General features: G+C 33.8%; 6 protein-coding genes across 13 annotated transcripts; 2 read left to right on the forward strand and 4 right to left on the reverse strand.

The window, feature by feature from the left end:
• The first annotated feature begins 58,200 nt into the window (after positions 1–58,200).
• On the forward strand, positions 58,201–59,583 carry LOC123886048 (aspartic proteinase CDR1-like). The gene has a single exon (XM_045935385.1). The coding sequence runs from the start codon at positions 58,216–58,218 to the stop codon at positions 59,581–59,583; it is 1,368 nt and encodes a 455-aa protein (XP_045791341.1). The 5' UTR covers positions 58,201–58,215.
• Positions 59,584–64,337: 4,754 nt separating this feature from the next.
• Positions 64,338–69,909, reverse strand: LOC123884020 (pentatricopeptide repeat-containing protein At5g57250, mitochondrial). 2 transcript variants are annotated; one of them, XM_045933011.1, is made up of 4 exons: positions 66,440–69,909; positions 65,908–66,113; positions 64,977–65,075; positions 64,338–64,839 (listed from the first exon to the last, which is right to left on the reverse strand). In XM_045933011.1, exon 1 carries the CDS (start codon positions 69,751–69,753, stop codon positions 66,532–66,534), a length of 3,222 nt encoding a protein of 1,073 aa, XP_045788967.1. In that variant the 5' UTR covers positions 69,754–69,909; the 3' UTR covers positions 64,338–64,839; positions 64,977–65,075; positions 65,908–66,113; positions 66,440–66,531. The 2 variants fall into 2 exon arrangements, with proteins under 2 accessions (XP_045788967.1, XP_045788966.1); XM_045933010.1 differs by having other exon boundaries at positions 64,403–64,839; positions 64,977–66,113; positions 66,440–69,858.
• A 6,493-nt stretch (positions 69,910–76,402) lies between these two features.
• Positions 76,403–80,209, forward strand: LOC123884022. 3 transcript variants are annotated; one of them, XM_045933017.1, is made up of 2 exons: positions 76,403–77,296; positions 80,191–80,209. In XM_045933017.1, exon 1 carries the CDS (start codon positions 76,710–76,712, stop codon positions 77,268–77,270), a length of 561 nt encoding a protein of 186 aa, XP_045788973.1. In that variant the 5' UTR covers positions 76,403–76,709; the 3' UTR covers positions 77,271–77,296; positions 80,191–80,209. The 3 variants fall into 3 exon arrangements, with proteins under 3 accessions (XP_045788973.1, XP_045788971.1, XP_045788972.1); XM_045933015.1 differs by lacking the exon at positions 80,191–80,209 and adding an exon at positions 77,442–77,569; XM_045933016.1 differs by lacking the exon at positions 80,191–80,209 and adding an exon at positions 77,449–77,569.
• LOC123884021 (oxysterol-binding protein-related protein 4B-like) lies at positions 77,739–85,526 on the reverse strand. 3 transcript variants are annotated; one of them, XM_045933013.1, is made up of 7 exons: positions 85,070–85,526; positions 83,242–83,397; positions 80,591–80,836; positions 80,131–80,227; positions 79,568–79,859; positions 79,354–79,456; positions 77,739–78,440 (listed from the first exon to the last, which is right to left on the reverse strand). In XM_045933013.1, exons 1-7 carry the CDS (start codon positions 85,070–85,072, stop codon positions 78,189–78,191), a joined length of 1,149 nt encoding a protein of 382 aa, XP_045788969.1. In that variant the 5' UTR covers positions 85,073–85,526; the 3' UTR covers positions 77,739–78,188. The 3 variants fall into 3 exon arrangements, with proteins under 3 accessions (XP_045788969.1, XP_045788970.1, XP_045788968.1); XM_045933014.1 differs by having other exon boundaries at positions 83,242–83,391; positions 85,070–85,348; XM_045933012.1 differs by lacking the exon at positions 85,070–85,526 and having other exon boundaries at positions 83,242–83,403.
• A 6,778-nt stretch (positions 85,527–92,304) lies between these two features.
• On the reverse strand, positions 92,305–103,949 carry LOC123884024 (oxysterol-binding protein-related protein 4C-like). Of its 3 annotated transcripts, XM_045933019.1 has the most exons (8): positions 103,792–103,949; positions 102,239–102,400; positions 99,140–99,385; positions 98,325–98,392; positions 97,599–97,627; positions 94,544–94,838; positions 94,170–94,266; positions 92,305–92,860 (listed from the first exon to the last, which is right to left on the reverse strand). In XM_045933019.1, exons 1-8 carry the CDS (start codon positions 103,792–103,794, stop codon positions 92,603–92,605), a joined length of 1,158 nt encoding a protein of 385 aa, XP_045788975.1. In that variant the 5' UTR covers positions 103,795–103,949; the 3' UTR covers positions 92,305–92,602. The 3 variants fall into 3 exon arrangements, with proteins under 3 accessions (XP_045788975.1, XP_045788974.1, XP_045788977.1); XM_045933018.1 differs by lacking the exon at positions 103,792–103,949 and having other exon boundaries at positions 102,239–102,412; XM_045933021.1 differs by lacking the exons at positions 98,325–98,392; positions 103,792–103,949 and having other exon boundaries at positions 97,599–97,695; positions 102,239–102,412.
• Positions 103,950–106,453: 2,504 nt separating this feature from the next.
• On the reverse strand, positions 106,454–117,997 carry LOC123884025 (oxysterol-binding protein-related protein 4C-like). Its single transcript, XM_045933022.1, has 7 exons — positions 117,830–117,997; positions 110,707–110,862; positions 109,442–109,687; positions 108,598–108,694; positions 107,709–108,003; positions 107,034–107,136; positions 106,454–106,770 (listed from the first exon to the last, which is right to left on the reverse strand). The coding sequence occupies exons 1-7, from the start codon at positions 117,830–117,832 to the stop codon at positions 106,519–106,521; spliced, it is 1,152 nt and encodes a 383-aa protein (XP_045788978.1). The 5' UTR covers positions 117,833–117,997; the 3' UTR covers positions 106,454–106,518.
• Between the last annotated feature and the right edge of the window lie 26,182 nt (positions 117,998–144,179).

Below are 144,179 nucleotides of genomic sequence, written 5' to 3' on the forward strand. Positions count from 1 at the left end.
ACGCAACTTTCCCAACTCGCTTCAAAATCTCAAACGGCCCAATAAACCTCGATGTCAACTTCCTTGACTTCAACGCACGTCCTACTCCAGTAGTCGATGTAACTCGTAGGAATACATGATCCCCCTCTTGGAATTCAATATCCTTCCTCCTCTTATCATGATAACTCTTCTGTCGACTCTGAGACACTTTCATCTTCTCACGAATCATCCGAATCTTCTCTGTTGTCTCTTGTACAATCTCTGGTCCAAGAATTGCACTTTCTCCAGTTTCATACCAACACAGAGGTGTCCTACACCTTCTCCCATACAAAGCCTCAAACGGTGCCATTCCGATACTAGAATGGTAATTGTTGTTGTATGTAAACTCTACCAACGGCAAACAAGAATCCCAATTCACGTTTTGCTCCAAAACACAAGCCCTCAACAAATCCTCTAAGGATTGTATCGTCCTCTCCGACTGACCATCTGTCTGAGGATGATAAGCTGAACTCAACCTCAACTTCGTTCCTAAAGCTTCTTGCAAGCTTTCCCAAAATCTGGAAGTAAATCTCGGATCTCTATCCGAAATAATACTTGTTGGAATACCATGTAGCCTCACAATCTGCTCCACATAAATCTCGGCCAACTTAGGCACCAAAGTACCTTTCCTGATAGCAATGAAGTGAGCACACTTCGTCAAACGATCTACTACTACCCAAATCACCTCGTTACTTTTCTTGGTCTTCGGTAAACCTCCCACAAAATCCATTGCAATGCTATCCCATTTCCATTCGGGTATAAACATTGGTTGTAACAAACCAAACGGCTTCTGATGTTCAATCTTCGATTTCTGACAAGTTAAGCATGAATAAACAAATTCAGAAATTTGCCTCTTCATTCCCGGCCACCAAAACAACTTCCTCAAATCCTGATACATCTTGGTTACTCCAGGATGAATACTCAAACCACTTCTGTGACCTTCTTCCATGATCATTCTCTTCAATTCGGGTACATCCGGTACACAAACTCTTCCTTGAAATCTCATGACTCCACTTTCGTCAATCTTGATATTGGTCTCCTTACCTTCATTGATGAGTACCATCTTCTCCATCAATTTCTTATCCGATTTCTGGCGTTCTTTAATATCTTCAAGAAAAGGATTCGTCAATCTCAACATCCCAAGCTTCACACTTGAAGAAGTAACCTCACACACCAGACTCAAGTCTCGGAATTCTTCAATCAACTCTAACTCTCTCACCATCAATGATGACATATGCAAAGTTTTCCTACTTAATGCATCGGCCACTACATTGGCTTTTCCGGGGTGATAACTCAATTCAAAATCGTAGTCCTTTAAGAATTCGAGCCATCTACGTTGCCTCATATTCAACTCCTTCTGGTCGAATAAGTACTTCAAACTCTTGTGATCACTAAACACTTCAAACCTCGATCCATACAAGTAGTGTCTCCACACTTTCAAAGCAAACACCACTGCGGCTAACTCCAAATCATGCGTCGGATAGTTCCTCTCGTGAACCTTCAGTTGCCTTGAAGCATATGCTACCACATTACCCCCTTGCATAAGCACTCCACCAAGTCCTAACTTCGAAGCATCGCAATACACGACGAACGACTCTTTGGCATCAGGTAAAATCAACACGGGTGCAGTAGTCAATCTTCTCTTGAGCTCTTGGAAACTCTTCTCACAAATACCGTCCCAAACAAACGCTTGATCTTTCCTTGTCAACTTGGTTAACGGTAAAGCCAACTTCGAAAAACCTTCGATGAATCTTCTATAATAACCGGCTAAACCAAGAAAACTTCTAATCTCTGAAATAGATTCCGGCGTTCCCCACTGTGACACAGCGTCAACCTTCGCAGGATCTACCGCGATTCCTCCACTTGAAATTATATGCCCTAGGAAACTCACCTCTTTCATCCAAAATTCACACTTAGACAACTTGGCATACAACTTCTTCTCCTTCAAGACTTGTAAAACAATCCTCAAGTGCTCCTCGTGCTCTTCCTCGGATTTTGAGTAAATCAAAATGTCGTCAATGAACACCACCACGAATCTATCCAAAAATGAATGGAAAATTCGGTTCATATACTCCATGAAAACTCCAGGTGCATTGGTCACACCAAACGGCATAACTGAATACTCATAGTGCCCATACCTCGTCCTAAATGCAGTCTTAGGTATGTCTTCCGTCTTCACTCTAATCTGATGGTATCCAGATCTCAAATCGATCTTACTAAACACACAAGCTCCAACTAGTTGATCCATCAAATCATCTATCCTCGGGAGTGGATATTTATTCTTGATCGTCACTTTGTTCAACTGACGATAGTCTATACATAATCTCATGCTTCCATCTTTCTTCTTCACAAGCAATACTGGCGCTCCCCATGGCGAAACACTCGGTCGAACAAACCTCTTCTCAAGCAGCTCTTCAAGTTGCTTCTTCAACTCATTCAACTCTGACGCTGACATTCGATACGGCGCCATCGATATCGGACTAGTTCCAGGTACTAGGTCGATAGAAAACTCTACCTCTCGCTTTGGAGGCACGTCAGATATATCATCCGGAAACACATCTGGGAATTCACAAACGATCGGTAACTCTTCTATCTTAACTCCTCCTTCGAGTTTCAATGATGCAAACATCATGAACATCTCGGCATGTTCTTTCAACGCTTCCGATACTTCCTTCCCGCTCATCAAATGCAAGTTCTCCTCCGGCCTCGGAAAAACAACGGCTTTCTCACGACAGTTGATATGAATTCGGTTGAAGATTAACCAATTCATACCAAAAATTACATCCATACCACTAAGTGGAATACACACTAAATCCATACCAAAGTGCCTATCAAAAATGGTTACGGGGCAGTTACGACATACTTGTCGGGTAATCACTGAACCATTAGCAGGAGTTTCTATTTCCATCCTACCCGTCATATCCGTTAAAGGAATACTAAGACGCTTCGCACAATCCAAAGAAATAAAAGAATGCGTCGCTCCCGTATCTATAATCGCAATTAAAGGAGTGTTATAGATGAAACACGTACCTCTAATGAGATTGTCCTCAAGGCTAGCATCCTCTCCACTCAAAGCAAACACCTTGCCCATCACCTTCTTGGGCTTCTTACAAGTCGGACTCTTGTGGCCTTCTTCACCACAATTGAAACACACCACCCTTGTCCTACACACTTCGGTCTTGTGGCCCAGCTTTCCACAATTCTTACACCTATCTCCTTTCTTAGGGCAATCATAAGACATATGACCCCTTTCTCCACAGTTGTAACAACTTCCATTCACCGGCTTCTTACCACCACTGGTATTCCCTTTACCGCGGTTGTCATAAGGTTTTCCGCGCTCTTGTCCTTTCCCTTTTCGGTCATTCGCAGCCTTGTAGTAGTTCACCTTTGCCCTACCATCTTCATCACAAATCCTACTTTTGTTCACAAGGGTCGCAAAATCCCTTATCTGCGAAAATCCAATCATATGCTTGATGTCTGGACGTAGACCACTTTCAAACTTCACACACTTGTCGTTCTCCGCTTCCAAAATGTTGTAATGCGGGCTAAACGCACACAAAGTCTCAAACTTGACGGCATAGTCAGCTACCGTCATATTTCCCTGTTTCAACTCCATGAATTCCACCACTTTCTTATTCTTCACATCCACAGGAAAATACTTAACCAAAAATTCTCTTTTAAACATTGCCCATGGTATAGCCATACCACCGGGTCCTAGCCTCAACTTGGCGTTCTTCCACCACACGTTCGCTTCCTCACGCAACACATATGTCCCAAGGGTTGTCTTCCCTTCCTCGGAACAATCCATTGCTTCAAAAATTATTTCAAGTTCCTCCAGCCACTTGTGAGCTCCATCCGGGTTGTAACCTCCGGTAAATGTTGGCGGTTTCTGCTTCATGAACCTTTCCAACCTCATCTCTACCTCTCTTCCAGGTTGATGATCTCTAACCACTATGTTGGTGAGTGCGGCCAAAGCCTCCGCAATCTGAGCATTCGTTCTCGCAGCAGCCATGATTCCTGAACGAATCACAACTAGACGTTAGAAAGTACTAACAGTGTTCCCTACACATGCTCATACGGGGAAAAGAAAAGTCCTAATTGGTTCACACGAACCGACCTGCTCTGATACCACTATTGTAACACCCTAACCCATACTACCCTTAAAAACGTAATTTTAAAAACTTTTCAACAAGTGTAAAGGCAGAGTGCCACGCGGTAATTAAAACACAAGCATACACACAGAGCATCATGAAATTTAACATGAAAAGCAACAGCGGATTCCAATCAAACCAAGCATGCATATATATACATATATATATACATAAGCCATATTCATCCCTAAGGATGTCACATATACAAGAACTAGCATAACAAAAAGGTAACACCGATATACGATGAAATCCAAGCGTAATCCCCGACTCGATGTTACATTACCAGAGCATTCACTATTTACAAACTCTAGTCAAAAGCTAGTACTAAGAGGAGTAATCTATGCTAAGTCTCCTCACCAAAAGGTACTTCAACACCACGCTAGAACAGCAGTCTAAACGTCGGCACAATCCTCAGCCTGAATATCTGAACCCCCAAAGGTCCAGCAAATAACACAAAGCAGAGAGTTAGAAAACATAATCGCATATCATACGAGCATAAGAAAGACCTTACACTTTCGAACTACATCATACATATTCTAACTCACGCCAAAACATCGCACTAAACGATTATCAATTAATAAAGTTCAACACAATTCAACCAAATAATGTCACGTACCATTTATCAAATATATGCGCATTTACCCTAAGGTATCTAATGCCAATTAATTCACTGTCATGCCATCCCTAGACATAACTAAATGCATGTGGTACCAAGATGTCTCACCAACGGTGGACCAAGAACAGTTTTATATCATGCTGGATATGTCGGAACTTACCGAACCATCTTATCTCCCTTGGATAAGCCAAAACAGTTTTATATCCTGTTGGATAGCAGCTCTGGACTCATGGATTCATCTAATCCGATCCTCGGCTTCATTATGGACACATAATCCATTTTCGTTATTGGAACCCAAGTTTCCAATGTTCACATACAATCATGAATGCATGTATGCATACACATATCAACCATATGATATTCTCTAGCTCGAAGCTACTCTTTTATGAATGCGGGAACACAAATCCTAACACATTCACTTAACATTGCACATTAATGCCAAAACATAACATTGCTCACATTAAGCTACAACTTATTGCATACACGTTTTTCATTCATATAACGATTAACAATAAGCATCAACAGTATCAACATGTATCAACAATCATGTAAGGATACCCTTAAACCATGTTACAAGTGCCTAATCACACTTACAACCATCAACAAGAATTGCTGTCACAGAGGCCTTCGCTAAGCGAAGCCTTAGCGAGACATAGCGAACCACGTTCCCGGAAGTCACCTGCTCATGGCGAGCATTGGCGAGCTTCAACGAACTATTCGCTGAGCGAAGGCTTAGCGAGCCTACGCGAACCTCACCCGGAAGTCACCTGCTCATGGCGAGCATTGGCGAGCTTCAGCGAACCTGTTCGCTACAGCGAACTCCTGGTCGCTTAGCGAACCACACCAGAACAGAATATCTGTTCTTGAGTTATCTAAGGCGGTTTAACCTCAAATCAACTCAAAAATTCATTCAAACATGTTATAAATTCATATAAACAGCCATTCCAAACATATATGGTATCAAGGAACATTAATCATCCCTTCCAAACATCCAAATACCTCTAACAATCAAAATCATGGCAATTTCTTGGGTTTTAAGTAACTTTCATAAACTTTCCAAAAATGATCCAAACACATACATATTTATCATGGAATCAAGCTAGTGATTAACACATACAAAGTGATGATGAAGAACATCATACTCACATACAAAAGCTTAATCAAAATCTAAAAGAAATTGAGCGGGAGAGTTCGGGAACGGAGACATAGACAATCTCCCCTCTCCTTACCACTCAAGAATCATGAATTCTAATCTCTTACCTTAAGCAAAGATGATGATCCAAGCCTTCTCTTGCTCAAGCTTTCTCTTAGCCAAAACCCTAGCTCTTGCTCTATCTTGCTTCTACTCACTCAAACTCAAAGAAATGAATTTATGATACTATTCATATGTTTGACTTGCTACTTATACTACTTCTCATGTCATGAACCAAGCCCAAATGGCTTAGGCCCATGCCTCTCACGCCCCTTTAAGCCCAAAACAAGGTTCTCGCGCCTAATAACTTACGATCGGCTAAATAATTATTCGTCGCTCACTAAAATAATAAAAGCCAATTAATAAATAAAATAACATTTAATAAAATATACGAATACGAAAAATGGGTCGTTACACCAAGTGTCAGAGCTTGTGGAAGGTTTGTCTAGATTTCAGGTATCAGAGGATCAGTATTCAGATATTCCAAACTACTCAGAACATCCATTCTCTGAAGAACCTCTGAACATGACAATTCCTACAGACTCTGAACAACAAAGAACTGAAGCAGCTACTGAACCTGCTGTTGATGAGTCTGAAGATGATGAACCCCCTAGAAACACTTTCAAATACAAATCATCACATCCAGAGGAACTGATCTTAGGCAACAAGGATAGTCCAAGGAAGACAAGATCTCAACTGAGAAATGAGGAATCTTTAGTTGGTCTTATCTCAATGATGGAACCTTCAAAGGTTGATGAAGCTCTGAAAGATGATGCTTGGATTGTAGCAATGCAAGAAGAGCTGAATCAATTTCAAAGGAATGATGTATGGACTCTAGTGCCTAAACCTTCACACAAGAACATTATTGGAACAAAATGGGTATTCAGAAACAAGCTGAATGAACAAGGTGAAGTGGTAAGAAACAAGGCTAGATTGGTTGCACAAGGTTATAGTCAGCAAGAGGGGATTGACTATACTGAAACCTTTGCACCAGTTGCTAGACTTGAGGCTATCAGGTTACTTCTATCTTATGCTGTTAATCATGGAATAACTTTGTATCAGATGGATGTTAAAAGTGCCTTCTTAAATGGTTTTATTTCTAAAGAAGTGTATGTTAATCAACCTCCTGGTTTTGAAGATGTCTCAAACCCAGAACATGTTTTCAGATTGAAGAAATCACTGTATGGTCTGAAACAAGCTCCAAGAGCTTGGTATGATAGACTCAGTAATTTCCTTCTTGAAAAGGGTTTTGAGAAAGGGAAGGTTGACTGCACACTCTTTAGAAAAACAACCAAAGAAGATATTTTGATCATTCAAATTTATGTTGATGATATTATTTTTGGTTCAACTAATGCTTCCTTGTGCAAGAATTTCTCTAAGATAATGCAGGATGAATTTGAAATGAGCATGATGGGAGAATTGAAGTTCTTTCTTGGAATTCAAATCAATCAGAAGAAGGAAGGAACTTATGTTCATCAATCAAAATATACCAAAGAACTTCTGAAGAAGTTCAACCTAGATGATTGCAAAATAATGAACACTCCTATGCATTCAACTACCAACATGAGCAAGTCAGAAGATGAAGGAAAAGTAGACCAAAAGGTCTACAGAGGTATGATTGGTTCCTTACTCTATCTGACAGCCTCTAGGCCAGATATTTTATTCAGTGTTTGCTTATGTGCAAGATTCCAGTCAGATCCTAGAGAATCTCATCTTACTGCTGTAAAGAGAATCTTTAGGTATCTGAAAGGAACAACTAATCTTGGACTTCTCTATAAGAAATCCAATGATTATGTGCTAAATGGATTCTGTGATGCTGACTATGCTGGAGATAAAATTGAAAGAAAATCCACAAGTGGCAATTGTCAATTTGTTGGTGAAAACCTTATCTCCTGGGCTAGTAAGAGACAAACTACTATAGCTTTGTCTACAGCAGAAGCAGAATACATTTCAGCAGCTAAGTGTTGCACACAACTACTCTGGTTAAAATATCAGCTAGAAGATTATCAGGTAAGCAGTCACAATATTCCTTTATATTGTGATAACACTGCAGCCATTCATTTATCTAAAAATCCTATCCTACACTCTAGAGCCAAACATATTGAAATTAAACACCATTTTATCAGAGATTATGTTCAGAGAGGCATTATAGATATTAAGTTTGTTGATACTGAAAATCAATGGGCTGACATATTTACTAAAGCCTTACCTGTTGAAAGATTTGATTTTATAAAGAAACATCTGAACATGTTTTCAATCTCTGAATGAAAATATTTTTTGGCAATTAAAGTGTAAGAGGTTATGTATGTCAGAACTTATCATTCAGAACATCTGAAACACAAGCTCTGAAATACTTAACTCTGATAGATTATTTTTAAAACTCAGAGGCTCTGAACTATTTAAGTGGAAAACGTTTAGTATTCGCTGCTGAACAGTTGTCCATTAAAATAGCAGTTACCAAGTAAACTTCTGCGCGTGGTCTACGTGTGTCAGGTAGTGGGTGGTTAATGATGACTTTTAGTATTCAAATTTTTGTCAATAAGCGTAACTTCCCAAATTTGCCATTTTTGTGATAACTGTACGCATTTAAATAAACTTACACAATATACTTGCACACTTTTCACTTTCACAACCTACACTTTCTTTTCTCTCTAAACCTCCAACAAAAATCTTCTTTCTCTCTCATTAGTTCCTACCCTTACCTAAACTCCATCATGGCTGGTTCTTCTTCTTCTTCAACAAAGATCCCTCCGTTTATGTTCAAACATCTTCAGATTGTTGGGAACGAGATGGAATTCCCAGAATCTCAACTAACGTTACTTCCTGAGAAGATGGGCGACTTTGATAGTCTGAAGGAAAATGGGTATGATGTGAAGCCGTATTTCTCTGCTCAAGGATGGAATAAGTACTTCGACATGTTGAATGGTCCTATCTACCCAGATCTCTTGAAGAAATTTTGGATGAAAGCAAGAGTCTTCTCTAAGTATGAAGCTAAGCAAGAAGAACTTGCAGCAATTGAAAGAGATCCTAGTCTGAAAGGAAAAACTAGGAAGGAGATGGGTTTATTGGAGTTCACTGGTACACAGATTAGGTCTAACATCTGTGGTATCAATCTCACTTTCTCTCCAATTCATTTTAATGCCTTGCTGGGTTTGAATAACTCTGGGTTAGTACTTGATGATTTTGAGAAGGATACAAGGTTCAGAGAAGAACTTCTGCACAGGATGTGCATTGATATGAAGCTGAAGGGAAAGGTTAAAGGTCTGACAGAAGAATGTAGGGTTCTTTTCAAGATTATTTTATCAACTATCAGTCCAAGAGTTGGTGGCACTGATACTATCTCATGGCCCCATCGTCATCTGATATACTTCCTTCTGACTGAGAGGAAAGTCAATCTGGGTAAATACTTCTTTGAGAGGATCTGTGAAGCCATCTTCTTAAGCAAGTCTCAGAGGAAAACAACCATTGTTTATCCTAGACTGCTTTCAGATCTTCTTTTCCAAGGTCACATCGTTCAGAATCTGAAGAAGTTCTATCCAGAACTTATGGCTCAGAAGCTCTCGCCAGAAGTTCTGAATGCAAGCTTTTTGACAAAGATGCATTTAATCAACACCAAGCTGGTTCAACCTAAACAAGAGTTTAAAGTAAGTCTTGAAGATCGTCTGTATGTGGATGGATATCCGGTAATCTCTGAATTAGATGCTGAAGAGGTTATTCAAGATTACCTGAAGGTTCTTCAAGGTGAAGGTTATACTGTTGATAGGAGTATGGTTCCAAAGGCTCCAGTAAACATGTATAGACCTAAGAGGAAACCCAAGAGGAAAGCTGATTCTCAGGATGAACAAGTTAAGCCAGATCTTCTTGCTCAGAAGAAAATTAAGGTTGAGCAATCTATGGCTGAACAAAGAACCAAGAAGAAACATGAAGATGCTGCTGACAAGGCTGCTGAAGCATCATCTAAAAAGCCAATTATTATTGAGGAGGATAGCTCATCAGATGAGACTGAATCTGATGATGAAACTGAATCTGATGAAGAAACTCTTGGTGCCAGGCTACGTAAGAGACAAGTTCCTGATCCTAAAGGTAAGTCTCCTAAGTACATTTTTAATGAAGCTGAAATTGGAATAGGTTTTACCAAACCTCTTAGAACTATCCATCCCAAATCTATTAACATTTCAACTTCTGATAACCCCCTATCTGAACTAGAAAAACATCTTAGCCCTGACCCCCTAAATAATCAACCTTTTACTCATGAAACCAACAAATCTTCATCACCTCCTAAATCAAAATCACCTCAACCCCAACCACAAAAAGAATCACCTGACATTCCATCATCTGAACCTCAACCAGATATTCCTACTACTGAACCAACCTCTCCACACAAATCTCCTGAACTAACCTCTGATCACATATCTCCTGAACCAACCTCTGAACAAAATTCTCCTGAACCAACTTCTGAACCTAATCCTAATCCAAGTGCTGAACATGTTTCTCCTGAACGTATTCACACTTGTGCTCCTAAACCTTCAGAGGCAGAAGTTGTTATCATTGACAACCCTGCTAATGAATCACCAAAACACTCTCCCATTCCCAATATCTCACCCTCATCCTCTGACCTATTTGGTAACCTCTCCAATCAGCTTTATGATGATTTACTTAGGTTGTCACATATTAAGGACAGGTTCTTGGTGTGTCCCTCTGATGTGGATATGGAGGTATCACTTCTCAAGGCGAAAATCTGTAATGCTCTGGATGCAGTGGGTGATGATATCAAGTCTGTTATTGGAAAACGGGATATGGGGGTGGTTCATCTGATGAAGGAAGGCTTAGCAAGGGCTGGTTTGAAAAGGTTAACTATGTATAGTCATGAAGAGAATGAGCGTGCCAAGTTTGTTGCCGTATCTGCTGCTGTGAGGCGTCTGACTGCTTTTAAGGATTGCTGGGTTGATTCCAAACTTTTCCAGAGTCTTGAAGATCAGAGGATTGAAAATGAACGTATGGCTGAAGCTGCTGCAAGGATTGCCCAACTAGCTGATGAGCTGAACCAAGAGGATGCTCCGGATGCTGATGTTCTTATGATTGATTATCAAGAGGATGGTGAATCCTCCTCTGATAAAGGAAAAGCTCCTATGGATTCAGATCAGCTAAGGATTCTTCAGGCTGCTTTGAGGCAACAACAAGAAGCTCTTGAGAGGCACAGATCAAATCATCAGAATCTAGAGTCCAAGGTGGATAAGCTTGACTCCAAAGTGGACTCCTTGAATGACAAATTTGACATCCTCTTAGCTTTTCTTCAAAAACCCTAGGATTCTATGCACCTTTATAAATGTTTATTTATCTTTAGTATCTTCTGAACATTTTTTTTTGTCTCTTTGAATTTTAACATTGCTATTTTGGTTCGTTATTTCATATTTTGGTGTGGTTTATTCTTATTTATTTTTAGACAAGAAAATAAGAACACAAGCTGAATTTAAAAGAAAAATTTTATTGATGATCTGACAATGCTGAGTACATTGGTAAAAAGAAAAAGACGACCTAATCCTAGTCAGATGGATAATACTCAGAAGAAATCTCAGATTTCTCCTCAGCATCATCTGATGAAATTTCTATCGGATCTGGGTTCTACTCTTCTTCTTCTTCCTGTTCTTCTTCTGGAACATAGCCAGCCAAGAACTCAACATAGTCAGCGTCACCTTCATCTTCCTCAGCCTCAGAGTCTGATGAGATGATAATGACTTCAGCGTCTTGTGGTTTCTTATTGTCTTCTTTATCTTTTTCATCTCTTTCGCGTTCTTCCTCTTCTTTCTTTCTATGAACCTCAGCAATACGAGTACTAAATCTTTTCATTCTTCTTGATTCTTCTTTGTATATTCGTTTATATTTTAGTGTGAAGAATGTCTGTTAACAAAGTTCTTCTTTTATAGATTTTTTTTGGCGCGTTGGTTTTCGTTTTTGAAATAAATTCACCTTTGTAACAACCAATTTCCTTCTTTGACTGTCTTGGTTATCTAAATTTTTTTTACTTTTTGATAATGACAAAAGGGGGAGTAGTTACGCATTAATTGAAAGTTGATAAGTTTCAAAAAGCTGAAACCACTTTTGTTTGTTAAGTTATTAAAAGTTATCTTTTAATTATTTTACGTATTTCAATGCGGAGATTAAGTAATTTAAAACTGAAATTAAATTTCATAAGTAAGGATAAGTTAAAAGTGCAATTTTAACTTAGCCTTATGAGACTCAGGGGGAGAGCTTGCAAACCTCTCGCTCTGAAGAAAGATATGAAATTTGTTTTACTTTAAATACTTAAGTCTTACACTAAATTAAATTTTCATGGATAAAACTTAAAGCTTAGGCTTTATGGAGTATCAATCTTAGGGGGAGCTTGCAAACCTCATAAACCTAAGAGAAACATGATAAGTTAATTTAATAACAATTGTCAATTAATATTTATGTTTGTCATCATCAAAAAGGGGGAGATTGTTGGAACAAAATTGATTTAAAAATGTTTGCCCCTAAATCTATTAAGGTTTTGATGATAACAAAGTATTAATAAACAATTGGAAGGACTAAAAATTTAATTTAAGTGTGCAGATATTAGCTTCAGATAAGCTCTGAGTGAAGCTCAGAAGATATGTATTCAGAAGTTTACAAGCGCTTAGAAGATGTTGAACTTCAGAAGTTACAACCTTCAGATGATGAAGTCGTCAGAACTTCTTAAGTTTCTAAAGCTTCATCAACCTCTGAAGATCTTCTTGAAGTCTGTGAAGATTCCCTTTTGCAAGTCAACTCTTCTACCAATGAAGAAAAGGACCTTTCAAGCTTGATCAGTACAACTACTCTCTTTTTGTCTGTCCACTCTTGAGAACGTGGGACATCAGACTTGTTAGCTGAATAAGGAAAGTCTTCTCTGCACATGGTCAAAGTGTCTGAAACTCTTACTCAGTTTTAGAAACAACCAAACTGCATCAAGACAAGTTGCTTGAAGACAAAAGGCTATCTACTTCAACGGTCATTTCTGCAACGACTCTTTTCTAGCTGTATATATACTAGAAGGATCAGTTGTATTATATATACAAGAATTTACATCAAGGATTATACTGCGCTCAAACTCTGAACTGTGAATACAAGCTCTGAACCTCTGAACTAGTGTTGTTGCACTCTTAGTCCAAATACTTTGTATTCATTGTATTTGCTCTTTAAGGTTCTCTTAAGAGCAGTTGTATACTTTCAACTACTTTATTATCTCTGGTACTTGAGGAAACTTAAGCTTGTGTGCTTAAGTGTGAAGTCTTAAGCTTGTGTGCTTGAGCATTGTTGTGAAGTCTCTTGCTTGTGTGCTTGAGCATTTGTAATCTTGTGTGATTTTAGTGAAATCCCTTGGAAGTGCAAGGGGACTGGACTACTCTCGTTTTGTGAGAGGAACCAGTATAAATTGCTTGTGTGCTTTCTCTCTCTCTCTATCTTGTTATTATTTGTGTTACTTATCCGCTGCTAACGTAGTTAAGTTAAGAACTTTGAAAAAGTTTTAACTTAACTAAAACACAATTCAACCCCCCCCCTTCTTGTGTTTTCACACCTTCACCAGTGTCCATGATGAGTAAGTGTGGGATGGGAGGTTGCCCTATTGAGAGATTGGCTAGTATGGTTCTACCGGTTAATGACGGAGAAAGAGATGACCTATAACTATTATTAGAGACTAACGAGCCTTCAATCCTTGCTTTCAATTAGGCTAAACGCGTAATCGAGTGTTTTATGTCGAGTTCCATTTTTTCTTTCGCTGTTTCCTTTGGATTGTAGCGAGGATGGTGAATAGAATTATAATGAATGAGTTTTGAATCCAATCTATGAGGATTGGAAGTTGAAGGAGCTAGTGTTGTAGTTGTATAAGTGGTGCTAATTGATGGCAAACAACAATTTGAGAGGGTGGAGAAGGGGTGGATGTTGAGTTAACTAGAAGGGAAGGTTTGAATAAAGAGTTTTGGAGGCAGCTTCATCTCAAAGAGAGTCTCTTAAAACAAAAATCAAGAATGCGGTGGGTTAAGGAGGGTGATTCGAATACACGTTTTTTTCATGAATCCATCAAAAGTAGAAGAAGAAGGAACCAATTGGTAGCTTTGAAAGATGGAAACCAATGGGTTCAGGGAGTGGATGAGGTAAAGGGGTTTTGTGCAGAATTTTTTTGAGAATAACTTTAGGGAGAGTTGGGAAAGTAGGCCGAATCTTAATGGAATTCAGTTCCAATCTCTTAATACAACGGATAATCTTTTGTTATTGGCACCTTTTACCCTAGAAGAGGTTAGGGAAGTGGTTTGGAGTAGTCCAGGCCCAGACGGTTTCAATTTTAACTTCTTAAAAACCTGCTGGGAGATCGTCAAATTTGACATAATGGACTTCTTTTCAGAGTTTTACAATAAATCATCTCTTCCAAAGGCGATCACGGCATCTTTCATAGCTCTCATACCAAAGAAAGATCATCCGCAGGTACTGTCAGATTATCGCCCTATTTGCTTGGTATCTAGTTTATACAAGATTTTGTCTAAAGTTCTAGCAGCGAGATTGAAGAAAGTTTTGGGCAAATTAATTTCAAAAGTTCAGTCTGCTTTTCTACGTAACAGGCAGATTTTAGATGGAGTACTAGTGGTCAATGAACTCTTAGATTTGGCAAAACGCAGGAAGGATAAATGCTTGTTTTTTAAAGTAGACTTCGAAAGAGCTTATGATACGGTGAATTGGAACTTTTTGGAATATATGATGGTTAGAATGGGTTTTGCGGAAGGATGGAGGCAATGGATACGAGCTTGTGTTTTTCAAAGTTCAATGTCTGTTTTGGTGAATGGTAGTCCTACGGGAGATTTTAATGTCGGTAAAGGTTTGAGGCAAGGAGATCCATTATCACCTTTTCTGTTCCTGATTGTTGCAGAGGGCCTTACTGGTTGATGAATACTCATCAGTCGTTATTTTTAGAGTCTTTTTAATTAAGTTTTTAATATAATTTTATTAGCTTAGTGTTTAATTTAGAATCATTTTAAATAAATTGCAATTTTTGGTTTATTGAGTCAATTAAGTGTTTTTCTCTATTAAAATAATATTTGGTGTAGTTTCTATTTTCTTGATTCAATTTAATAGGTTTATGGTTAAGTGTGGTACAAATAGTAAAAGAAGAGAAAGACCTTGATAAAGCTAGGCCAATTACAAGAAGAAAACATGGGCCATTTGCCTTGACCCAAAACCAAGAAGAAAGGGAATTAGGTTGGCACTTGAAAAGGGGATTCAAACACATCACTTAGGAGGAACACGCAGCAAGGCTGGAACAAAAGGAAAAGAGGGGATCAAGAGGCACGCATCACGAACGAAAGAGAAAACGGAGGAACAGTGCACAAGATGGAGAATGAAAATAGCATCACGAGGAATTGAAATATGGCTGCAGGCTTGTGACTCATTTTAGTTCTTTGGTTCAATTTTCTTCTTCCCTTTGTTTCTTTATTTTACTATGTGTAACTAATTCTCATGATTGGTCCTTAGGGGATTTTGATTATTATTTCTTTTGAACTATGTGATTCTCATTTGAATTGATATATGAATTACGAAGTTAGTTTCTTTGATTATTCCTTATGCTTAATGCTTTATATGAATTAGCTACTTATATGATGAATTCAATGATTTATTTTACTATGACGATAGGAATGTGTTGGATATTTGTGTGTTGGCCTCATTTTGCTAAAACAAATATACAAGCAAGATGTTGGACCAAATGTTTCAACATGTTGGGTACAAAAGATGTTGGACCAAATGTTGTAACATGTTTGGGTACGACAATCAGATTGCCGAAATCTCGCGCATTTATTACACGTATCTGCTATATATGGAAATCCACTCTACAAACGTGTATATCAATACTTGATCTGATCAAGACGTTATTAGTGCAGATATGTTCTTATCAAGACTTAATGGAATGATTCAACACATTGTTTATTTCCTAAAGAGGATAAACTATTTTAGGAAAGTTTTTATTAAGGTCTGATTTGCTTAGCTGGACGTGACTCAAAGACCAGCTGTGTTCTGAAGCTTATCTTGGAAGATCAGGAGCGTGCTAGCTCTGTCTATATAAAGAAGACTCAAGGCCAAGATTTTATTGAACCGAAACCATTGTTCATCAAAGATGTAGTCTTTAGGGTTTCGTGTCTTTAAGCCACTCTCTAGGAGAGTTGGTGTAAGTGAACCACTCGGGTTGTGAGATGGTCACTATGTCCTTACTCAGAAACCTTTAGGTAATGAGTAGAGTATTGTAATATCTCCGAAGCTTTTAAGCAAGGAGATAGTGTTTGTGAGCCTCACACGTATTGATTTGATACTTGAGTAGGACTGTGTTTTATTGAGTTGTAATGTTTTAAGGTTACTCCTAAGCTTTGAAGTACGGAGTTAACTGTGTGTGATTTACTCAAAGCTTTTAAGCAAGAGTAAAATATGTCACGGTGATTGTCGCCACATTTTATTCAACATTATATGAACAACACAGGTTGTGTTGGCTGTGTGGAAGTGAGATGGGATCTCATGTCTAGGAGTTCCTAGGCAGAAGTTGCATGAGTAGTGTCGAGGTCATAAGGCGTAAACCTAGGATTTGCTGGAGGTCTTAGTGTAAGACGTAAACCGAGGGTTTGCTGGAGGTCTTAGTGTAAGACGTAAATTCAAAGGGTTTGCTGGAGGTCTTAGTGACTAGATCTATTAGTGGATTTCCTTCCTGGATTGGTATCCCCCAGAGTAGGCAGGTTGGCTGAACTGGGTTAACAATTTCCTGTGCAGTTTATTTACTTGTTGATTTTATTATGTTTCGTAAGATGTTACAACATTAAGTATGACATTCTCTTTAAATTGAATGTTGGAACATCTGATAAAACATTATTTCTCAGTATCCGTTTTTTAATGTTATATGCCTTGCCGTATTGTTCATGTCAGACCAGATGTCTCGACATTCTGTACAACATCTGGTTCTGCTATACCAGAATTTCAATTGGTATCAGAGCAGGTATCCTGTTCTGTTTTCTGGATGAGATCTTAAGGAAGATACTTTCTGGTTATGGGCAAGTAAGGAATACTGAAAATTTGTTTGAACTTGGAGAAGTTCACATTGATTGAATGGTCCCTAGAAGTGGAGGATGGACTATTCATGATAGGGTGTGTATTAGACCTATCTTTTGTTGTTCAGGCGTGTAGATCTTGTGATGAGTTGTTGTATGGTTTGATTTATTTTCAAACGTGTGTTATTGTAGTGTGCCTGAAGTTTGTTGAGGAGTTTTGTGGTTTGAATTCCGCTGCATATATATCTGATGGAAAACTCCTGGTGGTTTTGTTTGTTGAGGATGCACCACTCTGTTCTATGATGTAAGCCCTGGTGTGGTGATGCTCGAGGAGAGTTTTTTAATTAACTTGTTAGAGATGCCAAAGATACTTGGGGGTGATCTCAAGTCCACTCATAAAGGCACTCATGTATGAGTTTGTTGAAAAGGGGTCTGAAGGAAGTTATAAGCAATTTATTTTTGCTTTAAACTCTGAAAAGTCAACGTCCAGTGTCTTTGATAAAGGATTTCTCGGTGTGTTTCGTTAGAAGGGAATTGATGTCTTACCAGATGTTGGAACATCTGACGGAACATCTGACGAGCAGATTCTGCAGAATCTTGTTGGATGACAGTAGGGCATGGCAGATGCTTGGGTGCTAAACAAATGTGTGTGTTGGTTACATATGTTTGGAACCTTCTCCTGACCTGGAAGAGGAGGCATCTGTGTCTGAGATGGTTTCTACGCTAGAAACATATCTTAGATAAGTTTGTTGGGACATGATCAACATATGGTTGACCTCTTGGGTTAGTTCATGTCTGATCCAAGTAAGTGGTAGTTGAAGTTGTGTGCAATGTTGATGTGTTATATGATGTTTTAACCATGCATGTTATATTCTTGTGATAATATCTAGTTATATGAATGCATGATTAAACAAGGAGGATTTATTTTTTTTGGGACCAAAGGATTATGGTTCTCTGGTATTTTCGGTGAAGTTAATTCTTTACCTTATGCGTTAAAGATATCTTTTGAATTAAGATTGACGAAGTTTTTACTTCCCTTCAAGATGTGTGTTTGTGTTGAAGTGAAAGGAAGTAAATGTTGCATCCCTCTCTCCATTGTCTGGTGCACACTAATCAAGGGAAATCCATCTGATGTATTTAATGCTTCCACTAAGGTCACAAGTGAGTTTGTTGATGAGTCTCTCAAAGGATCTGCTCTGAAAATGATGTTGTGTCGAATGTTGGTACATCTTTGGCATCTAAGACTGATGTTGTGCTAAGTACTGTCACATCTGTGGTACCTGATATTATGTTGGATCAAAGTGTTCCAGATACCTGTTAGAGGGAATCTCCTCTATAGGTTCAGAAGAATGGCATCAAACATCTCAAAGTAAGACAAGGGGTTGGAACATTAGAAGAAGTTTTTGAGATGTAAAATATGCACGTCCCTGCATGTGTAGATGATTTGATATTGAAGGTTGATCAACTACTGATGGTTGATTCTCCTGTGTCCCCTTGGAAGAGTTATGGACTACTATGGTATCTTCAGACCATAGTTCAGGATGAAACCGATGGGATTGAGATTGATGTCAGAATTAATGTTGAAACATCTTCTCCAACATCTGCTTCTTCAGCCAAGGAAGCTGGTTCTACTCAGGGTGGAGTACAAGGTCAGGCAACTGACCTAATCTGGAATGACTTTTTGTAAGAATAATTGTCATGAGTGGATGTTATCTGTTGGTGCCATATATGTGCAGAAGAATGATGTCAGATCTAATGTCCTACCTTGTGTGAGAAGGTAATCCTATCTGACAAATGATAAATTCTTTAATGGGAGCTAAGTATATGTATATCCTTTGTTGAAGTTATGCATAAAACTGATATATTTGTCTGAAGAGCTGTGCAATTATGTAGTCTGAACTTTATTGTTCGGAGAGTATATTTCTCTTCATGGTATTCAGGTGTTTTGAAAAACCTGGATGATCTGCATTGATGGTACTCTATTGGGAGCTTCTTGAAGGATGTCTATGCACAATGAGTCCTTTTGAATGATGATTTATGAACCAATGTAATTGGGTTCCAAAATCAGAAGCTGATGTCCCAAATGATGTTGTAACATCATATTTACTGATGGTTGTTCTGTGGAAGGTGCCTGAGACTTTGCATGGGAGTGCTCAAGCTATGTGGTCAGAAGACGTGTTTCTGACTATGTGAATCAGAATGTGGAGGTTCTGATCTTGTTTTAATAGTATGCTCTAGCAATGCATGACTATTTATTCCACTAGTATCAACAACTACTAGTGAATGTAAGGGCAGAAGAATATTGTCAAATACTGAGGTTTGATAATTGTCTTTGGTTTTCTTCTGTTGCATGTCACTCTAGAAAAGGGTTGATAATCAGGATCTTAGTCAAGCTTTTAAGCAAACTAAGATGTTTTGGACTTTGTGCGTGACTTTACGCCTTGTATGCATGACATCCTGCCTATTCAAAAGGTCATGATACATAGTGTGGTTCTGCTATGACATTGATCAGATGTGTCCTTGTTAACTGAAGAGGTCAGAATGCTTGGATGTATTCTCAAGAAGTGAGAGTATCTGACTCAGAATCGACTCTACTAAGGGAGTTGGTGTTGCCCTTCAACATGAAAGCATGAAGTCTTTCGCATGTTTTCATTTAGTGCTCGAGTTTTCATCTTCAGCTGGAGCCCTGATTATCTATGACAGGTAGAGTCATGTGTTTTTCTGTGGATTGCATTGGTACATATATATTGTCTAGAGTGTTGTACAAGCTTCTGGAGATCTTTGCCTCATATGAGAATATGATGTCAGACAACATGTTGTGACATTATGAAATTATTAACAAGGCATGGTTGATTCTAGTCATGTAAAGCTGAATAATTATATCAGTTATTCACATATCTCTCGAGTCGTTAAATGGTTGAGTCTGGGAGAATTTATTTTTCTCTACAGTTTTTTTTGGAAGGACTTTCCAAGAGTCTTCATTATTGAGAGATGTCACAAATGTGATATTCATATGTCTTGGTATGTGTCACTAAGTCTAAGTGAAAGGAGAACACTTCGAATCAAGTGGAAAACAGTATGTTTGAAGATGTGTTGATAAATGCAAGTAAAAGACGACAATGTCTGACTGAATGTTAGAACATTATTCGAGACATGTTTCCTGTAAGATCAACAAGGAAGTGAAATGGACAGTGTGATCAACCTCGTGTCAGAAGGGAATGCATAAAAGGTCTGTGAATACTTTGAATCCATCTGAATCTACTTCTATTCTGCTTGGTCAACAAAATGTGCATCATCTAGGAAACCTATTTCTAAATCCATTATCCAGGTTAATCTTATCTCTCAAAAGATCCTAGAAAAGCCTATCTATGTTTGTTGATGATGTTAATAAACCTACCAAACTCGTTTTGATAACCTCATTGATTCAGTTGTCACCCCATAATGTTGAGTCAAATGTTGTTACATCTGTTAAAGGTTTTTTTTGTCAGTTCAAATGTTGTGGGTAGTGTTGAAACATCTGTGAGATCTGTCTCTGAAATTGTAATTCTAGATAAACCAAGATTTCTTAAAACCATAGGTCAGTCTAGTATGAATGTTGTGGTTGTTGATGACATTTTTTTTGAATTTTTTTCATGTGTCATCTTTCAAAGTTGTTGATTCTGTCACTTTGTTATTCCCCACTAAAGTTGTGGTTGTGTCCCCCAAAGAAACCTCACCTGAGTCTGATGTCACATCAGATGTTGAAACATCTTGGACCAACCTGTTCGTGTTGTTGAAACCTGTTCTATAATTCCCAAGCTGATGCTAATATGGTTCTGAGAGTCACAAACCTGATTGTGATTTGGAGTATTGAAGATTATAATGTGGTGGAAGAAACTGATCTTGATGATCTTCCACGTGACCAAGCTATTGCTCAAAGTATGATTGAAAGAGAACTGGTCATGCTATGACTGTTTGTGTGGATGTGCATTCTGCTGAGAAGTACTATACGTGTTCAGATGTGTTGTGATCAGATGCGATAATGCTCAGATATGTGATACTTAAATGTGATTATGTGACAGTTTCAGATCTGCTTCTGAAACCTCTAGCTTTATGTTCTCATGAGATATGTTATGCTATGATGTCACTCATGTTGTCTACACATCCTGATCTGATTTTTGATAATTTATTTCTCTCTGATGTGTGAGAATTTATTTTCCTCTGTATATGGGAGTTTATTTCTCCCTTTGTGCTTTAAAGGAGAAAGAAGCTATGAGAAGTATTGCTAGTTCCTGACATTATTATCTCTGCTGGGGTGGATGTTGCTGATTCCACAAACATAATTGTAGATGTTCTTGTTGCTGGTGTATCTCAGACAAAAGATGTTATTGGTTCCGTTGTTGATAAACCAAAACAAACTGTTCCTAAAAAGGATGTTGTGCCAGACGTTGACACATCTGTGGACCAACCTAAGGCTGATGTTACTATTGTCCAGAAACCTGTTCAAGAAACTATTGTGGTGAAAGATGTTGGGACATCTGTTGACCCATCTGACTCATCTAATGAAGAAACAGGGTCTGATGAAGAGAATTCTACTGAGGTTGAAGAAGGGTCTTTCAGTGTAAAGAAAGTCATCAAATTGTGCCACTTAATGAAGAAGTGGTTGATTCTGAAAAGAATATGTATGAGGTTAATGTGCCTGCTAGTAAGAAGAAACAGAGTCTGAAAAGAAAGGAAGCATCTTCAAGTGACTCTAAGTATGATGTTGAGGAGGATGTGCCAGACATCACACCCTCTGCCTCAAAGAAGAAGTCTGGTGGGAAAACGATCCCTCAGAATGTGCTTGTTGCTCTCTGTGACAATGTTTCCTTTCATCGTGCTTCCTTTGCACAAAGATGGGATCATGTGTACAAGAGGAGTTTTTGCTAGATGGATGCTCAATGCCCTGATTGGAAGTCCACGTGCTTTGATACCATGCTGGAAGAAGCTGTGCTACCATATGTTGCAACATCTTTTCTAACATGTGACATATTTTGTGATTGCTCCTATTTGCTCTGATACCACGCTAGATAGACATGTTGAAACATATTTGCTAACATGTGCTATGTGTTGTGCTATCATGTGTTGAAACATCTTTGTTGTCAATGCTCTGATACCATACCGGAGGAACCTGTGCTATCTGATGTGCTACTAGATGGTGAAACATCTTGTTCATCATGTTGAAAATTTTGTGCTGATGAAGTGTGATCTGTTTTAGGCTATTTGATGATGACTCCACTGCTAATCTATATCTGATGAGGTATGTATCCCATGGTGTTGTCTTTGTTTGTAGTAGCTCTGTGCACTATGTTCCTGGATATCTCTACTATTGTACTATTTGATTAATGCATGAAGACCCTATTTTGTCTACACTTCTGACTAAAAAGGGAAGTACTTAAGTAGTTGGTAGACATGATATGTTTTGCTGCTAATGTCTGTTGTGCTACCTGATGTTGACACATATGCATGCTCTTTTAGTGGTTGGATGTGTTCTACTATATGATGTGGTGTCTGATGCTTAGACATCTGCTAATCTTGAGTGGTGTAGTATTGAATATGTGCTGCTGTATGCTTATGTGCTGATATGGATGATAAAATTGAGGGGGAGTAAAAATTGTTTTCTGATGATCATTCTGATAAGCATGTGCCAAAGTATTTGGATGAAGTAAAATTAATTTTTGCTATGATTCTGATTTTGAGGGGAAGTAGCATAATGTAGTAAGTAGTTACTATTCTGTTGTGCAATGATCTATTTGTTTGCTCTGGATGATGTCCTGCCATATGTTGGAACATCCTGGTTGCATGAGAACTTATTTTTCTCAGCTTTGTGGGAATCTACTCTTCCCAACTGCTATTTTGTGGTTTGCTTAAGGAGTTGTGATCTGTGATGTGTTTTGTGTGCGGTAGCAGTATGTGATGTATGGTATCTGATGATTATATGATGTGGAGGACATTTGTTTTTTTGTTGGTACGTGATGTAATGCTTCTGCTATTTCAAGACTATGGATTTGTTATGCTCTGATATTCTGCACTATGGATTTCTGTGATGTTCATTACTATTGCTCTTAATGCATGAAGTTTTTGTTTGGCATATTTTGTGGCTAAAAAGGGGGAGTAGTTTGTGTTTGTCTGCTACTTTATAATGTTGTATCTGATGTTGTGACATGCTAGTCTAGCCTGTCTATGAAGAAGTAGTAGTCTAGCCTGTCTATGAAGAAGTAGTAGTGTGTGCAGTGACATGCATGAATTCAGGGGGAGTAAGAACCAGTTTTTCTGATGGCCTGATGAGATGCATGAGCTGATGTATTCAGGGGGAGCAAAAATATGTTTTTCTCTGATCTGATATTAAGGGGGAGTAATGCAATATCAAGTTCTTTGCCTATGTGTGCTTAATGTATGGATGTTATGATGCGCTACAAAATGTTGAAACATCTTGATGCTGATGTGGGAATTTATTTTTCCCAAGTGTGCTTGTGAGAGTTTATTTCTCTCTACTGAAGGATGAAGCTAAGTATGTTATGATTCCGCTGCTGTGTATGCCTCTGATGGTTTATGGTAAAGTTTATTTCTTTACCCTGTGCGTTATTTTCATTTGAGGAATTCTTTTGGAAGTAACATAGAAGATGTTCTACCTTCCTTCATATTTGTGTGCTCACGTTGACTTGAAGGATTGTATGGTTTTTAAATCTCTCTATGCTAATTAATGGGCTGAAGTTGTTTTAGCCAAAAATTGCCAAAGGGGGAGATTGTTGGATATTTGTGTGTTGGCCTCATTTTGCTAAAACAAATATACAAGCAAGATGTTGGACCAAATGTTTCAACATGTTGGGTACAAAAGATGTTGGACCAAATGTTGTAACATGTTTGGGTACGACAATCAGATTGCCGAAATCTCGCGCATTTATTACACGTATCTGCTATATATGGAAATCCACTCTACAAACGTGTATATCAATACTTGATCTGATCAAGACGTTATTAGTGCAGATATGTTCTTATCAAGACTTAATGGAATGATTCAACACATTGTTTATTTCCTAAAGAGGATAAACTATTTTAGGAAAGTTTTTATTAAGGTCTGATTTGCTTAGCTGGACGTGACTCAAAGACCAGCTGTGTTCTGAAGCTTATCTTGGAAGATCAGGAGCGTGCTAGCTCTGTCTATATAAAGAAGACTCAAGGCCAAGATTTTATTGAACCGAAACCATTGTTCATCAAAGATGTAGTCTTTAGGGTTTCGTGTCTTTAAGCCACTCTCTAGGAGAGTTGGTGTAAGTGAACCACTCGGGTTGTGAGATGGTCACTATGTCCTTACTCAGAAACCTTTAGGTAATGAGTAGAGTATTGTAATATCTCCGAAGCTTTTAAGCAAGGAGATAGTGTTTGTGAGCCTCACACGTATTGATTTGATACTTGAGTAGGACTGTGTTTTATTGAGTTGTAATGTTTTAAGGTTACTCCTAAGCTTTGAAGTACGGAGTTAACTGTGTGTGATTTACTCAAAGCTTTTAAGCAAGAGTAAAATATGTCACGGTGATTGTCGCCACATTTTATTCAACATTATATGAACAACACAGGTTGTGTTGGCTGTGTGGAAGTGAGATGGGATCTCATGTCTAGGAGTTCCTAGGCAGAAGTTGCATGAGTAGTGTCGAGGTCATAAGGCGTAAACCTAGGATTTGCTGGAGGTCTTAGTGTAAGACGTAAACCGAGGGTTTGCTGGAGGTCTTAGTGTAAGACGTAAATTCAAAGGGTTTGCTGGAGGTCTTAGTGACTAGATCTATTAGTGGATTTCCTTCCTGGATTGGTATCCCCCAGAGTAGGCAGGTTGGCTGAACTGGGTTAACAATTTCCTGTGCAGTTTATTTACTTGTTGATTTTATTATGTTTCGTAAGATGTTACAACATTAAGTATGACATTCTCTTTAAATTGAATGTTGGAACATCTGATAAAACATTATTTCTCAGTATCCGTTTTTTAATGTTATATGCCTTGCCGTATTGTTCATGTCAGACCAGATGTCTCGACATTCTGTACAACATCTGGTTCTGCTATACCAGAATTTCAGAATGAATCATCGATCTAGGAATAATTGATCGATTAACTTTCACTTAAGACATTTCGGATTGTTAATTGAGATTTTAGAGATTAAAGTTGGTAATCCTCAATTGATCATAGATTACCTAAGACATTAGGAATCGATGATCAAGGGAGAGGATTATGTTACCAAGACATTGGGCATAATCATTTTTGATTTAATCTAATCGTGAAACTAAATTGAGTAAATTTGTAATCATACATGAAATTACCAAGAGAAGTAGTAATTAGATGAACCAAAAGGATCAATCGCTTTTCTTTCATTCAATTTGAATCACAAGTTATTTCTAAGTTTATGATAAAAATCCAAACCAAGTTAAACTCCCCCCTTTGCATTTTAATTATTAATCCTAAATTAATTTAATTGTTTTGTCGACATTGAAACAATCCCTGTGGATACGAACTTTGATTTTATTACTTGACGACTATTTAGTACACTTGCTAAATTTTTATCACTGGTCTTATGAACAAAGCGGTGGATACAGGTCTCTTTCACGGTTATAAGGTCAGTAATACTATTTTGTTCCATACACTTCAATTTGCTGACGACACTATTATAGTGGGAGAAGGAAATTGGGATAACTTGTGGAGTATTAAAACTGTGTTAGTGTCTGGCTTGAAGGTTAATTTTTTCAAGAGCAAACTTTATGGTATTAACCTCGACAACAGATTTTTGCGCTCCTCTTCATCCTTTTTGCATTGCGGGGTGGATCATTTACCCTTCAGATTTCTTGGTATTCCGGTAGGAGCTAATCCAAGAAGAAAGGCTACTTGGTCACCTATTTTGGATGTCATGAAAAAACGACTTAGTATTTGGAATGGTCGTCATTTATCCATCGGAGGTAGAGTCACCCTTATTAAATCCGTTCCATCCAGTTTGCCACTTTATTTTTTCTCCTTTTTTAAGGCACCGGCTTGTGTGATAAAAGAATTGGTTTGTATTCAACGACACTTTTTGTGGAGTGGTGGTTTGGATAGTCACAAAATGTGTTGGGTTAGTTGGGACCAAATCTGCCAGCCAAAAGAGAATGGAGGTTTGGGAATAAAAAACTTAGAGTTGTTCAATTCATCACTGTTATGTAAGTGGAAGTGGAGATGCTTGAATGATACCGAGTCGCCATGGTATGATTTATTGAGGTTTCGGTACGGCTCCCTTGTAGCTAATTTCTTGTATGGTGAAGGAAGGGATAATCTTAAACATGCTTCAATTTGGTGGCGGGACTTATGGTGTTTGGGAGGAATGGATAATGCTAACTGGTTTGGTAATAATGTTAGTAGTATTTTGGGTGATGGCAACAATATCATATTTTGGAAAGATCAATGGATAGGTACGGCATCGCTGCGAGTCCTGTTTCCATCTCTTTATGTGAAATCCACACTACCAGATGGTTATATTTCAACCATGGGCATGTGGGAGCGAGATACATGGAAGTGGAAGTTGAAGGTGTGAAAACACAAGAAGGGGGGGTTGAATTGTGTTTTAGTCAAGTTTACAACTTTTTCAAGTTCTTAACTTAACTACTACGGCAGCGGATAAATAACACAATAAACACGATAAAAGAGAGAGAGAGATCACACAAGCAATTTATACTGGTTCCTCTCACAAAACGAGAGTAGTCCAGTCCCCTTGCACTTCCAAGGGATTTCACTATAATCACACAAGATTACACCTGCTCAAGCACACAAGCAAGAGACTTCTCAACAATGCTCAAGCACACAAGCTTAAGACTTCACACTTAAGCACACAAGCTTAAGTTTCCTCAAGTAATAGAAAAGTATATAACAATATACAAATGCTCTTAGATGAACCTAAAGAGAGCAAATACAAAGAGTACAGAGTATTTGGCTAAAGTGCAAAAACACTTGATAAGAGGTTCAGAGCTTGTATACACAGAATTCAGAGTTTGTTCAGCGCACGTTCAATTCTTGATAAAATATTGTGTTGTAGCTGATTCTTCTAGTATATATACCACTAGAAAAGAGTCGTTGCAAAAAGAACCGTTGGAGTTGATAATCTTTTGTCTTCAAGCAGTCTGTCTTGATGCAGTTTGGTTGTATCCAAAACTAAGAAAGAGTTTCAGTTACTTTGACTACTGCAGAGTGGACTTTCCTTATTCAGCTAACAAAACTGAAGACCCACGTTCTCAAAAGAGGACAGACAAAACAAGCGTAGCTGAACTGATCAGGCTTGAAAGGTCCTTTTCTTCATTGGTAGAAGAGTTGACTTGCAAGGAGAATCTTCACAGATTTCAAGAAGCTCTTCAGAGTTTGATGAAGCTTGTAGTCAGACAAGAAGTTCTGAAGTCTTCATCCTCTGAATGTTGTAACTTCTGAAGTCTAACATCTTCTGAGCGCTTGTGAACTTCTGAATTCACATCCTCTGAACTTCACTCAGAGCTTATATGATGCTTATATCTGCGCACTTAAAATAAATTTTTAGTCCTTCCAATTGTTTATTAATACTTTGTTATCATCAAAACCTTTATAGATTTAGGGGCAAACATTTTTAAATCAATTTTGTTCCAACAATCTCCCCCTTTTTGATGATGACAAACATCAGTATTAATTGACAATTGTTGTTAAATTAACTTATCATGTTTCTCTTAGGTTTATGAGGTTTGCAAGCTCCCCCTAAGATTGATATTCCTTAAAGCCAAAACTTTAGGTTATATCCATGATATTTTAATTTAGTATAAGATTAAGATAATTTGAAATAAAACAAGTTTCATATCTTTCTTCAGAGTGAGAGGTTTGCAAGCTCTCCCCCTAAGTCTCATAAGGCTAAGTTAAAATTGCACTCTTAACTTATCCTTACTTATGAAATTTATTTTAGTTTCAACTAACTTAGTCTCCGCATTAAAATTCGTAAAACAACTTAAAAGTAACAACTTTTAATTTAACGGATAAAAGCGAGATAAAAGGCGTGGTTTCAGTTTTGAAGCTTATCACATATCAATTAATGCGTAACTACTCCCCCTTTTGTCATTATCAAAAAGTAAGAAAAAAATTTATATAACCAAGACAGTCAAAGAAAGAAGAGTGGTTGTTACAAAGGTGAATTAATTTCAAAGACAGAAAACAACGCGCTTAAAAGGTTATAAAAAAGGTGAACAAGTTAACATGCCTGCTTCACGGAAAAACAAGAATAAACAGGGAAAACAAGAAAGAGTAGGAATAATGAGAAGGTTTAGCACACGCATTGCAGAGTTTAGGAGAAAGAAAGAAGACGAAAAACGCGAAAAAGATGAGAACGATAAAGAAGACAACAAGAAACCACAAGATGCTGAGATAATAATCATCTCATCAGATTCTGAAGCTGAAGAGAATGAAGATGATGCTGACTATGTTGAGTTCTTGGCTGGCTATGTTCCAGAAGAAGAACAAGAAGAAGAAGAAGAAGAGCAAAACCCAGATCCTATAGAGATTTCATCAGATGATGCTGAGGAGAAATCAGAGATTTCTTCTGAGTTTTATCCATCTGATTAGGATTAGGTTGTCTTTTTCTTTTTCTTTTTACCAATGTACTCACCATTGTTCGATCATTAATAAAAAATTTTCGTTTAAAAGCATCTCGTGTTCTTATGTTCTTATTTATCAAAGAAAATTAGTAAAAAAAATAACAAACCACATAACAAGAAAACAGAACAGCTTAACATAAAATTGTTTAGAAGATAACAGGAAAACAGAAAACATCTTAAAAACAAGTGCAGAGAATCCTAGGGTTTCTTAAGGAAGGCTAAGAGTTGGTCAAATTTGTCGTTCAAGGATCCCACATTGGAAACTAAACCATCCACCTTGGTTTCCAATGTTTGGTGAGCAGCTCTTTGCCTTTCCAAACCTTCCTGCTGTTCTCTTAGGGCTTCTTGAAAGATCTGCAACTGATTAACCACCACAGGAGCTTGATCTTGAATCAAAGGCGCTTGTTCTTCAACCAAAGGTGCCTTGCCTTTATCAGAGGGTTCACCTTCCTCTGGATAGTCAATCATCAGCACATCCTCTTGATTCTCAAAAGCAAGCACATCATCCTCTGAAAAGTCCTCGGGTTGCAACTCATTTGCCAACTGGGCAACTCTTGCAGCAGCTTCTTCTAACCTTTCAGACTCAGACCTCTGAGCTTCAAGACTCTGAAACAGCTTGGAGTCTATCCAGATGACTTTGAAAGCGTTCAGACGTTGTTCAGCAGCAGCAAGTGCTTCCAGCTTAGCACGTTCAGACTCAGCATGATTAAAAGAGGTTAACCTTTTCAATTCAGCCCTAGCCAGACTTTCCCTCATGAAGCTTATCACATCCAAGTCTCTTTTTCCAACCACAGCCTTAATTTCCTCAGCAGCACCATCCAAAGCATTGCAAATCCTTGCCTTAATGCTTGAAACTTCCAAATCCATGCTTGAAACTTCCAAATCCACATCAGAAGGACAAACTAGAAACCTGTCCTTTAACATAGATAATCTAACCAAGTCATCATGAAACTGAGTGGATAGATTACTAAAAGGGTTAGATGATGAGGATGAAGGATTGGGAATGGTAGAGAAGTTTGGTGTTTCAGTAGCAGGGTTGTCAACAATAACAACTTCTGCCTCTGAAGGTTTGGGGGCACAAGTATGAATTGTAACACCCCGAACTAACTACCCTTAAAAACGTGATCTTAAAAACTTTTTAAAGATAAGTAGCCGGAGCGCTACGGAAAACATTTTATAAAACGATCGTGCACATGACACGAAACGTCGCAGCGGAAAACATAACATAAAGGATTTTCAAAGCAATGAACAAAATAGTTCAAAAGATAATTCATTTACATAAAACATAAGTTAAGATGTTCGCATCGATATACGACGGAATACAAACGATCCCCGACTCGATGTTACAACATACCAGAGCACTAATATACATCACAACCAAACTAACTTAACAAAACTATACAAAGGTAGTCTACACTAGCTCCTCACCAAAAGTGCTCCACACCAAAACGATCTGCAGCTAAAACTCGATCGAAACCTCGACCTGAATACCTGAACCCCCAAAGGTCCAGCACATAACAAATAGGTAGAGAGTTAGTAAACATAATCACATACATACGAATATAGAAACGCACCTATATTCAACCTATCACGTAATACTAACTCACACACATGCCTCGATAAGCAATACACCAAATAACACATACTCACAAATACACAACCAGATAGTTTCACGTCGTTTCGGACAACACAAAGAACTCACATAACACATAACACATAATTGCACATTTACTCAAATGCGACTAATGCCAAACATTCAATGTCATGCCAACCTAGACACGACTAATGCATGTGGTACCAACTTCTTTATCAAGGAACTTACCATTGATATTCTTCTTTATTGGACAAGTCCAATATCCTTCTTTATCAGACAAGTCTGATATCCCTAAGTAATGCATGAATTTATGAATGCCATGCATTTACCAAACATATGATAATCACTTAGCACGAAGCTACTGCTCACCACATGGATAACATAATCCATTAAACTTCTTTATCAGACAAACTGATATTCTTCTTTATCGGACAACCCGATATACAAAAACACATATACTTCTTTGACATTTTATATAAATGCCATCACACAACACAAATATTAAACATGTATCAACAATCATGCAAGGATACCCTTAAACCATGATACAAGTGCCTAATCACACTTACAAACATTAGCAAAAATTGCTGTCACAGAGCTGTTCGCTGAGCGAAGCCGTAGCGAACCCGTAGCGAACAACATCAGAGGGTTACAGGTACATGGCGAACAGGTAGCGAACTCGTAGCGAACATGTTCGCTGAGCGAACAGGTAGCGAACCACACCAGAAAATATCTGTTCTTGAGTTTCTAAGGCGGTTTAACATTGAATCCACTCAAAAATTCATCTAGACATGTTATAAATTCTTATAAACAGCTAATTCAAGCATATATGGTATCAAGGAACATTAATCATCCCTTCCAAACATCCAAATACATCAAACAATCAAAATCATGTCAATTTCTTGCAAAATAAGCAAAGTTGCATAAACATGCAAAACCATCATCAAACATATACATATTCCCTCCTAGATGTTCATTAAGCATACTAAGATGAAAAGACATGTTTATGATAAAGAAACTTCACCCAAACCCCAAAGAAATTGGATGAGAGAGTTTAGGAATGGAGGCTAGACACCTCCCCTCTCTTGGATCACCCAAGCTTATGCTTAACCACTCTCACCTTAGATTGAATGATGATTCTTGGCCTCTAAATCTCTTCTCCTTGCTCGTGTTCTTCTTCTTGCTCTCCTAGGTTTTGCTCTTGCTTCTAAGCTTACAAACCTCACTTCTCATGAAAAATGAATTGTGAAACTATTCCTTAGTTTGACTTGGTACTTATACCACTCTCTATTGTCATGAACCAAGCCCAATGGCTTAGGCCCATTAAGCCCTATCACACGCCCAAGCCCACTAACACGACAAAGGTTTCGCTCACAAACTTATGTTCGCGATAAATAATTATAGGTCGCGTAAATAAATATTTAACACTAACCCAAAATATAAGCACATATATAAAATATCGATTTACTAAAAAAATCGGGTCGTTACAACTCTACCCCCCTTAAAAGAATTTCGCCCTCGAAATTACCTAAGAGATAAAACAGAGAACGAACCCTCAACGCGGCATCTTCGGTTTCTTGCATACCGGACTCTTGTGACCTTCCTCGCCACAATTGAAACAAAACACTTTCACCCGACAAGCATCGGCCTTGTGCCCAAACTGCCCACAATTGAAACACTTGTCGCTTTTCCTCGGGCAATCATATGACATATGACCCCGCTCTCCACATTTGTAACAACTTCCACTTCCTTGCTTCTTCTTTCCACTTCCATTGCCCTTGTTCTCATACGGCTTACCACGATCCAAACCTTTTCCTTTCCTATCATTCAGAACCTTATAGTAGTTGGTCTTGGCTTTGCTATCTTCATCACAAATCCTTGCCTTGGTCATAAGGGTCGGAAAATCCCTGATTTCAGAAAATCCAATCAAAAGCTTGATATCCGGACGAAGTCCACTCTCGAACTTGACACACTTATCCTCTTCGGCTTCCACCGTGTTGTAGTGTGGACTAAACACACACAAAGCTTCAAACTTAGCCGAATACTCGGCGACTGATAAATTTCCTTGCTTGAGCTCCATGAACTCGATTACTTTCTTATTCTTCACATCAGCCGGAAAGTACTTCCTTAAAAATTCCCTTTTGAAAGTTTCCCAAACGATGGCAACACCGTCCACTCCTATCCTGAGTCTCACATTCCTCCACCAAACGATTGCCTCCTCTCTAAGGGCATAAGTTCCCAAAGTAGTCTTGTTCTCCTCAGAACAACTCATTGCTTCAAAGATGATCTCCACCTCATCTAACCACTTGATAGCCCCCTCCGGGTTATAGCCTCCGGTAAACAGAGTTGGTTTATGCGACATAAACCTTTCCAATCTTTTCTCACTATCCCTTCCCGGGTCATTATCCCTTACCACCAATGTAGTCAAAGCAGTCAAAGCTTGTGCAATCTGAGCGTTGGTCCTAGCAGCAGCCATGATTCCTGAACGAATCACAACTCGACGTTAGAATGTATTAACAGTGTACCCAACACATGCTTCATACAAGAGAAAGAAAATCCTAATGGCTCACATGAACCGACCTGCTCTGATACCACTATTGTAACACCCCGAACTAACTACCCTTAAAAACGTGATCTTAAAAACTTTTTAAAGATAAGTAGCCGGAGCGCTACGGAAAACATTTTATAAAACGATCGTGCACATGACACGAAACGTCGCAGCGGAAAACATAACATAAAGGATTTTCAAAGCAATGAACAAAATAGTTCAAAAGATAATTCATTTACATAAAACATAAGTTAAGATGTTCGCATCGATATACGACGGAATACAAACGATCCCCGACTCGATGTTACAACATACCAGAGCACTAATATACATCACAACCAAACTAACTTAACAAAACTATACAAAGGTAGTCTACACTAGCTCCTCACCAAAAGTGCTCCACACCAAAACGATCTGCAGCTAAAACTCGATCGAAACCTCGACCTGAATACCTGAACCCCCAAAGGTCCAGCACATAACAAATAGGTAGAGAGTTAGTAAACATAATCACATACATACGAATATAGAAACGCACCTATATTCAACCTATCACGTAATACTAACTCACACACATGCCTCGATAAGCAATACACCAAATAACACATACTCACAAATACACAACCAGATAGTTTCACGTCGTTTCGGACAACACAAAGAACTCACATAACACATAACACATAATTGCACATTTACTCAAATGCGACTAATGCCAAACATTCAATGTCATGCCAACCTAGACACGACTAATGCATGTGGTACCAACTTCTTTATCAAGGAACTTACCATTGATATTCTTCTTTATTGGACAAGTCCAATATCCTTCTTTATCAGACAAGTCTGATATCCCTAAGTAATGCATGAATTTATGAATGCCATGCATTTACCAAACATATGATAATCACTTAGCACGAAGCTACTGCTCACCACATGGATAACATAATCCATTAAACTTCTTTATCAGACAAACTGATATTCTTCTTTATCGGACAACCCGATATACAAAAACACATATACTTCTTTGACATTTTATATAAATGCCATCACACAACACAAATATTAAACATGTATCAACAATCATGCAAGGATACCCTTAAACCATGATACAAGTGCCTAATCACACTTACAAACATTAGCAAAAATTGCTGTCACAGAGCTGTTCGCTGAGCGAAGCCGTAGCGAACCCGTAGCGAACAACATCAGAGGGTTACAGGTACATGGCGAACAGGTAGCGAACTCGTAGCGAACATGTTCGCTGAGCGAACAGGTAGCGAACCACACCAGAAAATATCTGTTCTTGAGTTTCTAAGGCGGTTTAACATTGAATCCACTCAAAAATTCATCTAGACATGTTATAAATTCTTATAAACAGCTAATTCAAGCATATATGGTATCAAGGAACATTAATCATCCCTTCCAAACATCCAAATACATCAAACAATCAAAATCATGTCAATTTCTTGCAAAATAAGCAAAGTTGCATAAACATGCAAAACCATCATCAAACATATACATATTCCCTCCTAGATGTTCATTAAGCATACTAAGATGAAAAGACATGTTTATGATAAAGAAACTTCACCCAAACCCCAAAGAAATTGGATGAGAGAGTTTAGGAATGGAGGCTAGACACCTCCCCTCTCTTGGATCACCCAAGCTTATGCTTAACCACTCTCACCTTAGATTGAATGATGATTCTTGGCCTCTAAATCTCTTCTCCTTGCTCGTGTTCTTCTTCTTGCTCTCCTAGGTTTTGCTCTTGCTTCTAAGCTTACAAACCTCACTTCTCATGAAAAATGAATTGTGAAACTATTCCTTAGTTTGACTTGGTACTTATACCACTCTCTATTGTCATGAACCAAGCCCAATGGCTTAGGCCCATTAAGCCCTATCACACGCCCAAGCCCACTAACACGACAAAGGTTTCGCTCACAAACTTATGTTCGCGATAAATAATTATAGGTCGCGTAAATAAATATTTAACACTAACCCAAAATATAAGCACATATATAAAATATCGATTTACTAAAAAAATCGGGTCGTTACATGAATACACTCAGGAGAAGCATATTCAGCACTTGGTTGAGGTTGAGGTTCAGGGGTTGATTCAGATGATGAGATGTCAGAGGTTGATTCAGGATAAATGTGTTCAGGAGATGGTTCAGGAGATTTGTGGTCAGCTTTTGGTTCAAGAAATTGATGTGGAGAGGGTTGTTTTGTGGGAGAGGTTGGTTCAGTGATTTGAATATCTGGTTGAGGTTCAGATGGTGGAATGTCAGGTGATAGTTGTTGTGGTTGTGGTTGAGGTAGAGGTGATTTAGGTTTATGAGGTGAGCTAGATTTGTGGGTTTCATGATAAAGAGGTTGATTATTTAGAGGGTCAGGGCTCAGATGTTTTTCTAGTTCAGAAAGAGGGTTATCAGAGGTTGGAATAATTGTTGGTTCAGGAAGTATAGTCCTAAGTGGTTTTGTATAACCTATTCCAATTTCAGCTTCATTAAAGATGAACTTAGTAGATGTACCTTTAGGATCAGGGACACGTTTCTGACGCAGCCTAGTATTGAGAGTTTCTTCGTCAGACTCAGTTTCTGATTCAGAGGATTCACTTTCTTCACTTTCCTCTTCATCATCAACAGTGATAGGCTCCTTTGATGATGTTGCAGCAGCTTTTCCAGTCAAAGCTTCATGTTTCCTCTTTGTTCTTTGCTCAGCAACAGCTTCTTCTACCTTAACCTTCTTCTGAGCCAGAAGATCTGGTTTTTCTTGTACAGCTTTCCTCTTTGGTTTCCTTTTTGGATTATACATGTTTACAGGAGCTGGAGGGACCATACTCCTATCAACAGTATATCCTTCTTTTCTCAGAACTTCCAGATAGTCTTGGATGATGTGCTCAGCATCCATTTCAGAAATTACTGGATATCCATCCACATACAGACGATCTTCAAGACTAGCTGTAAACTCTTGTGGAGGTGGAACCACTTTGGATGAGATGAGACGCATCTTGGTGAGAAAGCTGGCATTCAGAATCTCAGGAGTGAATTTCTTTTCAACAAGTTCTGGATGGAACTTCTTCAGATTCTCAACAACATGACCTTGATATAGAAGGTCTGAGAGTAATCTTGGATAGGCTATAGCTGTCTTCCTCTGAGATTTGCTTAAGAAGAAAGTAGATCAGATGACGATGAGTCCAGGAAATTGTATCAGTACCACCAACTCTTGGACTGATAGCAGCTAGTATTATCTTGAACAGCACTCTGCAGACGTCAGTCAAACCCTTGACTTTACCCTTCAGTTTCAAATCTGTACACATCAGAGCCAGAAGATCATCTCTGTACCTTGTGTCCTTCTCAAAAACATCCAACTCTATCCCAGAGTTATCTAGACCAAGCAACGCATTAAAATGAATAGGTGAGAAAGCTAGGTTCATACCACAGATGTTAGACCTAATTTGTTTTCCAGTGAATTCCAATAAACCCATTTCTTTCCTAGATTTACCTTTTAAACTAGGATTTCTCTCAATAGCAGCAAGTTCTTCTTCCTTAGCTTCATGCTTGTCAAAGACCTTAGCTTTCATCCAGAATTTCTTCAAGAGATCTGGGTAAATAGGACCATTTAGCATGCTGAAGTACTTATCCCAACCTTGAGCGGAGAAGTAATGTTTCACATCAAACCCATTTGCCTTTATACTGTCAAAGTCGATCATTTTTTCAGAAAGAAATATGAGCTCAGATTCTGGAAACTCCATCTCGTTCCCAACGATTTGGAGATTTTTGAACATAAAAGGTGGAATCTTTGTTGACGAAGAAGACGAAGTACCAGCCATTGTTGGAGATTAGGGTAGGGTTTGGAAACTAACGAGAGAGAAAGAAAGTTTGTTGGAGGTTTAGAGAGAATATGAAAGTGTAGGTTGTGAAAGTGAATAGTGTGCAAGTGTATTGTGTAAGTTTATTTAAATGAGTACAGTTAACATGAAAATAGCAAATTTGGGAAGTTACGCTAATTGACAGAAAGTTGAATACCAAAAATCATCATTAACCACCCACTACCTGACACACGTAGACCACGTGCAGAAATTTACTCGGTAACTGCTATTTTAATGGACAACTGTTCAGCAGTGAATACTAAACGTTTCCCACTTAAATAGTTCAGAGCCTCTGAGATATTTAAAATTCTCTATCAGAGTTAGGTACTTCAGAGCTTGTGTTTCAGATGATCTGAATCATAAGTTCTGATATACATAACCTCTTACACTTTAAAAGCCCAAAAAAAATTTTCATTCAGAGATTGAAAACATGTTCAGATGTTTCTTTATAAAATCAAATCTTTCAACAGATAAAGCTTTAGTAAATATATCAGCCCATTGATTTTCAGTATCAACAAACTTAATATCTATAATGCCTCTCTGAACATAATCTCTGATAAAATGGTGTTTAATTTCAATATGTTTGGCTCTAGAGTGTAGGATAGGATTTTTAGATAAATGAATGGCTGCAGTATTGTCACAATATAAAGGAATATTGTTACTGCTTACCTGATAATCTTCTAACTGATATTTTAACCAGAGTAGTTGTGTACAACACTTAGCTGCTGAAATGTATTCTGCTTCTGCTGTAGACAAAGCTATAGTAGTTTGTCTCTTACTAGCCCAGGAGATAAGGTTTTCACCAACAAATTGACAATTGCCACTTGTGGATTTTCTTTCAATTTTATCTCCAGCATAGTCAGCATCACAGAATCCATTTAGCACATAATCATTGGATTTCTTATATAGAAGTCCAAGATTAGTTGTTCCTTTTAGATACCTAAAGATTCTCTTTACAGCTGTAAGATGAGATTCTCTAGGATCTGACTGGAATCTTGCACATAAGCATACACTGAATAAAATATCTGGTCTAGAGGCTGTCAGATAGAGTAAGGAACCAATCATACCTCTGTAGACCTTTTGATCTACTTTTCCTTCATCATCTGACTTGCTCATGTTGGTAGTTGAATGCATGGGAGTGTTCATTATCTTGCAGTCATCTAGATTGAATTTCTTCAGAAGTTCCTTGGTATATTTTGATTGATGAACATAAGTTCCTTCCTTCTTCTGATTGATTTGAATTCCAAGAAAGAATTTCAATTCTCCCATCATGCTCATTTCAAATTCATCCTGCATTATCTTAGAGAAGTTCTTGCACAAACCAGCATTAGTTGAACCAAAAATAATATCATCAACATAAATTTGAATGATTAAAATGTCTTCTTTGGTTGTTTTTCTAAAGAGTGTGCAATCAACCTTTCCTTTCTCAAAACCCTTTTCCAGAAGAAAATTACTGAGTCTATCATACCAAGCTCTTGGAGCTTGTTTCAGACCATACAGTGATTTCTTTAGTTTAAAAACATGTTCTGGGTTTGAGACATCTTCAAAACCAGGAGGTTGCTTAACATATACTTCTTCAGAAATGAAACCATTTAAGAAGGCACTCTTAACATCCATCTGATATAAGGTTATTCCATGATTAACAGCATAAGATAGAAGTAACCTGATTGCTTCAAGTCTAGCAACTGGTGCAAAGGTTTCAGTATAGTCAATCCCCTCTTGTTGACTATAACCTTGTGCAACCAATCTAGCCTTGTTTCTTACCACTTCACCTTGTTCATTCAGCTTGTTTCTGAATACCCATTTTGTTCCAATAATGTTCTTGTGTGAAGGTTTAGGCACTAGAGTCCACACATCATTCCTTTGAAATTGATTCAGCTCTTCTTGCATTGCTACGATCCAAGCATCATCTTTCAGAGCTTCATCAATCTTTGAAGGTTCCATCATTGAGATAACACCAACTAAAGATTCCTCATTTCTCAGTTGAGATCTTGTCTTCCTTGGACTATCCTTGTTGCCTAAGATCAGTTCCTCTGGATGTGATGATTTGTATTTGAAAGTATTTCTTGGGGGCTCATCATCTTCAGACTCATCAACATCAGGTTCAGCAGTTGCTTCAGTTCTTTGTTGTTCAGAGTCTGTAGGAACTGTTGTATTCAGAGGTTCTTCAGAGAATGGATGTTCTGAGTAGTTTGGAATATCTGAATATTGATCCTCTGATACCTGAAATCTAGACAAACCTTCCACAAGCTCTGACACTTGGTCAGGCTCTTTGTCATCAAATTTGACATGCATAGTTTCTTCCACAGTATGTGTTTCAGAAATATACAGTCTGTATGCTTTTGAGCGTTCAGAGTATCCTATAAAAATACCCTTATAACCTCTAGCATCAAATTTCTTTAGATGGACTTTGTTATTTAAGATGTAACACGTACATCCAAACTGATGAAAATAAGAAATATCAGGTTTTCTTCCTTTGAACAATTCATAAGCAGTTTTGTTCAACTTAGATCTGATATAGATTCTATTTTGAACATAACATGCTGTGTTTACAGCTTCTGCCCATAAAAACTTTGCTACATTTGTTTCATGCATCATGGTTCTGGCCATTTCTTGCAGAGTTCTATTCTTCCTTTCTACAACCCCATTTTGTTGAGGAGTTCTAGGAGAAGAGAATTCATGCAGAATGCCATATTTTTCACAAAAGTTTTCAAAAGGTTCATTTTCAAACTCTCCACCATGATCACTTCTAACTTTTAAAATAGTGTAGCCTTTTTCATTTTGAATTTGTTTGCAGAAGATGCTAAACTCATCATAAGCTTCATCTTTTGTTCTTAGGAATTTTACCCAAGTCCATCTACTGTAATCATCAACAATTACTAACCCATACTTCTTTCCATTGATAGAGGCAGTGTGAACTGGCCCAAAAAGATCAATGTGAAGAAGTTCCAATGGTCTTGAGGTAGAAACAATGTTCTTAGGTTTAAAAGATGATTTTGTAATCTTTCCTTTTTGACATGAACCACAAAGTGTGTTTGAGTGATATTTGATTTTAGGTAATCCTCTGACAAGGTCAAGCTTACTAAGCTTAGAGATTAACCTCCAGTTAGCATGGCCTAACCTCTTATGCCAGATCCATTTTTCTTCACTCAAGGTCAAAAGACACATCACTTTTTGTTCATTCAAATCAGAAAGATTAATTTTATAAACATTGTTCTTTCTCAGACCTTTGAATATCATGGAGTTATCAGATTGTTTAGACACAGTACATGATTCCTTATTAAAGACAACTACATAACCATTGTCGCAAAATTGACTTATGCTCAATAGGTTATGTTTGAGTCCATCAACTAACCAAACATCATTAATAGATAGGGAAGAATTACCTACTGTACCTGTACCTATTATCTTTCCTTTTTGATTACCTCCAAAGCCAACAGATCCTCCTTCTTTCATAGTTAGCTTGGAAAATAGTTGTTTGTCACCAGTCATATGTCTTGAACATCCACTATCCAGATACCATGAGTGTTTCATGATATTTCTTTGAGTGGCAGGCTGTATGAGAAACAACTTTAATCATTGCGATAGAACTCTTCATCAAGGTTAATGATAAAGTCATCCCAGTATTCTTCCTCTTCATTTATCAAGTTCTGATTGTTAACTTGAGAACTTGTCAGCCATTGGTCTAGGACATAAGCCCTTCTTCCTTTGCATAGGACTTGTTTCCACACTCTAGGTAGGACATATCCTTTCCTAGTTGGTAAATCTGAATGATACATTATTTCAGCTTTTGGTACCCATCTTCTGGGTCCACGCTTGTTAGTCCACAAATGCTTATTATGTTGTCTAGTGTTGGAGAAAGATCTTGGTTTGGAATAATAACCTTTTTGAAACCTTTTCTTTTGAAATCTGTTATTATTCCAGGATTTGGATTGTTTATGATTCCAGGGTTTGTATCTATCACCAATCCCATGTTCTGATTGATTATATCTACTGACTCTAGAATCATAAATAATCTGAGTCCTGTACTCCATCTGAGATTTAGAATTTTTTCTTTTAAAAACTTCTGATCTTTTAGATTGACTAGCTTCAGGTACTGAAGTTCCTTTGGATCCAGAATTTGAAGTTTCAGATGTTGAAGCTTTCAGAACTTCTGAACTGATGTTCTCAGGTTCTGAACAACTTCTATCTTCTGAACATCTTTCTCCAGATCCTGAGGAACTGGGTTCCTCTGAGCTGTCAGCTTCTAAATCACTCAGATCATCTTTGTCATTTTCAACACTACCAGGATTCTTTCCCTCTTCACTTTGTGGAACAACATAATAAACCCAAGATTTTCCAACCTTTTTGGCAGAGGTCTTCAGCTTTGAATATGTTCTACCATATTCATAGCCAAGTCCCTCTCCTCTATGTCTCATGACATTATTGAAATTCCTGGCACACAGTGGACAGGTGTTGCTCAAGGTGTAGCAACACTTGTCTGTTGTAGACAGATGTTGTTACTGGTGCGCCAACACTTGTCTATAAACAGAGCAAATAACATAAAACAATACAAACAGTAAAGTAAATAACACACGAGAGTTGTTAACCCAGTTCAGCCTAAAGCCTACTCTGGGGGATACCAATCCAGGAATGAAGTCCACTATCAGCAGTATTACTTCGAAGCTAAACTCACCCGTTTACAACTTCTCACTTAATCACTACCCAATGACCCTTCTACCTAGGAACTCCTAGATATGAGACCCCGTCCCAATTCCCACCTTAACAACACAGACAGCGTTGCTATTCAATTCCACAATCACAACAGGTGGAGACACACTCCTAAGAAACTAGGATTCACTCTTGCTTAAAAGCTTGCGAGTAAACCACACAACACAATAGAACAATCTCCGTACTTCAAAGCTTAGGAGAAGTTCACACTTACAACTCAATAACACTCAGGTCCTAAGCTTGCATCAATGAGACACAAGAAAGGCTCACAATTAACACTCTAAAATCCCTAAAACACACGCTTTGTAAGAACACGATTTTAGATGCTTGAAACCATATGCTTGCCTTCGTATTTATAGTAGTAGAACGACTTGGGCTTCAAGACAAAATTAGGGCTTCTAGAATTGCAGCAGCAGTGATATATTTTTGAAACCAATAGTTATATTTTTGAAACCGCAAAAATATATTTTCCAAAAATATAATTCTTTTGGAAAATAAAACTAGGGTTTAGCTGCCTCATGAAACACATTAAACACGTGCGCCTTCCTCTGTAAGAAACCTTGAAACAATTCTTTAAACAGATCTTCAAAAGATTGAGTAGAAAATAAAAACATCCAGCTGGCGCGCGCAGAACAGAGTCAGGTGTTGTTCCAAAGTGTAACAACATTTGTCACAACACTTGGGGTCAGCACACTTGTCTCAACACTTGGCTAAAATATGTTTTTGCAAAATGTAGCCAATTATACAAAAACCCAACAATCTCCCCCTTTGGCAAATTTTGGCTAAAACAATATTAGACCAGTATATAGAGAGATACAGTATTACCTTTCCTTCGAGTCAACATGATCACACAACTAGGATAGAAAGTAACACACAATAAAAACTACTTCCAAGATAGTCAAGTAGTATCAGAGGCAATGCAGCAGCGGAACACAACTAGCCTCATGGAACAACACAAGGAAACATAGATTCCCATAAACATCTGAGAAAAATAAATTCTCAGTCATAGTAGATAGTGGATTCAATAGTCAGGTGCCATAACACTTGGCACATCATTTGTCATCAAACATATTCAGGCGATCAAGAGATAATATCACTCACACTCCCCCTGAATTCATGCATATTGCTCACACTCCCCCTGAATTCATGCATATTGCTCACACTCCCCCTCAGTACGAGCATACGAACAATTGTCACCAGATGTGAGAACATCTGTCGTCACACTTGTCACTCAGACTAACTACTCCCCCTTTTTAGCCACAATTTAGACAAACATCATGAATAGGAAATCATAGTGTACCAGAACATAGAGAATATCAGTGTGCAGTCATTACAGACCATAGAGCACGCACAGGTGCTAGAAATTCAGGGCCTTGCCCATAAGGAACAACAAAAGAAACACCAAGAAAATCAACAATAGTACATCAAAAACAGATATAAGGAAACATCAGAAATCAGATTGAAGAACTTTCATCAGAGTCCTCCATCACATCCTCAGAACCATCCTCAGACTCACTAGCCTCTTTTCCTTCTTGTCCATCTGGCTCACCCTCAGCCATTTCAGCAGCTTCCTCAGCCTTGAGTGCCTCAATCACACGGTCTATTTTCAGCTTCCTGGCCTCAAGTGCTCTGCTGGTCTCAGTCAAGTCTGCAATTATCTGCTTCCTAGAGAGTACACCAGTCTGGACAGATGTGCCAACACCTGCTGCAACATTTGTCCCATCCAGCAGTCTCTGCTCAATAACCAACACCCCTTTCCTTTTACAAGGAACATCAGTACTTCTCAAAATATCTGGGTGTTGCTCAAGTATTATATTGCATAGCAAAGTAGGGAGAGCAACTGGTTTCTCAACAGCATATGTTAAAGCATGGCTCAAAGTTTCTTGAAAGAAATAAGCTCCATAGTCAAAATTGGCCTTGGTACCCACAGCATAGATAAACTTTCCCAATCCTCTTGCAATATCACCTGAGTGAGTGGTTGGTACCCAATTATGGGCAGCAATCCTATTTAAAACAGCATAGAATGGTGAGAGGGAAGTTGCAGATAGCTTTGCCTTGCTTGGCCACACTTTAATTTTTCCACCAGTGAGGACCTTGCAGATTTCATTATCTGTGGCTTTTAGAGGAGCCACTTCATCAGAACTTCTTTGGAGATATTGGTTTATCACAATAGGGGAGAATTGAACACACTTTCCACGAACAAACACTTGCCGGTATTCAGGACTTGCTGGATCATTACAGTCTGCAGCCACGTTAATCAAAAATTCCTTGACAAGCCTGTCATAGCACTTGTCCAAACCAACCACAGTTTTCATCAGACCTGCATACTCAAGAGCTTCTACAACACTAGGACATTCAAGAATATCATTCTTCAAATTCCTTTCCAGAGCCAACCTCCTATGATATACAAATTTCCATCTTGCAGATCCATTTTCCAGATGGAATGACACATTATCCAAAGGAGCATAGGGAACAGTTTGAGGGACCTTCTTCCTTCCTATACTCTTTCTAGATGTGCTGCCAGATGCCGCAACATCTGTCTCTGGTTCAAAATCAGAATCACTATTTGGTGGAGCTTTTCTTTTCTTAGTTTCAGTCCTAGGAACCACTTTACTGACAGGTTTTGGAGGTCCATACAGAGGCTTTTTACCAGTAACTTTTTCAGCCCTAGATGGTTTGGGTGTTTGGACAGGTGTGTTAGTAGCCTCTACAGTTTTACCAGCCCTACTTCTAGTCCTCCTAGCCACACTAGCTTCTGAATGTGCAGGAATAGCCTTATCACTAACAGTAGTTTCATTTTCATTAACAATTATTACCTCAGGAGTTTCATTCACAACTTTATCAGGAACAGCTTCTTTATCAGTAGCCTTAGGTGGGGGACTCTCATCAGACTCAGAATAGTCCACCAGATTTTCTTGTGCCAAAGATGTGGGAACATCTGGCACCACATTTGGCGCAGCGCCATGTGTTGCAACATTCGGCGCAGCATGAGTCTTAGGAGCAGTTTTCTTGAGAGACTCATCAGCAACAGCCTCATTGGTCTCAGTGGAAGCACCAATATTAGCATCAACAACAGTAGGGGGGTTAGGAACAGTTTTCCCCAATTTTTCAGACATAGCAGGGTCCTTTAAACCTAGGGTCTCAACAGGATTTTCAACATTAAGACCTAAATTAACAGAAGTCTTACCAGATGTGTCAACATTCTCTTCTGCAGGATCAACGATAGGAGTAGGAGCATCACTAGACGGTAACGGATCAACATGCAGTTCAGACATGGTATAGGACTTACTCGATTCCGTTCGCGATTTTTTGCTCTTCTTCTTTGATTTCTTAATTGAAGAGGAGGGAGATGAAGGATTCGCTCGTGATGACCGTTCCTTCTTCGCAACTGACTTTCTTCGCATCTTTGGACTTGTGAAAGGAATGGAGTTAAGAGGAATAGCGTTGATTACTTCTTTTTGTGTCGATGGAGCAGCATTTGTCTTGCTTGGTGAAGATTTGACAGAATCAGACATGATTGTTGAGTAAGAGTATCTGAAAAGAGCAGAAATTGGAGAAGTGTTGATGGAGAAGTTAGATCGGTTTTGAGCGTGAGAGAGAGAATAGATGAAAAGTAATGATTGTGGTTGAGGGAGGTTGTGGGAAGTTGAATGAAAACTTCCTTGATTAGCGTGTAACTTTAAGTGAAGAGAGGTAGTTACACGCATTGCATGCTGTAACTGCTATTTGTCTTCAAAAAGGCAAATTCCAAGTTTGCCTCTTAAATTTTCAAATTGACTTGCATCCAACGCTTTAGTAAAAATGTCTGCTAATTGTTCTTCCGATGCAATGTGCTCAAGTGTAACAATTTTTTCTTCTACCAGCTCTCTTATAAAATGATGACGTATGTCAATGTGCTTAGTCCTACTATGTTGAATAGGATTTTTAGAAATGTTTATAGCACTAAGATTGTCACAGTAGAGTGTCATGACATCTTGCTCCACACTATACTCTTTCAACATTTGTCTCATCCATAACAATTGAGAGCAACTACTTCCAGCTGCTATATATTCTGCCTCAGCTGTTGATAGAGATACACTATTTTGCTTCTTACTAAACCAAGATACTAGATTGTTTCCCAAGAAAAAACATGCACCAGAGGTGCTCTTTCTATCATCAGCACTTCCAGCCCAATCTGCATCACAATATCCAATTAAGGTAGAATCATTACCATGAGTGTATAGAATTCCATAGCCACATGTGCCATTGACATATTTGAAGATCCTCTTTACTTGAGTCAGATGACTCATCTTGGGCTCAGATTGGTATCTAGCACAAACACCAACTGCAAACATGATATCAGGCCTGCTAGCTGTGAGATATAGTAAGCTCCCAATCATACTTCTGTAGAGACTTTGATCCACATTAATCCCTTTCTCATCTTTGGTAAGCTTCAAGTGTGTAGGTGCAGGTGTCCTTTTGTGACTACCACCTTCCATTCCAAATTTCTTCACAATGTTTCTTGCATATTTTTCTTGAGAGATAAATATGGTGTCTTCCATTTGTTTGACCTGAAGACCTAAAAAATAAGTTAGCTCACCTACAAGACTCATTTCAAATTCAGATTGCATTTGATGCACAAAGTGTTCCACCATTTGTCGCGACATTCCACCAAATACAATATCATCCACATATATCTGAGCTATCATTAGCTTTCCTTTCTCTTCTCTTACAAACAAGGTTTTATCATTTCCACCCTTCTTGTATCCATGGCTGACAAGAAATTCAGTCAATCTTTCATACCATGCTCTAGGGGCTTGTTTCAATCCATAAAGTGCTTTCTTTAGTTTGTAAACATGGTTAGGAAAGCTTGGATCTACAAACCCTTTTGGTTGCTCAACATATACCTCTTCATTTAGATAGCCATTTAGGAATGCACTTTTTACATCCATTTGATATAGCTTGAATTTTAGAATGCATGCCACAGCCAAAAGTAATCTTATGGATTCCAAGCGAGCAACTGGAGCAAAAGTCTCATCAAAATCTACTCCTTCTATCTGGGTGTATCCTTGTGCTACAAGTCTGGCTTTATTTCTAGTGATCTCACCATTTTCATCAGTTTTGTTCTTGTACACCCACTTTGTACCAATAACATTTATACCGTCTGGTCTAGGTACTAGATCCCATACCTCACTTCTTTTGAACTGAGTTAGTTCCTCCTGCATAGCATTGATCCAGTATTCATCAGTCAAAGCTTCTTTAACATTCTTTGGTTCAATCTTTGATATGAAACATGAATTGGAAATTGCTTCTTTTGATCTTCTTGTTGCAATTCCTTGATTTGGATTTCCAATGACAAGTTCCAGAGGATGATTCTTCTGTGTTCTAGTAGATGGTCCCTTGTTTGATCTAGGAACCTCTGTAGTAGACTCAGAATGTTGATCAGGTTCAGGTTCAGTTTGATCATCATCAGGTGTTGGGACAGGTGTTATGACATCTGTCTCTTCAGCTGGATCTGCACTTGTTGTATCACTGTCATCAACAACAACATTAATTGATTCCATCATAGTTCTTGTTCTGGAGTTAAAAACCCTGTACGCTCTGCTGTTGGTTGAGTAACCTAAAAATATCCTCTCATCACTTTTGGGATCCAATTTTCTCCTAGGTTCTCTATCTGCCAAAATATAACATTTTGACCCAAACACATGGAAGTACTTCACAGTAGGCTTCCTATTCTTCCATAGTTCATACAATGTTGTAGCAGTACCTTTCCTTAATGTTACTCTATTGTGAATGTAACATGCTGTATTCATGGCTTCAGCCCAGAACTTATAAGGAACATTTTTGGCATGTAGCATTACTCTAGCAGATTCCTGTAAGGTTCTATTCTTTCTTTCAACCACACCATTTTGTTGAGGTGTAATTGGTGAAGAAAATTCATGAATTATTCCTTCAGCAGCACAAAAATCAGCAAATTTAGAGTTTTCAAACTCCTTACCATGGTCACTTCTGATTCTTACAATACCACAGTCTTTCTCTTTTTGAAGTTGTACACAAAGATTTTTGAATTCTTCAAAAGTCTCAGATTTTTCCCTAATGAAATTCACCCAAGTATACCTAGAGAAGTCATCAACAATAACAAGAACATATTTCTTACCTCCAAGACTCTCAACTTGTATGGGCCCCATCAGATCCATATGTAGTAATTCAAGAACTCTAGAGGTGGACAAGTGTTGTAACTTTTGGTGCGACACTTTGGTTTGCTTCCCAATCTGACATTCACCACAGATATTGCCTTCCTGTATCTGTAAGATTGGTAGTCCTCTGACAGCTTCTTCTGATATGACTCTCTTCATGCTCTTTAGGTTAAGGTGTCCTAATTTTTGATGCCACAGCTTAACCTCTTCATTTTTGGTTAAGAGACATGTAGACACATTACCTTCTTCAAGAGGGATCCATAAGTAGCAGTTGTCTTTTGATCTAACACCCCTCATAAGGATGTCTCCTTCATTATTGCTGACCAGACATTCATTTTTTGTAAAGTTGACTTTCATGCCTTGATCACATAGTTGGCTTATACTGATTAGATTGGCAGTTAGTCCTTTTACAAGGAGAACATTTTCAAGTTTTGGTAGACCATGGTCAATCAGTCTTCCAATACCTTTGATTTCCCCCTTTGCTCCATCTCCAAATGTCACAAAACTTGTGGCATAGGATTTTACTTCCTTTAAATATTTTTCAACACCAGTCATGTGTCTAGAACAACCACTATCAAAGTACCAATCTTCTTTTGATGAGGCTCTGAGAGACGTATGGGCAATCAAACCTTTCCCACTGCTTTCAGCTGTATACTCCTTGGTATTGATTGCATCATTTTTTTGCTTCCATTCCATCCTTGTTTTAGTAATGGATGGATCAGACTCTTCACTTGGATAACCATACAATTTGTAGCAGTAAGGCCTTATGTGCCCCTTTCTTCCACAGTGGTGACATCTCCATGAGTGGTACCTGCTTCTAGGTCTAGGTATAAATCTAGGTCTCTGCCATCTTTGCTGATGTGGTGCCACATGTGGTGACACTTGTCTCTGCTGTCTAGGGGCCAGGTGTGGCGACATCCTGTCATGCATTTTTGGAGAAGGTTGTTTACTTATTTCAGGCATATATTTCCCTTCTTTGTTGTAATCCATAATCCTATTAACATTTTTGTATTCATACCCAATGCCTGTTTTGGATCTACTAGGAGCAGGCAAAGTTTCCAGGATTTCATCTAAATCACTTCCTTTGAATAGCCTAAGAACATGCTTCTTTAAATCCTCAAGATGAGAGTTTAATTCAGTTACCTCTTCATTCAGATGGGCTATCTCAGTCAGTTGTTTGATCTTGTCAGCTTCTAAGTTGATGATAGTTGCCTTCTGTTCCTCAATGATTTTTAAACTATCTTCCCATTTAGTACTAAATTCAGAGATGCTTGACAGATTAGCAGCTTTCTCAGTTTGCAACTTAGTGATTGTCTCTTTTTGCTCTTCAGAGACTCTGCAGACTTCTGCACTCTTCAGACACAGCTTTTTATATGATTCAGCAAGTTCATCAAAGGTTAGTTCTTCTTCACATGATTCAGTGTCAGATGTGCAAACACTTGTCAATACATGTATAGCTTTTGCAGTATCGGCTTCTCCTTCAGAATCTTCATCTGACCAAGTTACAGTTAACCCCTTCTTTTGATTCTTCAGAAAGGTTCCACATTCACTTCTAATGTGACCAAACCCTTCACATTCATGGCATTGAACACCTTTATTTGGAGCTGATTTCTCATCTGTTACAGGTTTTCTGAAATTCCTGTAAGTGTTGCGACCAATGTCAGCTGCACCTGTCTTAGAGCGTTTGTCCATTCTCTTTGGCACCTTATTAAATTGTTTTCCCAAAAGAACCATTGCATCAGAGATGCTTTGTTCAGATTCTGTGTCACTCAGTTGATCTTCTTCCTCAGCATTTGAAACAAAAGCAATACTTTTGTTTTTCTTATCCATCTTTTCATTTGTGGCTACCTCATAGGTTTGTAGTGAACCAACCAGTTCATCTAGCTTCATATCTGTGATATCCTTTGCTTCTTCTATAGCTGTGACTTTCATGTCAAACTTCTTAGGTAGAGACCTGAGCATTTTTCTTACCAGCTTTTCTTCAGGTATCTTTTCACCCAAGGCATCAAATTGATTGTCAAAATCAAGTATGGTCATGTGAAAATCCTGAATGGTTTCATCATCATTCATTCTTAGATTCTCAAACTTAGTTGTTAGGAGTTGTAGCTTAGACAGCTTCACTTTAGAGGTACCTTCATGAACAGTCTCAAGAATTGTCCAAGCTTCCTTAGCACAGACACACTTTTTGATGAGTCTGAATATGTGCTTGTCAACACCATTATATAGTGCATATAATGCTTTTGAGTTTGCAAGAGCAAGCTCATCTTCTTCTTTGGACCATTCTTCAGCAGATTTCAACTCAAGAGTTGGTTTACCATCTTTGTCCATCTTCACAGGTGGAGTCCATCCTCTCAGAATTGCCTTCCATGTCTTGCTATCAATTTGTTTTAGGAAGGCCATCATGCGGGACTTCCAATAGTCATAGTTTGAAGCGCCAACCAAGAGAGGTGGTCTGGTAACAAAACCTCCTTCTTTGTCCATCCTTGCCAGAAACGATTTCCCTGGAGCTCACCCTAAAATTCAGAACAGGGTGCCTGCTCTGATACCAATTGAAATTCCTGGCACACAGTGGACAGGTGTTGCTCAAGGTGTAGCAACACTTGTCTGTTGTAGACAGATGTTGTTACTGGTGCGCCAACACTTGTCTATAAACAGAGCAAATAACATAAAACAATACAAACAGTAAAGTAAATAACACACGAGAGTTGTTAACCCAGTTCAGCCTAAAGCCTACTCTGGGGGATACCAATCCAGGAATGAAGTCCACTATCAGCAGTATTACTTCGAAGCTAAACTCACCCGTTTACAACTTCTCACTTAATCACTACCCAATGACCCTTCTACCTAGGAACTCCTAGATATGAGACCCCGTCCCAATTCCCACCTTAACAACACAGACAGCGTTGCTATTCAATTCCACAATCACAACAGGTGGAGACACACTCCTAAGAAACTAGGATTCACTCTTGCTTAAAAGCTTGCGAGTGAACCACACAACACAATAGAACAATCTCCGTACTTCAAAGCTTAGGAGAAGTTCACACTTACAACTCAATAACACTCAGGTCCTAAGCTTGCATCAATGAGACACAAGAAAGGCTCACAATTAACACTCTAAAATCCCTAAAACACACGCTTTGTAAGAACACGATTTTAGATGCTTGAAACCATATGCTTGCCTTCGTATTTATAGTAGTAGAACGACTTGGGCTTCAAGACAAAATTAGGGCTTCTAGAATTGCGGCAGCAGTGATATATTTTTGAAACCAATAGTTATATTTTTGAAACCGCAAAAATATATTTTCCAAAAATATAATTCTTTTGGAAAATAAAACTAGGGTTTAGCTGCCTCATGAAACACATTAAACACGTGCGCCTTCCTCTGTAAGAAACCTTGAAACAATTCTTTAAACAGATCTTCAAAAGATTGAGTAGAAAATAAAAACATCCAGCTGGCGCGCGCAGAACAGAGTCAGGTGTTGTTCCAAAGTGTAACAACATTTGTCACAACACTTGGGGTCAGCACACTTGTCTCAACACTTGGCTAAAATATGTTTTTGCAAAATGTAGGCAATTATACAAAAACCCAACAATTATAAACAAGATTAGCAGCTTTGCTCTTACCAAGATTGAGATGCACAAACTGTTGAAGAGCTATTTCCTGCTCATCAATAGGTTTGTGACAAACAGCACAACCCTTTTCAAAGTCATTTACTCTATTCAGAGTTTCTTGATACAGACCTTGAAAATGTTCTGCTTGTTCAGTCAGAGTGTTAAGCTTTTCTTGTAAAACTTTTTGTTTACTTAACACTCTGAGATGTTTCTCAATGACCTTGTTAAGTGCAGTTATAAGTTGAGATTTAGAGCAGTCAGAAAATACCTCATCAGTTACTTCAGAATCTGATTCTGATTCTGATTCTGATTCATCGTCTGAGTCTGCATCTGAGTCAGCTGAAGCCATCAGGGCTAGATTTGCCTCTTCTTCTTCCTCAACTTCTTCCTCAGATGATAGCTCTTCAAAAGTAGCCATCAGACTCTTTTTCAATTTGCTCTTGAATTGTTGCTTCTTTGAGCTGTATCTTTTGCTTTTGTCTTTAGCAGACATTTCTGGACAATCAGCAATAAAGTGTCCTGGCTTCTTACAGTTGAAGCAGTTCTTCTGATCATCCTTTTTGCTGACAAAATTTCTGGAGCTGTTACCTCTGAAATTTCTTTTGTTAAATCTGTTCCATTGCTGAAACTTGGTGAATAAAGCAAACTCATCCTCATTCATCTCATCCTCTTGACCATCAGCAGAAGATTCTTCTTCAATATCAAGAAGCTGAGTCTTAAGAGCCTTAGAAGTAGTCCTAGTTGACTGTAAAGCCACTGACTTGGACTTCTTCTTAGTTTCTGAGTCAGCATCCAGAACCATCTCATGGCTTCTGAGATTGCTTATCAGAGCTTCAAGACTCAGAGTCTTGAGATTTTGAGCTTCCTCTATTGCAGTGACCTTGGGTCTCCAAGCAATAGGAAGACTTCTCAGAATCTTCTGAACATGGTCATAGGTGGAATAACTTCTCTTAAGAGCTTTAAGACCAGATACAAGGATTTGAAACCTTGTAAACATAGTCTCAATGTTTTCATCTTGTTGCATAGTGAATAGTTCATATTGCCTTATCAAAAGACTAGCTTTAGCCTCTTGAACCTTTTCATTACCATCATAGGTAGCACACATAGAATCAAAGATAGATTTAGCAGTAGACTTGTTCTCTATTCTGACATAATCCTCATGTCTAATAGCACCAACAACAATGTCCTTTACTCTATGATGCTTAGTGTAGGTCTTTAAGTTAGCTGGTGTGAGTAACTTTCTATGCTCAATGGACAATCTTCCATGTTCATTTAAGTTTTCAAAAGTTACTCCCAGCTCAACCAAATCCCACAACTCATGATCAATAGCAGTAATATTGCTATACAGTCTTTCCTTCCACCACTCAAATAATGATGCATCACCATTGAATATAGGGGCTTTTCTGTTGCCACTATGTTCATGTGATTCATTACTTAAGTAGTCAAAACCAAAGGCATTTCTAGGACCACCACCAGCTCCACTGGCCTCACCGGCTTCACCGGTTGTTCTAGTACTACTATCGTCTCCTCCAGACATAGTGTTCTCACAAGATCTTTACTGTCTCACTGTTAAGTGAAAGTAACAGACCAGAGCTCTGATACCAATTGAAGGTGTGAAAACACAAGAAGGGGGGGTTGAATTGTGTTTTAGTCAAGTTTACAACTTTTTCAAGTTCTTAACTTAACTACTACGGCAGCGGATAAATAACACAATAAACACGATAAAAGAGAGAGAGAGATCACACAAGCAATTTATACTGGTTCCTCTCACAAAACGAGAGTAGTCCAGTCCCCTTGCACTTCCAAGGGATTTCACTATAATCACACAAGATTACACCTGCTCAAGCACACAAGCAAGAGACTTCTCAACAATGCTCAAGCACACAAGCTTAAGACTTCACACTTAAGCACACAAGCTTAAGTTTCCTCAAGTAATAGAAAAGTATATAACAATATACAAATGCTCTTAGATGAACCTAAAGAGAGCAAATACAAAGAGTACAGAGTATTTGGCTAAAGTGCAAAAACACTTGATAAGAGGTTCAGAGCTTGTATACACAGAATTCAGAGTTTGTTCAGCGCACGTTCAATTCTTGATAAAATATTGTGTTGTAGCTGATTCTTCTAGTATATATACCACTAGAAAAGAGTCGTTGCAAAAAGAACCGTTGGAGTTGATAATCTTTTGTCTTCAAGCAGTCTGTCTTGATGCAGTTTGGTTGTATCCAAAACTAAGAAAGAGTTTCAGTTACTTTGACTACTGCAGAGTGGACTTTCCTTATTCAGCTAACAAAACTGAAGACCCACGTTCTCAAAAGAGGACAGACAAAACAAGCGTAGCTGAACTGATCAGGCTTGAAAGGTCCTTTTCTTCATTGGTAGAAGAGTTGACTTGCAAGGAGAATCTTCACAGATTTCAAGAAGCTCTTCAGAGTTTGATGAAGCTTGTAGTCAGACAAGAAGTTCTGAAGTCTTCATCCTCTGAATGTTGTAACTTCTGAAGTCTAACATCTTCTGAGCGCTTGTGAACTTCTGAATTCACATCCTCTGAACTTCACTCAGAGCTTATATGATGCTTATATCTGCGCACTTAAAATAAATTTTTAGTCCTTCCAATTGTTTATTAATACTTTGTTATCATCAAAACCTTTATAGATTTAGGGGCAAACATTTTTAAATCAATTTTGTTCCAACAGAAGTTTGACTGGACAACCGAACTATCCGATATTGAATCAGAAACAGTTCACGATTTGTTGTTAATTCTGGATCAGGTTAGGCCGTCAAGGGAGACACGGGATCGGCGTAGGTGGAAACCTCATAAAGTTGGTTTTTTCACTGTCAATACAGCCTATACAGCGCTGCTGCCCAGGCCTGGAGAGTGCAGCATTGAGCCAATCACGGCGAATGCATTGAAACTTCTGTGGTTAAATAATGTCCCCTCGAAAGTAAGTATTTTTGGTTGGAGGTTGTTGCTCGGAAAATTACCAACTAGGGAGACTTTGTACAATAAAGGTGTCATTACAAACAATCACGAGAGAAGCTGTGTTTTTTGTTTCAATGTAGCTGAAGACATTCCACATATGTTCTTCAACTGCAATGTTGCAAAGCAAATTTGGTGCAAAATATTCAAATGGATGGACACACGTTTCTGCTCCTCTGCTGATGTCCCCAATCATTTCATTCAATTTGGAGTCTTAATAACAGGAAGCAACAACGAACGATTCCGTCACATTATTTGGTTGGCCACAACTTGGAGTATTTGGCGTATGCGAAATAATATTATATTTAGAGGAGATTTTGTTAATGTTTCATCTTTAGTAGATCAAATTATTTATATTGCTTGGTTTTGGTTCATCGGTCGATCAACGAACATTGATAATGTAGCTTTCCTTGACTGGTGTAACAACCCCTTAGCTTGTTTTCGTTGTATTTAAGGTGATTGTTTTTGGATTGTAAGGGTTGAGTACCCCTTGTACTCATTATAATCCAAATCTTGCTTATAAAAAAAAACAATTTGAGAGGGATAAAAAAAAAAAGAGTAAATGAAACTAGATTCCCTCATTTTACCCCCTAGGTGTACAGCAGGACATGTGACTGTGCAAATATGATGACGTGACTTGTACACGTAAAAAAAATAATTTATATTTATTTTTGAAATTCCACGTCAGATAATAATAATTTTTTAAAAAAAATTAAAAATCAAAAATTTTTTTCCTACAAATTTTACTCCCAGAATAAAAATGCGAATTTTCTTATTTTGCTCCCAAAATAAACATTTACTCCCAAATAAAGTTTATTTCCAAAATAAAGATTTATTTTCAAATTTTATTGAATTAAAAAAACAGAATCTTTATTTTTTAAAGACGAAATTTTTTTTTCTTATTAATCTTTTAGAAGTAATTTAATATGACATAAGAATTGATGTTACTGCATAGTTTGTTTTTAAAAAATAATGATTATGTTTTTTTTTTTAATTCAAAAAGATTTGAAAATAAATCTTTAAAATCTTTATTTTGGAAATAAACTTTATTTGGGAGTAAATTTTTATTTTGGGAGCAAAATAAGAAAATTCGCTTTTTTATTTTAAGAGTAAAGTTTGTAGGAAGAAAAAAATTGATTTTTAATTTTTTTTAAAATTATTATTATTTGACGTGGAATTTCAAAAATAAATATAAATTATTTTTTGCAGGGGCAAACAGAAAAAAAATCTGTGTAAAAGGTAAGTGAAAAAATTCGCTTATTTTGCAAGGAATAAATGGTCATTTATCAAAAATAAAAATAAAAAAAAAAAACAATAGAAGATGCAAAGATTCATGTTCAAAAGCCATTGAGCTTTGTGTTACTTGATGAATTTCCTAACTAATTTTTTCCTAGTGAGTACATAGGAGAAAGAAACTACTCAACTCTTCTAAAAGAACTTCTCTTAGGTATGACTTGTGCAAAATAATATTGATGACATGATATGTAAAAGGTATAGTTACTTTTAAATGGAAACATTAGCAAGGTCATGCAATTTGCAAGATCTTGTTTAGTGCAATAACCTTTTATTCTTTGCCAAGATGAGTAGGTAGTGTGTTGTAGCACTATAGATTTTTGGATTATATGATGAAAAGTAACTAAATTATTATTAGAGTTCAATTCAGCAATTTTGTAGATTAAGTCATCTTCTCAATCTCAAAACAAAGATAAAAAAATAGATTTAAAATTTCACAATTCTAAAAGTTATACCACTATTTTTCATCCTTGGAGGAGGGTTCCTCGACAGGAGTGACAGCATAGGGCGTCACAATTTTAGGGGCACCAACTTTATTTATTTTTTACTTAGTGTGTATGTATGTGTGTGTACTCGCGTATGTGTGCGTGTGTGCTTCCGTGCGTGTTAAAATTAATAAATTATATAATTATTATAACTAGATTTTAATATTAACTTAGTCTCTTATGATTTTAATAGTGAAATCTATTTGAAGAATTTAAAGTTATCAGATAAATTCTAACAATTGAATCTATTTGATGTGAACTTTTCGATATTAATATGATCTGTAATTTTTCTTTCATATTATATATTTATAATTATATGACTTATAAAAAAAAATGGACACTAAAATTATAACTTGCACAAGTGACTCAAATTCTCGGAGACGGCCCTGCAACCTTGCATTGGAATTTCATTGCCAACTAATTTTAACCTAATTTTAGTTTTGGATGTATGTTGACAGTCATTATACGATGTTTTTAGTCCCATTTTAGGGTAGTTTTAGTAGTAATTGAAGATCAAAAGTAAGCAAATACCTAGAAAAATGAAGTTACTTGGCCAAGAAGCAGGAAAAGTAGAAAAAGCATAAAAAAAGGGAAAAACGTAACAAATCGCGCGCACCATCGTACCCACGATGAGATTCAACGCGGCACGATGAAAGGCGGTTTAAACTGAAGAAAATCTGCAACAAATCTTTCTATCGTACCACAATATGATCCATCGTGATCATGATGAGACGATTCTGAACAGTATCGTGGTCACGATGGATACGATGGAGTGTAGGAAAAAGCCCAAATCCAGCTGAAAAACTATAAATAGAGCTCTCTTCCTTCACAATTATTCATTCAGAAATATTGAGAGCTACTCCAATATTCAAGTAGAGTTAGGAGAAATCTAAGGAGGAGATAAGGAAGGCCAAGGAACTCCGAGGCAATAAGGTTCCTTTCTTTTATTGTCTTTGTAATTTTATTTTCCTAGGTTAGATCGAGTAGATGAACTCCCTTGTGAATACTTGAGACATGTAATTTTGGTTCGAAAAAGTTTATATTTGATTGTTATTAAGTTATTTTCTATAATTGTCTTGATTTAATGCTTTGTTCGTAATCTTGATCACGTTATAAAACAAACCCATAGGAATTAGCTGATACCGTGATAACAAACTAATAGTCCCGAAATTAAAGACAATTGAACCGACCAACCATGAGACCATTAAATTCAGTATCTAAGAAAGGGGGCATGATTAAGAATCTCATGTACTTAAATTCTGCAATGATTAGGTAATTTAATCGGAGGTAGAGAACTTGTCAAACATTGAACTTCTAAAGGTTAGGACGCACTCTTTAGAGGTTGAACCCGGTAAAGGTGATGATACTCCCTCCGGTCCTTATTATAAGAAACACTTTGACAAAATCACACAGACCAAGGAAGGTAAATTTTCTCATTAATGATTCTAACATTTTATGTTATATTCCAAAACTAACCTTTGACTAGCATGGGAAATAGACTTCTCTAATTAATGCACTAGCATTATAATGAATTATTTGATTGTATTTAATAAGGGTACAAATGGAATTGTGTCAAAGTGTTTCTTATAAAAAGGACCAAATAAAAATTCCAAAGTGTTTCTTATAAAAAGGACCGGAGGGAGTACTATAAAAGCAAGGGTAAACCTATCAAAACATTGATTAGACTTAATTCATATTTCAATAGAAATAAGAATAGTAATACTAGGCTTATTTTAATGGAAATTAATCCAGTAGATTATAACCAGTAATGAAGAAAAATATAACGCCAGTTACCAAGCAGGAATAAGGGAGGGATTCGAAACACTTAACCACCCCGTATGTCTACTCACACACTTATTTATTTTAATTGTATTTTAATTCTCTGTCATTTACTTTAATTGTTATTTACTTTTATCAGTCAAACTCCACAAACAAACAAAGCGAATGCAAAGCATTTATTTTCTAAATTCCTAAGCGAAACTATAAATTTGGCACAATCTTTGTGGAGACGATAACTTATCATTCATTAGTTTAATTGCTCAAAATAAAGATTACCAAAATCATAACAGTACACTACCTGCTCATCTTGGCAAATAGTGAATGATTATCTAAACAAGATCTTGCAAATTTCATGACCTTGCTAATGTTTCTATTTAAAAGTAACCAAACCTTTTACATATCATGTCATCAATTTTATTTTGCACAAATCATACCTAAGAGAAGTTCTATTAGAAGAGTAGAGTAGGAAATTCATCAAGTAACACAAAGGTCAATGGCTTTTGTACAAGAATCTTTGCATCTTCTATTGTTTTTTTTATCCCTATCAACATGTTGTTTGCCATCAATTAGCACCACTTATACAACAATAGCTCCTTCACCTTCCAAAACTCATAGATTGGTTTCAAAACTCATTCATTATAATTCAATTCACCATCCTAGCTACAATCCAAACAAAACAGCCAAAGAAAAAATGGAACTCAACATCAAACACTCGATTACGCGTTTAGCCTACTTGAAAGCAAGGATTGAAGGTTCGTTAGTCTCTAATAATAGTTATAGATCATCTCTTTCTCCATCATTAAACGGTAGAACCATACTAGCCAATCTCTCGATAGGCCAACCTCCCATCCCACAATTACTCATCATGGACACCGGAAGTAGCACCTTCTGGACAATGTGCACCCCTTGCACAAGTTGTACCCAATATCCAGGTCAAATTTTCAATCCTTCAAAGTCGTCCACCTATTCTCCATCATGCAATGAACCATGTTACTTTGACGAGTACTGCAAATGTGAGCTGGCGACGTACAGTGCCAGTTACGCAGACAAATCCTTCTCATCAGGAACAATTGGCAGTGACATGCTAGTCTTTGAGACGGGTGACGAAGGTATCGCCCAATTACCCAATATAGAATTCGGGTGTGCTCATGACATTATATATAATCATGATCCAAGCTACAACGGAGTACTAGGGTTAGGATTTGACGGTGGACGTTTGTCTTTGGTCACACAAATAGGTCCAAAATTCTCTTACTGTATAGGTAGCTTAACCGACAAGCATTATAATTACAACCATTTAATATTAGGTGAAGGAGCAAATCTTGAAGGTTATACTACACATTTAGAAGTGCATCATGGATACAACTATTTAACTATGGAAGGCATAAGTATAGGAGAAAATTGTCTTGACATAGACCCAAGTACTTTTGAGATCAAAGAGAATGGTACAGGTGGAGTTATCATTGATACAGGAAGTCCATTCTCCTATTTTGTTGATGATGTGTATAAATTACTATATAATGAAATTCAAAATCTATTTCGAGGGTCACTTCGACAAGTTAAAGTTCGAAAATTTCCATGGATGCTTTGTTACTTTGGGATTGTAAGTAAGGACCTGACAGGATTTCCAGTGGTTACATTCCACTTGGCTGGAGGAGCAGATTTAGTTTTAGATTCATTAAGCTTTTTTGAACAAACGGGGGATGATTTGTTTTGTATGGCTGTAGGTCCTACCAGTGAGTTTGGCATTGATGTTTCAGTTATTGGGTTATTAGCTCAACAGAGTTACAATGTGGGATATGACAATGTTAATGGACTTATTTACTTCCAAAGAATTGATTGTGAACTTCTTAGTAGCTGATGATTATGGATCCATATATTCAGAAATTTCTCAAAACCAGTTGATTAGGTTTCACTTTACAGCTACATCAAACTCAAAAGAAAATCTATATAGCACCGACACTTTAGATTGAAAACATATCTGGTATCCGATATTTGTCAATGTTTGACACAGACAAGTGTAATTACATTCAATTATCGATGTGTCAATGTCATGTCTGATGTATATGTTTCAATGCGTAATTTTTTTTTTTTTTTTGTGGGTCTAATAGCTCTTTTTTACAACAAAGAATGCCACAAAAACACAACTTTTATGAATATAAACAAGTAAAAACTCCATATATTAAATGAACAATTCATAACCTCTTGGTGCAGTTTGTCTATTGTTTATATTTCTATATCTATGTTCCTATTTTTATGCGTGTTATCGTATTCTTTATATATTTTTCTATAATCTTTTTTTATTGACCAAACTTTCTCTAATTTTCTTATTCTTTCTGTTTTTTTTTTTTTAACTAAACTTTTTAAAATCTTTTTATTGTTTTTTGTTTTGTTGCTACTTTTATGGATAGATTCATATTTTTGTTTTGTTTCTATCTTTTATGTATATCTTATTAATATTTTATTTTGTTTATATTTTTATGCATATCTTATTAATAGAGTAAAATTCCAATAAAGAGTATACAATTTTAATTATTATTAAAAAATAAATATGGACATAAGGAGAAATTAGTAAATTTGTAGTAGTCAATTTTATTTTTTTTATATATATATATATCATAGAAGTAAATTAGGAAATTTATTAAGTAACACAAAGGTCAATGGCTTTTGTACATGAATCTCTGCATCTTCTATTGTTTTTTTTATCCCTCTCAGCATGTTGTTTGCCATCGATTAGCACAACTTATACAACGGCAACACTAGCTCCTTCAACTTCCAAACCTCATAGATTGGTTTCAAAACTCATTCACTATAATTCTATTCACCATCCTCACTACAATCAAAACTTAACAGCGGAAGACCAAATGATACTCATTGTCGAACAATCGATTAAGCGTTTAGCCTACTTGAAAGCAGGGATTGAAGGTAAGATAGTCTTGAAAATTGATCATAAACCATGTTACTGTGACTACCGCAAACGCGACCTCGCTGATCGATTTACATACAACAACACTTATGCAGACAAATCCTTCTCATAAAAAACGATTGACAGTGACATGAATTAAGTATTTGAGATGGTTGATGAAGTGTAACATGAATTAAGTATTACTCCGTATTTTATTGTTTACTAGTTTTAGTCAGTTGTTATTTTCCCTAGTTAGATCCAATGATTTTATTTTCTTGTTTAAATTAGTTATTATTTTCCTATTTCTATGCAAGCAATGATTGGTAAAGTTTGTTACCAACTTGCTTTTAGATAGTTATCTAAGTGAATGAAATAAACAATCAAATTCATATCAAATATATTCTTTTTATCTAAAATTCTCATTCAATATTATTCTATTTCAAATCAATTTCCAACTTTGAATTTTATCGGATCGTTCCTAGAATCCACTTTTTTTGTGTCTCGAACGTATGACCCATGTAACCAATATAGAATCCGGGTGTGCTCACTAGGGTTGGGAATAGGCCAGGCGGCCTACAGGGGCCTTTGGCCTGGCCTGTATAAGCCTGGCCTGGCCTGGTTATTAAAAATGTCAGGCTTAGGCTTTGAAAACGGTCTGTTTACATAAATAGGCCAGACTTAGGCTTCTAAAAAGGCCTACGAAGCCTGATAGGCCGGCCTGTTTATAATAATAATTATTTATATAATATTATTATTTATATCTTATAAAAAAATATTATTTATAATAATTATTATTTTTCGTAATCGTATTTGTTATTTTATTAGTTTTAAATTATTGTGTTAATCATATTATTAGCTTTTTCTTAATGTTGTAGAAATTATAAAAATTTAAATGTAAACTTTTTAAGGTCTGTTTAGCCTATTTAAAAAAACTATATAGAGAAGCTTTAATGTAACACAAGTTTTTAAACAGGCTACAAGGCCAGGCCAGGCTTTTAAAAGGCTCAGGTCAGGCCAAAAAAAATAACATTTGATAGGCCGCAGGCCAGACTCAGGCTTGAAAAAAAATCGTAGGCCAGGCTTAGGCCTGTCAAGGCCTGGCCTGTTCCCAATCCTAGTGCTCACGACATTCTATGTAATATTAAGGTTAGAATTAAATAGTGGACGTTTGTCTTTGGCCACACAAATAGGTCAAAAATTCTCTTATATTATTATATAATGAAAATTAAAACCTATTTCAAGGGTCGCTTTGACATGCTAGAATTCGAAAATTTCCTTGGATGATTTGTTACTTTGGGAGTGTAAGTAGGACATGATAGGTTTCCAGGAGTGTGATTATGGTGCATAAGCCCAAACTTATGCACCATGCATAAACTTACTTCCTACACCCACCATATTTGTTTCCTACACCAAAAGTCAATCAAAGGTCAACCAAAGGTCAGCCCGAGCCCAAAATTAGGCAATTCATTACTCGCGCCCCCCCCCCCCCATATACTACCCCATTACTTGCGCCCCCCTTTTGCTTAGCGCACTCCCCAATTTTTTTTTTCCCTTTTCTCCTAGATTTCTTGTGAGCCCCCCAATTTTTTTTCCTCCCCTAGATTTTTAGCGCGCCCCCAATTTTTTTCCCTCCTCCAAACTTCTAGCGCACCCCCCCAAATTTCTAGCGCGCCCCCCCCGTTTCCAATTAAATAATAACTTTTGTTCCTTTGAAGTATATATTATAAAGATCCATTTTTAATTAATTTTCGTCATACACCCCCTCGAAGCCCAACATAATAACGAATGGTTCATGTATATATAAAGCATACTTGTCAAACATACAATTTAATTTTAAGTTTTATCAATCATAATCACAATATAAATAAAATTTCATACATTAATATTATATATATATATATATATATATATATATATATATATATATCGATTTTTCTTTACGATAAAAAAATGATCGAATCCAATATTTCATGCATACTATCCAAATTGTTTTCAACTAAACTAACTCTAATTGCTTTATATGATTTTTTGCTTTATGCAGCATGGTTTTGTAAAATGGTTATGTGATGTTTTACTTAATAACAATGATTTCAATGTATAACATCTTGGCACTAATGCCCATATGAAACCATTTAACTAAAATAATGGTTTCAGTGTATAACGCAATGAAACCATTTAACTAAACTAATGGTTTCAGTGTATAACATCTTGAAACCAAATAACAAGACTAATGGTTTCAGTGTATAACAGTATGAAACAATTTAACTAGACAAATGATTTTAGTGTATAACATCTTGAAACCAATTAAAAGGACTAATAGTTTCAATGTATAACATCTTGGCACTAATGCTCATATAAAACCATTTAACTATAATAATGGTTTCAGTGTATAACAGTATCAAACCATTTAACTAGACAAATGGTTTCAGTGTATAACGTATAACATCTTGAAACCAATTAACAAGACTAATGGTTTCGGTGTATAACATTTTGACACTAATGCTCATATAAAACCATTTAACTATAATAATGGTTTCGGTGTATAACGCCATGAAACCATTTAACTAGACTAATGGTTTCAGTGTATAACGGTATGAAACCATTTTTGCTGTGGAATGATTTCAAAGAGTTGTTCTCCAAAAACATATTTAACCCTTAATAAAAATTGTGAAATAAATTTAAATTTTTAAGACCATATAAAACCGAAGAGAGTGAGGTATCCCCAACCGTTCCAAATAATTCAAAATACCCTAAATAAAATTTTGGAAATTTTTTATTAATATCTTATATTTATAAAAGCATATTTACCTCATTTAATTAACTAAAAATAGTTCCAGGTCTCAGAAAAATACCAAACTGGTCCCAAAATTCTCAGAAAATTATTTACTATTTTTATGTAAAAATAATAAAAAAATTTGGAGTCTCCTTGGCTCCGCACGCGCCGCCAGTGAGAGTGGACGTGGACGCGCGTCACTGTTCATCATCTTCCTCACCCATTTTCTGCAGAAACGGGTCACGACGACCCGGTTCGTTCTCCCTCAATAATCAACGAAACTCGACGTTCTTTATACCATTTTGATCGTCGTTCGATTTTATGAATGTTTCCGGAATTAATTTTCGAAATCGGTGATCTAATCGCATGTAAAATGTGGCCGAAATTGAGCATGCAAAAATATAAAGTTCTTTAGTTATGATTATTACATGTGTAAAATCATCTGATGGCTGTGAATGACTTATGCACCATACATAAGAAAAGGCTTATGCATATTAACTATTGCCGATTTCCGGTGGTTACATTCCACTTTGCTGGAGGAACAGATTTAGTGTAGGACTCACTAAGCTTTTTTCAGTAGCAAATCATCCAGCAAGTCTAACACTAAATCAATTTTCGAATTCTAGCTTGTCAAAGCGACCCTCGAAATAGGTTTTGAATTTCATTATATAATAAGAGAATTTTTGACTTATTTGTGTGGCCAAAGACAAACGTCCGCCGTTTAATCCTAACCCTAGTACTCCGTTGTACCCTGGATCAGGAATATATATATATATATATATATATATATATATATATATATATATATATATATATATATATATATATATATATATATATATATATATATATATATATATAAAATGTCGTGAGCACACCCGGATTCTATGTTGGTTACACGGGTGATACCTTCATGAGACAGAAAATGTGGATTCTAGGAACGAACCGATAAAATTCAAAGTCACAAGTAGGAATTCTAATGATTCGGAATAGTGTGTGAAATATGAATATGAACCACAATTTGATATTGACATTGAAATTGAGAATACAACAAAATGAAAGAAGGATGACAATGGCATGGAGCTATGCTTCTGACAAGATGAACAAAGGAAGAAAAAAAAAACTAGAGAAGAAACTATGACTACCCTTTTCTAAAATCATTTTCTTCTCTCAAAACGACAAAACCTAGTCCAAAAAGTCCCTTAACAATTTCCTAATACACATTTTGTTACATACTACATACATTCAAAACTTCTGAAGAATTGCATAACTAAAAATGCAATAACCATCTAAATTTACATCCAAAGTTACACAATGGAGTATAAGAGTTTGCAAACATCATAACAACACAAGATACTATAATGAAACATTAGCATGTACTTTTGGTGGCTGTTTGGTAAATTCTTGATGAAAATTTGGTACATCCAAACAGATAGTACCTATAAAATATAAAAAACTACCAACAATCAACGAAATATGGTTGAAAAATAGGTTGGCAATGAAATATTACTTAGAATGAAACACACTGAAAACCGATGTTAAAGAATGAATTTAAATGCAACCTAAAAAAAGATACCTGGTTGATGTGCATTAACTGCTTAGATAAAAAAACATGATCAAAATTGCAACGGAATCCTTAAAGCCGTTAAAATTTGGTCTTCTGATTTTCCATCCCCTGCATAGATATACGCCATAATAACTAATTATAATGATTATCAATTAATTTATTTCCTTTCTATCATTAAAACAGTATTCCAAAAACATCAAATACAATTTTCTATCTTCTGATAACTTAAAACAGATTGGATCAAACGTGGAACCGAACCAAGCCGGCCAGACGGCGGCAGTGCGCACATGTGTGATGCTCAAGAGTAGTACGTGGTCCTCCGTTTACAAAACAGGGTACCCCTTGGGGCACTTCCCATATTCAATATAATATCCCTCGCCTTTCACAACCAAAGTTTTGTCTATTATATTTCCTTTCCTACCCTATGTAAAGTAAATCGAAACAAAAAAATATGATATATAGTTTTGACTCAACCCATTTATAGATTGCATTCAACAGAAAGGAGAAAATAATGATGTTAATTAGAATTGGTCAGATGATACATTTAGATAGCTTAGAAATAAATGTTTTCCTTTTCTAACACATTAGTAAAAAAATTCCCACCAAAATCACTAACCAAGAGTGACAGTCCCTAACTCAAGTGTTGTCAATCGCAGATCATCGGAAATTGTGGTATGTTCAAATTCTGCTACGCGACAGTGCTATAGAGCCGCTATTTTGACAACACTTGCACTAAATAGTGTATTTCTAAACAATAGTGATTTGTTCAAATTTGCTATGCTATAGCTACAGCGTCACTATTTGACAACATTGCCTAACTCCCATCACCCTAAAATTATTCACCCAAACCATCAAGAATATTATCACTCACAAAACAAACAACAGCAAAAACAATAATATATAACTTGGCAACACACCACAATGATGTAAGAACTAAAACCTGTTGTTCCTTTAATTTGCTCAACGTTTTACACGCAGCTGGCTCTTCCATGCCTCTTCTCTGCCGCAGGCAAGCAGCCACCACAAAGCTTTTCCTGTTTGCTTCCTCAGCCATAGTTAGCTGTCGCTGCTTCTATTTTAGAGGCCAACCACTGTCTCCCCGATACGAGATAAGAGATTATGGAAGGTATGAGATCAAATCACCAACTGCAGGAAGAGGAAACAACATAAAGAAGAGCAGAATAAAGATATGTGAAATCTAAAGACACAAAAGACCTAAAAGTCTTGGTATCTTTTGGAATGCACTGAATGCATTTTCACAGCCACATGCTTGTTAATGCATCATTTTTTTCTACAACATATTGTACTCTAAATTTCTTCAACTTATATTCTACACTAATATAGTCATGTAAGCCATGCCAAATTTGACCGGTTTCACTACAAAAGTCACAAAGGGATGGTAAATAATTACGCATACAGGCATGCACACAACACACACTCCTTATAAACTTAATTATATCAAAAATATGTACCTGCGGAATTCATCCGTGTGCTCCTTTTGCTGGCACTACCAAGAGAGATGTTCCGTGTTAAATGAAAGCCTTTAATTTGTATTCCAAATGTTTCAGTTCATAGGATCTATCAGGTCAGAAAGCATTTCCTTTGCTAATTGATTAGCTTCCTGCACTTCCCCTTTGGTACAAAGTGCAGCAATTCTAGAATAATAGAAATCAAAGCCACGCAATCGTGATCTTTTCAAATGACTATCCTTATTTGTCATATGATTCCTTACATCCCTAGTATCACAAGATTCAAAATCTAAATCGCTTTTGCAAGATGAAGGTAGAGACGTAGAAGATTTTGAACCAAAATCCTTCGATTCATACATCTTCTGTGGTTTATCAGATCTTTGATTAGAAGTAGACAACCTTTGAACAGGAAAAAACATACATGCAATTTCATTGAGAACTGTAACAGCTTCTTTTATACTTCCTTGTTCACACAAAGTGGCAAGAAAATCACATATTGACTCGGTATCAACCTCGCTGTTGACTATGTTAATCATCTCGGCAACATTCTTGGACTGGAGCATTTCTCTCAAGACACTCCTGGATTCTTCCATCCTTCCCTTGGTACATAGACCTCTAATCAAATACAAGAACCCCAAAAAATCTGGTAATATATCCTTACCCTTGAACTTGTAATAGAATTCGAGGGCACCTTCCATGTCACCTTTCTGGCAATAGCAATTTATTACAGCGCTAACTGTCATATTGTCAAACTCGACATATTTTTTCTCCATATCATACAGAAGCTCAAATGCCTTCTCTAATTGTCCAAACTTAGATATAGCATCGAGTAATGAATTGTAAACTTGTGTTTTTGGTTGAAATCCATTGATGACCATTTTTGTGAAAACATGTTCTGCGTCTTCTAAATATCCCTCCCTACATAGAGCATAAATTAATGTGGCATAAGCTATTTCAGAGGTCATCAAATTAAGTTTCTCTAAAGAATCAAATAGCCTAAATGCTTCAATAAGACAACCCTCATGGCACAATCCATTTATTATTGAATTATATACGACTATGTTCAAATCCTTCCCTTTATTTTCGATAAAGGCACAAAGATCCAATGCTTTATTGAGATATCCTCCCTTGCATAAGCCATGAACCACAACGGCATAATCGACATACATGACCAGTAAATTATCCTGCACCCCCATGAGAAGCTTATATGCATCTAAAGCTCTACCCTCCTTTATGAGAATCTTGAGAATGGAGACAGGAAAAGTGACTGCTGAAGAATTGTCCACAGTTTTTCCAAGAAATCGAAGGGCACTATCGACATCTTTCAGACAAAGGTATCGTGCAAGAATCTTTTGAACCTTTGGTTCGATTAGACCGTACTCTTTCAGAAAGCTATTCAAAAGGGGAAGAATTTGATCCCTATTCCCAACAACACAAAGAAGCCTTCTCAAAAGTGAATAATAAGACTTGCATGTGACAGTTAACCCGTTCTTTTTCATCGCTGTACATAATTGATTTGCATCATCGAGCAATCCTCTTTTACATAATAAAAATATGGAATCATTACATACTGCATTATATATATCTGGCCCCAAACCTTCCATTTTGCAAAGTAAATCTAAGACCAATTTCGAACTACTTTCTTTGAATATTGTCTTCATTAACAACCTATATGTACCTGTATCCAACACGAGACCATTGCGGTCAAGTTCAAGAAATACTTCAATGGCCATTTCTACCATACCCTTCTTGCAAAGGCCATTAATAATACTATTGTAGCATTCATATGAAGAGATTGATGTCTTTCTGAAATCATCAAATACCTCAAGTGCCTCATCGATTCTACCAACCTTGCAATAGCCATCAATCATTGTGCAGTAAGTAATCAAATTCGGAACCAGATCCATTTCCAGCATTCTTTTGTAAAGTGCATAAACATCTTCAAAAGCCCCCATCATAAACAATGCTCTAATCAGCACATTACACATTACAACATCCATGGAGATATCAGCATCTTCCAACCGCTTCTTCGTTTGCAAAATCCCCAAAACATTCTCTTCTTCGGTATACCCATGCAACAACGTACTGTAGGTAATCACATCCGCAGTCATGTTTTTCGCAAACTCATCTGCCTCTTTTGTCCTCCCATACTTTGACAAACCATTTACAACAGCATTATACGTAACAACACTAGGATGTATCCCTCTCTTCTCCATGTCATCAAACAATTGAAATACGCGATCAAAATCTCCTATCCTTCCAAACCCATCAATCAAAACCACAAACACAAATTCATCCAACTCAATTCCCATATCTTTCATCCTTTCGAAAACACCAAATGCTTCCTCTGCTTTACCCTTCTTACAATATGCAGACATAATTGCAGTATAAGTAACCTTATTAGGTCTAATCCCTTCTTTAATCATCTTAGCTAAGAAAGTAAAAGACTTTTCAACATCACCTAACTTAGAAAAACCATCAATAAGTATAGTATAACTAACAAAATCATGATTTATACCCTTTTTCACCATTTCTCTCATCCTCCTAAAAACCTCAACCAAAACCTTTTCTTCAATATACCCACAAACCCAAACACTATACAAAACAACATCCAAACCCAATCCATCTTCCTCCATCTTCCGAACCAAATCACAAACTTCATCAACCCTCCCCATCTTACAAAGAGCATTCACAATAGCAGTACAAGTTATCAAATTCGGCCGCCACGTGCTCCTCAACCGTGTGACATTATCGAAAAACCACATCGAAAGTTCTGGTTTTCCGATCCTACAAAAAGTCGAAATAACTGAACTACAAACAAAATCATCAAAAGGGTACACATTTCTATACGCATCCATCAATTCAAGAACCTCAATAGCCTTACCCACATGACCCAAATAGCAAAAATTTTGAATTACGCTACAAAAAACAGAAGAAGATAAAAAAACACTATTTTTTACCAAACAATGTTGCAAAACAGAGAGAACTCTTTCTGGGTCTTGGCGCGTGAAGCATAAACCACGTATAAGCGCGTCCCACGCGCCAAATGGGGTGTGAGGATTTTTCTTCATGAATCGTTCTGCTTGTTCGAAATGATGAGAATTGAGAAGTGCCCATGTGAAGATTTTGTGGGTTTTGTGAGTTGTTGGGAATTTGTTTGTGGTGAATTGATTGAAAAGGTTGATGATTAGGTTGAATTTGCGAAGATTGAAGAGGAAATGGAAGAAGGTGTTGATTGAATTTGGAGTTGGAATGAATCCACGTTTGAATGAGGTTTGAAGTGAAGATGTGAAGGGTTTTGTTGAAGGGGACAACATAGAATGGAACAAGAAAAGTGTTTGATTTTGAAAATGTTTTGCATTACAACGTTGTTGTTCTGAAATCAGATTTTGGGTAGAAGAAGAAAATGAAGTGAAGACTGAGTGAGAAATCACAAATGAGAACTGAGAAGAAACATACCCCCCCTCCCCCAATCACACACACCCCTCCCATATTGGGCTGACACAAATACTTCAATTTTGTCACACGATCCATTCCAATCTAACAACATAGAGCTCTTCTTTTTGCACCCCCATTGATTCTCATGCGCCTCTTGAAATTACCAAAATAACCCCTCGCTATTTAAGATGTGAACCGTGTTCGCATTCTAGTGAGCGAGTGTTATAAAAACCTGATTGTTGAGTGACACTCAACCTGCAGTGCAATCACCCCCATGAAGAATTTTGAAAGAAAAAAAGTTTAACTACACATTTGGTCTTTTACGTATTGTAGGACTAACTTGAAACCTAAAATAAACGCTATTTTTAAACGTAAGGGACCAAATTGAAACATAAAATAAATGTAAGGGACCAAATGTATAGTTAAGTCAAAGAAAATGTTCACTAAATACAATGCGAACTCATCCTAGCATTTCACATTGGGTTGGCGATGCTTCTCTTTATGAGACTTTTCCGCAACTCTTCTCAATCTCTCGTCAAGCATCACCTACAATACGCGAGATGGGAGAATAGGTGAATGATTGTTAGTATTTGTGCATCAAATGGAGGAGGCATTTCTTTACTTGGGAAGAGAAACTTGATGGGATCTTTGGGAGATTATTGAAGCGACTTCAATCACTAATGAACCAGATTCATGGTGTTATGCAAATGGAGGAGTTTATACGATTAGTGCAAATTATTTATAATTGTATAAAAAAATTCTCTCTGCCTCCTTTGGATTTGAATTTGTATGGGGTTGTCCCTCAAGTTTGGGGTAGTTGGGCTCAGTCAAAGGTTATTGTTTTTTCTTGGCAATTGCTCCTTGGTCGGCTTCCAACGAGATCAAATTTATTGCATAGAGGGATTATAGGGAGTGGTGTGACCGCTTTGTGCTTGTGTTGTTCCAAAGAAATTGAATCGGAGAACCACCTCTTTGTATCGTGTACCTTGACTTGGAAAGTTTGGTCTTTGATTCATCGTTGGTTTGGTATTATTTCAGTGGTCTCATCTACTATCTCCTCTTTGTTTGATAGTTTTCTATTGGCATGTCGGAAGGGAAAGCAAGGTCTTAAAGGTGTGCTTCTAGTTTGGCATGCGGTGGTTTGAAAAGTTTGGCGATCTCGAAATGATAGGATATTTTGTGCTAAAGAACCTAATGTTCTCATGCTTATTTCACTTTTACACTTTTTAAAATGGTTAATATAGTAAACTTAACTCATGTTTTGCATTAAATCAAGAAAATATACGACACTTAACTAAAATTCTTAAACATTGCGTAAACAGTTATCTTTGCTTATATTTGTGTCCAGAGGGAGTGTGTTCTTTAAGACAAAAAAAAAAAAAAACTATGTGCTTCAAAAAAGAGTTAAATAACTACTCCCTCCGTCCCAATATATAAGATCTACTTTGACTAAATGTACTATTCATTTATCTTGTTTTGACCGTATTTTTTTTTTAATAACATATAGATGTAAATATTAATTAGCATATGAGATATTGTTTGATTTGTTTGGATAAGTATTTTCAAAACATGAATTTTTTATATTTTTACAAATACACAATTTAAGATATTAGTGATTAAAATTGTGCATTGACATACGTGCATTGATCAACTAAGTTTTATATTTTGGGACGGGACGGAGGGAGGGAGGGAGTACGTGCAAATGTGCAATACAGTACTCCCTCAGTCCCAAATTATAAAAGAAAAAAGCCCATTTTTTTTGTCCCAAATTATAAGGGAGAAAGTCATTTTCAATAATGTTTTTTCCTTATTCTCATAAAATTAAATGCAAATTGCATTTAATTTTCTCTCTCTACCATTTTCTCAATAAACAACAACCAATAAAAATTGTTTTTACATCTTCCTATACAACTTATTCCAAGGAAAACCCACAAAAACATATTTCAAATTCTTATGTTTTACTTTTTCTTAATAAGTGTGATTTTTTTATTTTCTCTTATAATTCGGGACGGAGGGAGTATGTTATAAACTTATAATTATGTTATGATGATTGTTACCATGTTGGAGTAACTAATTAATGATGATGGTATTTTTTTTTTTTTGATAATGTAGATGATGGTATGTTTTGATCCTAACGACAATATGTCATATGTGTGTGTGTTTGTTGTTTTGCACATTCTTTTACGGTTTACATGATTTTGAATTGCTCACCATTCCTTTGTTTGTGTTTGACGCTTTCAATGACGTGGATGTGCCATATGTTACGCGTGTGTTTGGTTCTGCGGCGGAGAGAATTGATTTTGGCAGAATTGATTCTGTAAAATTGATTCTGGCCAAAATTGATTTTAAGCTGAAGTGGTTTATGTTTGGATATATTCATGAAAAAATGAGTTGAACAAAAAATTTGAGTGTAAAAATCAATTCTAGAATCAGAAGCTACGATTTCTAGCTTCAAGTAGAATCAATTTTGAAGGCAGAATCAATTCTACTTTTGAGAAACCAAACAAGTCAGAATCAATTCTACACGTCAAGAATCAATTCTGGATGCTCCAGAATTGAAACCAAACATACACTACATCCTTGTTGAAAGTCTCACTCTTATATGTGACACCGGATTAGAAATATTTTGATTTCTTGAAATCAATTATATTTTGTACTCGGTCCTTAATATATATGGACTAGATACATTAGATTCTCAATAAATCTAAAAATTAATTTTCTTTTTATATTAGGGACCAGAGGGAATATCTATTTATGATAAGGTGGTGAACCTTAGTTTATACTACTAGTAGTAGTCGTAATCATGCTACAATTAATAAAAAATGGAAGTCAATGGAAATTATTCAATGCCACAATTTGCAATTTATGCAATATTTTTTCCTGTCTTTAATATAAGAGATATTTTGCTTTTTAGATTCATTGCAAATCTAATGTATCTAGTCAATAATATGAACTAGATACATTAGATTCTCGATGAATTTAAAAAGTAAAATTTTTCTTATATTAAGGGAGTATATTATTAATTTTTTTTTTTTTGACTTAAGGGGGTATATTATTAGTTATGTTGAGGTAAAACAATAAAAAATTATAGTATATTAGAGGCGTACATATTACTCTAATGGTAGCATACGTCTCGACTTGGAAGCAAATAAAACGCAACACCGCATCACATCAACAAGATAATAACTGATGCATAAGAAATACGTGAAGAGTCATATCCACAATGAATGGAAAATTGTAAATTTTGTTTAATAATATAATTTTTTTATTATCATGATATTGATATAAAATTTCCACCGCTATTAGCGATGATTAATCTCCGTCGAAGAACTTGTGTGGCACACAAAGTGAGTTATTTCCTTCAATCAAATTTTCTCCATACGCATGAGACAAAAATTGAATTCTTGACCACATGCTTAAGAAGATCAATGACCTTACCACTTGGATCAATTCATTGTAGATTAATTTTTATCTAATATGTATAAAAAAAATAAGTGTACGTATGTAAAAATGTAATTTAATAAATATTACATTTGATTTTGATAAGAATTTTTTTTTTTGTCAAGACATTTTGATCAATTTATTTTTACCAAAAGATTATTCATTTTTACCGTGAAGCTAATAAAGTTGTTGATGCATTGGCTGCATTAGGTTGTGCTTCAATAGGAATTAGCTATTATGAAGACACTCTAGTTGAGATTGAGCATTTGTGTTTATATGATGTAATGGGAGTTTCTACTCCCCGAGTTATTTTCGTGTAATTTTCTTTTTGGCGTTACGCCCCTCTTTAATGAAAAAAAGAAGTTTGCATTTTCTATAATTTAGTCAAGAGTCAATACCCCGTGTTATAAGTCAATCTTAATGTATATTCACATATACTTCATCCGGTCCTAAATATAAGAGAAAATCTACTTTTTAGATTCATTAAGAATCCAATGTATTTGGTTTATAATATGGACTAAATACATTAGATTCTCAATGAATCTAAAAAGTAAATTTCCTCTTATATTTAGGACCGGAGAGAGTATCAATCAAGGGACCTATACTATACGTAATCCTAACAATATGATATTATTTGAAAGTGTTTCTGTCTCTGTCCCAACCCAAGCATCACGGTGAAGTCAAAAGTTCATCCAAAAACAAAATCCAAAGCCAATGCTAGAGACTTGTAAAAGAAATTGTTTTAGGTGAGTAGGTGTGCTAACTGTCACAACTAATCATAAAATCAGTATATATCACTAAAATAAGATTTTTTTTTTTTTTTGGTAAAGATTAAGATTATTTATTTATTATAGTAAAAAGGTCATTGAAATTCATATACACATTAATATTTTAAGTAAATTCTAATAGAACCATTTTTCACTTCATTAAGTGGTCCATGGTGGATCAGTCATGAATAACATTATAACGAATATGAATTTTACAAAATTTACTGTTGGATTGAAAGTTTATAACATTTGGATCATCCATAAAAGATTTTAGAAAAATTGAAAATCATTTGATATGTTATTGAGACCCATCAAGATTTACGAATCGTAAATCTTGATGGGTCTCAATAACATATCAAATAATTTTCAATTTTTCTAAATTTTTTTTATGCATGATCTATATGATATAAATTTTCAATCTAATGGTAAACTTTGTAAAATTCGTATTCGGTAGATTACTTGTCCACGGTGGACTACTTGTGAAGGTGGTCCACCGTAGCATTAACCTAATATTTCATGTTCGAATTCAAATAAAAGTGTTTGTCTTAATAATATCAATATACTCCCTCTGTCCCATTTTATAAGAGCTAATTTGACTAAACGACACTATTCACTTATCTTGCTTTGACCATATTTTTTTAATAATATATAGATATAAATATTAGCATTAAGATCTTGTTTGATTCGTTTTGATGAGTATTTTCCAAATATCAGGTTTTTATAATTTTTACTAATATAGAATTAAAGATATTAGTGATCATTTTTTTTTTGGTTACATATAAAATTAACATTTTAATAAACACTTTGTGGTTTTTCTTAATTGTCAATTTAATGTACTTTAAGCTTCTTATTAAATTTGAGTAAAAAAAAATTTGACCGGAGAGTAAATTTTTTTTATGATTAATAGATTACTTTCTCTGGACAGAATTATAAGAAAAAAAATATCTTTTAGATTCTTTGAAAAAAATAATGTATCCAGTCTATATTATTGACCAGATAGATTACTTTTTCAATGAACCTAAAAAGTGGTTTTTTGCTTATAATTTTGTCCGGAGAGAGTATGTGCTTTGTAGTAGAGATCCTTTTAATGAATTCCCCCTCTTTAATTGTAAAAACAGCTTACACATAAGTTCTTATGTGAAAAACACTTCTTGAATATCTTAGAATTTAGAAGTTGACTTTAGAGTCGGCCCATCCGAGGCTATATCAATTAGTTGACTTTTTTGTTGATCAGAAACTTAGCGTCGGATAGCTATAGAGTCGGACTTAGACTCGGTCATAACCGACTCTAATATAGAGTCGAATGCCTTTAGCCGACGCTACAGTTTAGCTTCAAGTGTTTTAGCCTCAACCCCGACCCCGACGCTAATCCGACTCTAAATAGGGGTTAGCGTCGATTTTAGGCCCTTTAGCTTGGGCTTTCGTCCGACGCTAAATGATGCTTTTCTAGTAGTGTCTGTTCGTAAAATTTGTGAAAAATGTCGATTGATCCGCAGGCGAGGTCAAATTATAGTAATTTGTTCCAATCCAAAACATAAACAAAGATAAGGATAATATTTTCACAAAAGCTTGCTATTAAAAAGAAAGTACCGAATGCAAATAAAAAAAAATGATAAATAAAATTCAATTTTCTTATCTATTTTCTTAATTAACCTTATAAACATATATTCATATACTATCTCTTATCAAATGTGTGACTCTTTAGCACACACATACTCACGCTTAGCACTAGATGTGTGGCTACAAATGATGAGTGATCCGATAACAAAAACTTGATATAATAGGTGGTCCAACCAAATCTTAGAGGTGACTCTGATGTCATATTAGAATTTGAGTTGAACTTAGCGAAATATTACAAAACCAGTTTTTAAAGTAATGATTACGTCCACTTATAAATATATATTCAGATCATCTATTATCTAACAGAATAGGTATTAAATTGACTTGTATGTCTGTGCAATAGGTTGAGTGTGAATTTCTCCAAGTTTTTCTAATTTGTTTCTCAAGTTTTTAATAAATCTTTGGTATATTGCATATGTAAACATATATCCCTTGCCTGATTAATGATTATATTTTATATTTAATTAGTAATTTACTTGAATTATTCAATGGTTCAAGCTAGTATCAGCTTAGCAAAAAGAAAAGAAAGACCAAGTCCACTTGGTCACTAACCCATCTCCCACGGTTTGGTTAGAAATTATGGTGCTTGAAAATAATATTAGAAAGTGACTTTTCTTATTTTATTTGAGCTTAGTCATTACATTACACTACTACAAAATTTCATACTTATAAATACTTTTATTAGCAGTATAAGGTTTCAACTTGTGTTTCAAAAATAGAAGCAATTCAAAATAGCCACCCTTTTGTGACAAGATATACACAACACAAACAAAGCTTATTCATCATGCATCAATAGTCAAATCTCTATTGCCTATTGGCTATAGTATATTCACTAGATATTGTTAAATATATACATATATAACTATATAAAAGTACTCATACACTTTGAAGATCCTTTATCAATAACCTTGAATGAAGCAGTCTTACAACACGATACATTGAAATTCAGCCCTTATAATTTCGATTCAACTTTTGTTGTTTCGATTCGTTCTATTCAAAAAGCAAAGATGGGGGGTTGTTTTTCTTCAAGATCATCATCCACATCAAAGAAAATTAGATTGGTTCATCTAAGTGGTTATGTAGAGGATTTTGAGCAACCAATTTCAGTTAACCAAGTAATCACTAGTAGAAATCCACCAACTCATTTTGTTTGTACATCTCTTCAACTTCTTTCATCTTGTTCAAAACCATTGAAGGGTGATGCACAACTTCAGCCTGGAAATGTTTACTTTATGTTACCTTATTCAATTCTACAAGCCGATGTTTCGCCCGTTGATTTGGCTTCGCTTGCGAAAAGGCTCACCGCAAAGGCGAAAACTAGTAGATTAGATGACAAAAAGTCATTGAAAGCTACTAGAGTAGATTTGATAAACAACCAAGGTTTGAGCAATGTTTGGAGTTCGCCTTCGAGGAGCCCCGGAAGAGTTGCCGTGGCTGAACAATTCGCTATGACGTATGGAGGACGAAGCAGCACGAGTAGAGCTCGACTATGGAGACCTCTCTTGGATACTATTAGAGAAAAGTCATTCAATAGGAGTAGTGAATCAGATTTGAGAGAAACTCATTGAAGTTTGATAGATCTTCTTGGATTGAGGTAATTAATACATGAAAGAAAGAAGGCATGTTAGGTTGTTTGATGAATCTTCTGATTAAGAGGACAAATTATTGAGAATTTGCTTTTGAATATTTCTTGTTTTTGATTTTTCTATGAAGGTTTCTAAAAGCTTTTGTTGTTTCAATTTGTAGATTTCATGATGTCGTCTATGTTCATTATCACGGTAATAACTCAGAATCACGGTGACATGCCATGATTTTGTAGAAACTACATATTGTAGTTTTTGTAAAATTATGGTGGATTACCGTCACATATACCCACCAGGAAATTAGACTTTTAGGAGACATGAATTATCTCACAATCTATAAACCTCTTAATCTTCTACTTAATCATGTTCTTTGTAATAACAATTATGGAGCAGTCAGATCAAGAAAAATTTCTTCAGTTAAATCTATAAATTTTTTGTAAGTTTTTCTACTGCATGATTAGAATATACAATACAAACAATTTATAAATTTTAATTACTAGTATAATACATAGTTTTAAATTACACTCTGCGATATAATGGACTTTTAGGTCTCTGCAACTACAATTTCCATCGCATCAACCATGTTTTCCTGCATTTTTCCGCAGTATAAAGATTAATTCACAGCGTATCTACAACCGAAATTTAAAAATGTGGGATGGTGTTTTAACTCAAAATTTTGTTAAGAATCTGGTAACCAAAATTGTACTTAGACCCACAATGTGTTTCCTTCTAAGAATGAAACAAGAATTAGGTCTACCACAAAGTAGACTTTAATTTAATTTCTTTAGTTTATAAATATATTGTTATGCCTAACTAATGATGACTTTAACAATAATTCATCTAATTGAATGTTTCTAAAATTATTATAGTAATGCTTAATTGGTAAACTATATAATAAATAAATTACAAGGTTACAATAGGAGAAGGTGGGACCAACTTTTGAATAGGTAAACAGTCCCAATCTCCTTCTTTGCTTTGTGACAATATGAAATGTTTAGGAATCCAAGTTTCTCCTTTGGATTCTCTTTCTTTTGCGATTTCTCTTTGTTTTTCTTCCACAATTTTCTTTGCTTCTCTTGCCTTTTCCCAATCTTTGTTTATGATGGCTTGGCTTAACTCACTCCATATAATAGCTGATTCAGTTTGGCATACACTCTGATGAAACATGAACAAGAGAATCTCAGACTAAATTCAGGAAAATAAACATATATTACCTAATTAATTGAAGCATAAATACAGACACAAACACGTCGATATTGATAATAATTTGAGAAAATGACATTTTTTAGTGTAATCATATGTGTTTGTGTTGTGTCGGTGTCACATACCGATGCGTGTATGAAATCAGAACACACATTATCTCAGGAGTGTTCGTGTTTCATAGCTAACTAATATTCGTTTGTTATTATCGAAGTATCATATGCATATGCAAGAAAAATCATGACTCCTATAATTGCTTTTTGTTCCGACTTCAGGTCCACTGCACAACTTTTGTCATGTATTGTCTGATTTGGATCCTATGAAATCCCTTCACTGTTTTGTCCATAGTTAAAATGTGTGGTTGGATTGAGGAGAGTGGGTGTTTATAAGCTAAAGTTAACTTCAAATTCAAGTAATGTGATATTTTTTGGTGTATATGTATAGGGACATGGACATTATCCCCTCAATCAAGGCTAAGGGTCAGTCAACCCTTGTGCTTCTATTAGGCCATTCTTTTAGCACCAATGTTTCGAACTCAAGTCTGCTACACTGTTTTCCAAAGGCATTGTCTCCTTTGGCTTCGACCTCATGGTGTGTTCGAATAAGTTGGATAAGGAGAGTGAGTGTTTATAAATTATTCTTAGTCTCGATTTTCAGGCAATATGAGATTTTTTGTGTACAGGAACACTTTTCATTCTCAAAATATTCTTACTTTGAGTGGAACAAGGTCAACCAAAATCTTTGTGCAGAGAAAAAGATTCAACTAACACATATACTCCAAACATTCAACTAATAGTATAACAAAAACACATGGAAGGAACACATGCGCGCGCACATACACACACACATATTGCGTGTTAATCGTTACCTCTGCATTGTTGACACTAGGAGTTTGGAGCCTTGAAATGACTTTTTTAGCATCATATATTATCCTTTCTTCACCATTATTTGTATCTTTCAGTGTCACAGTACTGCATCAAATGATAATATCAGAAACATAGTATTATTATTATACTATATCATCATCATCAAAATATTACAAATAACAAATTAAAAGATTAAAAGTGAGAAACATTACATACCTATCCCAATGACCATTAACTTTATATAGAATCTTAGATTTCAATGAATCAATAATATTTCCCTTTATGAATCTTCTATTTCCACCAAATCCAAAGAATGATTGACTTATGTAACATAACTCTGCCACAAGACCTGTTTCTTTACACCTGATATTGACATTACCAACCCAATCTGTTCCAGGAACAGGAAGAATTCTTATAAAGAGATTTGGAGAATTCATTTCATATGTTTCTCCATGATTTATAAGCTTCAACTTCCTTTTTCCTTGTACTTGAGCTTCTACTGAAGTACCTGCATATTTTATTTATTTAAGTGAACTTCAGACGTGGATGTTTTAGACAGAGTTAACTCAAAATTTGACGGAAAAGACGAATTTATAAACATGTGATCTAGCCTTCCAACTCAATTGGGACTTTATTGAATTTATCTTTTGTTACAGAAATAGATTATATACACATAAACACGAATATGACAAGCATTTATGCTATAACTGCTTAATTAAATTGTTTATCGAAACAAGGCTATACAGTTAAAGGATTTAGAAGTGAAGATAGATACTGACCATTGAACTTTGCAAATGGATACTGACACCATATGATTTCTATGTTTTCCTTCTCATCAGTTGCATGGAGGGCAGATACAGCAGGGTGATGTGAAACCTGCAAACATTCAAATACAATCATCTTCATCACGTCATGTACAACTACAAGAATACAACCATTTTTTTTGTTTTATATTACCCTTCTGGTTTTCAAGAAAAGGGAGTCCCAGTAATCCAGGATTCGGCCGTGAAGTAAGTAAAATCTGGCAAATAATTATTCTCACCAGGAATCGAACTCGGGTTCTCCTAAACAAATCATCCTTGGAGAAACTCATTAACTACTTAACACCGAAAATACTACATAACACCGAAACCTCATATTGAAGACATGTCTATATATCCGACTAACACATGACACTATTAGTATCTGACACGACACTGACACAAAAATAAGCATGTAGGAAAATAGAAAACCATGTACCTGTTCTAGTAAGACATTAAGATTTCCCTTGGAAACATGATGAGTCTCTCCAAGAATGGGATTATAAGGAGCAAGACCAAACATTGGAGGGCGAGTGGTTGATATGCTCCATGCTACAACAGATATGAGTCTTTCAATTGGACTCTGTTCAGTGTTGCATTTGCTTAATAAATCTGAAGCTGTTGAATATACTGATTCACCATAGCATTGAAGTTGTGACTTTGGAAAGTTGAATAGTGGTGGTAACTGCACTTAGGAACCAAGAACACAAGGTTATTTTTTTATGGATCATATGTATCCTGCATTTATACTCAAGACAAAACATTATCTTGTGGTTTGTCTGATTCATTGTTCCAAATTTGTTTAGTCTCATGAATAATTTTAAAATTAAATACGGTACAACTGAATTTATCATATTCAATGTCTTAATTTTTAGCAAATCAAACGTACTATTACCTAACTATTTGAATTACTAACTAAGCTATGATCAAACATTATTGACTTTGAGTAGTATAATATCTTTGAAAATATTGTAAAATAAAATTATCTATGATATGAATTTAACTACTATACAAAGTATCATGGAAAAATATGATTGGATAACCGTATAATTTTTTTTTTTTGTGAACTATTGGTTGAACTTGAAAGGAAAAAATAAAAGATTTTTATTATGCCCATTGACCAATGGTGTATTCAATTCAATTTATGGGTGTTTGGGTGCAAGAGTTCCAACTGGTCCTTGATCTTGAATTATACACATTGATGTAGGCACTGCTGTTGTACAGGTATGTGTATGGGGGTACACAGAAACTCTGATTATCAAACATGTGCAAATCAGAGAAAATTAAAATCTTAAAGCATAGTTTAAAATAAAAAAATAAAATTATTTACACCTCAAAAGTAGTCTTTTTTATTTTTCAATTAAAATAATAAATTCTTTTACAATCACTTTTAAAGCATTTATTAATCACAATTTCTCAAAAACATGTTTTTCGATGTCACTTTTTTATAAAACGTACAATTCCACAAAAATTGACCCAATAACACTTAGATGATACAACACGGATCTATTATAATATCTTAGGTTCAAATCCGAGTTTGGGCATACATCAATATTAAAATTCTTAAAAAGAGTTTGTCACTCATTTAAGTCGCACAAGGTAAAGAAGATAGGCATGACAACAGGGTTGTGTGGGGATAGGTTGTACCACCCCCACCCCCGTCTCCACTTTCCTGTACCACCCTTGCTACCACACCAATTGACCACTCATCCCCGACACCACTGTACAAACTATCATTTAAAAAAAAAATTGTTTCGAAACACTTTTTTTTCTTAAAAAAAATAATCTCTTTCAAAACTCATTTTCTTTTTATGTAGTATATGTTACTATCTTAAGAAGGATATATAAGTAGGAAAAAATGTTAAATATAATGGCAATATTGAATTTTAAGTAGAACCGGGCGGAGGTGGGTGCAGGGCAGGTGAATTTGAAATTTGGGTTGGATCGGTTTTTTTCCTCTAAATTTGTTGCGGGTCAAGGTGGGTCTTGCTCCATTTATAAAAAACGCACTAAAGTCTAATATTTGATTTAAAAAAATGAGTGGTAAATAATAAAGGGTTTTTTTTTTTGACAATCAATAATAAAGGGTTAAATATATTTGTAATCTCTATAAAAAATTATGTCCTTTAAGTTTAATCTCTATTAAATTTTAATTATGTCCTTTAAATTTAACCTCTATTAAATTTTAATGATAATTTTAATCCTGGATCATAATGCAGTTTGTAAGAATAATTCTTATTTTGATTTTTTTTTAAAAATGAATATTTTTAGTCTCATTATAGTCCCTATAAATAAATGCAAATATAAAGTAAAATGAATAAATTTTTACAGTTGATTAAACATAAAAACTCATGAATGATATAGAGAATAAATAAAATTTAACACAAAATGTACAAGAAACGGCGATAAATGAGATACTTTTTAATTGTTTGCAATAGAAAATAAAAGTAAACAAAATAAAAAAATCTCTTTTTTTTTTCAACAGCGAAAAATTAGGAGAAAGTACAAGAAGTGCTACTAAATTCAGTATTCACCAATAAAAACAAAACAAAATAAAATAAAAATACAATCTCAAGTTTTACAAACATATTCATAAAATAAACAAAGTATCCCAAATTTTTTGGCCAAGAATCAATGTCAAAGAGATATTTTTAATGGCGTCAAATACCTCTTCCACCAAAAAAATGCAGTAATATTATATTTTTCGTATCAACGAGGAATCAAACACATGCTAAATATGAAGAAAATCACGAAAAATATATTTTTAGTTTGAACACACGCTTCAACATATCAATTTCGATTGTATACTAAAATTTAAACCCTGAATATATAAATCTAACAACCAAACTACCATCAACTTGATTGTTGATTATAATTATTATTTTAGTAAAAAATAATGGCTATGTTCATAATTTTTGTCAATAGAGGGAGGAAAACATAAAATTCATATTCTATTTTCTTTTGTTCCTATCTCTTCTCTAAATCAAACAATAAAACAGTGAATTTTTCCCAAAACAAAATAAACTAACAAAATTTCTTGCAAAGAAAAAAATGAAACCATGAAAAGTATGGGTGTGAAATTAAACTTGCCTGGAAACGTGTGAGATCAGATCCTGGCCGTACATTCTTAAAGAGACTTAATATACGCTGTAAAAGATTAGGAGCAGTGTAATTTTCCTCTGAATCTGAATCCCCTCTTAATGAAAATGGCTTTGTCAACACAATATTTTTTGTAACCTCCTGCATCTCCATATAATAAATTGAAAATTTAAAAGATTTGAATTTGATTAGGGATTAAGTGCACACAAATTCATGATTTTCAAAAAACAAAAACAAAAAAAAAGTGCACACAAATTCATAAACCATAATCTTATTTTATTTTGTTTATTTATAGCCTTTATTAGGCTAATTATTACCGGATTCACGGATTTTGTCACAAGCACTATTAGAATTAATACGTTATTAATATGTATGCAATTAAATTTAATGAAACAAGAAAGAATTGATTTCTTACACCATTTAGTCAAGAAAGTGCGTTTGTTTTACTTTGCAAAATAGAAAAGATGGATGTAAAAAGAGGGTGGCTAATTTTGAATTTGAAAGTTGTTAGATTGAGATTAAACAATCTAAATTTTAATATGGATTTTGACTTTTTATAGAATAACGAGATTTAAATTTGGTCTGTCCTATATTGATTCAAAAATCATCAATGTGTAAGATTATTTGAAAATACTAAACGAAATCTTAACTATAGTGAATTTGAATTTACCAGTTTTCTATGCAATATCGGACACAATTCAATTTTAATAAAGTAAATTAATCCATGACACATTCCAAAAAAAATAAATTAATTCATTTGATATTTTGATCGGACGGTTCAAATTCAAAATAACATCGTGTGATTGCAAACAATATATTTCTCTTCAAGTGCTATACTTTCTCCATCCTAATCTAACTTATTGAGTTAATCTATGAATTGAAAGTATGTATCTCGTTTCATTAATTTAACAGCTAATATTTCGTTGGAGAGATTTTATTATTATAAAAATAAAAAATCTTTGGAGAGACTTAAAAAAGGAAGTTGGTGATACATTTGGAGGCAATAATTTTTCAAGAGAAAAAAATAGTAAGGGACAATTTATTTTTTCTTATTATAGAATTTATAATTTATGGGCAAATTATGATTGACAGGCCTAAAAATTCCACATTCCAGTTGGATATCTCATCTTAGAAAATTCTCTAAACTCTATAGAGATGGGTGACCATTAAAGTTAAACTAATAAAAATGGTAGCTTCATCCAATTAAACTCCTTCAACTAATCTAATGGATGTGAGCACAAATGGGTCATGGGGATGCATCATATTTTTTTTTATTACGAGCAAAAAATTTAAGAAAATTTAAGTGAGTTTATCGGGGTTAAGGTAAGCCTCAAAACTACGATTGTTTAATGAAAGATCGTTCACCAACAATATTTTTACATTGACATGAGTGTAACCACACTCTTACGACAGATAAAAATCAACTTCTTACTAACTAAACCAACATGCACGCATTAGCGGGTAAATACATAATACTACTAACTAACTTAATAATTAAGAAATGAAAATATTATTGTTGTATGCTTTTCCGAGCGTTATGTTGACGAAAAGAAAAAGGGAATCAACTAAAGTATGACATTCACATTCACATGTACATTTACATATGCAAAAGTGATTAAACATTATTTTAATAGCATAATATATAATATTAATTGAACGATCCACTAGCTAGTAAATATCAAACATGACATCAACAAAAAACAAAGGTTGCCGGAAAACAGCTTTTAGTTCTTTTTTTTTTCCGGCCACAATTTATATGAAGAAGCTATAATAGAAAAGAGCATAGAAAAACAAAGAGAAAAGATGAGAAAGTGTGTACCATATATATCTGAAAATAGAGTCTTGAGGATGATGAAGGGATGAATGAATATTGTTGATGCTTTGAGAAAATAATTTGTATCTAACATGAAAAGGTGAGAATGAATATTGGTGAAGATTTTTGATATCAAAATTGGGAATGGAAGAAAATTATATATATGGAAAAAGAGTTCATATTTTCCTTTGCTACTAATAAAACAGGAAAAAGATTCAATTCATATCTGGGTATAGTGGTGGATGCTTTGCTTTGTTTTGCTCATTTAATTTGCCAACCCCCTACCCTCTTTCTTTTGTCCTATTTGTTTATAAAAAAATAGTAAAATAAAAATGTTTTTCTAGCATTAAAATTAAAATAAGACAAATCCTAAATAGTGTTCCGGGATACTTATTAAAAATGCAAATTTAGTAAGTGTTTTTCATGAAAATCGTGTAGTCAATACAATAAAAATCTAAATTTTGATGTTTTAAATGTATAATTTTTTTTATTTCTTTTCTAGTTCCTTAAATAATGTCTCGTGACTAGACCTGTCAAAAATGAGTTGGGCTAATGGGTCGGCCCATTATCCCAAGGGCTTGGGCGGATCGGGCCTAAAAATCCGAGCCCAAATGAAATCGGGCCTTTTTGGCCCAAGCCCATTAGCCCAAATGAAATGAGTGACACTCAACAATGTAAATTGAATATAAAAAATTCACCTACAAATATTGTCTCGAACAACAAAAACAACACTTAGAACACTACATCTAAATTTTGTCCTTTTCAAAAAGGTCATTTTTGAAAACTTGTTGAAATATAAAGATTTTCGGTGAGCTTATTTTGGCATCCTATATACTTCTCGCGCTACCTTCTCACTTTCATGTTTACCCTCCTGCTACTCAAGTAGCGCTTCCGTTACTTAAGTAGCGGATGTTATAAAAATGAGAAAAATTAGTCTTTAGCATAAAAAATTTAAGATTTTACACGTCTGTTACTTAAGAAGCAGACTCACTACTTAAGTAGAGGATTGATTCTGCTATTTAAATAGTCAATGTTTTAAAAATGAGAAATTTGAGAGAGAAAAAATCCCTAACATCCGCTACTTAAATAGCGGACGTAATAAAAATGAGAAATTTAAGAAAAAAACACCCATAGCATAAAATTTTCAAAATTTATACGTCGACTACTTAAGTAGTGAAAATTGATATTTTGGTAATTTTACATGGCGCGTGTGAAAATTTTTAAGGTGCCAAAAGAAAGGGAAAAATTGCATTGGATCCATATTGAATGACCCATTAGGATTTCGGCCCATCTTATTTTGATTTGTGAGTCTCACTTCTACAATCCACAACATAAATGAGATTTACTTTTGTCACTCTACCAGGTACTCGTACGTCCTACGTCTTTCCCATTTTATCCTTCCGCTACTTAAGTAGCGGACGTTATATTGGTAGGGTGTTTTTGGAGGTGTCCGCTACCTAAGTAGCGGACGAGAGTATTTTGGTAAATTTGTAGGGCGTGCCGAAAATGAGTAGGGTGACAAAAGTAAATCTCAACGTAAATAAGAGATCAAGACCATGAATTAATGTTTAAAAAAAATTCTCAATCCACCCTTATACACTAAGAAATTTTCTCATCTCACCCCTATGTTTCTTTTCTATCCCCTGCGTTTCTATTTTTGTCATTGGATAAATATTTTGGAACGCATTTTCCGAATTTTTTTTCCCTTAAAAATAAACCTCAGAATGTGTTTTTCGATTTTTTTTCCGTATTTGACGCATTCCGAGATTTTTTAACAAGGGAAAAAATGAAAACGCATAAAATAGAAAAAGAAAACATAGGGATGCGATGGGAAAAAACAAAGATAAATAAACTGACTTACCAAATTAACCCTTTCTGCAGTAAGCCAACAAGCAACAACCGTGAAATAAAAATCAAGAAATATGAAAAATTTGGTGGTGTTTTTGTGTTTATAATTGGCTAAATTATATGAGATATATTTTTATGCTAAACATTAATCGTTGCTCTATATATATAGTTTAACTGTAATAAAAGTATATTTCTAAATTATAACTTTAATTAAGGAACAAATCTAACAAATATATTAAACAAAAATATAAATTATAATGGATATATTGTAAAAAAAAACTATAAATCCTATTGAATAATGATATTTTAATAATATATCTTATTATAAATATAAATTTAAAATATATTTTAATATAAAATCTTCAAAAAATATTTAAACATATTATTCATCACTTACACTCGGCTAATTAAGTTTTTATTGTATTTTTACAAAAAAAGAAGTAAGTTTTTATCGTACCAAACAACTAATTGTACCAAAATTAATTTTTTATTTTGAGTGAAGAATTATTTTAGTTCTCACAATTTTTTGACAGTCTAATTTAATCTTTTATAAAAATAAAATTTAAATTACTAACATTATCAATTTATATATATATACACACACACCTAGGAAAATTACAATTGAATGGAAAGCAAACGGACAATAAGTTGAGCCGCTAACCCTTTTTAAATGACAAAATCAATGATTTTAAATAGTACATCTAGAAACCTAGGAGACGAGACACAATATTGCTATGCATGACTCTTTGAGAGTTTGAGTTCTTTTCAAAATATTCAAAGCATCTGTTGCTAATCTCTTATATTTTTATACCAACGACGATTTCTCAAATTTTTAATTTTTTTACAGGAATTAATTTTTTTTTTCTGTTATAATTGAAGATTATTTTGTTCTCGATATTAAAAATTGTGACTTGTATCCGAAGAATGAGAGTGAACTCTCTCTATTGTTATTTTCTCAATTTTTCTTAATTATTACATATCTACCATCCAATTCAATCTTTCTTTTTCTCTCTTTATGCTTAATTAATGGTGGATATGATATGATTGAGAAAAATTTAAACAATTTTACAGAAGAGAATTCCCCCTGCCGAAGGAAATCATGTTATAAATGGGCTATTTTGGAGAAAAATAAAAGTTAGAGCCCAATCAATAATTTTTAATTGAAAAAAAATTAAATGTTTCTTCATGGAAAAGTTTTATTGCCTCCTTGCTTTGCTTCCCACATGATGTCAGAAGACTTCTACTCTAAGGTTTATGTCAGAAGACTTCCTGTTTTGCAGCATCTCTGATGACGATACTGAGGTGAGTTTTATATATTTTTTTTTATATTTTTTTTTCTATTAGAGAAATTTCATGTGAGTGATATAAAATGTAGAAGTAGAATAAATAAGAAATGATATTGCTATTCATGTTGGTGGTTTCTCAAAATCTATTGATCATTTTGGTCAATTCACTTATTCAGTAGGTACCTTTTGAGTACGACGTTCCTTTCTGTAACTCATTTGCCTCTTATGTGTTTGGGTTATGTGGAACGAAATCGACTATTTCAAAATTCATAAAAGTCTTTACCTCAATTGTTGGACAAAGTTAAACTCTATTCTATTGGTTATGGTTTCAAATTACCATTGTTGGTGGTCGAACCCGTTTACTTGTTTGGGCATCGCATAATTCTATTTGTTTTTGTTCGTGATTGACGCTTTTGTATTCTCTCGTAGTCTTTTTCGGTACACCTTATGCTGAGGAAAATTGATTTTAGTATTAACATATCTCATTTTTGCCTTAAAAAAAATGTTGATTGCATTATAAGTTGTGAAGCCCCGATACTTCAAAAATGGCGAAGTATCGTGTCCGATACGTACTCGATACCGATACTCGTCCGATATTCTCCGATACACGTATCGAAAAAATATCGGAAATTAATATTATTTTTTTAAAAAAAATATAACCGATACGTGTCGGATACTTCTCCGATACACGTATCGGAAAAGTATCGAACAATTAATGTTCTTTGATGATGAAAATGTAGGAAAGAATACTGATACAATTTATGTTTTTTCTTAAGTATGAAATGTTAGAGTATGATGTTACCAATTATGTTTTTGGGTAGTACGTATTTTTTTTTTATAAGCAAATTGTTAATATATTATATTGTTATGTTAGTTATTTTCCTTGTCAGGACTTGAACTCTGGATCTCAAATTTCTTAACTCTTAGCTCAACTAAATAACCAGTTAAGTTACTCATCTCACTCCTCTTTTTGGATAGTACTTAACTTAAGATATGTAATTGTTACTTATTTGCTCAATTTGAGTAATTTGAATGTTAATTTTTTATCATTATTGATTTTTAATTATCTTTGTATATGTGCATTTATATATATTTAATTTTAAATTTAATTTTTAAATAACGTATCGCTGCCGTACCGTATCGAAAATTTTGAAAATTTTTCCGTATCGCCATATCGGTGTCCTATCGTATCGGCAGGGGCGGATCCAGTGTGCAACCAGAGGGTGCACCTGCACACCCTGAAATTTGAGAAATTACACATGATACCCTGTATTATTTCTACTTTGCACCCCCTCATATTTTTCTTTTGCACCTTGCACCCAAAGATTTAGAAAATCTGCACAATTTATTTTGTCTTATTCGCTTATTATACTAGTATATGATAAAGTGATGGATGACATTGGCAGAATGAATGACAGGCGTACAGAGTACAGTCTGACGCGGTGTCGCAGTCAGTCTTTTCATCTGTATTTGTATAATAATTAATATTTTAATTTTGTTCAAAATAAATTGCAAAACAAGCCCAAACAAGAATCGAATATTAGTATAAAAACTTCCACTACAAGCTTAGAATCATATTCTAACCAAATAAAATTCTCATTCTTCTTTAATTTTAGTGGATTATCACTTCATTTAAGAAAAAAAAACTCCAATTTTTCTCCTTTTCCAACCCAATACCCTTCATGGCTTCTGTTGAATATATAGTTGTGTCTCGTTTGGAGTTTGTTTGAATTCTCACATTGCTTAGGTTCCCAGACTGTTGAGTGTATAAATATGTGAGGGCAACCTCATTGGGATTAAGATCCAAACATATTTAACATGGTATCAGAGCCGGGTTAAAGACTGCAATGTGGACATTTGACCTAGGACCACGCTAGGCGTGACGGTGGGTGTTAAATATGTAGTTGTCTCGTTTGGAGTTTGTTTTAAGTATCACATTGTTTAGATTCTGAGTGTATAAATATGTGAGGCAACTTCACCCTTTGAACTAACTTTTAGGGTTGAGATCCAAACATATTTAACGGCTTCAAAAAGCTCAAATAAAAATTCCTCCAATAGAAGTACGACCTGAAGACCCACATGTTCGATTTGTATTTATCTTGATCCACCCTAAAGAAGTAGTAGTTGAAAACAAGCATGAAATGATTTAATTTGGGATCTCAACTATGATTACCATCAACATGTTGTTCAATTTTGTTGGGTTTTTGTATGTTGGCTACATTTTGCAAAAAACATCATTTAGCCAAGTGTTGAGACAGATGTGCATACATGTGAAACAACACTTGTGTAGGCTGACTGCGCGCCTGGAGGCGTTATAATTTTGTGTGTAATCTTTCAAAGATTTGATTGAAGAATATCATCGACCTATCTTGTGCGCCAAGTAGCGCCTTACACTTGTAACTTCTGAAGGCAGCCGAACCCTAGTTCTATTTTCTAAAGGAAGGAAATAACTTTAGAAAATATATTATTTGATTTAAAAATATATCTGCTGCAGCCGCAAATTTTGAAAGACCTAATTCTGTCTTGAAGCCCAAGTTATTTCATAGCTATAAATACGAAGACAGACACATGGTTCTAAGTATCTAAAACCGGGTTATTAGAAAGCGTGTGTCTTAGGGTTTTAGCATGTTATTTGTGAGTCTTCCTTGTATCTCATTGATGCAAGCTTAGGACTGGTTGTCTATTGAGTTGTAATTGTGAACTTCTCCTGAGCTTTGAAGTACGAAGTTAGTTCTTGGTTTATTGTGATTTGCTCGTAAGCTTTTAAGTAAGAGTGAATTCTAGTTTCTAGGAGAGTATCTCCATCATTGGTCCTTTAAAGTGTTTGGTAACAACGTTGAGTGTGTTGTTAGAGGGAATTGAGACGAGTTCTCTTATCTAGGAGTTCCTATGTAGAGTATAGCACAAATAATGTCTAGGTGAGAAGACTTGTAGAGTGTCTGCTGTGGTCTTTGAACTAGAACTATTATTGTGGATTCATTACTGGATTGGTATACCCTATAGTAGGTGTCGTCTTTATTATTAGTGTTTTGTGTGTAGACAAGTGTTGACACACTTTGCTCAACATTTGTCTACTGTGTGCCAAAAATTTCAGATTTGTATTTATCTTGCACAAAATGTTGAATTTTTTGGATAACATTAATTAATAGGTCGCTCCCTATATGGTGATTATATATTCTTTTTTTGTTTTTTGTTTTTGTTTTCACCACCAGTTTAATCTGGTTCGGGGGTCAGTTCTGACATCAAGTGGTTCTAGCCTCCTCCCGATCGCAGTTGTGGGGATCGAACCGCAGTTCTCCCTACCAAGTTCAGCGCCAATCACCACTGAACTAACTAACGATTGGTGATGATTATATATTCTGATCACCCTATTACGTCAGAAAACTCAACATGATGGCAATAACTCTCATTCAGTGTCAAATTTCCTCTTCTACCAAGTTAAAGTATTCTGCTATCACGCAAGGTACAATTTAAATTCCAACACATTAGCCATAATAGATGTAATTTACTACTGCATCCGCTCCTTTTTATTTGTTGTTTTAGATTTCTGTACATATGCAAATGTACAACTTTGATCACTAATATCTTTAATTATCTTTTATAAAAAATTATGAAAATTTTATATTTTGAAAATACTCGTCGAGACAAATTAAACAACATGTTATATACTAATATGTATTTTTATATATTAGTAGAAAATTATGATCAAGTTAGATTATATGAATAATGCGCACGATTTTCAAATGATAAATAAAAAAGAACGGGGAGAAAGTATAAAAGTTTTATTATGAATTTTATCTTGGGCAAACAAAATAGCATTGATAGCAAAAATAGTAGAGGAGATAACTATGCTCTAACTTGACTGCTATTGGACCAATAAGCTTGTTGCAATAAATTCAAAATCGCGAAGGAGGAGAGATGATGATGCAACATTATTGAGTAAAGTTAAACCCGAATTTTCTTAGCAAAATTAATCACAGTGAAAAATAAAATAAAATTTAGTATTAAAACCACACATACTGCATATAGAATAAATAATATAGCTTGTAACCAAAAAAATAAAAAAGAATAAATAATATAGCTTATAAAAAAATAATAATAATAATATAGATAGAATCCACATTTTTTAATATAATCATCAATAAACAACTTGTTATACATGAGTCTAAAAAAATGAAAGGAGGAATACATGGCCTAGTTGGCCTAGTTATGGACATATTTCATTTATTTAGGTCAATATATAACTGCATATTTATAATTAAAAACAAGAAAGAAAAACATTACTACATAATATATAATAACAATTATAGGTGGACAGACTTAAGCAATCGCTGATTCATGTAGTTGGATATAGCAAATATCCGGCACTAGCCAGCTCCCTCAAGGGAGCAACCTAAGCGACCGGTTACTTGCGGAAGGCTTTGATCGGAGCAGCTGATACAAAATTTTGAATAGGTGAACAATCCCATCCTACCTCTTTGCTGTGAGACACTTCAAAATGTTTAGGAATCCATTTTTCTCCTTTTGACTCTCTTTCTCTCATTAGCTTCCTTTGTCTCTCCTCCACAGCTTGCTTTGCTTCTCTTGCTTTATCCCAATCTTTTCTCATTATGGCTTGGCTCAATTCACCCCAAACATGTAATGATTCAGTTGGCCACACACTCTAATGAAAAAGAGAATTTTGTGTCACATTCACTAAAACATGTCACTTCATTAATAAAACAATTTTAACATGTCACTTGAGTATAATTAATAAAACAATTTTTTTATAAATCGGCGACATCGATACATACATGATAGTGACATGTCAACGTTAATAATAATTTGAGAAAATAAAATTATTTTAAGTAAATAATTTAGAAATTTAAGTTGGTTTAGAATTTACATTAGTTGACTTTTTATTTGAATTGTTATTTAGTCGGACTTTTTAATCTTTTGGATCTTGAAGGTCATTAAAATTATCCATTAGAAAATTTATCTTTAAACCCCCCTCACATTTCTAACAAGCCCCCCAAAATTTCATTTTTATCCTTAAACTCAGTTCGGAAACTAGGTTCCGAATTTAATTTTGGTTTGGATTGTAGTTTCCGAAACCAATTTATATAGGCAAATTTTGGAATATAATTTCCGAATCACTACAGGAACCAAGGAGCAAAACAACAAAAGTTGAACAACACGACCAGAAGAAACTACATTATGAACCAAAATTAAATTTGGAACGTAGTTTCCGAACTAAGTTCAATGGTAAAAATAAAATTTTGGGGGGCCTAAAAGAAATGTGAAGGGCTTAAAGGGAAATTTCCTATCCATGTCCATTACAAGCACTATATGTAGTGTCCTTGGGGAGAGGATTACTACCACTTACATCATAGTTCTACAAAAATATAGAGAAAGAAAAAAATTAAAAAGAGAGATGATGATTGATGGCTCAGATTGAAACATGAGAGTATCCAGTGAAATTTTCATCGGAGGGGATCCATTCCCAGTGTCCTTGAGACCCTTTAGAAAGAACCCAAATGAATGAAATCTATTTTATTTAACTAGTTTGTAATTCCTTTAATTTTCTTTATGTTTTCAGGTAAAGTAGTTTAAACGCTTCAATGTTAAAGCTTTTATTGAGAGTCGAGCTACGGAAATGGCTATCTATAAGCTGAATTAAGATGTTCACCGAACAATGATAGATGAATGAAGACTACAATAAGGTTTGAATAAGTTATTGGTGGTTTTGCCTAAAAAAAAAAGTCACCGGAGGTTTAAAGTTCAAGGGATGAAACACAGAATAAAAATTACTTTAAAAGAGAACTAAAGGAGAGACAAACTTGCTAAACAAAATTAATGTTAAAAAAAAAAACATTTTATATTTTTAAAGTATTGAATGCACATGTTTTATTAATAAACTTAATCCGTAAAATAAATAAAAAAAAAAAATTCCCTAAAAAAATAAAAATAAAAAGATGAATTGATTTTAGTACCTCTTCATTCTTGAGAATAAGTAGCCCTGAATTGCCTTTTGTTGCATCATATATCACTCTAACTTCCCCATTTATTCTATCCTTCAGCTTTATAGTCCTACATAACGAAGTATAGTTTTTTTTAGGCAATTAGAAGAAATATTTTAAAAATATGTATTTAATTAGAAGAAATATTTTAAAAATATGTATTTAATTAGAAGAAATATTTTAAAAATCGGATCGAAGATCAAACTAACGACACCAGCGAGTCATAGTTCAATTGAAACCTGATTAAACCGGTTCAACTAGACTACACGTTAATTGGCCGGTTTTTTATTGAACCAATTGGATCGATCTGATTTTTAAAACACTGCATAGAAGTAGTAAGAGAATACCTGTCCCATTGACCATCAAGTTCATACAGAGCTTTGGAAGATGAAGAGTCAAAGATCTTCCCTTTAATTACTTTATGATTTCCACCAAGTCCTAGAAAAGAAGGACTTGATTTGTAGGATAACTCAGCCACTAGGCCTGTCTCTAAGCATCTTAGATTAACTGTACCAACCCAATCAACACTAGGAACTGGAAGAACTCTGTATAAAAGGTTAGCAGAGTTCATCTCATATGTTTCTCCATGATTTAAGAGCTTCAGTTTCCCTTTACCATTAATTTTACCTTCAACTGATGTGCCTGCACATTTGATTAAGAAAATCAATCTAGACAACTTTTCTGACGGTGCCAGGTTTCGAACCAAGTAACTCAAGGTCGAAGAACATTTCCTCAATCAAGTGACCTCTCGGAAAACAGGCATCTACACAACTTTTTACGGTAAGAGAATTGCACTATAACTTAAGTACCATACTTATTACAGTATAGATCAATGAAACACCGACACACATTGATATTGTATATGATACACATATTGACACGTAGACACCATTAATAAATTAAGGGTCGTTGCCCTCAGGGCAATGATTAAGGATACAAAAATAGAAATAAAAGAAAAATTTTCAATAAAAAAAATTCTTTTTAACATTTCAATGCATTGAATGCATTTTTTTTAAGAATATATTATCATTTTTGCTTTCTTAACTATTGTTCCGGGGAACCGTTTAACATTTTCCATAAACTAAAATAAATAGAAGTTATTGAATGTTCTATATGTGTCGGTGTCAGAAATGTGTTAAGACACTGAACATGTCTTCAATCTGAAGTATAAATGTTACATAGTCAAGCATAGGGGCTCCTTCCTACCCTTTTTCCGCTAGGCCCATTCATATGCTGGATTATGATGGGAGGATTACGGATCTGCATGGTTTTAAATTGCAGTTGCGGTTCGCGGATGCGACAGCTATTGTAGTTATTGTGATTGCAGTGAATGTGGTTGTTACGACGCGTTGCGGTCGTTACGACGTGAAATAATTTTAAGTTTTCACGGACTCTATCAAGTTGCATTAATATTCACTACACTATTACTCACACTAGAAGTCTTATTTTGTTTCGAACATATTTTTAAAAGGCTTAAATATCACATTAGTCCCTGTATGTTCCTGTGTTTTTGGTTTTAGTCTATGTATGTTTTTTTTTTTAAAACACTCACTGCATTTTCAATTCCTTTTGGTTTTCGTCCCTCTCACCTCAAAAATGCTGACGTGTCTAACGGCGTGACATGTGGCATGCTGACGTGGCAAATGAAGGACCAAACAAAAAAATAATATTATTGAAGGACCAAAACCAAAAAATAAAGTTTAAAATCCAAAAAAACAAAAAAAATTGTTTTTACTTTAACGTTTTTAAATTTTCAAATAAATACAAAAACCAATTTTTTTTATATAAGACAAGTTATATTATTAACAACTTTTTAGTGCCTTAATGGTCACTTATTATTTGTTTGTGCAATATTAAAGCGCCGTTTGGATTAGCTTATTTTTGAGCTTATGCAATATAAATTATGTTTTATGCTATTTTATAAGTTCATACTAGTGAAAATTGTATTTGTATAAGCTATTTAAACTACCTTGACAAGCTTATAATACTCCCTTCGTTTTAGAAAATTTTATTTTTTTTCAAATTACTTGTGTTTTTTATAATTTAAGGTTATATTTTGTCTATTATACCATCATGTAAATTTCAAATATTTAGGAGTGGTTGTTGAAACCGAAAAAGATTTAATATATATTTGAAAAACTATATATATTTTTATTTTTTTTGGTACATAACATATTAAATTTATATTGGAAAGAGAAAATATGTGAAAAAAAATATATTGGTGAATTAAAATAACGGTATAATAGGAAAATAAGGTGCAAAAATACACAATTTCTTGTTTTTTTTTCCTAAAACGTCAAGTAATTTGAAACGGATGGAGTAATACATAAAAATTGCATAAGTTGTTGCATAAGCTCAAAAATAAGCTAATCCAAACGAAGGCTAAGTTGATGTGCTATTTTTAGCACATTGTCATTATAGCCAGATTTTTTAGTATGTTCTAAACCAAATTTAGCACATTGTGAGCAAGTTTTACACTATAGGCTTATGAATTTTAAATTTTAGCACTCTTATATATATATATATATATATATATATATATATATATATATTAGGATTTGCTAATGTACACCCACTATTTTTTATGAAGGTGTGCATTAGCAACACACACTTTAAGGTGTATTTAACTACTTTTTAGTTATCATTTGCTAACACATACCTTCTAAAAATTAAGTAGGTGTATTATAGCAAATGGCTATAGGAGTTGCTAACATAAACCCACTTATTTTTTAGAAGCTGTGCATTAGCAACATGCACCTTAGGGTGTATTTAACTACTTTTTAGTTATAACTTGCTAACATACACCTTAAAAATAAGCGGGTGTACGTTAACAAAACCCATATATATTTATTTTAAATTTTGCTTTTTATTTGAAAAAAAATTTGGGTTTTTTAAAAGTAAAAAACGTTAAAAAATTGTTTTCTTTTTTAGGGATTTTGTTTTTTTGGATTTGGTCCTTCATTAATATTTTTTTTTTGGTTTTGCTCCTTCATTTGCCACGTCAGCATGCTACATGTTACGCCGTTAGCCACGTCAGCATTTTTGAGACGGGAGGGACGAAAACCAAAAGGAATTGGACATGTAGGGAGTGTTTTAAAAAAAAATACAGGGACTAATGTGATATTTAAGCTTTTTTTAAAACGTATTTAAAATATATAGTTGAGATATTGTTATGGGTAAGATTATTCATTAAATTTGACGTAAATTAGGATTTATAATTTCATAAATATGAATTTTTGGCAAAAATATTTATACAAATATGACCGAAATCTTCTAATGCAGTTAGAATACGACCGCACACTTCATTGAAAATCACACTACAATTACAATGCAATGCGATTACAGTAACTACTGATAAGTAATACTTATACAACAAATTGCAAGTGAATGAGATAGAAATACCATAAAATATAGGAACAGGTTGCTGCCACCATATCATTTCAATGTTTTCCTTGTCATCAGTTGCATGGAGAGCAGTTACTGGAGGGTGGTGTGACACCTGCAGATACATGAGGGAATGTGTTTGGAAGAGTTTATTGAGAGCTTATTTGAGCTTATGAGAATAATTTTTGTACAAATAAACTAATGTCATGAAAAGAATTAAATAAGCTTATCATCATTTCCATAAAGTAAAACTGGCTTCTTTTCATTAGCTTCTCTAACAAGCTTATGGAATTTATGACACTATACTGATGCATGACACATAGACACCACTAATAATTTAAGAAAACATAAGTGATTAAATGTAACTAGATGTATCAATGTAGGATACTGACATGTGTCAGCCACGGAGCCGGCCCAAGTGACTTAGAGGCAGGGCGTGAGTGTTGTACGTGGATTCCCTTTGCAATTGTAAGGGACAAAAATCACCGAGACAGTTCAAACATGGTGACAAAAATACATCGCTTAATATATATAACCTTTCGTTTCAGTTTTTTTAGGCCCAACTTTATAGAACTGAATGTATCTGTTGTGGGCCGGGGCTAGTCAGACATTAGACACACCTTCAAGTCGAGATGTCGGTGCTAGATGCACACAACTCAAATTGAAGGTGTACTTGTTATCCAACATGTGTTGGTGTCGTCACCAATAAGACATGCAACACATGTGATTACAGGTTGCTGCCACCATATCATTTCAATGTTTTCCTTGTCATCAGTTGCATGGAGAGCAGTTACTGGAGGGTGGTGTGACACCTGCAGATACATGAGGGAATGTGTTTGGAAGAGTTTATTTAGCGCTTAATTTGTACTAATAAACTAATGTCAATAGTTTTGGAAAACAGTTCAAGAAAACAATTAAGTAAGTTTATCATCAGTCTCCGATTATTTGGAGATCTTGTTCGAACATTAAAAATGACTCGTAATAAAAACTGCAAAAGAAAAAAAATTCTTTATTTAAATTATAAATAACATAAAAAAAGTACATTAAGAAAATATTTATCATCATATATAAAATTAAAAGGTTACATCATGCAAAAAAAGAATTTGAATACACTCAAAAACACTAGGCTACCACTAAAACTAGCATCTTTTCATTAGCTTGTCTAACAAGTTTATGTAAATGATGACACTACACCGGCAAGACACTGAACACATATACATATAAATAATTTTAGAAAATATAAGCGATTGAATATAAATAATTGTGTCAATATAGAACATTAGACGTTTGTCAGCCACTATACACACACTTTCAAGCCGAGATGTTCGTGCTAGATGCACACAACTCAAATTGAAGTCGGATTCATTGCCTAAACTTGTGTTGGTGTTGTCACCAATATGACACATGCATGTGATTACAATTAATCACTTTTATTTTCTTAAATTATTACTTATGTGTATGTGTCAGTATCATATCAGATGTATGTTTGTGAATTGTGATTCTTTTAACTATAGAGTAAGGTATATAGATAGGAAAGTTTAGAATTAAGGGACATGTACCTGTTCAACTAACACATTAAGATTTCCCTTTGAAACATGATGTGTCTCACCAAGAATTGGATTATAAGGAGCAACCCCAAAAGTTACAGGGCGTGTGGAAGATATGAACCATGCTACAACATATATCAACCTATCCACTGGATTCTGTTCTCTGTTGCATGTGCTTAGCAAATCTGAAGCACTGCAGTACACTGATTCACCGGTGTATTGAAGTTGTGATTTTGGTATGTTAAACGGTGGTGGCATCTGCGTGAAATTATATAGATTAATCTTTTGAAATAACTGAAATTTATTTAAAAAGGTTTAAATATTATTTTCGTCCTCGTATGTTCACGAATTTTTGATTTTAGTCTCTGTATGTTTTTTTATTGCAAATATATCTCTGAATGTGTAAATTTTGTTGGTTTTAGTCCATCTCGTTAAAAAACGACTAAAACCAAAAATTCACAAATATATTCGATGAATTTCAAAAAAATATTTGACGAATTACGAAATTCCAAAAAAATATTTAATATTTTACTCATTAATTAATTATCAGTCTAACCACCTTTTATGAAGGGTTGAAGAGGTAATCATGTGCTCTATTGTACCATAAGGGAAGTGCGAACAAACTATCGTCGGTTGAAAGTGATGTACTTGTGCTACACATGTTTTTTTTTTAAAAATATGTACTATGTAGTATGTACTACATGAATTGAATATGAATCAAGAATTTAATTTATATGCACCGTCAGTCTAAAGTTATTTTGCACATGCGTTCAATAATATACCGACACATCATGTATGGTAATTAAAAACGCATGATGTGTCACATTCATTAAATGATGTGGCAACGCGTCATTGGATGTATGTGTAAAACAAAATTACACCGACGGTGCACAACAATTAAACTCTATGAATCAACATGATGCACACTTTTCATTTTGTATTAAATTATAAATGACTTTTTGGAAAAAATTTGTACTAAATAATAAGTCGTTTTATATTGTTAATAAAACATTTAATGCTATTTTTTTTTATATTATACTATTAATTATTTATTACTCAGTGTTTTCTCAATTTTTTAATTTATTTTTTTCATACCATAAATAAAATACAATTTTGTAAATCAAACTCATAATTTTTCTTTTGGTATAACATTAATTAGTAGTATGCAAAATGTGATGTACAAGTTGGTGTCAGACTCCACAAGGTTAGTAAATGATAGGCCAAAAAAGACACGTACGTGGACTTTCAATACCTCCATTTGATTGTTAGGAAATTTAATTTTGGAGTAAATTGTTGAAGGCCAAGTCTACAGTCTAAGCGTGTGTTTGGTTCTGCGGCGGAGAGAATTGATTTTGGCAGAATTGATTCTGTAAAATTGATTCTGGCCAAAATTGATTTTAAGCTGAAGTGGTTTATGTTTGGATATATTCATGAAAAAGTGAGTTGAACAAACAATTTGAGTGTAAAAATCAATTCTAGAATCAGAAGCTACGATTTCTAGCTTCAAGTAGAATCAATTCTGGAGGCAGAATCAATTCTACTTTTGAGAAACCAAACAAGTCAGAATCAATTCTACACGTTCAGAATCAATTCTGGATGCTCCAGAATTGAAACCAAACATACACTAAGTCTTTTACGGTAAATCACTTATGAATACGAATTTTATAAAATCTCCGGTTGAATTGTAAATTTATATTTTATATGTTAAATTTCACAAAAATCTAAAATAATTTGATATGTTATTGAAACAAATCAAGATTAACGGTATTCAATAAAAATATATAAACTGTTAATCTTGACGAGTCTCGAGAACTTATCAAATAATTTTAAATTTTTATAAATTTTAACCTGGATAATCTATATGATATAAACTTTCAATCAAACGATATATTTTATCAAATTCGTATTAGTGGTAGTGTTATCCAAAACTGATACACCCTTAAGTCTTTCACATTAGACAAAGTCAGTGTTAAATATCACAAGTGTTACAAATTGGTAATACATTATATATGGACATTATGTAAAACACGTATTTCAAAAGGCTTATGAGTAAACATGACAATAAAACTCATACATGTGGGTGTCCGTCCAGATCCTAACGCATTTGACAAAAAAAACCCGAGTTGACTGATTTGGGTTCGGGTTTGCGTTTTCCCCGATTTCAAAAGACAAGGTTGGGGCGGGTAATGAGGACATTGATACCCACCCCGAACCCGCCCCGCTTATATTAAAATTATATTTTACCTATTTTAAATTAAAAATTCTTAAACAATCTCTTAATTTATATTCATATGTTTATTTTTTATTTTTAATTTGAGTAATAAACAAACCGTTTTCTCTATTTATTTTCTTTATTTAAAAAATATTGTTGAAACAAAATAATTTTAGACTTTTAACTTTTTTTTAATAAAAAAAACTAAAATACAATTTAAATTCATGTGAAAAGAGACGTAACTGGCAAACCCGAACCTCGTCGGGATACCCGATCCCCATTGGATATGGGTTTGGGGTTATATTTTTTATCTCCGCTTAAAATTGAGATGGTTTGGGGGGCAACATCCGCCCCCGCCCCGCCCCCGCCCCGCCCCATTGTCATGTCTACTTATGAGCACAAGAAACTTTATGACGGATACTAGTTGGTATTCGATACAACATTGGCACTTTTTTCGGTTGATATATACAAGTTGGTATCGGTTATTTTTATCAAACAGAGTCAATTATGTTAAACACATATTTCACAAGGCTTATGAGCAGGTGAGAATCTATGAAGCACACATGCATTCTTCAAGTTAGGTGTATTCTGATGACATATATAAGTTGGTATCAGACCCAACAATGACATTTATCATAATATCAAATTATTATCGGTGTCATGCTTCACAAAATCGTTTAGTATAATAAAATCAAGTGTGGAGTGTAGTTGAATTTCCGTGAAGAGACAAAACTCAAGACACTAAATTCTTGTCTTTCATAAAATCACACGGAAAAACTTTAGTTGTCTCAAATATAAGTTATGTAAAATATCTTATAGTGCTCATCGAATATCCATATAGAGGCCTAATTTAAAAAAAGAATTATTTGAGACTTAAGAGATGTAACAAGAGATGCTACCTGGAAGTGTGTGATATCAGATCCTAGCCGTACATTCTTGAATACACTTAATAAGCGTTGCAAAAGATTAGGGGCCTTGTAACCACCCTCTTCTGAATCTAATTCATTTGCCAGTTGTAGTACTGACTTGGTCAGCATAATTTTTTTCTCTTCCTTGTTTTCCTGCACCACCATTTTCACATTGTTTTTTTTTTTTTAAACACCAAATATATTATTAATAAAAAAATAGTTCTCTGGACAAGATGAACATAGACTGGTAAAAAAGGCTATAAAACAAAAGCGTCGTATATAAGCAGAACTCCAAATTAATTACGAAAACAGACACCACCTAATTGATGTTTACTTCTAATTCCATTATATTAGAAAGACGCTATTCAGCTTTCAGACCACCATAGAAAACATCAACTCGACCCATAAAGCCGCTACTAGACACTAACTCCGATCTCGAATCAAAAGTTATCAGCCTATCAGAATCTAAAAAGTTGCTCCGTGAAACAAAGTTGATGGGACAACGGTAGAATGAGAACATAGGCATATATATTTTTTTTTTTTGTTTAAAATAAATCAATTATTAGTTTCTAAGTGTCTTTTGACGTCGGATTTAGCGTTCCTATTTAACTGTCGTTTTGGTATTTTAATAGTACAATTTGTCAATTATACCATTTGTCAATTACTCTTATCTTTTACAATAAAACTAATTAATGCTATATATTTGAAAAATTAAAGTTTTTTTTTTAAAAAAAATAAAATTGGTACATAACAATGATAACATATTAAATTTTTGTTTTTTTATTTGTACATAATATATTAAATTTATTGGAAAGAGAAAATATGTGCAAAAAAAAAGTATTGGTGGATTAAGATGAAGGTATAATAGGAAGATAATGTGAAAAATACACTTCCTTAATTTGGTGTTACTATTCTAAAAAAACATTTAAAATAAATCTAGAGAGTATTTTTTTGACATGTTTTTCATATTTTGTTACAAAATTATAGAAAATGTTGTAAAGATAACATCGAGACATCTTGAAGAGAAAATTAAACATCTTAAATTTAAATAAACGGAGGGATTATAATTTTGACATGTTTTTGATATTTTGTTTAAAATAATATAAAAGATATTGTAAAAAGAACACCGAGACATCTTAAAGAGAAAAACATCTTAAAGTTAACATTGACATGAACATTTATGTCATTATGGATATTTTTATTTATTTTTAGAAACATCTTCAATTTTTATTTTTAAAGATTAAAATTAAAATTCGGTATAGTTTTTGAGATGAAAAACTAAGAGAAGTTTATAAACAACACCCACCAATCTACCATCCACAACTCAATAAGAAGTCTTTTAAAAAGGAAAAAAAATCGTTTAGACCTACATAAAAATGTGGCTTAGGTGAGAACAACAATTGAAATCATTCAGGCAAAATTTGCTTAAAGAAATCTTTTAAGTATAATCATAATTTAATTATAGTACGAATGTATGCATATGGCTAATGTATAAAGTCACAAATACAACAAACAAAGAAAATAAAAAAGATAAGGGCAGATACCATATCTCCAAGTTGAAGAAGCTGCTGCAAATTAAGAGAGAAGTATGAAGATAATATTGGAATTTAATATCAAAACTGCTTCATCATATATAGTTGAGGTGAGATCTATCTAACTTTTTCATTTTTATTATTTTAAATCATGTATCCTCTGCCTAACTTCATTATATATATATATATAGTTGAGGTGAGCTCTAAACTATTTGAGCCTTCTGCATACTGAGTAATAAATTCTTTCTAAGAAATTTAATACTGATGCATGTTTAAAATATGTATTGAACTCGGGATCTTGATTAAATTAGAAAAGACGGTATCATCTCATCTAAGTGTTCTTGGATAAAAAAAAGCTCCATCTAACTATTTTTTGATGTGAATCTTCAAGTTCCTAGCCAGGAGAAGGAACCTAGTAATCCGGAGTTCGGAGGCGAGATAAGTAAAGTCTGACCAATAAATTATTCTACCCAAAAATCGAACTCGAATTCTCCCGAACGACCCATTCTTTGGTTTCATCATCAGTATCCAGCCCACTGAACCGCCTAAGTTTCCGTTTGACCCTACTTATTTAACATTTAAAAGCTACTTTAATTAAGAATAAAGTTAAAAATAATTACTTTAAGTTAATGTTGAAGTTGTTTGGTAATTTATTATTGTTTTTAACTTAATTATCACTTTAAGTTAAATCTGTTTGGTAAAATATTTTTATAAAAAATTTGATATTTTAATATTTTAATACAAATTTATCATAAATAATAGGCTTATAAAATTCATGTTTTTTTAATAAAAAATTATACTATGTAAAGACATGATTTTTTTTACGGAAGACGTGATTTTCTTATAATGCAAATACACCATAATTATGAAAGATAAATTGTAAGGGTTTAGGAAATAGTCCATAATTAAAAATATAAATCATCACAAACTTAAACAATTTTGTTTTCCAACAACCTAGTGATTATTTTATAATAAACGATAATTCAATTTACTTTATTTCAAACCTGGATGCCTTTAATTTAAATAGACTTACAATAGAAATCCTAGTTAAAATAGGTTTATAACTAACTTATCATAAATTCATTATCATCTAAATTTAAAAGATAATTATCCTAATAATTAATAACAAACTTAAAAAAAATATAATAACAACTAATAATAACAACTTAAAAAAGGTAATTATCAGAAATTCTTTTTTTAAAGTTACTTATATTGTATTTTCTTCATTAAAAAAGACACTTCTTATTTTAAGAACTTTATCAAAATTGTGTTTGACTCTACTTCTCCTTAAGACTTTGTTTGGATTGATGGAAAGTGGTGGAATGAAATGGAGTGGGATAAAGTTAGATTCCATTGTTTGGTTTTGTAAAAAATGAATGGAATGGAATGGAGTGTGATGGAACTCATTCCATCCAATACCACTCATTCCTTCAATTTTTCATTCCACCCAATTTGGGGTGTATCCAATGGAATGAAATATATTAATAATATAATTACAATTTTACCCCAACTCTTGCTTGTGCTTCTCTTCTCCGGTCTTGGCAGTTTCATCTTCTTTCTTGTTGCTTGCTTGTGTATTAATTGTATACTCTTGCATGGTTGGTGTAATTTGATTTTGTGATATGCATATTTCATTTTTTATTTAGTACTGTATTAGATATAAATGTTAGACCGGTAGTATACTATGTTATTTGATTTTGTGATATGCATATTTCTTTTTTATTTCATTTTTCAAAATAAGGGACTTTTATTTTTTCATTAGATTTTGTGGTGAATAATGTAATAGCTGGACTTTTAATAAGGAGTAAATGCAATACCGACATTGATGACCAAATGAAGGAGAGAGCAGAGTTACTGATAGGCCAACATTTTTTAAGATTAGGAATTACCCCTAGATATTAATTAGGACAGTTAGAATTACCCCGGGAAGGTTTTCTTTCTTTTGGGTAGGATAACCATTCAAGATTAGGAATTATGTTTCAGAATTTATCAGGATGTTTGGTCATTAGTACCAATATCAGGAAGCGTGATCATTAGTATCATGTCAGGGGATTCATTCAGAATCCAAAATCATGTAATAAGAACTGTAAGCTCATGTTGTATTCCGACGTACATTATTATCGGTAATACCAGGCCAGGCACTCCGTGACCGGCTTACCCCGGGGTGATCCTGTTATGATAAAATTGACAAGATAATTATTATGTGTGTTACACCTTTATTGCTTTATTATCATATTATGAAAACTTCAGGATTATGTCAGGATTAGACTATTAGATATTCAGGTTCAGGTTAAAGTTAGAAACTATTAGTTTCAGTTGCCCCGGTATAGTCACCACTCACCAGTAGTTGGGTAGTAGGAGCTCACTGAGGCTTAGTAGTCTCATCCCACGACTCTCAATTTTTTTAGGTAAACAGGTTAACCGGAGCAAGGACCAGACAGGAACTGATGATCGAGGTTGAGCTTGGATTATCGGATTAGAAGACTATCGTCTCCTTCTTTGTTTTTTTGTTAATCTGTTATTTAGATTTCAGTTATCATTTCAGCTGTTTTGTATTGATTATCACATTATTCTCGTGATATTTTGCAATGCAATTAATTATTCTGTAATTTTAATGTACTCAGGTTTCAATTATTAATATCTCGATTCTCGACTAAATATTCTAGACAATTTAGTTGGTCCATAACTGCATATTTTAATTAAAAACAAGAAAAAGATAAACACATTACATAACAACAATTATAGGGCTATGATGGGAGCAGCTGATACACAGTTATGAATAGGTGAACAATTCCATCCTACTTCTTTGTTGTAAGACACTACAAAATGTTTAGGAATCCAATTTTCTCCTTTTGCCTCTCTTTCTTTCTTAAGCTCCCTTTGTCTCTCCTCTACTACTTGTTTTGCTTCTTTTGCTTTCTCCCAATCTTTATTCACAATGGATTGACTCAATTCACTCCAAATATGTACCGATTCAGTTGGCCACACACTCTGATAAAAATGAGAATTTCATGTTACATTCACTAGAACATGTCACTTCATTAAAGAGCAAAAACTAATAATTGATAAAATCTTAACAACGACTCACTGACACAGATACGACATTGACATGTCGATCCTAATAATAATTTGAGAAAATTAAATTATTTAATGTAACTACATGCATCTGTGTTTTACGCCTGACACTCGTGCGCCTTGGCACATGCATCTTTTGTAAATAAAATAAAGAGAAAAATATGAATTGATTTTTGTACCTCTTCATCCTTGAGAATAGGAGGATGTAGCTCTGAAATGACTTCTGTTGCATCATATATTACTCTGACTTTTCCATTTTTTCTATCCTTCAGTTTTACAGTCCTGCATGATAAATTGATGAGAATTACACTAAGGTATATATGAATTAGAAGTATAGTTATTGAAAGTAAGAATTATATAAATTTCCATTAATCAATTACTTTAGGATCTTTAAGAATTCTCCTATATTTCTATGCAGTTATCCGCTCCGTAATTGGCTACCCAGTGTTTACCATTGGCATGATAACTGGCACACCAGAGGCGCGTCCTTCCCGATCCTCTCATACTAGGGAAAGGTTCTCTCAGCTCTAACGCTCCCACTGGATATGGACTGAATGTCTTACGACGTTCTGAACCCAGCTCACGTACTGCTTTAATGGGTGAACAGCCCAACCCTTGGAACCTACTACAGCTCCAACTGATTTGACTCAAGTGATTAATGAAGTTTAGTGATTTTCAAATAGATCAGGAGTACCTGAGTTGAAACCCTAATTGGATTGGAACAATCATTGGTCAAACTATACCCACCTCTCCAAGTCAAATCCAAGATTATGAAGATCCCTTTCCCGTAAAACCGGAGCATTAAGACCAAAAAATGTGAAAGTTAAAATCTGTACTTAGAAAGAAGATATTACCTGTCCCAATGACCATCAACTTCATATAAAACCATGCAAGATGAAGAGTCAAAGATCTTCCCTTTGATGACATTATGATTTCCACCAAGTCCTAGAAAAGAATGACTTGATTTGTAGGATAATTCAGCCACTAGGCCTGTCTCTAAACATCTAATATTAACTGTGCCAACCCAATTAGCACCAGGAACTGGAAGAATCTTGAATAAAAGATTTGGAGAATTCATATCATAAGTTTCTCCATGATTTAAGAGCTTCAGTTGCCTTTTACCATGCACTTGAGCTTCCACTGATGTGCCTGAAGTGTGTAAGAATCCATGACAATGTTCAAGTTGTTAACAAAGCTTCATTACATAAGCAATGTATGACCTATGAAACACCAACATAGATAAAGAGAGAGACTATACTAGATACTAATTATAATTTAACAAAATTAAAGTAATGAATGTCATTGAATGTGTCGGTGTTATGTTAAATACCAGACACACTTTTAATCTGAAGTCTTGTTGCTACTGCATACTGTATGACATGGTTTTGAATTCAAAATTAGAAAACTCATACATTATTTCTAATAATTTTGTCAAAAAGAAAAGCAATATTGGAGTGGGGGAATGAAATTTTTGGATGGTTAAACTGGTCTTTACTACGGCTCGGTTAATTATTTTGACAGTTGACATATACTTATGTGGTTTTGCAGTTGAACCATAATCCAGAGGTCTTTTAAAACATTGGATGCAATACAAAATGTATAATATGCAAAGCATGCATGTTCCCTAATTTGATTCTTTGAAATACATATATTTTTTTGTACCAATTTTATAAAATTCAAATTTTTGTGGAAGTTTATAATGGAAATGACATTATTTTTCACTGCAATTTGAGATAGAAATACCATAAAATTTAGGAACAGGTTGCTGACACCATATCATTTCAATGTTTTCCTTGTCATCAGTTGCATGGAGAGCAGTTACTGGAGGGTGGTGTGACACCTGCAGATACATGAGGGAATGTGTTTGGAAGAGTTTATTGAGAGCTTATTTGAGCTTATGAGAATAATTTTTGTACAAATAAACTAATGTCATGAAAAGAATTAAATAAGCTTATCATCATTTCCATAAACTAAGCTTATCATCATTTCCATAAACTAAAACTGGCTTCTTTTCATTAGCTTCTCTAACAAGCTTATGGAATTTATGACACTATACTGATGCATGACACATAGACACCACTAATAATTTAAGAAAACATAAGTGATTAAATGTAACTAGATGTATCAATGTAGGATACTGACATGTGTCAGACACGGAGCCGGCCCAAGTGACTTAGAGGCAGGGCGTGAGTGTTGTACATGGATTCCCTTTGCAATTGTAAGGGACAAAAATCACCGAGACAGTTCAAACATGGTGACAAAAATACATCGCTTAATATATATAACCTTTCGTTTCAGTTTTTTTAGGCCCAACTTTATAGAACTGAATGTATCTGTTGTGGGCCGGGGCTAGTCAGACATTAGACACACCTTCAAGCTGAGATGTCGGTGCTAGATGCACACAACTCAAATTGAAGGTGTACTTGTTGTCCAACATGTGTTGGTGTCGTCACCAATAAGACATGCAACACATGTGATTACAATCAATCACTTTCATTTTCTTAAATCATTACTGGTATATACTTATGTGTCAGTATTATAGACGACGAGGTAGAAATAGAAAAATTTAAAATTGAGAGATAAATACCTGTTCAAGTAACACATTAAGATTTCCCTTTGAAACATGGTGTGTCTCACCAAGAATTGGATTATAAGGAGCAACACCAAAAGAAACAGGGCGTGTGGTAGATATGGACCATGTTACAACAGATATGAACCTCTCCAATGGACTCTGTCCTCTGTTGCATGTGCTTAGCAAATCTGAAGAAGTGCAGTACACTGATTCACCATAGCATTGAAGTTGTGATTTTGGTAAGTTAAATAGTGGTGGCAGCTGCACATAAGTAACACAACATTTTCATCATCTATGCAATTAGAGTCACATATATATTAAGAAAATTCATCTATGTTAAGTAACACAACATAATCTTAATATACAGTTTTAAAACATTCACCTTAATTACTTCCTCAATCCCTGATTATAACTTATAAGATTTTCCAACAAAGTTCACATGTATTAAAAAAATCGGTTGCTGTAATAAATTTGACAAAAAAGTATGTTACTTTTATATATTCACCCCTACAATTATGTTACTCCGAGGCGGACCATCACATAGACTCTTCCTAGAGGCATAGAGGAGCAGGGCTCACAAATTGTACCTCTATATAGCCTAATTCATTATCTAGGCCGATATATGCACTATTCTAAAAACTTATGACGCCTACTTACTTGAGCGTCATAGTATTCGCCAGTGTCAATCAACCGTCCGGCTTCAATGACGGATCAGGATTCAGTGCGGTCAAAATATCCATGCAGTCATGTCTTGCACACCTATAGATTAAGTTTTGATGGGTTCAGATTTAAAGATGGATGACTAAGATTCACCTACAGTTAAATAGTGACAGCTGGGAATCCATTTCCCTTCAATGACCCTTGCAGTTATTTCCCACCTAATATCTCAGAGGAAAGATCATTTATATAAAAATACTAAAAAAATTAATAGAAAACATCTATTTTTTTCTATATATTTTTTCTCCAAAATCTTTTCCTCGTTTTTTTTATAAGCAATGTTAGTTGTTAGTATTACAATGTTATGTTAATTTTTTCCTCCTTTATCGGGACTTGAATTATAAACCTCGAGCTCTTTTTCCTCGCCTTATATTCAAACTCACAGACAAAACCTAAAAAGGGCAAATCCAAATAGCAAAGTCTCTGGGTAGTTCACTTCTTTAGCCCATTATTATTGCTGTGATATCCTCCAAATTCCCAATATTAAGCCTTATTTTAAAACCAAAAGCAAAAACAAACAAATATAATAATAAATAAATAAAAGAAAGAAAAAGAGATGGTACCTGAAAGCAAGTGAGATCAGATCCTAGGCGTACATTCTTGAATAAACTTAACAAGCGTTGCAAAAGATTAGGGGCCTTATAAGCCTCTTCTGAATCTGATTCCTTTGCTAGTTGTAGTGGCTTAGTGAGCACAATTTTTTTCTCTTCCTTGTTTACCTACACCGCCAATTTTTACATTGTTGCATTTTTTAAGCATTTAATTATCCTAATTAAAAAATCAATTAGTTTCAACTTGCAAATAAATTGGTATTACAACAATCAATTTTAGTCCCACTAAATGGTATAGGCTAATTGGTGATAAGATTTTTGGTCTCATTAAGCATGTGGTTAAGAGTTCGCTTCCTAACTCATGCGCATGGATAAAATTTGGTTGGAGGGAAGAGTCCACCTTGTGTTCTCTATAGGTTTCCCGATGGAGATTAATCATCGCTAACAGCAGTGGAAACTTCGTACTAATATCATCGTGAAAAGAAAGAAAAAAAACAATCGTATCGGCTACCAGAATTAAAAGACATGGTAAATGTTCTATCATACTATGTATCACATCTCTATCCAACTTTTTTTTAAAGTAAAAAATATATTCATTCATTTAAATTGAAAAATACATATATCATTACAAATTTAAGATTGTTAAAATCTGAAAAAAGGACAATTAGTAAGAACATTAAATTCGACGTCAAAAAACATGTATAAAGAAAGAAAGAAAATGCGCTGAACTTAGTAGGAAGGACCGCGGTTCGATCCTTCGCAACTACGATAGAAAGGGGACTGAAATCACTTAATGTCAGAACTGACCCCCGAATCAGATTCAACTGGTGGTGAAAAAAAAAATCAACATAGAACTCATTGTAATAATGATACCATTTCGTGCAAATAAATTCTCATTTTTAATGCTATTTATCATTTAAAGATTGGGGCCTACAAAATTTTACTGTAAGTCTCTGTGTAGGCAAATTCTTAAGTACCCATTCATTAGAATTGGGTAGAGTGACCCATTTGAGTTGTCATCAATCATAACCATCTATTTTTCATTCATTATTTATATCATAATAACATGTAGTTTACAAAACTAATACTCTAAAATAGTATAATTGCAAAAATACCCACTAAATTTTAACACTAATTTTTTCTATTCAATTGAAAGAAAAAGAAATAGCAGCAAGCATATGGTGAAACATATGAGAGAAAGAATGGTGAAATAAACCATATTGAGAACAAAGTCTCATTCTAAGAGTTTCAGTCTGATTAGCCCCAATAACCTTCTTCTTCTTCATGTTTCCAAATGAACTTCTTTATTTTTTTTAACTAAACTAAACCATTTTCGTTTTTTTATGTGTCAATTTTTCGAATCTTAATTTTCAACAAAATGGAGTGAAAACTGATATGGCTTTGGTAGAGCACGATTTTACGAATCTGATGCCATAAGTTTCGTGTTTTTTGGACAATTATAGAGGGAGAAATCAAAGAAAAACTATTATTTATGGGTTTCACGGATTTCTCCTTAAAACTCATGTTTTGTTGTTTAATACTTGATAATTATATGCTAAAATTATTAGGAATTGTATTCTCGTCGAAACCCAACAAAAATCGTGCAAAACGGAGTTGTAAAACGGAAGATATTCACACCGACCCGCGACCCGCGTTCGACCCGGTTCCTGGTCGTGGGTCAACCCGCTAGAGGTTGAAGACAACACTGTTCATATAGGTAAGAAGCCCACTCGCGCGCTAGAGAGAGTGAGGGAGAGTGCGGTCGCTACAAGCATCCGTTTTTTATGCCGTTTTTTGCGTTGCACTCTAATTACCGAGATTAATTTTTCTAATACTTTTTCATATTTTTTTATGCATTAAATTTATTTTATAAATTATAACATGTTATATTTGTAATTAAATTTTTTAAAATTAAATTATTATGAAGAAATACTAATAATACAATATGAATTTTATTCAATTATATATTCACTCAAATTACTATTTATAAGTTTTTAATACTCACTCATTATACAAATAAAAAAATCTTTACAAACAATATTATATTCTCTTATAATATATATATATATATATATATATATATATATATATATATATATATATATATATATATATATATATATATATATATATATATATATATATATATATATATATATATATATATATATATATATATATATATATATATTCAAAATCCCCTAGTATCTAGATGTTCTTCGCCTTATAAAAAAAAAATATTCAAAAGAATAAAATAAATAAAAATGTTTTTAGCTGGGTTTCCATGAGGGAACCAACGTACACAAATTACCTAAACATTTATATTTGTGATGTAAAATAGCGCTTGGTTATATCATGGGCAATCTTCTATATAAAATTTCATTTGTCAGCCTTATAGTCTTAAGTAGCCCAATCTGTAATGAATCTCTTTGTCTTTATTCTCTTTCTCTTATTCGAAGTAGTAAAGTGAGCTTACTTTTCATTTAAGGGAATGGTCTTTCGCAAAAGAAGTGAGAATCTCCTTCTAGCTTTGATTTGATGATAATCATATCACCGTTGCCTTTCAGCCTAATCTGTTTAGCGTGTAATTTGTAGTTCGCTGGTCTGACATATGTAGTCCAACTTCCTAATAGGAATATATGAGCTCAGTATATGTCATGTTGAGAGCAAGGCGATTCCTATCTCTATGGCTCATCCTCTTTGGTCACCCTAAGAAGACAATCACTTCAAAGCGTTGGATAGATTTCCAGAGAAGAGATTTAGTAACTTGTTATAGGCATTAATCATTGACTTGGCCCGAAATTGACTTAGCTTCCCCAAAACACCCCATCTCTAAAAGTCGGCTCGTGAGGCTTACCTCGCTCTTGTGACATGCTATGTTTCCCCCCTTCACTCTCAAGTAAAGGGCGAGTCCCTTGCGTCAGTTTGTGGATCGCTGTCTCACGCACTGATCCCTTTAGGTGCTCGTAGTAGGTCGATTGTCCTACCTAAACCAATCATCATATTCATCCATAGATCCAGGCCTGGCCCAAGTCCGGTATATTCAGTTCAATGTAGTCAGGCCTCTAATTCATGTGGGCCTCAAAAAAATTATCATGTATTAGTTATATACCATTAGCGTTGAATCATATCAATAAGCTTACATTAGTTTGGTGGTTGTTGGACATTGTATCCAACAAGAGGGCCGCAAAACCATGTTTTATTTATTTATTATTGAGTAAATAGGTGTTTACCCCACTGTAATGTGGGCGAGTTTTGGGTTATTTATTTGCATTTTTACAATTTTTCTATAAATATAGCGTAAAAAAATCTCTATAAAGACCACTCTAAAGGTAGAAAAAAACACGAAAATCATATTATCTACTATCATCAATATATAAATATAATCAATACTACTATCCCAAAATATCAGACCATTTTGAGAAAAAATACGGAGATTAAGAAAGTTTATTGCGGTTAGGGATGGCAAAACATGTCAAGTCCGTCAGGTCGACCCGTTTAACCTGTCATTTCATTTAAAGAAATTTTATATTCTAAAAATTAAACACTACAATTTCCAATGCGTTGACTTTACGCATTCCCATAAAAGGTCTATAAAAAACGAAGTACTACTCCCTCCGTCCCAAAAAGAATGACCCATTTTGAATATATGCACTATTCATATATATTGTTTTGACCATATTTTTCTACTAATAAATAAAAATAAATATTAACATATAAGATGTTGTTAGATTCGTCTCGATGAGTATTTTCAAAATATCAATTTTTTATAATTTTTACTATTATACAATTAAAGATATTAGTCGCCAAAGTTATGCATTGGCATGCGTGTTTCGGTCAACTGGGTCATTCTTTTTGGGACGGAGGGAGTACTATTTAAGGTCTTAAAGAATTCCCCAAAGACAATTATAAACTAATCTCTCTAATTTTATGGTCCAAAGTGTCATTTGCATTTTAATTAATGAAATATTTTTTCGAATTTCAACTGAATCATTTAATAATTTACACAACTTTCAACTTTTTCTTCTCCCAATAATGACAGAGAAGGATAATTTATTGAATCACAATCATTTTTCCAGTTGCTGTTACTCTATCATGCATCCCCGTTCTAATTTGTTGCTGTGTTTACTAAGGAGGTGATGCATCCCCATTCTAATTTAGTGCTCTGTTTAGTGTTTACTAAGGAGGTGATGAATCCTCGTTCTAATTTAGTGCTCTGTTTACTAAGGAGGTGTTGCTTCATACTATATGATTACCTTATATATTACTTGTGCATTCACACGGGTTTATTTGACTTTAATTTGATATTTAAGTTTATCAGATATAAAATTTATTTAGAATAACATATTTAAAATTCAAAATTTTATATACATTTTTTATTTAGAAGTAGATTATTATTATTAATGGTAGATTTACGTAATATGTTTGTCGTTATAATATTGATGAGGTGCTTGCCGGTGATGACCGATGAAGCACGAGCATAAATGTGATATGAAGTCCGAATACCTGACACGATATTGATACGAAAAAAATTTCAAAATTTCCGATACAATATGATCAGGATATGTTATTTAAAAATTAAATTTAAAATTAAATATATAAATGCACAATGTATAAGCATAACTAAAATCAATAATGATAAAAAATTAACAGTCAAATTACTCAAAATGAGCAAACAGGTGACAATTATATCTTAAGTTAAGTACTACCTAAATAAGATAATGGGTCTTGCTAACCAGTGCCCCCGGGGCACTAGTTAAGGAACCAAAAGAAGAAATAAAATAAAAGTTGTGCATGGAAAACATCAAAATATAGATTTTTATTGTATTGACTACACTATTTTCAAGTAAAACTTTCTAAATTTGAATCCTTAACAAGTGCCCCTGGGGCACTATTTAGCATTTGCCTAAGATAATTAGTACTATCCCAAAAAACATCACAAGTGCTACTCAAAAGAGACATAATTGGTTATCCATAAAAAACATTATACTCTAACATTCACTACCTGGAAACACGAATTGTATTAGTCTCCTCTCATCCGTTTCTATCATCAAAAAACATTAATTGTATGATACTTATTCGATACGCGTATCGGAGAAGTATCCAACACATATCGATTATATTATTTTTTTTAAAAATAATATTAATTATCGATACTTCTCCAATATGCGTATCGAAAAGTATCGGACGAGTATCGGTATCGGATACGTATCGGAAACGATACTTCATCATTTTTGGAGTATCAGTGCTTCAAATGGATGTGAAGAAGCAATATAGTACAATGAAGAATTTTCACCTGCTAGATTGAGTAGATCATAAAACACAATAGGTTTACATTGGTAATAATATTTTAATTATAATGTTTCATTCCATTGAAAATAAATTTAAAATAAAATTTTAAAGAATAAAATATATAATTATTATATATAAAATATATAGTAAATTAATAAATTTAAATAACTAAATTTGAAGTATCTTAAATATTAATTAGATATAGATTTTATAATGATTTTTTCATAAGAGATTTTATTTTAAATTTAGAATGCCCTTTTTTGTCATTTTAAATTTATATGTCAATTGAACCATTAATTTTAGCAAACACTTCAATTAGTTTATCAGTCATCAGCCATTAGTTATAAGCTATAAACTATTCGCCATCAACTATCCACTACTTTTACCAAATAAAATTATAGTATTTGTCAAATATATACAAAGTATAACTTAAATTTGATCTTGCAATATTGTTTCACATGTCCAATAAAAAACTTATAAATAGTAATTTGAGTGAATATATAATTGAATAAAATTCATATTGTATTATTAGTATTTCTTCATAATAATTTAATTTTAAAAAATTTAATTACAAATATAACATGTTATAATTTATAAAATAAATTTAATGCATAAAAAAATATGAAAAAGTATTAGAAAAATTAATCTCGGTAAGTAGAGTGCAACGCAAAAAACGGCATAAAAAACGGATGCTTGTAGCGACCGCACTCTCCCTCACTCTCTCTAGCGCGCGAGTGGGCTTCTTACCTACATGAACAGTGTTGTCTTCAACCTCTAGCGGGTTGACCCACGACCAGGAACCGGGTCGAACGCGGGTCGCGGGTCGGTGTGAATATCTTCCGTTTTACAACTCCGTTTTGCACGATTTTTGTTGGGTTTCGACGAGAATACAATTCCTAATAATTTTAGCATATAATTATCAAGTATTAAACAACAAAACATGAGTTTTAAGGAGAAATCCGTGAAACCCATAAATAATAGTTTTTCTTTGATTTCTCCCTCTATAATTGTCCAAAAAACACGAAACTTATGGCATCAGATTCGTAAAATCGTGCTCTACCAAAGCCATATCAGTTTTCACTCCATTTTGTTGAAAATTAAGATTCGAAAAATTGACACATAAAAAAACGAAAATGGTTTAGTTTAGTTAAAAAAAATAAAGAAGTTCATTTGGAAACATGAAGAAGAAGAAGGTTATTGGGGCTAATCAGACTGAAACTCTTAGAATGAGACTTTGTTCTCAATATGGTTTATTTCACCATTCTTTCTCTCATATGTTTCACCATATGCTTGCTGCTATTTCTTTTTCTTTCAATTGAATAGAAAAAATTAGTGTTAAAATTTAGTGGGTGTTTTTGCAATTATACTATTTTAGAGTACTAGTTTTTTAAACTAGTACATGTTATTATGATATAAATAATGAATGAAAAATAGATGGTTATGATTAATGACAACTCAAATGGGTCACTCTACCCAATTCCAAGGAATGGGTAGGGAAGTTGTCACCCTCTGTGTATGTCTCTGTGTGTACGCATTTGTTTGAAAAGCTTCATATTATATTGTTTGAAAATCGAGACTGTGAATAATTTATAATACAATATTCACACTCTTCAATTTAACGAAAAATCTTTTACAAAAAACAAACCTTAAACAATTTCTCAAAAATTAATGCGGATTGTGGCTTTGAGGATAATAATATCATAATTTATACGAATATAAAACAATGATATAAATATCATGTAAGCATATGGCTAATGTATGCATACACACACAATTAAGAGAAACATGAAACGAGATAAATATAAATGTACATAAGAAAGAAAACAAGAAAGAAATCACATACCATATCTCCAACTTAATTAAGAAATTAATTAAAGCAGGTTGAGAGAGGGAAAATAAGGTTAAAAAGGAATTATTACTATCAGAAAAGTTGAAGAAGCTGCAGCAAATTGAGAGAGAAAAATATGAAAAGATAATATTGGAATTTAATTTGTATACTCTTTCATTCCTATATATAGACTATATATAGTTGAGGTGAGCTCTGACTTTAATACACTATATATGAATGAATAAGGAAACGAAAATGAATTGACATGGATCCCATGTATGTACCCAAGAAAAGTATTCAATGGGTTAGTATATTTTTGGGTACATCTTATATGTGCTATTTAATATGGTTCGTTTTCCTTATTTTTGTCTAATCTTAAAGAATTTAATTTATATGTATCGTTACATGCGTCCAATAATATACTGATGACAGTCAATTATATGATGTTTTTAGTAGTAATTTAGGGTAGTTTAATACCAACTAGTATGAGACCCGTGCTTGCCAAGCACGGGGGTAAAAATTTACTTATTTTTTTTTATAACATAAATAAAATCTATGATGAATAAAATAACAAAAAACATATGATGAAAAACCATGGTCAATTTTTACAAAATCAAACAACTCATACAATTTCTTTTCGTGATATCTAAACTAATGGTCAATATTTAGGAAACCAAACTTATAATTTATTGACACCATTAACAAAAATATATCATCAAACGGTGAATCTCATTTGAAGTAATAACAGATTTGTGCTACATGGGCTCACACATCTCGATACACCTTCGCATAATATCAATGAAAGTTATTTTTATATCACTGTTGTTGGTTGTGTACACCACTTATACGTAATTCACCTTAAAACAATATAAATGCTTTCTTATCCAATAAAAAAAATGATTCAACATGAATAATAAATAAAACGATTGTCAACACTATTTGAAACTTCAACATAAATGTGCATATATTGAAGCGTGTTTCATAATAGTAATTTGTTATTAATAATAGTCTGAACTGCAAAAAACAAATGTAAAAAAAAAAATGAAGTTAGAAAAAAGTACACAAATAATAATAGATGAAATTTAAGAAACAATAATAGTATATTATAATGTTAAGAACTAACCTGAAAAGTTTAGAAATCTCTATACGTTCTGAAAAACTTCCCGATACACAACATTTGTAGTCTCACTACAAATATTATTATCTTCATCCAAAATCAACAACTTCAATCCCTTTCTAGATGTAACACGCGAGATAAATGCCTACATGAGATAAAGATTGACCTTGACTTTTATTGATGGTCATTGCAAAACAAAGAGTTATTGGAAATTGTCTACGCTTAAATTTAAATGGTAGACCAGGATCACTTGGTAGCAAATTAAATCTAGGAATAAATATTTTATCACCCGCATTTTTTCCTATAATGACCGTAGCACTTATACTTTTCTTTCTTAGTTGGGTCACTGTTAACCTCGTACCATTACATAAACCATTTGCCTGATTAATGTTTCTCAGGAGCATAACAGGACATCCCACTTTTGGTTTCAATTTGTGATTAGGAATCCCCGAAACCTTGATATCATTCAAAAGTTATGTTGTGAACCAATCTCCTTGAACCTCTGAATTTTCATCTGATCGAACCCAGGAGTCAGAGCTTAAATATTCTCTCTCATCGCCGGGAATCAATGACATAAGATAATCATTAACATACTCAACTGATTCGAGAGTCGGGGCAAGAATTCCCGTTTCTTGAAAAAAAAATGGATTGTTTTTTTTTAGATGAAAAATTTGGATCGTTAATATTATCCAGAAAGTTTGGATATACAAAATCGACCAAAGACATCAACGGATTTGTAGTATCAGTTATAAGCAAATCTTCAGGGATTTTAATATTGCTCTGACCATCTTCATCTGCATTGTCATCACTGTCACCAATTGATAGTATCCATTTACCAAATTCTGCAATTTCTTTTTGTCCAGCCGGTATAGATGATGCACCCAATCTCATATTCACAGTAAGTCGCATTACAGTACAATGAGCCCATAATTTCGAAGAATTAATTGCCGAAGAAACAATATCTTGTCTTGACCCTCTCCTGATTACAGGTAATATCTGTCTAAAATCACTGCCAAGAACCACTGTTATACCACCAAACGGTTTGTACTTGTTGAGCGAATGTTTCTTTTTCATAATATCTCGCAAAAATCTATCAACTTGGCTTCACAAATTAGCTCTTCCTGTAGACTATCCTTAAAGTTGGATGTAGACAACTCATTAATTTTAATAGGGATTCCAAAAGTTGAGTGTGCAGTTCTTCCACCCGGTAATAACAGTGATGCAATTCTGCTAGAAGTTGCATTTAATACAATTAACCATTTTGATCTAACGACAGCAGACAATGTTTTCTATATAAATGTTTTTCCAGTACCCCATAACCATATAAGAAAAAGAAATGACCGTAACCTGAAAGAACAGATTCCATAATCTTATCATATACATCCCTCTGCTCACTGGTCAACATGGATAATAGAGAAGCATGTGTCTTTGCCAATTCAGTCCTATCATAATTAAGGGCATCTACGATAAACATATTTGTGAAGGTCGACATACCGGTATGATATGGATGTGGCATAGGCTTGTACTTCTCAAGAGTTTTTCCATTTAAAAGAAGCACCATTTCAATCTATATTAAACACAAATTCTTCAAATCATTTTCAAGTTGGCGGGAATTTTGCGGGAATTTTTTTTTTACTATTGTGCAGAAAAAACTGTTGATTCTTCTATATTTTGCACAACATTTAGCATATACACGTCATTTGCAAGTTTCACCTTGAAATAGTATTGGTTTTCTTTAGCAATTTAATTTCAAGTTATAGCCATATCACAATAATAAATGAATAAATAATATAGTACATGTTCAACAATATTAATCAGACATATATTAATTCAAACTCTAAAAGAAAATAAATATCGAACATTTGACAACAAATGTATCTACTTGAATTATGGATTACTAAGGATTCCCGTTCTCAATATATTATAGAGACTTAGAGTTCATCTTCTTATAACCACTTATCTTCTTATAACCACTTATCCAACTAACATTTACATAAAGAATAAAAAAGTCTACATAAAAAGTATGCGTATGTCTTTATATAACCATTCATCAATAATTGTTGTTTTCGACCCCGTAAGACATCTCCAAGTATTCTTGAGATTGAAAATAAACTTTTAAATTTTCTCTTTGTAGCTTCCTTTACGACTTACATTACTTGAAGAAAAAAAAGAAAAAAAATAGGACATTAAATCATTATAAGGTAAAAGAAGAATATAATAAATTAAGAAGAAAAAGTTAATGAAATCTAAAGACAATCGAGTTGAGTGAATAAATTGAAAAAAAAAAGTACATTGTTATTAGTCTCTTTGTTAGAACTTCAATATCACTTGTGATCTTTATTACTCAAAATCCTTTCTAACACTAACATCATAACATTAGAATAGCAAAGTATCAAAGAGGAAAAATTGAGGTTTAGAGACGAATTTGGAAAACACAAACTGTGACTATAAACTTTAAAAAGGACAATTTATAAATATAGACTCTCATAGTAATATGAGTTTAAATGAGACATCATATTAATATATGACTATAAATATAGTTCTAAACTTCTAATATGAATTACTAAAAAATAAAATAAAATAGGCCTTTTATTAATATATGACTAAAATACAGTCCTCAAATTAATATATGAGTAAAAATACAACCCTATATAAATTATAAATAAAAAAGACCCGTATAAATTACAAAATAAAAATAAGTCTCTATATTAATATATGAATATAAATATAGTTCCCATATAAATTAAAAAAAAAATAGTCCTCGTGTAAATTACAAAAATAAATAAATTATTAGACCCTGTAAAAATGCAAAAAAGAAAAAAAAAACCTATGTATTAATATATGAGTCATATATATATATATATATATATATAAAGTAAAATAGATATGAAAAACTACTTACTTACGGATAGTGAATTTCATCATCGAATAGATGATGAACTTTACTTAAAGATAAACTAATTAGAAGATTATGAGTTCAAATTTTGATTGAATTGATTATTGGACAGACTTTACTTATGGTCTACTTGAATTATGGATTACTAAGGATTCCCGTTTACTTATGTTCTACTTTACTTATGTTCTACTTAAATTAAGACCCAAAAAAATAATATGAAATTTTAAATACTTCAAAAGATTAATCATTGCAGTTGCGCGTAGATCATATATTGAAAAGAAAAATGTCTTGCACAATTCTTCACGTTAATTTGCTAAATTATCTTGAGTCATTAGCATGTCTTGTTTGGCTTTGTGAAGAGAAAACAATGCAAATTTTTGGGTCTAAAACCCCAAAAAATGGCCGATGTACACATAAATTATTTTATTAATTAATATTTGACAACAAATATTGTCTAGTTAAGACTACATTAAACAATATATTATTGAGAGAGTACTTTACTACTTTATAGTTCATTTTCTCAAAACCATTTTTTGACTAACATGCATCTAATAATTGTTGTTTTCGACTTTGTGACATATCTCAAAGTGACCTTGAGATTAAAAAGACTTCTATCTTCTCTTCATATCTTTCTTTCTTTATGATCACAATTAATCCTGAAAAATAGAAGAACATAAAATGATTAACATAATAATAATAGAGTAAAGAAGAAAAAATTGAAGAAAATTATACGGACAACAAATATGAGTAATAAAAAGGGAATAAATTGAAATATAAAAAATAATTCACATCACAAATAATCGTGGAAACAACTAATTAATATTAGTTTTAAAATTTCAAGTAAATAAATAACAATTAAAATAACTAAAAGAAAATATTTGAAAAATTGTGATTTGTAGTATTCACACCGTAGTATTCACACAAAGATCATATATATATATATATATATATATATATATATATATATATATATATATATATATATATATATATATATATATATATATATATATATATATATATCACCGTTGTTGGTTGTGTACACCAGTTATACATAATTTACCTTAAAATAATATAAATTCTTTCTTATCCAATAAAAAAAACGATTCAACACGAATAATAAATAAAACGATTGTCAACACTATTTGAAACTTCAACATAAATGTGCATATATTGAAGCGTGTTTCATAATAGTCATCTGTTATTCATAATAGTCTGAACTGCAAAAAAAAAAATGTAAAAAAAAAATACCAAGTTAGAAAAAAGTACACAAATAATAATAGATGAAATTTAAGGAACAATAATAGTATATTATAGTGTTAAGAAATAACCTGAAAAACTTCGCGATACACAATATTTGTGGTCTCACTACATATATTATTCACACTGGTCGGTCCAATTCAGCTGGCTACAATGTCTTTGCACAACGGTCACCTATGCATGGAGCGTGCAACTCAACTATAAAAACAACACTCCATCATAGAGATCATTGACGAACACGTGATCTATTCTTTGCACACTCTTTTTTATACTACAAAGCACCCAAGCTCTGAACCTTTGAATTTCATTCACATAAAAAATACTTTGAAGTCTATTTCAACTCATTGTATTTTAGCTCCAAGGTTTTATTAGTGTTTTGCATTATCACAACAATCTTTATTTATTATTTATATTGAGAAGTCTCTTGCTGTGTGCTCGAGCATTGTGTAGAAGTCCCTTGCTGTATGCTTAAGCAATTGTAATTTTGTGTGATTATAGTGGAAATCCATTAGAAGTGCAAGGAGACTGGACTACTCTCGTTTTGTGAGAGGAACCCGTATAAAATTGACTGTGTTCGTCTTCTCTCATTTATCTCTTTACTCTTGTGTTTGTTTTGTGTTTATCCGTTGCCTTTAAGCTTAAACTTGAAAAAGTTTTTGTTTGTCATAAAACACAATTCACCCCCCCCCCCCTCCCATTCTTGTGTTTTCTTATCAATAATGATACTTTTATATAAGTTTAACTGTATTTTTCTCGGCTTTCAATCATGTAATTTTAGCCTCTTTAATTTGTTTAGCGATATGATCATCTACATTCGGTGCAACCACACTTTTTGTGGGACCTAGAGATCGTGAGTTTTGAGGTGAGCATCGGTGGAGGATAATGTATATATGTAGTCTTGGCTACCCCATTTTTATATAAATCTTTTGATGGAGAATTTTGTCACTCTTTATATTAATAACCAGCTCAATGAATTAATCACTACAACTGTATGTAAAGAATATTCGAGTCATTAATAAAAAATCTTTACACTGGATTTTAAATGAGACTATAAAGGTCTCTTTACTCTTATAAATATTTCTATAACAATTCGAAATTAAAAATGGATCAAGTTAGGAACATGTAAATGAATCATTACATATATTATATTAAAAAGTGTGTAGTTAGTTGTATAATTCTTGATAGGATAGACATATATTATGGTTACAGTTTTATTTAGTTCTTTTGTGTTGATTCAAAACTCTAATAAATTTGGAGTTAGAATAATATTCTTTTGTGGTGACATGTGCTTTGCCAAGCACAGGATGATTTCGAGTTAGAATAATATTTTTTTTTGTTACATGAGTTGGAATAATATTTAATTATTATTGTGTAAATAAATGTCTTAATTGTACCCAAAAAATAAAAATAAATATCTTAATTGTATAATTGGTCTTATATATGTTGATCACTTACGTTATTGATGTCAACTCGTCTTTTTTGATAAATTTTGAGTTAATTTCGTCTACAACTTTTACGTGTCACCCTCCTAAGTTATTCATGCATGCAACTTTATTAGTTACACATATTTTTCTTTTTTCTTTTTTTATTTTTTATTTTCTTTTATTTTTATTTTTTTTGTTAAAATAAAAATTAAATTAGTTACACATATGATTTAAACAAATGTTTGACTAAAAGGATTAACTTGACACTTTTCAAACATAAGGGAAAAATTGAAATCTAAAATAAATATAAGTGACTAAACATATAATTAAGCCTTAATACATTTAAAATAAATACAAATTAATTAATTTTAAAAATGATAATATAATTATTATTTAGTTTGATTAATTTAAACAATTACTCTCACCCGTAGGATTTTTTTGGTACAATATTTGAAGGGATTCATTCACACAAAAAAATTTGTAGGAATTTTTAGTGATGTTTACTCTAATTAGAATTCATAAATTATCAAAAAAATAAATAAATTAGAATTTACAAATAAAAAAATAACAATTATATAGAATAAGATATGCATTCTAAATATCAAAACTTTGTAACCAAAATAAAAAATATCAGAACTTGAAAAGGGGGAAAAAAAAAGTGTAAAAATTTCTAAAGAGAATATAGAACATATATAACTTTTAAAATTTTACATTTACCTAAAATTGGAGTAATAAACCACTAAAAGAACCATTAACAGTGGATGGCTAGTAAATATTAAGATAGAAATGATACATTGATAGCAATAACATTAACGCCTAATACTTCTTTTTTTTTTTTTTACGGAACGCCTAATACTTCTAATTAAGAAACTAAAAACAATACTAATTTACATCTTTAATATAAATCACACGCTTTTCGCCGATTGTATGTATTGCAGAGCTTTTCCAATAGTTTTACTCACATCCTATAAAAAAATGGTTACGTTAAGCAAAATAAATTAATCAATCAATAGTATAAAATAAAATTGAAGAAAAATAAATAAATAAATAGACAAAATTATTTGATAGTACTGGCAAAAGAAGCAACACACCTTATATAGAAAATACAATTTTGACAATCATTCTTATTGACATGTTAGTTTGTTCAAAAAATATATTTTACGAAATGTTCTATGCGCATGATTTATATTGCCTTTTATATTGAATCAATCAATAGTATAAAATAAAATTGAAGAAAAATAAATAGACAAAATTATTTGATAGTACGGGCAAAAGAAGCGCACACACCTTATATAGAAAATACGATTTTGACAATCATTCTTATTGGCATGTTAATGGAAATAAATTAACATTTAATATTATTTTTTTAGTTTGTTCAAAAAATATATTTTAGGAAATGTTCTATGCATATAATTTATATTGCCTTTTATATTGCATAAAATAAATAAAATAAATGTGGGATACTAAATTTGAACCAACATTGACTTTGTGCATTATAAAAACCTTTTAAGCAAGCCAACGATTTTCCTATAAAAAAAGTATATAATTATATATTTCACACCAAAAATTGATTTTTTCATCTTAATTATTATATATTTCACACCAAATAAATTAAATTAAAAATGAAACTATTTAACATTTAATATTATATATATATATATTATATATATATATATTGTTCATCAAAATTGTTATTCATTTCAATTCACTGAAACAATAAAAAGTATTACGTACTTGATATCGAGAAATAATGTTTTGCTATTCTGGTTTTGAGTTCGTGCCCGAATTCGCTAGGTAGTGTCTATGGTGGGTGAATTTGCATTTGTTCTTGTTTTATACCTGTTAAGGTTATTTTTAACCACCAATGTAGTTGGATTGTAATGTTTTTTTATTTTCGTCTGGGTTGTTACTACACTTTTGTGTAGGGTCAGGTTTTCGTCTCCCCAACTTTTTATATTATCTTTTATTTTAATTTATTCTGGGCGTTAGATAGATTTACCATCTGCACGTAGTTCTGCCTAAAAAAAAGAAAAATAATGTTTTGCAATAAAATAATATGCATGTGAGATAAAATAATGTTCCGTTTGTTTTTTTTATTTATTTACGGAAAGCTATAAAATAATGTTATATTAATTGCTATATGATCATATATATATAAAATAATGTTTCATCAACTTTAAAAAGTGTTTGTCCTAATTGGTATCCAATTAGGCTTTCAATTTTTTCTACATCCATCTGCTCTATAGAATTTATATTGTACAAATTAAATAAATAATATTATTAATTATGAACGATAAATAATGTTGATTAATTTAAACTGTCCAATATAATATAAAAAAAAAAGTCAAAGGGATTCATCTTCTTGCAATCATATCTAAATAAAAAATATTCAACCCCCATTACAAAATCATCACTATATATATATGAGTCATTGTCGACTTTGTTAAACTATACCAAACATGCCTCAAAGTGATTTTTAAACTATACTGAAAAGGCGATTATAAATTCTCTCAAATTAAATAAATTCAAAAGCTATAAACAAAATAGCAAGAGAATAGTAAAAAGATGAACATAAAGAGAAAAAGACTCTACATTTTTTTTTGGTAATAAAGACTCTACATTTTTTGAAATAACAAAATAATAATCGAATTAAAATAGTGAATAAATTCTCTATGAAAGTAAAATTAATATTGTCTGAACCAAAGAATCCGGTAGAATTATATCATCGGACAATATTTCTTGGTAGATATTTGTGTGAAATAGCAACGATCTATGCAAACCTGCAAAATAAAAACATTCTAACTCAAAATTAGTGTTCGAACATTTCACAAAATAAAGACTTTCAACCATACAAAAAAAACAAAAAGAAGTTAAATAACAATTTGAATAATAAAAACTTTAACTCTAATTCATGGGCAAAAACAAAGAAGAAGATGATTAATGGTAAAAAAAATAATTAATAATTTCGTAGAGGAAGAGGGAAACCATAAAAAGAAAAAAACAAATAATTTCCTAGAGGAGGAGTGAAGCCATAAAAATATGAAACAATGAATAAAATAATAGTGTTATGATGCATAGTATATATAGGAAATTAAATCATACTATCTCATAAACATAAGCATGAATGAATATATAAAAGGAAGTATTTTATTCGAATTAAATGTAATTGATATCAATTGTATGAATATTAAAATTCACTTCATTTATATTTTTTTAGCATCTAATATATTCCTATAATAGTTAAGCATATTCTTTATTCTCATTTGGCATCCATCGTATGAACTTTCATGTTCATGAATTGTTCATATGCTATTTTTTGAAGTAAATTTTTCATCGTATTGAAGTAAACAATTGTTAAAAAACATATAAAATTTGCTTTGTGTATTAATATTAATATATTAATTATACACGAAATTTAATTTAATATATAATAATATTTCATATAATTTGCTTTGTTTTCTATGGTGTATAAGATGTCGTGATTTTAATTTTAAATTTTAAATAAATAATAAATATAAATAATTAATAACAATTTGCCGGAAATATATATATATATTATGTCTATCAATATTAATTTGTCTTGAACGTAAATAAATTTACAATTTTTTTTTTTGTTATTTGAATTGAACGTAAATATCAATTTCCTTTTTATATATTACATATTTGATTATTTGAATTTTTGTGTAAAAAAAAAGTTATATAAATAATTAATAACAATTTGCAGGAAAAAAAAACTATATATTATGCCTATCAATATAATATTCATTGGTTGTTTGAATTCTTTTTGGTTATTTGAATAGAACATAAATCTCAATTTCCTTTTTATATATTACATGTTTGATTATTTCAATTTTTTCTCAAACAAAAATTAGTTGAAATATTTCCTTTTTAAAATATATGCATTCAATACAAATATTGGAGGATCATTGTGAACAAAGCATTTGAAATTGAACAATAAATACAAATATGTGAGGATGAATGTGAGGAAAGCATTAGAAAAATAGCAATAAATGAGGCTTAAAAAATAAGCCTCAAATGTATAGTATTAAGATTGAAGCCCAAAAGCAAGCAAATACTTGAAAAAGTGAAGTTACTTGGCCCAGAAGCAAGAAAAGTGAAAAAAAGCATTAAAAAAGGACAAAAACGTCAAAAACAGCGCGCACCATCGTAGCCGCGATGAGATCCATCGTGGTACGATGGAGACAGTGAAGAAAAACAGAAAATCTTGAGTAAATATTTTATCGTGTCACGATATGACCCATCGTAGCCACGATGAGGCGAATTTGAACGTCATCGTGGCCACGATGGATACGATGAGTGCGCAGAAAAAGCCCAAATGCAGTTGAAAAACTATAAATAGAGTTTTCCTCCTTCACTATTATTCATTCCAAAATATTCAGAGATATTGAGAACTGCTCAATACTCACTCTAGAGTTAGGAGAACTCTAAGGAGGAGACAAGGAGGCTAAGAAACTCCGAGACAATAAGTTTTTTTTTTTTTATTGTCTTTGTAATTTATTTTTTCTAGGTTAGGTAGAGTATATGAACTCCCCTGTGAATGCTTGAGACATGTAATTATGGTTCGATAAAGTTTATGCTCAATTGTTATTAAGTTATTTTCTATATTTATCTTTGTTTTAATTATTCATTCTTAATATTGATCACATTAAGTGAATGAACCTAGAGAAAATTACTTGATCCCGTGACAACATAATTAATAGGCTGGACCAAAAAGACATTTCATCCTACCAATATGAGACCATTAAATTCAGTATCTGACGGTACGGGGGCAGGAATCACATGTAGTTAAATTCCACAAGGGTAAATAGTGTTATACCCCCCTGCAAAATAGACGAGTTTTGCGTTACCCCCCTGCAAAATATTTTTTTGAGATTACCCCCCTGCAATGTCAAGATTCTTTGCGTTACCCCCCCTGACTTAACAAGTGGGCATATGACATGGAAGAACCTTGACGTGGCATGACACGTGGAAATTAATTACTTAAAAAATAATAATAATAATATTATTATTATTAGTTTTTAATAATAATAATAGTAACCAAAAAACTAATAATAATATTATATATTATTATTATTATTAGTTTTTTTTTCATCTTCGTTTATTTTTTGGTTACTCTATTATTAGTTATTATATATATATATATATATATATATATATATATATATATATATATATATATATATATATATAAGAATTTTTTTTATATATATAATAACAACTTTTATATATAAGAATTTTTTTTTATAATAACAAAACTTTCTTTTAAGTAAGTTCATAAAAATATAACAACTTTTAAGTTTTTTTTTTCATTTTTTTAATTAAAAACCCACATTAATTAATGAGTTGATAATTAAAAATAAATAAAAAATAAATTAATTTCCACGTGTCATGCCACGTCAAGATTCTTCCATGTCATATGCCCACTTGTTAAGTCAGGGGGGTAACGCAAAGAATCTTGACATTGCAGGGGGGTAATCTCAAAAAAATATTTTGCAGGGGGGTAACGCAAAACTCGTCTATTTTGCAGGGGGGTATAACACTATTTACCCATTCCACAATGATATTAGGACGCACTCTTTAGAGGCTAAACCCGTTAAAGGTAATGATACGAAATAACGAAGGCTAAACCTAAAGAAGCTTAATTGGTTCGACCTAAGTCAAATTGCAATAGAAATAAGTATAGTAATACTAGGCTTATTTTAATGGAAATTAATCCGGTAACTTATAACTAGTAATGAGGTATAGTATAACGCCAGTTACCCCGTGTGGCCACACACACACTATTTTATTATTGCTCTTTAATTTCTCGTCCTTTATTTAACTGTTAGTTATTTTTATTAAATGCACAACCCTTTCAAACAATCAAAGTGAATGCAAAGCACTTTATTATTCTAAATTTCTAAGTGAAACTAGTAATTTTGGCACAATCCCCGTGGAGAACGATAATTTATCACTTTATTACTTGGTTCCGATTATGTGCACTTACAGAGCCACCATTATATATCAACACATCATGTATGACATTTAAAAACACATGATGTGTCATGTTCATTAAATGATGTGACAACACATCATTGGATGCATGTGTAAAGAATCTTTACACTAACAGTGCACAACAATTAAACTCTAAACTTAATGCTTTACAAATGACAAAACCTATTCACTCGGAAGTCATAACATAGTATTGGTGTGCACCAAAAAAATAATAATATAGTATTATATACTGACGAAGATATTGGACTTAAGTAGTTAATAACCCATAGAGAATGAATTGTTTAGGGAATCCGAGTTCGATTTTTTGTGCGAATAATTTTTTGTCAAACTTTATTTATCCAACGGCTGAACTCTAGTTTATTAGGGCTGATTCTTTTGGAACTAGAGTGTTAATACAAAAATTATAGTATTCTATACTAACAATGAATTACTTGCTTTAGATGGTAAGTGTCTTAGAACTCTTAAGTAGGTGGTCAAAGTTTAGATTATTTCCTACTCATTTGTATGGAAAAAAATTGGTATGAAGATCCTGTGTGTCCGACAGGTTGTTGTGAAGAAGATTTCCTACTTGAACTTGGTTGGGTTTTTATGATAACAAACTCACATCACAAAGGATTCTCCCGGGAGATGACATCGAAAATCTTACTAGAGTTTGGGATTATTGGGCACCGTCTTTTCATGGTAACTGCTCTAGGATATAGGGTTCCAACTCGGCAGAAAGTTCGCAGGCGGAGGGTGTTACTAGTGACTACTAATCCTCGTGTGTGTTTTGTGGGGGGGTTTAGGAGTCGGTTGCCCACCTTTTTCTTTCTTGTGATCGGATTTCTCCGATTTGGTATCGTATTACTAGGTGGTTAGGGATCGAGTATGTGTCCCCAAATAGTATAATATAAGTTTTTGAGAGCTTCTTTGGGATGGATGTTGGGTGTCGGGTACGGTTAGGTAGGGTAAAATGTGGCATGTCGTTGTGGTCTATCTAGACCTCCCGAAATGATATTATGTTTGTCATTGGGTCTTCGACGATTAATAATCTTGTGGATAGGGTGAAACTCTCCTCTTGGAAATGATTTCTAGGTAAAAACTCTGATATAGCCCCTGCTCTTTTTACGATTGGGAGCTGCAACCTCTCTTGTGCTGGTCCAACAAGGCGATGTATCTAGCTCTTGTTGAGTGGTATTCTAACTATTTGTTTTATATATATATTTGTCATTAAAAAAGTGTGAAATTGTATTATTATATTGTTCAATGCGAAGTAACAGTGAATCCTGATCTATCCTATGAATCATAGCCATATGGCCGTTTTTAAGATTTTGGTGGCCTAAGAGTGAATCTACAATTGTGGCCCCAAATAATAATTACTATAAAAAAATTGAATTCGCTTGACCAAAAAATTGTTTGAATTTTCAAAAAACATTAAAAAAAATTAATATTCAAATACTTGTACAAAACTATTCGTACATGCATTTCTAGATGCGATCATGCAGTGATCAATATTGGGTATTGGGTCTAACTCATCATTATAAAACAGCTTGTAAGGTGACGATTGCCTTCAATTATAAACACACATTTAAACCATCTTGCAACCGATGTGGGACTTCTTAATAATACTCACGTATCATAGTATCAAATCAACAATTATCAACCATATCAAGTATCATTGTACCAAATTAAAAATTCTTATATAGTACTCCCTCTGTCCCACAATGAGTGAGCCAGTTAACTGCGTTACGCATGCCAATGCATAACTCTGACGATTAATATTTTTAATTGTATAATATTAAAAATTATAAAAATATGATATTTTGAAAATAATCATCGAGATGAATCCAACAACATCTTATATACTAATATTTGTTTTTATTTATTAGTAGAAAAATAGAGTCAAAACAAGATATGTAAATAGTTGATAAGTGCTGATTGTGGCTCTGTAAGTGCACAGAATCACAACCAAATAATAAAGTGATAATTTATCGTTCTCCACAGGGATTGTGCCAAAATTACTAGTTTCGCTTAAGAATAGTTTTGCATTCGCTTTGTTGTTTATAGATAATTGTGCGGGTAAAAATAAATTACAGGAAAGTAAATGACTGAAAAATAAAGTAAAGGTGTGTGTGTGTGTCCACGCGGGGTGGTTAAGTGTTTTCGAATCCCTCCCTTACTCTTGCTTGGTGGTTAATTCCCTTGTTTCCCTTTATCAGGATTAGACTTATAAAATAGGTTCAAAAGCACTCGTTCCCTATTTCTATTACAAACTGGTCAGAGCCTAGTTTAGGTTGTCTTACTCTGCTTAAATATCCTCGCCCCAGTTGGTTCCACTTTTTCGTTTAAACTTAGGTATCATTACCCTTAAGGCTCAATGTGTCGCAAGTTGTCACGTGTGCCTCAAACTAGCCCTAACTCTGACTTCAGGTAGAATTTATCGTTCTTTACTTAGCTTTAATCCTATACTAAGACCTCAGATACTGAACTTAATGGTCTCATGTTGGACCTTAGCACACATCCACTAATTTCCTTAGATTTTATTATAATGTGATCAGTATTAAAATAAGTCATAAAAACCAGACAATAAAAGAGTTTCAATAGGTACAACTGAATTTATACCCAAATTATACAAAATCAAGCATTCGTAAGGGAGTTCATTGACTCCACCAAACCTAGGAAAAGTAAATTACAAAGACAGAAAGAAAAAAACCTTATTGGCCTTGGAGTTCCTTGGCCCTCCTTGCCTCCTCCTTAGAGTTCTCCGAACTCTAGAGTGAATATTGAATAGCTCTCAATATTTTGGAATGAATAATAGTGAAGGAGGAATTCTCTATTTATAGTTTTTCAGCTGGGTTTGGGCTTTTTCTGCTCGTCCATGGCACCCATCATGGCCACCATGGCGTATAATTTCGCCTCATCGTGGCCATGGTAGATTATATCGTGGTACGATGAAAGATTTTCTCCAGATTTTCTGTTTTTTTCAACCGTCTTTCATCGTGCCACGATGACAAGTCATCGTGGTACGATGGAAATTTGTTGCAGATTTTCTTCAATTTAAACCGCCTTCTCATCGCGCTGCGCTGGATCTCATCGTAGGTACCATGGTGCGCGCTGTTTATTACATTTTTGCCCTTTTTTGCTGCTTTTTCCACTTTTCTTGCTTCTGGGCCAAGTGACTTCACTTTTCCAAGTATTTGCTTGCTTTTGGGCTTCAATTGCTATTAAAACTACCCTAATCTACTACTAAAAAATCATATAATTGCCTGTCATCAAGTGTCAAAAAGTGGTAGTTTTACATATATATTTTAAGCACTTATTGACTTATTTTAAAAGTAATTTCATATAAAAAATCCAATTAATTGTAAATATTAGTTTTAATGAGAAAATTAGTTATTTTTTCTATTTCTATCTATTTTCAACACTTTTTGTAGGAAAATTTGGATTTAATGGAATTTGGAATGAAGACATAAAGATTTTGAGTATGGGTTGTTGGCTAAGCGACAGACAAAGCGACGCAAGCTGTCAGAAAATGCAGAAAAATCAGTGTTGTGGCTGAGCGAGAGCTAGCGAGAGCCAGCAAGTCAAGTCAGTGGCAAAATGGTCTGATCGAGAGATAGCAAGGGATAGCGAGACGCCGTCGCTGATTGAACCGTTCTGTCGCTAAGCAAGAATCGACTTTTCTGTCACTTATAAAAGGCCATCAGACTTCATTTTTTCAGATCTCATTCACTTTCAACCACTCAAAAACACGTCCAGAAGCAGAGAGAAACCCCAGGAGCCAGAACCAAAGAGATTTGAGGGTGGATCTACAACTTTTGTTGGAAAATCATCATTGATGTTTGTTCATATCTCTTTTCTTCTTATCTTTTATAAAGCTATCATGAAAATGGATAGTTAATCTCTCTTTTGTTGGGATTAGATGTAATTTACTCTATTAGTATGTATTTATCTTGATCATGGTGTTATGTATGATTTTAGATTATCTGTTAATGTTGATATTATCTTTGATTTCAATGTTTTATCCTTGGATTTGAATTGTTATAGACATATACCTTTTGAATCTATGAACTAGGATGATATCTATTGACAAAACCCTGAACTAGGATGATTTCTCGGCGTTATCTGGACACGGAAACGTACGACAAGCGATACGTAATAATATTGGTAAATGACTAAAATCTATATAACTGATTAGGGAAATACAAATGAATGAGTTAATGAAATCTAATCCTAGCAATCTCGTCTCTCTGTTATTTCCATCCTTTCTTTATCGTTATCATACTTTCTCGAACTTTCACGAACAATCATCTTCAAAACCCTTTACTTAAAAATTATATTGATTGTTGAACGGCATCAATATCACATCAGTCCCTGTGGAGACGATAAAAACTTACTTTTGTACTTCAACAATAGTACATATAGTCAAAATGGCTCACTCATTTTAAGACGAAAGGAGTATTTAATACAATTATATCCTCATCGAAAGAGAATAAGAAGCCAAAAACAAAAATAAATAGTTTTTGCACTGTCTCAAATACAGCCCTAACAATAATGATATACATCAGCCACACTTGGTATGCTTTAAGACACGTAGCCCTAACCACCGCAACCTTAGATTTCAAGCAAATGACAAACCTCTTCGTACTCCTTGCATGATGTGTTGAATCCTTATACGTAAGAATAATTGTGCATTAATGGAAGAGAATTATTTGTACGAGTACTGTTTCATCAAATGATCGTGAAAGTGAAAAGAAAGAAAACTACTCCCGATGTGAATAATAATTGTATGCATGCACCTTTAGTCAAAATTACTATTCCTCCCATATTGAATCTAAAGATTAAATATCACATTTTAGATCAATATTTATATTTTAGGTCAATTTTTATATTTTTGAGTTAAATATATTTTTTTTTCTATAGTTTTTCAGAATTTTTATTTTAGTCTTGAATATATTTTTTCACACTTTTTAGCGTAAAAAATATGAATTATGAAAAAAATTGCAACAAATGTAAAAATAGAGAACCAAAAAGTTTGATTTTAATATAAAAAACTGTTTTCGGGAGTTTGATAAAATATGAGGGACTATAAGTGCAATTAAAAATAAGGGACTGCACAGGATAACTTTTGTTGTACCATGTTTGATTTTAAATCTGTTCCTGGTACTGGATAAACTATGGGCCAAATGACAGGACAAAAACTGAAATTCTTGTCCCCCACAGAACCACAGGACAACTATTTGTCATCATCACAACTTGTCTAAAATACCAAAATAACATTTTGTCCACCTAAATTGTACTGTACTGTTCTGTCCAGTATTTATATTTTGCATGTCAAACGTTTGTTCCAAAAAATTTCTAAATTTCTCACATTTTTGTTTGTATAAATCGAATATCCTCCACACTCAACTGCATAGACTAAATCCTTAAATCTTGTGGGGCTCAAATAGGTTGCAAATTCTACCTAATTTTTTTAACTTTACTACATATATATCCAAGTCAGGGATCGAACCGATGACTTTGGATAAGCTGGAAGAGGTAAAAAATTCGTCACTTTTATAATATAAGCAAAAATTATTGAAAAATTATATATCGTACTATATGTTATCATCACCATGTTTTATGTAACTTGCTTAGGTTAAAAAAAAAAGTATAATTCTGTGTACATGTGATAATATTTGTCTTATGTATCGTTTGTATAGTAAATTCTAAATGAGTAATACACAATCTTCTTTGTAAAGACTATTTTACTAGCCGGTCAATCGTATCATACTTAGCAGGCTTGACTATATGGTAAACACGCATAAAAATACACACGATTATCACTTGTTTGAGACACGTGCCGAATTCTGCTGCCTAGGCATCATTTGACACATGTCCACACGACATATATTCAGGAGAATGTTCTTGGTTCCCTTAAAAACACTAATTCTCCTTCTATATAAATCTGTCTTACGGGCTAGGTCAGATATGTCTTACCTAACTCTAAATTTCTCTCTCACTCCGTGCCTATTGACTTGATCGTCGGAATATGTGCATGTAACATGCTCTTCTTCACAATGGAACACAGCCACCAACAATCCATAACCAATGACTCACCACAAGCCTATCATCTAGATCCTAGGCATGGGTGAACTTGATCTAGGCTCGGTGTGGCAATAGTCACATCAGCTAAGCCCAATAAAAAAAATTATAATGAAAACTACCATTTTTAACTTGATCAATTTTTCAAAACATTTTCATTCCCAGCTCTCTTTCCTGTTGCATGTTCGCATATAGATTGAAATAAAATAAAAGAAAACACAATACATGATTAATTAGGAGTTGTTTTTTTTAAAAAAAGAATGCAATCTCCCAGAGTGTAATAATGATTTAATTTTTTAGTTTTTTTTGGTGATATGATTTTTAAAATTTATCAGCGATAAAAATTACAATTTCCCCGTAAATTATAAAATTAATTAGTAATAATTTATATTAGTAATAACTTATAAAAGTGATTTTAAAATATTTTGACAATAATTTTTTAATGTCCGAAAATAGATTATATTACATATGAAGTCCGCGTAACCAACATATTGTTCTTACGAAATAATTGACTATATAATTAAAGAAATTAAAATTGGCCATCACCCATGTACAATTATGATTTAAAAAATTTATTTACGATATAGTAATAATATTTTGAAAATAACTGACCATCTAATTAAAGAAGGTAAAATTGAGAGTGTGATACGAAACGTGTCTTCTCCATCCTTACCCTAACGCCGCCGCCACCTCTTCTCCACTCATCGTCAGGGGCGATTTTGCCGCCTGGCGAGCAGGGGCACGCGCTCGGGCTCGGCATATATATATATATATATATTTAGAGTTCTTATTTTAATATGAAAATTCGAAAATTAGTTTTAATATATATCAGTTAAGCTGTTTCTATTGAGCCAAGCGCGCATTGGCCCAATGGTCAAACTTTTAGTTGAGCATGTAGAGGGTTTGGGTTCAACTCCCAGTTTTTTACCTTTTTGTATTTTCACTTCATTATCTTTTATTTGTTTATATACATTATTAAAAATTCCATATATTTATAAAATTTATATCGGTTAAAACGTTATTGAGATGTGTAATATTTGGTGTCAAACTAGTTGATGTCATTTATATTAATTAAAAACGGTCTGATCCGGTTAAACTCCGATCCGAAAACCTTAAGCTAATAAACATTTGTGCATTTGCGGTTAAAATTGTGCCCGGGCTTAATATTATTCCTGGAGTCGCCACTGCTCACCCTCACACCTCACACAAAGCCTCTCTTAATCTCTCTCTCTGAACTCTCGGCCTTCTTTCTTTAAACCTGCCCTCAAACAACCACCGTCGAGATGTATAGCTTATGCCGTCGGTTAAGGCGACAAGGTGTGGCCCTGACCACCCTCCGCTTCACCTTCGACCGCAATAGGGGTCGTTAACCCTCCGAGGTCCATTAATCGCCGCCGCACTGTCGCAGAAGTTTCCAATACCTTCTCTATTTGTGGTTTTACATATCATGTTGGTTCTAATGTAGAAACCATGAAACCGCCGTTCATTGGTTTTGTTATATTCTGGTGGTTATGGTTTAAACAGATTTCAGATCCGTGCAAATCCAGGAGGTGATTTCTCATTTGTTTTCAATGTCATTGTCTTTAATTTCAAAACGGTTTGGGTAGTTAATCTTTGTGCTGCTTTGTTGGAGACCATTCACGTTCCGGATTCATTAAGTTCTACCTCGGCCTGATAATGTTCGAAAGGACTAGGTGTGGGTACACCGTCGTTCATCGCACTAAGGGGTTTGATGGTTATTTTAGTGATTTGGATGTTCAACAAGATTTGTTTTGTCAGAGGTTGATATTTCAATATTCGTATTGAGTGATTTCAGACTATATTGCTTGAAATAGCATCATCCCATTCGCCTCGATTATCTGGGACTTCTATTTTGTATTTTATGATTAACTAGAAGTTGCTATATTTTATTGTTCTACGGACGGGGAAGGGTAGAGATGTCAATTAAGTAGGGATATTTGTCACTACCTTGATGTCTAAATGCTCTTACTTTATAAAAAAATATTAAAGAAGGTAAAATTGGCCAACTCTCAATGTCTAATAATGGTTTTAAAATTTTATCAACGATAAAACTTACAATCTTCACGTGATTTAAAGATTTTATCAGTAATAACTTAATAGTAATTTATAAATATTTTGACAAATTTTTTTTTTGAGCTATGCTATATAGTGCGAAGGTTTTGATCACGAAAGTATCACGAAGCGTGTGGCGCACATGGACCTGACTGACAACTTTGTTACTATCTTAACTTTATTTACTCACAAACCCACAATAAAAAATTACAATAAAAATATTTCACGCAAGTAAATACACTATCAGTTCACCGCTACAACCATCACCATCGTTGATCTTTGCTATCAAGAATATCGAAAATTGAAAGAGGAAAAAATTAGCAACTGGAAAAAATAGAAATTTATGAATTTGATATTGTACTGCAAAATTATGTATGCACACACTGTGGCTTTCACTTCTATTTGTAATTTTTTTCAACCCTGTACCATACCGGTATTAGAGATTCAGGCTATGTTTGGATTGGTAGTATGTGATGAAATGGAATGGAATAGAATGGTAAGTAATTAACTTCCATTGTTTGGATGTGTAAATAATGGATGGAGTGGAATGGAACATAATGGAACACATTCCATCCCTTACCATCCAATCTTTCAATTTTCCATTCCTCCCAATTTGGGGTGTATCCAATGGAATGAAATTTTATAATTAAAATTTTACCTTTATATCCCTGTTTACCAGCTACCTCTTCCTTCTATATACCTTTTCTTCTGCTCGTCGTTCATTGTTCATTGCTTGTTGCTTCCTCATGGTCAATAAATTCTCTTTCGTTTCTTCATTGCCAGCATGAGTCTTGCTATGGCGTGTGCTATTGTCAGCATGTTTCTTGCTATCGTCAATAATTTTTATTCCATGTTGTGAAACTTTTGCTTATGTTTATATATGTATAATCTTCAATTTAATTTTTGCTAATGTATATACAACTGAGCTATAATAACAAACTGAGAGGTTGGCCTATATATACTGTTTTTTAATATAGAGTTTTGAAATAACATTTTGGTAAAAAATTGATTGCCATCGTAAATCAAATTAAGAGGCTTTATATATAATAATAGTTTTTAACTAAGGGTAAAACTGGAATAAAAAAATTATAACTTGTTCCGTCCCGTCCGTTTCCAAACAATGGAGTGGAAACGTTATTCCGTTGCATCATAAAATACCCAAACAATGGAATGAAATTTATATTCCATTCCGTTCAATTCCACTCCATTCCATTATGTTCCATTTCATTCCGCTCCATTATGTTCCATCAATCCAAACATAGCCTCAGAGTTTAATGACAGATAAACGAGGCAGTTGATTGTTGAAACTTGAAACTTCTGTTGTCTTTCTTGAAAATGTAGGATAATAAGAGATTTATGCTTTACTTTGATAAGATCCATGTTCTACATATAGCATTTTTCTTTTTTTTTTTTTTACAAAATTGAGACACCATAGTAGATCTTCAATGTTCAAAATAAACATATTCCTTATAAAACAAAATCTTCTTAAAAAAATATCAATTATCTCTCAACTATTTTCAGCATCCCATTTAATTCTCAGCCACTAAATTAAATTCTCAATTATTTTTTATTTTTGATAAATTCAAGTTAATATGCAAGGCCTGTCAACATGACAACATTTGAGAGAATAGTTTTTTTTTACAAAGTATTACAACGTTATGTTAGTTTTTTTTTTCATTTATTTGAGCTACCCATATCCTACCACTGTGTCATAGCTTATTAGTTGAGAATGACAACTAACATAATTATTGTTCAGCGACAAGCCAATCGAGTAGCTCACGCTTTAGCTCAAACGACTCGTTTTACGGCAAGTCTCCAAGTTTATAATTATTGTTCATCTTGTATTGAATCTATTATTATTAATGAACTGAATTAAGTTTGCTTGTGTCAAAAAAAAATTCAAATTTCATGGAGCTGAGAATCGAACCCAAGATCTCTGACATATTACCCAAATTCCTCACTACTAAACCAAATCTAATGACGATAAATTCAATTTTTTAACTCATTCTGATTGCATTGTCACTTTTTAAAAAAAAAAATTCATGCTCACACTAATTGAATTAAAAAAAAAAAGTTAATTGACTAATGGACTTTTAATCCATTATGATTGCAATTAGTTTTGGAGTCCGTATGATTAAAAAATTTAACATTCTCTCTCTTCTCATTTGATAACTATTTTAGAAAGAGGAAAAAAAAAAACTTATATGCAGATTTCACCCCCAAGTTTCATAATTGTGCGATTTTGGTCCCCAGTTTTCAATTGTGCGATTTTAACCTTCTAAGTTTCACAACTGTGCAATTTTGGTCCCTCAAGTTTCAATTGTGCGATTTTAACTCCCAAGTTTACCTCTTTTGCATTTGCTAGCCCTTCGTTGACTAAAAATTGCTTATGTGGCATTTTAAAATTAAAAAATTAAAAAATTAAAAAATTAAAAAAGTATAATTAGTTTTAAAGTTCAATCATACTAAAAAGTGCTTATGTGGCATTTTAGTGAAAGGTTTAATCATACTATTTTAAAAAAAAAATAGTCTATAAAATTTTAAAAAGAAAATAATTTTTAAATTTTTTTTTAAAATAAAATATATTTTTAAAACAAATTAAATTTAAAATATGTTTTAAAATTAAAAAATGTATTAATATTATTTTAATAAAAGGTTGAATAATTATTGTTTTTAAAAAACAGTTTATAAACTTTAAAAAATTACTAGTTCATAAAAATTTTTAATTTATAATTTATTTTTAAAAAAAATAATTTGTCATATACTTTTAATTTTAAAACATATTTTAAATTTTTTTTAAAAAAAATATTTGTTTGAATTTTAAAATTCCACATAAGCAATTTCTAGTAAAAAAAAAATTGAAGTGAGTGTTAGCAAATGCAAAATGAGGTAAACTTGGGGTCAAAATCACACAGTTGAAACTTAGGGGTCAAAATTGCACAATTGTAAAACTTAGAGGGTTAAAATCGCACAATTGAAATCTGGGAGGCCAAAATTACACAATTGTGAAACTTGGGAGTCAAAACTGCATTTAAGAGAGAAAAAAGAGATAGTGCACTTGCTTTTGGACATTTTTCTATTTATTTTGGACTTCTTTTAACTAGTTTTTACTTAATGGAAAAATAATATTCAATGTTTCCTGACATATCGTATCTATTTTTTTTCTCACAAGTCCCTATTACATTAACCAACAATGATATCTTCATCCACCGCTATGTTTTTTGACCGGGTCGTGTTACTTTCATGAAAAAGCAAAAACCTGTGCAATTTTCAACGCATACTTGAACTCATAGATTAATCTACTTGTGAGTAAACAAATGGCGAAGATAATAAATACATAAATAAATATGGAAAATGCTAACTAGTGCCCCCGGGCACTAGTTAAGGATACTAATTATAGTAAAATTACATTGAAACTTATGTAGTCAATGTTTGTAAAGTATAAAAAGTGTCATTTCCAATGCAAAAATTACTTTTTTTGTATCCTTAACTAGTGTCCCGGGGGCACTAGTTAGCATGACCCAATAAATATTCATTTTGGCTTTATTTATAAGCAGACCTTAATAAATTTACGAGCGTTTTTAGTTATAAATTCGCTAATAATTATTTCTATATTAATATGTTTTATCATATCTTTCTCAATACAAGAAATCAAAAAATATCTTTCTCAATATAAAAAATAGTTAGACCATTCAACCTTTCTCGTGACATTATTGACAATCTCAAGTAGTTTTTTAATAATTTGAACTTCGAAAAATATCTTTTTGCGAAGTAACAGTCACCACCATAGTTAAGAGAATTCAATAAGCAATTGCAACATATGGATAACAACATGCGATTTTGACAAATTCAAGAATTTCAATTGCTCAACACATTTGGCAGACACATTTGCAACACTTTCAATTCATAAAAAATATCATCAACATCTGACAAATTCTTATGAGAAAAAACACTTATGCAACAAGTTTTAATGATTTAATTGCACATTTGGTCTCTTATGTTTATTTTAGGTTTCAAGTTGGTCCCTTATATGTTTTAAAAGTTTCACGTTAGTCCCTTATGTTTTCATCGTTTCCACTAGTTAGACCCTTCTGTCATTTTTTTTACTAACATCGTTTGTTTCTGACAGGTGGCTAACATTGTTAGTTAGTCCCTTGTATTTTAAAAGTTTCACGTTGGTCCCTTATATTTTAAAAGTTTTGAAGTATGAGTTGTTTGTCCACGTGTGGTTACTGTTAGCCACCTATAAAAAACAAACGAAGTTAGTCAAAAAAATTACGGAAGGGACTAACTAATGGAAACGATGAAAACATAAGGGACTAACGTGAATTTTTTAAAACATAAGGACCAACTTAAAACTTACAATAAACATAAAAGACTAAATGTGCAATTAAGCATTTTTTAATTCATCATTATCAAGTAATTTCAACTTTTTTTCATCAAATAAAACTTCGAAAATACTTTCAACAACCGCCAAAAAATAATTGAGTCTAAAAGATTTCCCAGGGGATTGTCATCATTATCATAATTGTCATATTGTCTTTTTTAAAATTTACAACACTTTGTTGGAAGTCTTGGCTTTCTACCCATATATCATTTCTATATTTCCAAAAATTGTATACCTTCCACTTTTTTCTCATTGTAAATTCAATGCACCTTGATTTAAATTGCAACTTGATGACAGTCAATTAGATGGTATTTTTAGTAGTAAAATAGTATAGTTTTAATAGCAATTGAAGCCCAGAAGCAAGCAAATAATCGAAAAAGAGAAGAAACTTGGCTCAGAAAAAAGAAAAGTGGAAAAAATATCAAAAAAGGGCAAAAACGTAATAAAAAGCGCAATCCATCGTACCCACAATGAGATCCGGCATGGCGCGGTGAAAGAAGAAGGAAAAATCAAGAATATCTTTTCCACCGTATCACGATGGCTTGCCATCGTGGCACGATGACAACTTGAAAAGCACGCAGAAGATCTGAGGAAATCTTCCATCGCATCACGATATGATCCATCATGGCCACGATAAGGTGAAAATACACCCCATCGTGGCCGTGATGGACGCGCAGAAAAGCCCAATACCTAGCCGAAAAACTATAAATAAAGCATTCCTCCTCCACTATTATTCGTTCAAAAATATTGAGAACAATTCAATATTCACAAGAGAGTTAGGAGAACTCTAAGGAGGAGGCAAGGAGGCTCAGGTACTCCAAGGGCATAAGGGTAATCTTTATGCTTTCTTTTCTTTATTGTTTTGTTATGGTGTTTAGTAGCTGAACCCCATCAGGGTTAGGTCAAGTAGATGAACTCTCCTAGAAATATTTGAGACATGTAATTTGGCTATTTCCAAGAATTGAAAGAACAGGGTAATAAATGTTGTAATTTTCCCCTTTTATTTATGGGTCATGCTAGTACCCCATGGGAAATGATTAAAGGAAACAAAAGCAAAAGTTTATGTAAAATATATATTTTTTAAAAAAATTGTAAGGCATTAAATACACTACTTTCAAGATTATATTACC

This window comes from Trifolium pratense, linkage group LG5 (genome assembly GCF_020283565.1).
Source record: "Trifolium pratense cultivar HEN17-A07 linkage group LG5, ARS_RC_1.1, whole genome shotgun sequence".
NCBI lineage: Eukaryota > Viridiplantae > Streptophyta > Magnoliopsida > Fabales > Fabaceae > Trifolium > Trifolium pratense.

What these genes read in the sequence shown, in the direction of transcription:
- LOC123886048 (XM_045935385.1), top strand. Translation starts at nt 58,216, where the DNA reads ATGGCTTTTGTACAAGAATCTTTGCATCTTCTATTGTTTTTTTTATCC.
- LOC123884020 (XM_045933011.1), bottom strand. Translation starts at nt 69,753, where the DNA reads ATGTTGTCCCCTTCAACAAAACCCTTCACATCTTCACTTCAAACCTCA.
- LOC123884022 (XM_045933017.1), top strand. Translation starts at nt 76,710, where the DNA reads ATGGGGGGTTGTTTTTCTTCAAGATCATCATCCACATCAAAGAAAATT.
- LOC123884021 (XM_045933012.1), bottom strand. Translation starts at nt 83,403, where the DNA reads ATGGAGATGCAGGAGGTTACAAAAAATATTGTGTTGACAAAGCCATTT. An exon ending in CTGATCTCACACGTTTCCAG is followed by an intron (nt 80,837 to 83,241) that starts GCAAGTTTAATT and finishes TCCTAAGTGCAG; the next exon opens with TTACCACCACTATTCAACTT. An exon ending in CTAGTGTCAACAATGCAGAG is followed by an intron (nt 78,441 to 79,353) that starts GTAACGATTAAC and finishes ATGTTTCATCAG; the next exon opens with AGTGTATGCCAAACTGAATC.
- LOC123884024 (XM_045933021.1), bottom strand. Translation starts at nt 102,412, where the DNA reads ATGGTGGTGCAGGAAAACAAGGAAGAGAAAAAAATTATGCTGACCAAG. An exon ending in TTAATGTGTTAGTTGAACAG is followed by an intron (nt 97,696 to 99,139) that starts GTACATGTCCCT and finishes ATGTATCTGCAG; the next exon opens with GTGTCACACCACCCTCCAGT. An exon ending in ACCTGTTCCTATATTTTATG is followed by an intron (nt 94,839 to 97,598) that starts GTATTTCTATCT and finishes TCAAATGTGCAG; the next exon opens with GCACATCAGTTGAAGGTAAA.
- LOC123884025 (XM_045933022.1), bottom strand. An exon ending in CTGATCTCACTTGCTTTCAG is followed by an intron (nt 109,688 to 110,706) that starts GTACCATCTCTT and finishes ACTTATGTGCAG; the next exon opens with CTGCCACCACTATTTAACTT. An exon ending in CTATTCTCAAGGATGAAGAG is followed by an intron (nt 106,771 to 107,033) that starts GTACAAAAATCA and finishes CATTTTTATCAG; the next exon opens with AGTGTGTGGCCAACTGAATC.